The sequence below is a fragment of the Chionomys nivalis genome, chromosome 7, assembly GCF_950005125.1.
Source record: "Chionomys nivalis chromosome 7, mChiNiv1.1, whole genome shotgun sequence".
NCBI classification, from domain to species: Eukaryota; Metazoa; Chordata; class Mammalia; order Rodentia; family Cricetidae; genus Chionomys; species Chionomys nivalis.
In genome coordinates, this window is record NC_080092.1 from 33,992,378 (window position 1) to 34,136,556 (window position 144,179).

The 144,179-nt window shown below is 43.3% G+C and overlaps 3 protein-coding genes across 4 annotated transcripts in view; 2 read left to right on the top strand and 1 right to left on the bottom strand.

Annotated features, from left to right (window-relative positions):
• Positions 1-7,804: 7,804 nt before the first annotated feature.
• Positions 7,805-22,156, bottom strand: Ube2b (ubiquitin conjugating enzyme E2 B). Its single transcript, XM_057774122.1, has 7 exons — positions 22,053-22,156; positions 21,668-21,736; positions 19,352-19,432; positions 16,778-16,803; positions 13,253-13,342; positions 10,412-10,500; positions 7,805-9,064 (listed from the first exon to the last, which is right to left on the bottom strand). The coding sequence occupies exons 2-7, from the start codon at positions 21,709-21,711 to the stop codon at positions 8,936-8,938; spliced, it is 459 nt and encodes a 152-aa protein (XP_057630105.1). The 5' UTR covers positions 21,712-21,736; positions 22,053-22,156; the 3' UTR covers positions 7,805-8,935.
• Positions 22,157-25,738: 3,582 nt separating this feature from the next.
• Positions 25,739-114,237, top strand: Cdkl3 (cyclin dependent kinase like 3). 2 transcript variants are annotated; one of them, XM_057775216.1, is made up of 13 exons: positions 25,739-25,880; positions 26,368-26,547; positions 33,380-33,574; positions 41,176-41,354; positions 42,424-42,536; positions 45,366-45,505; positions 49,554-49,642; positions 50,620-50,779; positions 50,868-51,199; positions 53,143-53,236; positions 55,129-55,291; positions 56,325-56,422; positions 114,105-114,237. In XM_057775216.1, exons 2-13 carry the CDS (start codon positions 26,383-26,385, stop codon positions 114,168-114,170), a joined length of 1,794 nt encoding a protein of 597 aa, XP_057631199.1. In that variant the 5' UTR covers positions 25,739-25,880; positions 26,368-26,382; the 3' UTR covers positions 114,171-114,237. The 2 variants fall into 2 exon arrangements, 1 of the variants encoding a protein (XP_057631199.1); XR_009057413.1 differs by lacking the exons at positions 53,143-53,236; positions 114,105-114,237 and having other exon boundaries at positions 56,325-56,411.
• Positions 114,238-129,189: 14,952 nt separating this feature from the next.
• Positions 129,190-144,179, top strand: part of Ppp2ca (protein phosphatase 2 catalytic subunit alpha) — a 25,147-nt gene continuing 10,157 nt past the window's right edge. Inside the window, exons 1-2 of the mRNA XM_057774806.1 lie at positions 129,190-129,617; positions 143,006-143,215. Of these exons, the coding sequence (XP_057630789.1) occupies positions 129,516-129,617; positions 143,006-143,215 (312 nt within the window). The 5' untranslated portion in view covers positions 129,190-129,515. The remainder of the gene's footprint in view (positions 129,618-143,005; positions 143,216-144,179) is intronic.

Genomic DNA, 144,179 nt, shown 5'->3' on the forward strand with positions numbered 1-144,179 from the left:
ACTCATCAATGGCAGACCCATTATGGTCAGTAAGACAATGGGGTCTGCCTTGGCTTATCTACCGAGTACAGGAAATTGGACACCCAGACGCTGGGGCCAGTGGTGTCCAGTCCCAGAGCAGTGGGACAACATTCTTGTTGGTGGCTTGAGATGAAGGCCACATCTTTGTGTGGTTCCTGGCTCCAGACCAAGTGACCAGGATGGATCAGGAGTCAAGATCATTGATCTGAAACCTTGGACAAACTCCAGGCACGGGAGACCAGGGTGCCAGTCACAGAGGCCGGGGCAAGGTAGTAACTATCAGAGCTGAGCTGTGTGCTCACTGACTTAGCTTTGTCTCACCTCAAACTCAGCCTCACCTTCCATTCTAATCATTTGTCAGATCTGTGAGGCTTAAAAACAAGATGAAAAATTGTGATAATTCACTTTAAAATGCACTTTCTATAGAGTGTTGATTTTATTTTCTGTATTCAATCCCCAATACAACAGCTTTTCCACTGAATGAAGTTCGAGTTGTATGGTTTGTTCCCATGCCCTTCAGTATACTTCCTTACACGGAGGTAGCTGGACACCCAGAATCTTGGCAAGTGGAGCTGGTTGCAGGCATAAAGTTTTGGGATCAGCATAGCTCAGTTCTGTTGCCTTCTGTTCCTCCCTCCAACCTTCTCTGTTTTGCTTTTCTTTGTTTTTGGTGCTGATGACCATACCCAGAACCTCATATGCTAGGCAAGGGTTCCAACACTGAGCTAAGTCCCCAGGCCCCAGGTTAATGTTCTGATTGTAGTGAATGAGTTTTCTCCTTTTCCTCAGCTAAGCTGACTGCCTTTCTTCTCATCTTTTTACCACCCGTTGGCTGGCTCACCTATAAAATTAACCTGTATTTTATTCTTTATGTATTTCTTCCCAAAACCTTGAAGTGAGAATGTGTAAGATTGTGCAGCGCCTTCCTGGGAGAGGACTTTCCTGTGAGCTTGTATCCGGCTGGAAGAAATGAGCACTGACTACAGATGCAAGGTGCTCAGGTTGGTCGTTCTATACCCAGGAAATCGCTCTCTCCCAAATTCCTGAGAAGCCTATGGCGCAGTATAGGCTAGGGATGTAACTCAGTAGTGGAAGCCCTGGGTTTGAACCCTTACACCACATGAATCGGATATGGTGGTGCATCCCCGCAATCTCAGCACTAGTGAGCTTAACTCCTGTTCAGGCCATTCTCAGCTGATACTGAGTTCAAGGCTAGCCTGGGCTGCATGTGACCCTGACTTAAAAAAGAAAATCCACCTGCTGATATTAAAGGTAAGGAAGTAAGGATTCCCTCTGAGCTTTTCTAGGGTTGACGTGGACTGGCTCACCTATCTGGGCAGGGGCAGAAATAACTGCCTACTGGCGAATTCTTGGCAACATGTTGTAATATGTTGCCCTGTCTGAAGTTAGATTCCTGTGCTGCCCACCTGAGCTCTGAAGGATTTTCTGGGCACTGGTGATGGTGACAAGGTAAGTGAGCCTGCTGTCTGGGGGACAGGCCTGTGTGCTTTCATGATAGCCAGCAGCCGGGCAGTCTGTGCTTGTCAGTGACGGAAGGGGACCTGGGTACCCACATTGAGAACCAGCTGAAGAGAGTTAGAGTCACCATGCACTGCGTCACCTGAACAGACTCGGAGTCCTGCAGAACCACAGACTGGAAACTAATGATGAGTCTCCTGCTCCCTGTAGACTGGTGCTCCTTTGTCTCAGGTGAGCATGTGAGCCAGCCTGAGGATCTGTCAGACAGGGACGCCTCTAGAATCAACTCAGCAGTTCTTCTGCTTTCCCGACCTTCGTAGGCTAGGGCTTAGTCCTTCTCTGTGGCCTTCCAACCTCAGTTGCCTGGGGGGACGCCACCATTGTCACTGTTAGGGGTTTAAGACCCATCTTGGTCCTTCTCTGGTTTAAAATTGCTATTTTTCTTTTGAGACAGTGATTCTCTGTGTAGCCCTGGCTGGCCTGGAACTCATCGTGTAGACCAGGCTGGCCTCGAACTCACAGAGATCCACTTGCCTCTGCCTCCCGAATGCTGGGATTAAAGGCATGTGCCACCGCTGCCTGGCTTAATTTTTTTTTTTTTATGTGTATGGGTATTTTGTCTGCATGTATGTCTGTATACCACTTGCATGACTGGTGATCTTGGAGGTCAGAAGAGCGTGTTGGATCCCTGGATGCAATCTCCTGGAACTGGAGTTACAGACAGATGTGAGCCATCATGTGGGTGCTAGGAATTGAACCCAGGTCCTCTGGAAGAGCAGCCAGTTCTCTTAACCACTTAGTCAGCCCTACTTCCCTTTAGGGGCAATTAAGAGGTCATCCTTATGCTGTGTGGGGCTGGTGACATAACAGCTTTGCTGTTAAAACCGACATCAAAATGTGTTTCTCTTGGGCTGTATTCTCTCTTCACTCTGACCATTTTTGAGTCTTGCTATATGGCCTGGTACTCCACCTGCCTTAGCCTCCCATGGAGTAGGGAGACACATACGATTCCTAAAAGGTCCATTAGGTTCTCCACAGTGAGTGTGACCGCAGACACGTCCCATTGCCAGTGCCCTTGGTGGGGACATCTGCCAAATCGGACTCCCCTTATTGAAGGACTCTGTGAAATCATGTTTGCACATGCCTGGCATGTGTCACTGCTTCCGTCCAGTCCTGGGTTTCCATTGAGGACAAACTGGAACATGTTGGAACCAAAGCTTTTGACAAACTTGGGTTCACACTAAAGAAAAGCAAGTTTCCACAGGTGCCCTGCTCTCCCACCCCATCCCAGGGCTGCAAGAGAAAAAACCTTTCTCTGGAGAGACAGTAGCATGCATGTATGTGGCCTCAGGTACTTGAGAGCTGAGATGGACAAACGGTGGGTGGTACTGAGCAAGAGGCCAACAACCAAATACAAACCCTGGGAAGTGGCAGACCGTGTGGCTAAAGCTCTCTGGTGGCCACCTGCAGCCTCCAGCTCCTAACCTAGGCTTCTTGAGACCCGAAAACTCTAGGTCTGGGGTTTGAGCTCCTGGCCTGCAGTGTGCACTGCCTGAGACAGGAGGCCTGTCCCACACAGTGCTGCCAAACACCACATTCCCTTTCACTCTGGCTAGAGTTCTGGGCTGACCTGACTCTGTTCAACCACTGGTTTTCGGTATCTCAGGTGTTACGTTGGTGATTTGTGTTTCTCTCTCTTCTTTGTATTGATCTTTAGAATTTGTTAAATTTTGTTGTACTGAGTTAGAACCCCACTACATAGCCCAGGCTGGCTTGGGACTTGCTATGTAGACCAGGCTGGCCTCAGAGAGATGTCTGCCTCTGCCTTCTCCATGCTGGGATTACAGGTGGGTGTGCACCTTGGACCCCCAATGATCCTCTGCTGTCTTCTGTTTCCTGTCCAGGCCTGCGCTTGCAGAGGTTAGCTGCAAAGTAAGCGATCCTCACTGTCCTTTGGTATTGTGTGTTGCTGCTCTTATCACCAGATCCTTGATGCTCATTGTGGCTACTTCTCAAGCTGTTCCATGCTGAAGATCCAGTTTGCAAAAGAAATTATGTAGGGCTGGGAGTGAGTGCCAGCCTAAACTGTATGAAGCCCTGGGTCCATCCCCACCAATGCGTAAGCCAGGTGTGGTGGTGCACACCTATAATTCTAGCACTTAGGAGAGGAGGGCAAGAGGATCAGACATTTACGGTCATCCTTGACTATACACTAAGTTCAAGGCCAGTCTGCGCTATCTAAGACTGTCTCAAAAAGCAACAAAAATGGTGCCAGAAAGATGGCTCAGTGGTTAAGAGCCATCTTTCAGAGGTCCTGGATCAATTCCCAGTACTCACATGGTGTACTGTTAACTGTAACTCCAGTTCAAGGGGCTCTAATGATCCCTTCTTGACCTCTGCAGGTATCAGTTGCACAGGCATTACAAAAACATCTGTGCAGGCAAAATACCCATACATCATGCATCATGATGGCACCGGCTATTACTAGCACTTGGAAGTTTGAGGCAGGAGGATTCTAACTCTGAGGCTATCTTGGACTACATAGAGTTCTAGGTGTGCCTGGGCTGTAGAAGACTGTTCCTAGCATACACAACCCAATAAATGTGTGATAACAAAGCCAGGAGTGAGCATTTTGCCATCACCCCCCAAGCATCTGTGTTGGTCATGCTTGTGCCGCTGGCTTGCAGAGGACCCCAGGGAAGAGGCCTCTCTCTAAAGGAAGCCCTTCAGTTCTCATCTGCCTGACACATCTTTGTGTGCACACACGGGAACATTTCCAGGACAAGGCTGGACACAGCTCAGTAGGATGACAGCTTTTCTTTTTTTAGTTTTTTTGAGATAGGCTTTTTGTGTAGCTTTTACTGTCCTGGAACTTGCTCTGCAGACCAGACTGGCCTTGAGCTCAGAGATCTGCCTTGCTCTCTCTCCCAAATGACAGTGATGACAGATGCATGTAGCTGGAGCTGGTGACCTGTAGCTCCGTAGTCTCTGCCAGTGTGTAAGTTATCAGGTCAAGCAAACACATCTTTTTCTATGGAAAGGGAGAGTATCTCTCAGGCTTGGAATGAGGTGGTAGGTGAAGGGTTTCCCGTTCCTTGTTTTCTCTGAACTGTTACAAAACTTCCAATTATGTTTTCTAAAACTGACTTTATACGGACCAGCCAGAGCTCCAGGTCTCTTTATCTGACACTCTTTAGGAGTGCCACTGTGCCAGTTCAGCTGGTGGGCAGTGGTATTCTTGGCCAAAGACCTTGTTTGTAAAGGGGCAACTTTCTCCTCTGGGCTTCAGAAAGTCAGCAGGCGTGGGAGAGCCTTTGCTCCTCAGAGTTCCGCTGAAACAGCAATGTCTTCCTTCCGGCAGCTTTGAAGACACAGCGACGTCCTCCTCAGATGCTAAGGATGGTGACTAGTGAGCTCACAGACAGGCTCTGATCCACAGTTGAGGGATTCACTTCCATCTGAACCATGCGGCATAGTGTGTGTGGGTGGCTGGGGATCAAACCCAGATCCGTGTACTTGCTCCAGCAGATGCTCTACCACTGAGCCACACACCCAGCCCAGAGGTGTGGTGTTGTGACCATGTAAGTTCTTTCTCTAGTAAGCTCGGCTACCCGATCTCAGCAAGTCACCGTCTGGTAAGTGCCACGTAGCCAGAGCGTCAGCTATGTAATAATAAACGGCAGTTAAGTTCATCCAAGTCTGAACCTTCTGTATACCAGGGAGGGTGCCTGGAGTGAATGCTGAACTGTCCGTGGACTGTAGAGGACACAACTAAAATCAATTCCTTGGCTATCCTATGAGCAGAAGCAGCTTTAAAACCTCAAGGCTTTACTATTTTTCAGTTAATCTAACGATGTGAAGAACTTACTAAAAATGGCACTTGTCTTCACTGACCTCTTCTTCCCTCAAAGGGTAGAGGTGGAGAAAAGGCCAGTCTTTTCGGTCACATGACTTCTGGTATCTTTGCTTTGCCACGTGCTGACTGGGACAGAAAATTATCTCTACTGGGAGGTAGGAGCTCATTTTCTCCCTCACTGGATGGGAACTAAGCTTAACCCTGGCACAAGTTTCTCTCCTACAATTTTGCACAACTTGTACAGCTTCAACTACTCGATTTCCATTCACACATCTAACCCACGGACATATCCCATGGCTGGACACACTGTCTGCTCCCAAAATTAGGAAAACTGAAGCATTAAAGCATCCCAGGGCTAGGTAATAGAGTTCACGGACAGAATACTTGCCTAGCATGCCTGAGGCCATTTTGATTCCCAGTACCTCAAAATTTGAGTCCAAATGTTTCTTTCCAGAAACAGGGTCTCTGTGTAGCCCAGATAGCCTCAAACTCATGGTACTGATCCTGCCTCAGTCTCCCAAATACTGAGCTATATACCCGTGTTCTTTTAAATCTTTATGTGTGTATCTGTGTCCGTGAGTGGTGGTGCCCACAGGTCAGAGGCTTCAGGACCCCTCAAGTTACAGGTGAGTTACCTGGCATGGGTGCCAGGAACTGAACTCAAGTCCTCTTCAAGAGCAGTGTGTTCTCTAACACTGGGCCACCTCTCCAGCCTCCAGTGTGCCACTCATTTGTATAGTGCTCATCTGGCACTCAAGGACCCCGGTTCAAGCCTCGGTTCCCCTAGAACACAACACACTGAGTAGGTGGGTACTTCGTTTACTGAGCACCATCACTCTCAACTTTATCACTTCCCACCCATGCGTTTGCTTACATCAGTCCTCAGACCTTAAATTACACTGATTTTTTTGTTTGTGTGTGAGAGCACATGTACCAGGTTGTGGCTAGAGGTCAGAGGACAGTTTGTGGAAGTCAGTTCTCTTTCTGGGGTCCCTAAGATCTGACTCTGGCTTGGCATCAAGCACCTTCACCCCTGAGCAATCGCAGACAGCCACTGCAAGGTACTTATATGAATGGAACCATTTTGTTGTGAAGAGGCTAAGCTTGAGGAGCTCCAGACAAGGGGATTTCCTGGAGGGGTAAATAGTTCATTGAGAAATTGGTTCTTTATAAAGAGAGACCAGGTAAGTTTCTTTTTTTTTTGGTTTTTCGAGACAGGGTTTCTCTGTGGTTTTGGAGCCTGTCCTGGAACTAGCTCTTGTAGACCACAGGTAAGTTTCTCTAGCTAGACTTTTGACATGGGGTATGTGTATGAAGGTAGGAAATGACAAGGAAAACCTTTCCACTGCGAAGTCTCTGTGTAACTCTTTATCAAGTATTTCCCCACAAGTGAAATTCCCCTGGATTTTCCTTAATGGTTCCAGAGTCAAACTCCTCCAACAACAGCTCATTTTCAGCCGCTGACCTGAATGAGACACCTCATCTCTGTGTACTTAGGTCCCTGACCTGTAATGAAAGGGAAGTTCAGGAACAGTGCAGGGACTGTTCTCTGCCAGCCATTATTGGACATCCACACCACAAGTGCACCTAAACGCCTATGCAAATCTACACCAGTAGTAGTTCTAGCTCCTTGCTGTACAAACATATCTAGAGAGTAAAAACAAACATTTCTGTATGGTAAAGGCTTATCAGCCTGGCCATCGTGGCACACGCCTCTGATCCCAGCACTTAGGAGGTAGAGGCAGGCGGATCTCTGTGAGTCTGAGGCCAGCCTGGTTTCCAGAGAGAGTTTCAGGACAGGCTCCAAAGCCACACAGGCTCCTGGTCTTGAAAAACAAAACCAAACCAAAAAACCTACAGTGCTGACACAGTATCCAGGACAGTTTAGCTCAACAGGAGGATCCCTCACAGGTACTGCTTATTGACAGTCTGGGTCACTAAATGGCAGAATTACCACACATGGGGTGGGTCTCACTACGCAGCCCCGAGTGGCCTGGAATCACTACGTAGACCAGGCTCAAACCCATGATCCCTCCCGTCCTTCCCCCACCTCCTGAGTGTATGTGCCATTATGCTCTGCTTAATAGCTTGACATTCTTCTGTATTAATTTTAATCATGAGCTTTGGATCCTCCTGGAGCTGGAGTTACAGGCAGCTCGGAACTGTCTGAAGCGGGTGCAGGGAAATGAGCTCGGATTCTTGAGGAAACAGTACATGCTATTAACCACTGAACCATCAGCCCTGCGGAGGAGTAACTTCTAAAGGGAAGAACCAGTTCTTATCCATCCCCATTTTAAACTTTGCTTATGAGCAGAAGACTTGGTCATTCTGCAACCCAATTTTCCAACAGAGAGGTTACCAGAGCACATCTCTAGAAGGCTGGTATGGATGACAAGAAACTCAGGCTCACTGCAATAGCTGTTTCAACTACTAGAGAGACTACACAAGTGGTTCAACAGAATTTACTTGTATATTTTCCATTTTCTATACTATTTGAAGGCATAGGATAGCTTTGTATTAGCTTTCTACAATACTGTGTTTTAAATCTATCCAGTAAACTAAGATGCAGTACAACTTGTATACAACTGAGGAGGTGAGAAGCAACTCGGCAGGCCCTGGTGCTCAACAGTTCCAGAATAAACAGGTAGCGCGCAGCTGCATTAAAAGGTAGTTTGCAAATATTCAAGTTACACCAAGATTCTTTCCAAATCTCTGCCTTGCTCAAACCAAGGCAACCAGCCATTGTTAATAGTGCGGCCCGGCATTTGGTAAATGGATGGCTTTACTTTCTTCTTAATCAAAAGCCTGTGAAGGTGCTGCCACATTGCAGAGAACGTCAGCTCTGCTCATGGGCGAGTGCCAATTGTGAAGTCACAATAGGTACATTTTAACATGAGAAACGCACGTTAACAAGTGGCCCAAATACAGAGCTGGACAGAATCAGACCAGTAAGTCTATAATTAGTCAACTGAACTAACAGAAGTACATTCAAAATAAAGCCGGAGATCAGAATTGGTTTTAGAATCAAATTTGCAGACTTTCTTGATAAAATAGAAGTATGATCTTCTGCAGTTGGAAATGAAGCTCTCAACTGGCGGAGAGCTAGAGACTTCTCAGTCCCTCCTGCACAGATAAGGAAACAAGTGACAAAGTCTCTTGCACTGAAGTTATGTATTTTAACAGCTTTACATGTAATATTCATATATAAAAAACTTTAAGTGCTTTTCTCCAATTTAAAAATCTAAAGAATTCAAAAATAAGGCATTCAATATTTGAAAAAAGTACAGATTTACAAAATGTGTATATTCTGTCATGAAAACTCCACACCAACATTATACACTTGGAAAAAAATACAAACAGGATATATTACAAATTTATGCAGCAATAACTTAGTTCACACCATGCAATAAAAAGTACATTAATCAAGATACACAAGCTTTTGTAGGTTCTAAACTGAAGGACTTTTTCTTTTTTCTCTGCAGAATCCTTAAAACCCGTGGCACTTAAAACTGGCTAGCCTTTCTACTGGGAGGTAAATTATACACAACAACGATGAAAGATCAACAGACCAGGTGTCTATTATGAGTCATTCCAGCTTTGCTCAACAATGGCCGAAACTCTCTTCTCATACTCCCGCTTGTTTTCCTGATAAAGCTGTGCTGCTTGGCTATTCGCTGGACTGTTTGGATTCGGTTCATCCAACAGAGACTAGAAGAAAGAAGAGAATGCTTTTCAGTTATGTGTTACATTAATGGGGATCAGATGAGGACAAAAAATTATTCAAAACAGAATTATTTGGAAGTTCCTAAGCCATCTTTTAGGCCTCAAAGCCATGAGAAATGGCATGAAACAGTTTTCTGCTGCTCAAGAACATAAGCTTCCAAAACATCTCCCAGTGCCTTGAGACCTCCCATTTCAAGGAAATCAGCCAAGTACAATATTCATTAGCATATAAGAACTTCCTCACCAGGAAATAAACTACAACACCTGTAATACCTTAGTAACTGTTATTTTCATTATTTGTTTTTGGGTGGTGTTCAGGTCTCCAGCATACTAGGTGCTTTACTCCTATCCACACCCCCCCCCCAGGCCTAAACATTACTGTGGACACTCAGCAAAACTGTAGGCAAGCCTTGCTCCTTTGATAAATGAAACACACTTAGCAAGAAGGGAATAGAATAGTAAAGGTGACCACAGTGGGAAGGGAAGAGCAGAGAGTAATAAGCAACTTAAGGTAATGGTTGCTCTTCTATGTAGAATATACCTTTAAATATGTGGAACATGGAAACAGAAGTGGATTATGGTGGACGGCTGTGGAGGGAGGAGGATACAACATACAGGGATGGGACAGAAGGACAGAGGGTAAGCAGGACAGACAGGTAGTAGGGAAGTAGGTATGAACAAGGGTTAAGGAAACATTATAATGATGTTCTCTAGAGATGAGAACAGTAGAGGAAAAGGCTCAGGAAGATGGACATAAATCGAAAGATCTTTTGATCCCCTCAAATCAGCACAGGTACAACAGCCTCCCTAGACTCACTGGTCAACAGCTACTGTCCTTTTTACAAACAAACTTTCCTGGATGGGACAAAACAGGCCACAGTTTTTTGATTTGGCAGTTCCTAGAGGTTCCTATGGTTTTCTAAGCAATCATCTTTACTCTTCCTGCCCCAAGATACTATGTGGGCATGAGTAAGTCTGACCTGTGACAATGTGTAGCATGATTAAGAACAGGTTGTGACAAGGCACGGTGGCACAGAAGCCTGTACCTGCAGCACTCAGGAAGAGAAGCCGGAGGATCAGAGATTAAAAGTCATCCATGGGTCAGCCTAGGCAACAAGAGACACCACCACTGCCAGAGCAAACAAGCTGTGGATTAGACCTCATATGTCAACTAAGGAAAGTGCAGAACAGTCCAGGCCCTTGTCTGAGTGCTGCATTAGATCCTGGGCGCAGGGTGGTGGTTTGCTTCCTTGGTTGTTAGTCTGCTCTAAGTAACTGGTTGTGACCCACAGACTGTGGAGAGGTTGTGATGCTTCTGCAACACACACTTACCTGAATTGAAGTTAAGATGGAAGAGACATCGTATGTGGGACTCCACCGGTTCTGCAGAATATCTAAACATATGCTACCATCAGCATACACTGCAAAGACAACACTCAAGTTAGTTACCACTGACTCATCCTAGTTAAGAGAACTTGTCAGCAAACACAAAACCGGACCGAGTCACAAACTCTGAACATCAGGCAGTAACCAAAACTCTTCTGTCTTATAGGAAAATGTGTTCTGAAAAGTTGTTATTATCTGGCTCACTTCAGAAGGCCGAGGGAGAGACTTTCTCAAAGCACAATATACATTAATCACTTCATTTCAGGTCCAAGGCTGTAGCTCAGTGGTCAAGTGCCTGTTTCACAGATGCAGAGCCTGGGTTCACTAGCCAGCACCCACACAAAACTACCCCACCCTTCTTAAGTCTCAAACAGAGCTCTTTAAAAACCCCACTCCTGGAGAGTATTCTCAGAAGATTACCAAAAATACCTAAAAGATTTATTTGTAGGATGTTCACAATTACATTATCTATGAGAGAAAAACAGTAAATTCCCTTGTGGTACAAAAAAACGGTCTGGCTAAACAACAGCACACCTGCCTGGAGGTGGAACATTTTACAGTCATGGGACAAAGTCCTGGGTTAGGTTTCTGGCATCATCAGAATAGTAAATAATGACACACTCATGGAACATTACTAGTACAGTCATCATAAACGGCATCTATATTGTGTTTGTCATGAAAACAATGGGTTTTTGTTTATAGACAGGTTCTTACTAAGTAGGCCTGGTTGGCCTTGAACTCACAGAGATTGGCCTGTCTCTGCCTAAAGGAAAAAAAAACTTAAAAATTATATCCAGTAATACCATATTTTGGTCTTTAAAAAAGTATATAAGTACCTTCACTTTGAGTAAATGAAGTAACAATTATTTGTAAAATTATGTCAAATTATTAGCAGCTAAGACTGATAGCTGACCTTTACGCTTGCTTGTAATACACCTCATCCCCCAACCCCTGGTCACACACAAGTAGAAGGTGGCGGCGGCAGGAAGTTAACCAAAACTTTTAACCATCTGGGATATACATTCTACCCTCTTAGGCCAATGTTACAGATACTGCCAATGTACGGGATTTCATTCTTTTAGAAGAGTCTCATGTAGCCCAGGCCTGCTATGGAGCCTAGGAGAACAGTGAGCTGTTGATCCTCCTGCCTCTCTCTACCTCCCAAGTGTTGAGATTATAAGCATGTTCTACTACTCCTGGCAATATTGCCGAACTGAAATACCCCAGTAACCACAATATTCTCTATAGCAACAGGGTTAAGGAGTGTGAGTGTGTATGTGTTTGTGTGTGCGCACCTGCCTTTCCTCAGGGCTCCACCCTAGGGCTTCTCTTCTATCCCCATTATTCATCTCTGGGCAATCATATCTACTCTCCTGGTCTCACCTTGTTCTCTGTGTGCTCAGTATTACTAATGGTTAAAAGTAGAAGTCAGCCGCTTCTCATCAGCTCTACAGAAGCAAATGTCATGCTCAGAACAACATTTGATAATTTTAAAGTTTTGAACTAGTTTTGATTTTTTTAAGATGCCAAAAGAAAATCTGAATCCAAATGTCCATCAACTGATTAACAGGTAAACAGAATATATCTAAATAGTAAAATAGTAAAACATTATTCAAGCAACAGAGACAAACGACAGCTCAAAGGCTGGGGGTACAGTTGAAGCACAACAGACAAAAGGCTTATGTAGATGAAAAGTAAGTAAGGGCCATGTGTTAAGAATCCATTAACACAAAACATTCAGACTGTTATCTCATAAGAGAAAGGAAAATTGGTCATTTTGATGGTTTTACTGTGCCTGTGACTATACTAAAACTCCATTGAATTGTGTAATTAAAATGGACAAGTAGGCTGGGTGTGGTGGTGCACACCTTTAATACTAGCACTCTGAGTTCAAGACCAGCCTGATGAACAAAAAAAGTTCCAGGACAGCAGGGCTACACAGAGAAACCCTGTCTTGAAAAACCAAATAAATAAATAATAAATAAAAAGGGCAAATAGAATGGCAAACACTGTATGTATATCTGTCTGTCAACCCAGGACTGGAGATGTAGCTCAGTCTGTAGAGTGCTTGCCTACTGTGTAAACTGGAGTTTGATCCCTAGTACCACTTAAACTGGGTGTGTGGCATCTGTTTGTGAGCACTCAGACCTACAACCATGAGATCCTGAGTTCAAAGTCATTCTTGAATATATACATCAAAATGAAGGCCAGCGTGGCTATGAGATCCCATCATTTATCATTTTACTCATTTGAGTGCGCACACGCAGAAATGAGTGTTCATCAAGTAACGTGTGGAGGTCAGAAGACCTCTCTATCACGAGAGTCCTGGGGATTAAACTCAGGCTGGCAGACTTGATGGCAAGGTACCCTTACCCACTGAGACATTTTGAAGGCCCTAAAATCTGTATTTTTATTTTGGAAGACAGAGTCTCATTGAAGTCCTGGCTGACTGTGAAGTTGCTAAGTAGCTGAGGATGGCCTTGAACTCCTGATTGCCCACCCTCTGGCTTGAATGTGAAGTTTTCAGAAGCCAAATTTCAGGGGAAGTTTATGTTCTTTAAGCAAATAGATGTTTATTACTTTTAATTCAGATGTTATTAAAATTACTTTACCTCAGACATGGAACCTTATTAGGATTCTAGCAACAAAACTATGGCTAACACGGGCATGGAAGCAGTATCTGAAAACAGGTTCTAACTCTAAGAATAAGCCATACCCACGGGGAGGGACAAACCCTCCAGCACCCTTCTCCCATCACTGAAAAAAATCTAAGAAGCTGCTACTTACCATTTGGATGAAACATTTTGGATAAAAACCTAACGGTTGGTGGTTTATTTGGATATTCTTCAGAAAATTCTATTACTAGTTTAAAGGTACCTAGGTAGAAAACAAACCAAATTACAGTAAAGACAAATATTACTTTTAAATAAATCTTAATTCCATATCAGATTTTGCACAACCACACATTAGCTGGAGAACTCTTAGCATATAAAACATCTAACGTACTTCTGTGTTAGACTGTGGACAAGCGATGCTGGCAAGCACTTGGAGGACATGCATTTTCATGGGCTACTACAGAAGTGTGGAAGTGGTAATGGTCACATTTAGCTGACTAACTGATTGGGGGTGCATGATTTGTGTGTGCAGATGGGCATCGCACCAGGGTATGTGTGTGTGGAGGTCAGAGGCCAACTTTGTTCTGAAGTTAGTTCTTTCCTCCCACCTAAGTAGCCGAGGATGGCCTTGAACTCCTGACTGACCACCCTCTGGGAGTAAACTCAGGTTGTCAGTTTGTGGGGCCAACTCCTTTATCCTCTCTCTGAGCTATCTCACCAGTCCCGAATGTCTTATTTTTTGAAAGGCTACTGGGCCAACTACTAAAATTTTAAAAATTCACACTTAAGGAACTAGAAAGTTTACAGCTTTAAAGGAGGGTGCCAAAGGATTCTGACAGCTGATTACCAACTGCAAAGGACAGCTTAGGCCTGGCTGCTGACAGGAAAGGTACTTCTGTCTCCTTTTTTTGAGCATGCTAAAAACAAACTGGCTAGTTTACATCTTTACTCCTCATAGATTGGAACACAATCTCCATTTCGTTACTTTTTGTTTTGCGGTTGGCTGGAAATTTGGGTTAGAGACTAAAGATAGAAAGAAGTCAAATAAAGCTAAGCCTTATTTCTTATGTACACATATATTAATAGGGGTAACTGAGACAGTTAATAAAGCTAGCCTTAACTACTATGCTGAGGATCAAACCAAGGGCCTCATATATATCTCAAGCATATACTCTTCACTGACCTACACCTCCAGCCCTTACATATTTGAAGTTTACATTTTAATTTTTGCAATTTATAAAAACAGCTGGATCATATACAATTTCAAGCACAAGTATGGGATAGTTAATCTTAAATTTTTTGGTCTCAAGACCACTCATCAGTATTAATCCCACTATGGGCAAGGAGTGAATTCATGAAACTGAGGTGAACAGAACAGCATTCACTATGATAACTCACCATGGCAACAGATACAAGAACTCTAAGAGCCAGACAGTACCGAGTTGTAGAACAATTAGAAAACAATTTGGTTTAATTATTACCACTTTCTGATTTCTAATTTTTTTTTTTTTTTTTTTTGGATACAGGGTTTCTCTGTATAACAGTCCTGGAACTCAACCCTGGAGACCACTTTGGTCTCAAACTCAGAGACCCATCTGTCTCTGCTTCCTGAGCACTGGGATTGAAGACATGCATCACTACTGCCCAACTAAAATGTTGTTTTTAAAAGCAGCATTTAATTAAAATAGTAACTGTAAAAAACTCTGAGATGTAAACAACCGATCTTGTGTTTCTGCATAGACTGCCTCCAATAAGCCACTGGTGGTACCTACTGGAGCTTGTACTAGAAACTGTGATTTGACAGTTGGGGACATGGCTCAGTGACAGAACCCTTGTCTAGTGAGCAGATTCAAGCCTGGGTGGGTGGGGTGCATGGGAAATACTGTAACCCTGGCTACACAGACAGCTGAGACAAGAGGACTTCAAGTTCTAGGCCAGCCTGAACAATTCTGCAGTACCTTGTCTCAACACAGAATGGGGTTGGAACAATGTCAGCTCAGTGACGAGAGCTAGCCTGATACACCTGGAGGGTCATTCTTAAGCTATCAAAACAGTAACTCAGAAAATCCTACAATTCATCAAAAAGAATTGAGCCTTACAATTAACCTAAATATATTTACAGACATGTTAAATAACATACTTAAAAACATGCTAGCGATAGGTACATCATTATTTTTACAATTCTCTTTAAGACTTGGTTTAAAGAAGACAGCTGGGTTCTCTTATCTAAATACAATCTGTTGCAATCTATTTTTTTGATTGTAACATAGTACATAAGAAAATCTTGCCTCCTACAATATGTGATTTTTATAGCCCCTTTAGACTGGTTTGCTATTGCATAAGATATTTTTTAAAGGTTCGTTGCAATGAACCACCTACAATCTTATCAATAAACATTCTGTACTCAATTACACTAAACTCTGCTGTACTTTGGATAAAGTTTTGGTTTTGTCAATTTTTGACAATGCTAGAGACTAGACCCAAGACCCAAGGCCATGGCAGCCACACTCCACCACCCAGCTACTTCTCCAGGTCTGTCAGTCATCCTTTCAAGTAAGCATGTTCCACGAACACACCAGCAGCCCAAGCTGTGACTGACACAACTGCAGAAGTGGTTCTGTCATGTGCTGTCATCATGCACAACATCAAGGAGCAGACCGAGAGGTCACCAGCAACTCCCACTGTCACCAAGACATTTTACCATGCAAAGAACACAGCGACTGTTACGATAGTGTGGGTCAAGGTCTCAATTTGCTCTTAGATGCTCAATTATTTAGGTACAGATCTAGCTCAGACTGTTTCTATATCAGTAATGGAAAGGTCAACAATTAGTATTAAGATGGTCACAGAATCCTCCTGAAAGAGGACTCAGACACCAGGAAGGGTTTGTGGATTGAACGCAACTGAGACATCCTGAGATAGCTTAAAAACAAAAACAGAAACAGCTGCTACAGTCACTTGATACCTCCTTGGATTTCTTATCACTACCTAGAAATAAGTACAGCAGTATGGTACATATCTCTAACACATGCATACATGTTTAGTAAGAAAGAGGACAATCCCGGCACTTAGAAGGCAGAGGCAGGAGGATTTTCTCTGAGTCCCAGTCACCAGAAGGGGCTACAGTGAGATCCATCTCAAATATAGATCTAGATTATTTTACAGCACTTCTGTCTAAGACTTATGCCTAGATCGGTCCTATTGTTCTTCAACAGGCAATATTTCAAAGTCCAAGTACTTGTTTATTAGACTTTCAGGTTATCCCCAGACAAATAGTTCACAGCCATTATTCTTGTCAAATATGTTAATAAGATAAATTCTGAAGTCACTTTGATAATTACAGCAAAGCTGTTAATTTTTTAAGATCTACTATAATTAGAGAAAATCTGTAAGTACCTACTTAAAATCAATTTAATAAATGTAATTTGATTACAGATTGAACCATTCTCCCCCATATTCCTGGCTCCTGTTAGATATAACCAACTTGCAAAAGAGTGCAGAATGCTTTGGGTGTTACACGTGCAAAGTAGTGAAGCTTGAAGCTACTGGTAACTATGGATTTAGGAGTCGGGGAGAGCTTGGCAGTGGAGTGCTTGCTTAGAACACAAAAGGCTCCAAATAGGTGTGTTGGTATTCGAATCTCTGACTTAAAAGCACCCATTTAATATCATAAAGAAAATAATTAACAATTACTCACCATCTTCAAAGGGTGTCCCTTCTGGTCTGAAAACAAGAAGATTTCTGATTAAAAGACATTTTTTACTCTGCCTTTTCTGTCTTCAAGGAGGGGAAGAATAAACTGGGAAACTAGAAAAGGCTGCAGTCATCCTGCTACCCAGAGAGCTGTACACACACCTAGGCCAACGTACAGCCTCAGCTTTTTACTGACAAGAGAGAGCAGAAATAACTTTTAATGTTCAAGTTTCTTCTCCCCAAAGGATAATTTTACTCAACAAACTTGTCTATGATTTTGCTGCAAAATTGGGTCGTGGAGGCACATACCTTTAATCCCAGAAGAGAGGCAGGTCTCTGAGTTCGAGGCCAGCCTGGTCTACAGAATAAGTTCTGGGACAGCTAGGCTATTACACAGAGAAACCCTGTCTCGAAAAACCCCAAACCAAAACAACAGTATACAAGTGGGCATGATGCCATACACTTATAATCCCAGATCCTCAGGAGCCTGAAGCAGGAGGATGTCAAGTTTGAGGTCTGCCTGGCATACAAAGGGACAATTAGACCAGCCTGAGCAACCTGGTAATACCCTGTCTCAAACTAAAATTTAAAAAGGGATGGTGTAACACACAGAGAAAAAAATTGGGTATCATGGTCAGGTCAAGCAGGCCTAACCCTGAAGCAATGCCCCTGCCTCAGACTCCTAAGTGCTAGGATTTATAAGTATGAGCCAGTACACCTAACTATTTTGATTTCCTTGACATAAGGTCTTGTTATGGGCTCTTAATTTGTGAACCTTCTGACTGTCTTCCAAGGGGTATGATTACAGATGGCTGAACCCAGGGCTTTGAGAATGCTGGACAAGCACTCCACCAACTGAGCTACATTCCCAGTCTCCCATCACTAAGATGGCTCAGTGATTAAGAGTATTTGAAACTCTTACAGGAGTTTGGTTCCCAGCACCCATTCAGGCAGCTCATAACTAACTACAGCTTCAGGAGCTATGACTCCCTACCCCTGCCTGCCTGTCTTACATGGACACCTGCTCTCCTGTACCTGACATCCCCTTAAGATCCTAGTTTTTAATCACTTACCTGGATTGACTATAAAACCATACCACAGTCTGTTGTAGTGGCAAATTCCCATAATCCCATACATACCAACAGACACACATAATCAAAAAGGATATGCAGGGCTTGCAAGATGCTTCAGCAAGTAAAAGTGCTTGCTATGCTATTCCTTTTAATACTTTTTTTAAAAAAAATATTTATTTATTTATTTGTTATGTATACAATATTCTATCTGTGTGTATGTCTGCAGGCCAGAAGAGGGCACCAGACCTCATTACAGATGGTTGTGAGCCACCATGTGGTTGCCGGGAATTGAACTCAGGACCTTTGGAAGAGCAGGCAATGCTCTTAACCATTGAGCCATCTCTCCAGCCCTTGCTATGCTATTCTTAGAAGCCATGATGAAGGACCAGAAGTGACTTAATAGTTGCCATCTTACACCTTTATATTGAGTGCTGTGGGTTACAGGCACCTACACTCACTCACACAGTCATATACACAGTCACACGGTCTCTCTCACACACATACACATACAAAAATAATAATAAATAGGAATTTAAGGACGTATTAAGTATGGTGGCCCATGCACTGGGAAGGTTGAAGCAAGAGGATTCTAAGTTTGAGGACAATCTGGGAAAGTCATGTAGATCTTCTGCATTTTTGTTTAGCTTTTTGTGAGCTGGTTCCATTAGGCAGCCTGGACTTTAGTCTCCAAGTGCTGAATCAAAGGGCTGCATGTCAACCCTGTCAACAGTCCACCTCAAAATACCATTTTAAGGGTCTGAGTGTAGCTTGGTAATGGAGCATTTGTCTGCAAAGTGGAAAGTGGCCTAGTTCAATGCCACCATCACTCATGCTAACACATTCCTGCTCAGGACACAGATGATTTGTAGCTGAAACTCTTGTCACAGCAAAGGTCTCGGTATTTGATTCCAAGCATTTTTACACCTCCAACTACATGAGCACAAACACTGAATGAGATAATTTATTTCATCTCCTTCATCACTCCATTTAATTTAAAATATTTACTTATTTTTAGTGCTGGGGATCAAACCCAGGACTGTATACATGGTAGGCAAGCTTCACTTAAAGCCTTTGAACCCTAGTTTTTATCAGTTACCTGGAGTGGCTGTTAATCGGTATCAGTGTCCTACTCCCACAATCCCAGCTACTTGAGGGCCTAAAGCAAGAGGATCACTGGAGCCTAGTTCAAAATCACCCTGGGCAACATTTCAACACCCTGGCTCAAGTGAAAGAAAATCTCATAAAACTATAACAGCAAGAAGCAAAGCAATTTTATCTAACTGTCCCAGACTCAATAAAATGTTCAGGGGTTGGGTGTACAGCGTAGTGATGGAGCATTAGTAAGCAAGCACACGAGGCCCTGGGTCCAACCACAGCTTCTTAAAAGAAGTGATAATGCCCCCACCCAGGAGAATTTCTACTTCAACCTCTTTCCTTAGTGCTTATGTACTTACTTTTCTCAAGGAGGCCCCACACAGCTATCCTGGATAACTAGTTCAACTCACCCAAATATAACTGCATTCCACTGCATGATGTTGTTTTCAGATGGTGCACCACTGACCCCCACAGGCGGGTCCTCTTGCAATCTGGAAATCCAGAGTGGTCATTTTCAGAGTTGAACACAAAGGTCAGTGAGGTCAAATTCTACTGAACCTATTCTGAGAGACTGGCTAGAATGAACCTGTTATTGTTGGAGTGGGAATGAACCACAACTTAAATGAGTCAACCAGGTTAATAACACGCATTAATACTAAAGTGATCTCTAACTACAAAGGCCTAAGAGATCATTCCTCTTCACACAGCGAGATTTAAGATACGGGCTCTTGAAGAACTCATGTTTCCAGACTGCACTCTTAACCCAATGAGAGCTTACAATCTCAACAGTAAAAACTACTGCTAGAGAACCAGCAGCTTATGCCAGGCGGTGGTGGTACACACCTTTAAACCCAGCACTTGGGAGGTGGAGGCAGAGGCAGGTATTGGGCATCTTGTGAGTTGGAGGCCAGCTTGGTCTACAGAGTGAGTTCCAGGACAGCCAGGGCTACACTGACAAACCCTGTCTCGAAAAACAAAAACAACAAAACAGAGAACCTACACCTTTCCTACCATCCAAGGCTCACCAGTCCTAACCACAGACACTACACAACACAAAAACAGCAAATCTCTGTATACGCTAAATGACTAAAAACCACATTCAGTGTAACTAGAAAGCAAGTTTTACTTCACACCCGTGCTTCAGACACTGGCTTTCTAGAGAAGCCAGAAGCTCCAGCTAGCTTTTCCAGCAGCCTCTATTTTCAAGGCTGTTTGAAGGCAAAATCTACCTCCAAGACCAGGAGACTTCACCAGACGTCATCATCAAATTCTTTTAACCTGAAGATCCTTGGAAAACCACCAAAGGCAAGGTGTATTTAACTTAGAATCAAGTACAGGAATTGCAAAAATGGACAAGAGATAACAATGGATGTAACTGGGGGGTTTTATTTGCATCTCAGTCAGGGAGCTAATCAAACACAGTGACTTCAAGCCCTGGCTGACTTTTGCACCAAAAAAGGACATCTTTGCCGGTCAGATTAAAAACAAACAAAACGGGCATCCTTGTCCGTCAGATTAAAAACAAACAAAACCTCTCCATTAAGCACACACATTAAGCACTACACCATCTTCAGGAGGTAGGGCACCTGGCAACAAAAAGTGTATTGTTTGGTCAACCTCAAGCAGATTAGGCCGCTGACAGGAACTACTTACTGCTTGACTCCCCACTTTTAAGTGGCTAAAAGCAGCAGCGGATGAATTAAACGATGAAGTTGTCAAGGGCCCAAGACAATGGCTTCCAAACGCCTCACACGGGGCTCTATTATGGCGAAGTGAAGGTTACTTCCTGAGCGGCAAATCTAAGTTTTTATATTACAGATTTGTCTCAATCACGGCAGGTCTGACCAGAAAAGAAAACTTTAAAGAGTATCTTGACGTTGGACTTGGGGTACTGTTCTGCACTTGTACGTTTTTACGGAAAGAAACAACTGGAAGAGGAGGGAAGAGGTCATCTTCTTCCTCCAAGCCCTGTATTTCCTAACAAACCCCTATTTTCCAAAAGGAGGTCCAGGTGGAGTATCAGATGAGCTCCCGGCTGACGGGAGGCATTTCTCCAGGCTCGGGAGGCTATAGATAGGCCTTTATTCGGCAGCCAGATCTCAGTTCCAGAAGGTACTGGCAGCCACTGGAGTGGCCATCTCTCGGCCCAGGTTTCCCGAGCCAGTTCTCAAGGTCCTTCCAGGTGGGCGGGGGCAGAGTCGGGTTTCGGGGGATGGGCTAACCACCTCCGGCCCTCGCGCGGCAGACCCCACCCTCATCGCTGCAGAAAGGGAAGGGACGTGGGGCACGATTCACCCTAACCCCGCTCCAAACGGGAGTCCGCGGGGCGCTGGAACAAAGCTGGACTGGTCGGCCAGGCGAGGCCCGAGCCTCAGGCGGAGCTCACTCGCACCGGCTGGGGAGGGGACGCCGCAGGGTGCAGAGGCGAGCTCGGAGGCGTCGGCATCTGGCCTTGTTGGGCCTTGGGGACACCTAGGCCCAGCGATGGCCACCTTCCTACTTTTGGGGGAGGGGGAAGGTAGAAGGCAGTAGTACCGACCATCCTCACTCAAAGGGAGGCAGCAGGCGAGGGAGTGGGAACCGCCGGTAAGCCGAGGCTGCCGCGGATCCCGCAGGCCCACAGTCCGTCAGGGTCACTAGGGGGAAGATGTCCCGGATCCCCGCCCTGCAGTCCCGCGGGTTCAGGAAGGGGCCGTCATATTGAACTATAAGGCGAGGGCCCTTACCGCTTGAAATCCCGCATGAGCCTCCTACGGGCCGGGGTCGACATGCTCCGCAGCTGCCCCGCGGTCAGTCTGAAAGAAAAGAGTCCCGTTCGGCCCCCCCACCCCCCGGCGCAGCGGCCGAATCACTGTGGGTCGCCGCCGCCGCCGAGACTGCACAAACAACCCTGCAATGACGTCTCCCTCCGCCGCCTCCAGATCCCTCCGCCCTCCGCCAGTACCACCGCGGGAGAAGGGGGGAGGGGGCGGGGCGAGCGGGCGCGCGCGCGGCCGCGCCCCGCGCCAGGGTCCGTCTTCCGGGCTGATTTCCTGTGGGGAGCCGCGCCGAGCTCGTTCCCTGTTCACGCCGAGCGCGACGGGCCCGAGGCCGCCTGCGGCCGCACGATACCTTGCCTCTCTCCCCCCGTCGTTAGTTTCAGGTTCGGCCGGACGGGGAGAGACGGGCGCATCCGGAGCCTGAGATTTCAGGGAAAGGAGGTGGGGTGACGTCAGGTCACGTGACCGCTGGCGGCGTTGTCAACAATCCACCCCTGAGGGGGAGGGAGCGAAGTATCTAGAACCACGTGTCCCTGTGACGCCATTAAACAGGTCACGTGACGGCGTCGCCTGGCTCCTGATTTTAGGTCTAACGAGGCAGGTCGCTGAGTTTAAGAGCGAGCTTGACACCTCTAGTCGTATCTTGTTCTTTTGGTCCCAAGTACAGGAACTTTGCCGAAGGAGATGTTCTGGAAGGAGCCGCTTGCCTTCTAAGTCTTTTAACACGGAACAAAAAAATCTGAATTCTCTATTTCAAGTGACTTAGCAACTTTGGTACGTGGGGCAGGTGCTGAAACGGTCGCGTAGATTTGTAATAATCAGCTTTGAATGCTAAGGCCAGCGCAAATGAGATGGCTCTCAGGCTTTGGGACCAGTAACCTATTCCCAGTAGTGGGATTTTTATACGGAAATGAGCATGGACTAGATTGTCCAAGCCTTTAAAGACGGCACAGAGCTAAAGAAATTGGAATCTGAATTTGCCTGCGTTTGAGGCACAAATGTATTTTTCAAGAAATATGGAGGTGTGATTTTAGAGCATATCAATGGGCTGCTGGTTGTCAAAGAAACGTACAGAAGTGATTCAGATGGGGGGGAGAGATGGTGCAGACGTGAGTGGGAGGTATTTCTTGAGTCTGAGATAACTCATTACAGCTCATTACAGGCTTTGGATAATTGCAAGGAGGGTGCCAAGAGGATCGGAAGTGCCCCTTCGTGGGTGCTGATGCACAGCAGGCTCAGAAGCCTTGACCCTGTCCTCCTTTGCCGAGTCATGAAATACCTACCCTCAGCTTCCATCTCCAGTTGTGAGGATTTGTTAGGGGTACAGAACATTCTAGAAGACGCGGAATTCTTAGTTCTAACAGGAGGAAGGGAATGAAAATGCACTGCTCCGCTCCTGCCCGCCCATGTTTTCAGGAAACCAGGAAGGCTTTACGTTTCCCACTGCCCTTACCTCTCCTCTCTTCAAACTCTGAATTCTCTTGGTTTAAAGGAACCTTGAGAACCTGATGGCTTGGTGTACTCTGCTGATCCCACCATTCAGGTAGTGGAAAGGATCAGGAGTTGAAGGGTAAGCCTCAGTGACAGTGAAATGGCGGCCACCCTGGGCCGCCTGAGACAGTCTCATCCTCCTATCCCCTTTTACCCCCAGAAAAGTAACCTTGAGGTTTGCTAGGTAGGTCTAAGTCTCCCTAGCCGCTGCTCCACACTCGCAGAGTGACTCAGCTAAAAGTTAAATACTTCTTAACTTTTTTAAGTTTTTTTCTCCTTTTTGAGGTATATGATAGAACCACAGGGCCTTATATAGTCCTTTTTTTGTTTTTCAAGACATGGTTTCTCCGTGTAGCTTTGGAGCCTGTACTGGAACTCACTCTGTAAACCAGGCTGGCCTCGAACTCACAGACATCCACCTGCCTCTGCCTCCCGAGTGCTGGGATTAAAGGCCCTTTAACTTTTTATTGAGCAGGAGGTGACAGTGCACAGATGCAGCCTCAGCACTAAATAGGTGGGGACAGGAGGGCCGCAAATTCCACGCCACCTTGAGCTGCGTGGAGAGATACTGGCTCCTTAGGTTCCCTGGGCTGGCCTTCAACTCCCTCTGAGTAGCTGGCATAGGTAACAGGTGTTTTGCCTTTCCTTGTCTTTTTTTTTTTTTAATTTGCCATCCAGCCATACCATTCCTAATCTTCCTCATGGTTAAGAACCAAGGCAGATAAATATGTGGGATTATATGCAGTGAAATGCTAAAGAGATTATTTTTTTAAAAAAAAATCTCATTCTGTCGCTTATCTAGTAATTTAACTTAGAAATGGATGGGATAGTTTGATTTTTTTTTCCAAAATGAAATGTTTTGACAAATTCCATGTACTTCCTAAAGTATTAGCAGAATATTAACAAACCCCACACAATTTCTTGGTCAGGCTGCTTGCTGGAAACTTACAACTATGGTCTTAGACTTAGCTTTTGTTTTTAAAAACAGGGTATGTGTAGCCCAGGCTGGCCTGGAACTTGCTATGTAAACCGGGCTGTCCTCAGTCTCAATAGAGCTCTGCCTCTCCCCGGAGTACTGGGATTAGGATGGGTACCAGTGACTTGGCAGCTTTGTGAGTTAAGTGATGCCAGGAACTCAGTCTGGTTCATGCTTTGCTTTTGCAAATATTTAGTTCATAACCAATAGTAAATTAACATACAGCAGGTCTCGTAGTGTTGAAAGACTTAACTATGACATTTTGTTTGTTTGTTTTGTTTCAAGACAGGGTTTCTCTGTGCAACTGCCCTGGCTGTCCTGGAACTCGCTCTGCAGACCAGGCTGGCCTCGAACTCAGAGATCTGCCTCTGCCTCCCCATCCCTGAGCACTGGTGCTAAAGGCTTGTGCTACCACTGCCACATGGCTGACATTTTTATCTTGTGGGGTAGGACAGACCGATGAGGATGTCGATGATACAGACACATGGCAAACCCAAACCAGGTACCCATCCCTCCTCACTCTCAAGCTCCGAAATCCAGCCCTAACTGGATAGACAGGAGGAGATGCTCTAACCTGTTTTTAAGTAAGCAGACTAGTTTCTCTTTTTTACATACACTCCTCAGCACCCTTCCTGTGTACATTCACTTATTTTTGTGTGTAGGCCAGAGGACAAGTTGGAGGAGTTGGTTCTCTGTCCACCAGGCAGACCCAGGGGATTGCTCTCAAGTTGTCAGCTTCATAGCCTTTCTCCTGAGCTATCTCATTGAACTAGCTTTACTACTATTCCAGTTGAATCAGGATCTCTAGAGGTTATTAAATGTACATTCCGAAGTGTCCTTGTATATCACTCGTTTTGCATTTCACATGTAGTGAGAAAACTTTGTAAAGGACTGCGAGGGCCTTGAAGCACAGCACTCAAAGCAGACAGATGGACTCTTGGGAGTTCAAGGCCAGCCTGCACTACAGGTGAGTCCCAGGCCAGCCAGAGCTACAAAGGAGACCCTGCCTCAAAACAAATAAAAAAAGGAGTACCAGTAGTTGGAAAACACGAAGGAATATCGAGAGTCTTAAAGAATATTAGAAATAACGTTAGAAATAAGTTAGGGGTGCAGTGAATGCGGAGTTAGAAATAAGTCAGGGGTGTAATGAATGCTGAGTTTGTGACTTACCACTGGGCTATGCCCTCTACCTAAGAACCATCTTGTCCCTGCTTAAGGATCGATGTCGACTTTGAAGTCGGATTTAGGTGTATGGAATATTAATGTAGTACTGGCAAACTAGTCACAAAGGCTTCCTTGGGTCAGTTGTCTTTAATAATAATCAGCCTCTTAGGACGGGGCACAAGCAGGTGACCAGTCACCCTGGCGACAAAATGCTCTTTTCCCCTGGCAGAAAGAGCCCTCGAGGGCGTTCAATCTGCGACAAAAACCACCTTCCCCCATTCTGCAAGCACGCGGGGCCTGCTGCACCATCTAGCTTCCGCTTCGTGTCACTTTCCCTTCCGGGTCGGGACCCCAGCGATTTCCAGTCTTGCGTACTGCTGTTCGAACGCCGGCCCCGCCCCCACCCCGTTGCCAGGGCGTCGGGCCGCCCAGAGCCGGCAAAGTCGGCCTGGAGAGGAGGCGTGGTGTCCCGCGGCCGGCTGGGACTTCGCGGAGCCGGGCCTGCGGGACTACAGAATGGGCTGAGTCGGCGGCGGCTCTCAGGACGAGGTGGACAGACCGGCGGGAGGCGTGACCCGGGTTGTGGCTGTTTAGGCTGTGGGTTTCAGGAGAGGGCGGGCCGCGTGGGCAAATGCAGTACCGAGGTGGGGGTTCCCACGCTTGTGGACCGTAGCCGGTCACAAGAAACCCTCAGTGTTTGTTAGAGGGACTTTTTAATCTGCCTTCCTTCGTTGCTGTTTTTTGAAAAGGGAACTTGTTTTCTAAATCCCGTATTCTAAAATGATTCCTGAATTAAGCGCGAATCAGACCTCCCTTAGTCCCAAAATGCTAGATTAATGCAGGACACCCAAGTGTTGTGGTGAAAGTTGGAGCTTCTCCGCCAACCTAAGAGTTCCCACGAACAGGCTGTGCTGTAGCCAGCTCTCCTAGTTTTTGTTCTTATATTTGAAAGTAGGGGGTTATCGACTCTATACATTATCCAGCTTGAAAATTTAAAGTATGAACTTACAACATTTTCTTTATTTCTGTGGAGCAGAAGCCCGGCTTGAAAATGGAGATGTACGAAACTCTTGGAAAAGTGGGAGAGGGAAGTTATGGAACGGTCATGAAATGCAAACATAAGGATACTGGGCGGATAGTGGCCATTAAGATATTCTATGAGAAACCAGAGAAATCTGTCAACAAAATTGCAACGAGAGAAATAAAGTTTCTAAAGGTTTGTTTATTTTATCTTTTATTTTATATATATATCCCCCACTGGAATTCATCTTGCTATGAAGTCCAGACTGGCCTGGAACACTTTATTTTTTCCAGTGCTGAGATTTACAGGCTACGTTACAACACCGGGCTTCTTTTGCCTTGATTGTGTAAGTCAAGCGAGATTGTTGTAGAATGAAGATAAAATGTATGAAAGAACATTTCCATTAACAATAATACTGCATAGAGAAATTCTCATTACCTATAGTTTGTAATTTTTAGTGATAAAAGATCTGTGTTCTTGTGTATAGCAGAATTATGATAATATTGTGAAGCTGTTCAAAACTACTCAGTTATAATGCTTAAAGACGTCTGCTTTGTACAAAGGACTGTGGAAGAAGCTGAGACTAGAAAGAAGTAAAAATTTGTTCCTGAATGACTTATGACTAGACAGGAGGTGTACAAAAGATAATCCTAATAAGAGTGACTCCTGCTGAGCCAGAGAGATGGCTCTGTGGTTCAGAGCGCTTGCTGCCCTTGGAGAGGACTAGAGTCAGTCCCCGGGATCCACATCAGAAGGCTCACAACTGCCTGTACCTCCAGCTCCCGGGGGACACCTGCAGGCTTGTGTGAGGAACCACATAACCACACAGGTTTTTTGTTTTGTTTTGTGTTTTTTAATGGTTACTATTAAATTCCACAAACTTCTGTTTGGCTGGGAAGGGTTCTTGCAGAAAATATGCTGTGCTCTTGGCCTTGAAGGATGTGTAGCATTTGGGTGAAGTGGAGCTGCTACTGAGTTCTAGAACAATGTAAGCGGAGAAAGACAAGAACAAACAGAGCAAGAGTGGAAAGGAAAAGAACAAATACTTGTCTATGAGTATCTTGTATAGAATTAGAATTCTAATTAGTGCCATAAATTGGAAGTAGATTTTAAAGCGTTTTAGGCTAAGAAGTCAAAACTTGGTTTGGGCTTGATCTGGAGTAGCTCCATTGGTACAGTGCTGGCCAAGCATGTCCGAAGCCCTGGGTTTGATCCCCAGAACCACATAAAACTGAGTGTGTGCAATCCTCTGCTATATATTAAGTTCCAAGCCAGTTTGGGGTACATGACACCCTGACTCAAAGACACAAATCTGATTTTTTAGGAGATGGAAAATGAAGGTTTGAGTTAATTGTAAAGAATCCCTGTTAGGTAGTCAGATGGTGGTGGCGCACGCCTTTAATCCCAGCACTCGGGAGGCAGAGGCAGGCGGATCTCTGTGAGCTCGAGACCAACCTAGTCTACAAGAGCTAGTTCCAGGACAGGCTCCAAAGCTACAGAAAAGCCCTGTCTTTAAAAACTAAAAGAAAAAAATCCATTAGGTATTAATCTAGCAATACTCTGTAGAATGTATCAGAAGACTGAAATCTAAAGGGGTCTGATGGGAATTTAACTCAGAAATCCTGCTAATATCATGAGGCCTTTTTTAGACTCCAGCAGTGTAAATGGCATGCAGAAAGAAGTCGGAGATGTCCTTGAAGCTCAGAGAATGCTGCAGTTGATGTAAAGTGGAGGCGAATCTGAGAGCTAGTTCAGTTCTGGGACTGTTGACTTGGAGATGACAGGGATATTTAACTAAAGACTATTAGGCTTCTGCAAACAGCAAGTGTCAGGAGAGATGAGGGCACTGAGGAGGTGAAGAGTGTGAACATTCTTCGGGGACTGGGTCCAAAACTAAACGCTGAAACGGAAAGCAGGCCTCCAGGAAAGCAGGCCTCCAGGTGCAGGTGTTGTATCTCACTGTGCTTCCAGGGCTCTCACCTTGACAGTGGAGTCCAGATGTTTTACATGTGATGAAGAGTACAGCTGCTCTTGCCCATCTTTGTTGGTACAAAAGAAACGTTTTCTTTCTTTTTGGTTTTTCAAGACAGGGTTTCTCTGTGTAACAGCCTGGTTGTCCCGGACTAGCTCTTATAGACCAGGCTGGCTTCGAACTCACAGAGATCTGTCTGCCTCTGCCTCCTTAGTGCTAGGATTAAAGGCGTGTGTCACCAACGCCCAGCATTTTCTTTCTTTTTGTCTGTGTTAGATAATATAAATCTAAATAGAATTCCATGGTAGCACCTGTGGACAGTTGGAACTGCTATATTTCTAGACCGTATGAAGGAAAAGTAAAAGCTAGTAAAGACATTATGATTTATTTATTTATTTTTTTCTAAATGAAAGACACCAGTCCTTGCCTGATGAAATGAAACAGCACTGTCAGGCAGTTTGTGCTCCTTAAGTGAGAAATCAAATTAGGAAATAATGGCTTTGAACTTCTGAACCTTCTGCCTCCACCTCCATAGTGCTGACATTGCATACACCATGCCTGTTTTTTTTTAATTTTTAAATTACATTTTGCCATTTATTCTGGTGTGTGCATGATGCACATTGACAGTGCACATGTGGAGACCACAGGGTAACTTGCGGAAGTTGGAGGGCTCTCGGTTGTCAGGCTTGACAGCAAGTGCCTTTACCCTTTGAGCCATCTAGCCTCGCAGTTTCATGTGTTGTTAGGGATCACACTCAGGGCTTTGTGCACGCTAGACAGCACTCCACCAGCTGAGTGCTAGCTCCAGCCCTATTTAGTGATATTATAACACTAACTAGTAGTGACAAGAACATGGAGATGAGCTTGAAAACATATTTTGTTATAACCATAGGCAAATAACTTATTTGAGACAGGGTTTTATTATGTATTCTTGGGTAATTTGGAATTTGCTATGTAGGCCAGGCTGGCCTCAAACTCACTAATCTGCCTATCTCTGCCTACTGAATGCTGAGACTAAAGGTATGTGGGACCATGTCTGGTATATGCAAATTGTTTTAAGACACTTTGTTTCTTTTGTTGTTTCTTTTTTAAAACAGGGTCTGGCTATGTAGTCCAAGCTGCCCTGGAACTTCCTATGTAGAACAGACTAGCCTCTGATTGACCGAGAGAGAGAGATCTGCTTCTCTCTGCCTTATGAGTATTGGAATTAAAGGCCTGTGACACCATTAGCACTCTAAACTATTCTCACTGACTTTGTATGGGATGTGCCACCTGCTTTCCCTCTCTTCCTACCTTTCTTCCTTTAAAATATTTCTTTCTTTGGTTGGTTGGTTGGTTTTCAAGACAGGCTTTCTCTGTATAACAGCCCTGACTGTCCTGGAACTCGATGTGTAGATCAGGCTGACTTCAAACTCACAGAGATCCACCTGCCACTGCCTTCCAAGTGCTGGGATTAAAGGCGTGCGTCATCACCTCACCTGGCTGAAATATTTTTTAAACTTAGAAGAGTTTTATTTTATGTGTATAGGTCATTAGTCTGTATGTGTTTGTACCGTGTTGGTGAATTCCCACAGAGGCCAGAAGAGGGTGTCACAGCTCTGAGCATGAGGGTTCAGGGTCAGAGACTTATGGGCTGGAGAGTTGACTTGGCAGTTAAGAGTGCTTGTTGCTCTTCCAGAGGACCTAGGTTCGATTCCTGTAGCCCACAAGGTGGGATCTGATTTTCCTTTCTCACCTCCCTGGGCACCAGTTATGCATCTGATGTACAGACATAAATGTAAAATATATGTTTGTACATATATGTACATATATTTTACTATTTTATACACATAAAATTGTAAAAGAAATAAACCTAAAAGAACCAGAGTCCTCTGGAAGATGTGCCAGTTCTCTTAATCACTATTTTATCTCTCCAGGCCCCTTCTTTTTACACCAAATTTTATTGCATAGTCCAAACTAGCCCGGAACTCATTGTATAGCTCAGGCTGGCCTCAAATTCTTCCTCATTCTGCTTCAGCTTCTGTAGTCCTGGGATTACAGGCACGTGCCACTGCATGCCACTTTTCAATTTAGCATAATCTAATAAGAGAGCTCTTGCATTTGCTAATATTCTTAACCTAAAATGATTGCCCAAATAACTCAGTTTTAACTAAATTTTAATGGTAGAATCTGATTAAATTACTGACACAGCAGTTGGAATATCTGTGAAAGGTTGTCTAGTGATAGAGAAAAATATAATTAAATACACACAAAGAAAGAAGACCCCTACTGTTTCTGTTTGTTCCTTACTTCCTCCACTATTTTGCCTTTAAAATAAAGACTAAGGGCTGGAGAGATGGCTGGGCTGTTAAGAGCTTTTGTTCTTGCAGAGGACCTGGATTTGATTCCCATCACACACATGGTGGCTCACAACCATCTGTAACTTCATTTCCAGGGGTGAGCACCAGGCATGCACATGTGTACAGACATACATGCAGATCAGACAGCTATACTCATAAATAAGCCTATAGGAATATAAATTAGAGGTTGTACAGAAAGCCAGCAGTTTTCCCTAGGTGGGCCATTTGTGTGGTGTCTGAAAGCACTGACCCTCCGCTGTCCCTTCACTGCTGCCAGTGCCATTGCCGCGGCTGCACCACAGCATCTTACTAAACAGGGAAATGGAGAGCAAAAATAGGAAGGGAGCCAGGCGGTGGTGGCGCACTTTAATCCCAGCACTCGGGAGGCAGAGGCAGGTGGATCTCTGTGAGTTCAAGGCCAGCCTGGTCTATAAGAGCTAGTTCCAGGACAGGCTTCAAAGCTACAGAGAAACCCTGTCTTCAAAAAAAACCAAAAATTTAGGAAAGGAATCTGGAATTGTATTTTGGCAAAAATTTCTACCAGTCATATTTCAAGGATTTTAGTCTCTGCTAGTTGCAGGAAAGTAGAAAACTTGACGTTATACCACTAGAATAAAAGCATTTTCTTAAAATAATTATAGTTTGCGGGGATGGCTCAGTGCTTTGGAGCCCTCGCTGCTTTTCCAGAGGACCTAAGGTCAGCCCAGTAGCCATATGGTGGCTCACAACCATCCATATTGAGACCTGGTGCCCTCTTCTGGCCTGCAGGCAGACATATAGGCACAACACTGTATACATGATAAATGAATAAATTTTTAAAATAAATTATAGTTTACTAGTGAATCTAATAATGAAATATACTCATTTTTAATCCAAATTTATAAATATTTTTGTTAATTTAAAAAGTGGTTAAATATTTCAAAATTGATTATAGCAAGGACAATAGTTGAAAAAATAGAATAAGTTACTTAAATATTAAGGTTTATTTGTCTTCTACGCCACTACATGGCAATTATTTGAAAGCACTTATTTGATGTATGTGTTTGTTTGAAGTGCATGTGTACCTGAATGTCAGAGATCAGGTTGGGTGTCTGCCTCTTACCACATTCTACCTTATTTTTGGAAACAGAATCTGTCATTGGATTTGAAGCTATCAGTTGAGCTCGAAATGGCTGAGCAGTGAGCTTGCCCTCTATCCACCCACTTTACCTCACCCAGTGCTAGTTACAGGCGCCTGCTGCTATGTCTGGTTATCTGTGGTTGCTAGGGATTGAACTCAGGTACTTGTGTACACACCAAGCATTTTCCTACTAAGCCATCTTTCCGACTCCTTAAAATTATTTTTGACAATGGTTGTTAGGAGCACAAAAAAAAAAAGAATTTTTTGTTTTAAAAATTACTTATTTAATTTTTGTTTGCATGAAATGAAGATCTCTCTGTGTTTATTGCCCAGGCTGGCCTCAGATTTATCTTCCTGTCTCAGCCTCCTGAGTATCTGAGATAAAGGGTGTTTCATTTCTTAGTAGAATTGTAGAATAAAAAATGAATTAAAAAACCCAAATATTTGCATATTTATGCTATTTCCATGGTTATAAATTATTTCATATATTTGAAGATTTTTAAAACATTTTGATACTCTTTTGATTATCAAGTGAATTAAAAATGACCCTTAGAACTTATGGTTTAGTCTCTACAATTTAGAACCAAAATTAGAGAATACGTTATATAAATTTATAACATATGCTCAATGATGTTGAAATATACGTGTGGGCTGGAGAGATAGCTCAGTGGCTAAGAGCACTTGTTCTTGGAGAAGACCCAGGTTTGCTTCCTGGCACCCACATGGTGATTCACAACCATCCTTAACTCCAGTTCCAGGGGATCCAACATCACCCTCTTCTGACCTCTGGGTACCAGGAGTGCACATGATGCACATGTATGCGTATAGACCAGCACACATACATAAATTGTAAAAGTGTAAAAATCCATGCTCATCTGAAACATGAGGACCTTAGGGGCTAGGTACACTCAGCTCAGCATGTGAGAAGATCCCAAGTTCAGTTTCCAAAAAATAAAACACCTGCTGATAAATGTGGTGGTTTATGTCTTTAATCCCAGTACCCAGCACTCCAGAAGCTGAGACAGAAAGGTTGTGAGTTCTGGTCTAGCCTGGGATACATAGCAAGCCCTTGTCTCTAAAAATGAAAAGAAAGAATAACAACAACAAAATTAGCAAATATGAAACAAGGCCCATTTTATTTTATTTATTGATTTTTATTTGTTTTGTTTTGAGACCATCTCACTCTGTAGCTCTGCCTAGCCTGGAACTCCCTGTGTAAACTAGGCTAGCGTTGAACTCAGGGATTGGCCCGCCTCTGCCTTCCAAGTGCTGGATGAAGTCCTCTTAAATTTCATGTGTTAAGTACAAGCCAGATTAAAAGATAGGAAGACAGTTCTCGTTGTATTGTGGTACTTTAGTGCTAAATTGTTTTAATAAGCAATCTTGTCAACATGTCTCACCTTTCTCTAAGAGAGCTAGAAATCACTTACAGTAATTTTTACACATTAAGAATGTGCCAGATCACTTGAGATGTTCCTGTTAAAAGAAAAGAAGTTGAAACTGTTCCTGTTTTTTTTTCCCCAAAATTATATAGCTGTTTGAATGAATTACTGCTTGAAACAATTTTATTTTAAACTCTGTTTCTTTTGTTAATAGCAATTTCGGCATGAAAACCTGGTCAATCTGATTGAAGTTTTTAGACAAAAAAAGAAAATTCATTTGGTATTTGAATTTATTGACCACACAGTCTTAGATGAGTTGCAACATTACTGTCACGGACTAGAGAGTAAGCGACTGAGAAAGTACCTGTTCCAGATTCTTCGAGCGATTGAGTATCTTCACAATAATAATGTAAGTGCTTCAGAGGGAGCCCAGCTGGGACGGCTATGACTCACAAGTGCCATTTGAATAGTTCTATTTTTAATGGAGGTTGTTAAGATTTTTCTGTGTATAATACTAATAGACTTCCTGAAAATGAAAAGGGGATATTGCTTTTCAGCTTATTTGCAGAACCCAAAAGCATTTATTGAGTACTTAGTAATTGGAATGATAAGGTGGGCTGAGTCCGAGGTACTGTTAGTTTCTCATCGGTTGTGACAAAAACAACTGTGAGAATAACTTAAAGAGAGGACATACTGTTTTGCTTCATGATTCCAGAGGTTTCAGCCCATAATTCTCTTCAAGCATCATGCCTTCAGAAGCATGGGACAGTGTCCTTGTCTCGTAGTAGACAAGCAACAGAAAGGAAAGGGTCCCAGACAAGGTGTATTCCCTCAAGGACATGCCCTGGTGACCCATTTCTTGCTAGACACCCCCCTGAAGTTTCCCGAGCCTCCTCCACCAGCAGCAGTGGGGATATGCTCTTCAATGAAATGAGCCTTTTTGAAAGGGACACTTCACATCCAATCAATGGCAGATGCTAAAAGCAGTATCAGTGATTTGGTTTTAAGGACTCATAATTAAACTGAAGAATATCTCTGAGAAGATGCATCAAAATGTTGAAAGTCAGAGCTGTGCTTTCATGAAGATTCCTTTAAATGAAGGGAGGTTTGGGGCCAGGAGATGGATATTAGGTAAAGGAATGGTAAGTCAGTGGATCTGTGGAAGGCAGAGCAGGTGTCTATCACTCAACCTGTAAAAAAATATTGAGAAAAAAGCCCAGCTGAGTTTTAGTACTGACTTCAGTATTTAAGTAGTAATGTTGTTCATCAGGTTTTTGGAGACATGGCCTTTATGTAGTCCTTGCTGTCCTGAAACCTGCTGTGTAGACCAGGCTGGCCTTGAACTCACAGAGATCATCCTGTCTCTGTCTCCTGAAGGCCAGGATTAAAGGCAATGCTGCCAAAACCCAGCCTAGATTAGCAGTTTTGTGACACTTTATTTTTTTCAGATGGTTGACTTTCTGGAAAGTAGTCAGGAAATAGCAATACATTATATATTCAGAAAAAAGTAGTAAAATCCTCAAAAATATTTTGTTTTTGTCTTTTGAAACAAGGTTCTCAATGGGTAGCCCAGGCTAATGCCAAACTCAGTATGTATCCCAGGTTAGCCTCAAGATCTAGGTCTTTTGCCTTAGCCTTCAGAGTACTGAGATCATAGTGGGAGCCACCCACTAGTGCATCAGCAATCATTTTGTCTAGTTGATACTGGCACAGCTGTATACTCCAGGATTTCTCTGATGGCTTTTACTGCTTTGATTTGCTAATAATGCCACATATTTCATGACTTTGAAAACTATTGTGGGGCTGGAGAGATGGCTCACAGGTTAAGAGCACTGACTGCTCTTCCAGAGGTCCTGAGTTCAATTCCCAGCAACCACATGGTAGCCCACAACCATCAGTAATGAGATCTGGTGCCCTCTTCTGGCCTGAAGGCATACATGCAGGAAGAACCCTGTATATTAATTAATTAATTAATGAGTCTTTATTTAAAAAAGAAAACAACTATTGTGATAGCAATTGGAGTTGACGTGGTAATGTCCTTGCCAGCTAGATCCAAGATGAGGCAGTTGCGAGACCATCAGGTGTATATGGCGCTGGCATGTGGTGCAGACTCAGCAGGCCAAGGCGGGAGGGTCACTGCAAGTTCAGGCCAGCAGTGCTGCTTGATCAGACCCTGTCTCAAAAATGAAGCACACTAAACAATGTTTTCAACACAAGTTATCTCTGAAAACCTACATAATGTGTGGAACCAGAGCTGACAGTGCCATGGTTCCATATCCTGGAGATTTAACATTCTTTGTTCGATTCATTTGTTTTGAGACATGGTCTCTCACATAGTTCTGGCTGTTCTAGAACTCACGGTGCAGACCAGGCTGGCCTCAAACTCACAGAGAGATGCCTGCCTGCCTTTGCTTCCTGAGTGCTGGCACTGAAGGCCAGCACCACAACCTTTGTGGGGACAACCTTCTCAAGCTTCCCTTTATTGTCTGTAAAATAACATGACCTTACGTCACTGACTTTAAAATACCAAATAACCCACCAGGTGGTGGTGGCACATGCCTTTAATCCCAGCACTCAAGAGTCAGAAAGCAGGTGGATCTCTGAATTCAAGGCCAGCCTCGTCTACACTGAGAAACCTTGTCTTGAAAAACCAAAAAAGAAAAAAATAAAATGCCAAGTAGGGTGTAGATAGCATGTGCCCCCTCTCACACACACATCCTCCAGGCAAATTGAAAGTAGTGCATGGTGTCTGCAGGGAGTGTGAGCCAAAAAGTAGAAGTCTGAGGAAGAGGTAAAGTAAGTTGGATTGAAATGTAGCTAGGATTTGTTAGAGGAGAGAAGTGCACACAGGCTGCTGCTGTAAGATGGACGTCAACTTGAGCAGGGGACTTTGGAGAGTAGTGATAAATCAGGGAGGAGGAGATGTGATTGCAGAGTTGCTCTGGACAGGCTTTTTCCCAGAGCACGCACATACAAAACCAAATGTGTAAGCATTTTGGAGAAAAGCCACAAGGGACAGTGAAGAAGTCTCAGTAGGTAACAGCACTTGCTGCAAGGCTGACAACACGACCCCTGCTGGTCTCTCACACACTGGCACACATGCACCCTCCCACACAGCTCACTAAGAAAGGAGTGTCGTGGTGCTCTCCTTTAATCCCAGTGCTCCAGAGGCAGAGGCAGACAGACCGCAGCCTGGTCTATATAGTGAGTCTCAGGACAGCCAGTGCTTCAAAGTGAACCCGTCTCAGAAAAGAATGTCAAAATGAGACCCACTGTATTATATAAGTACTGTATGCTTACCAAAAAGGAATAAGTAAGTAACCTGATTTAAAGGTTGCTCACCAAGGACAGTGTTGGCTTCTTGGAAACATAGCTACTGAGTTACTGAGAGGTCTGTTTCCTGATTCTTTTCTTTTTTGCGTGCCCCTTAGTTTTTGTTGAAAACAGGATATTTAAAATAATGTGACAATTACAGAAATCAGAGTTTTCCATCCCTGTCTGGGCTTATCTTCCCTACACACACACACACACACACACACACACACACACACACACACACACCTACTAAGTAGGTGTAGCTGGTCTGGAACTCATGGTGATGATCAAGTGGCCTGTCACTTGCTGAGGTTCTCCTGCCTTTGTCCAAGCGCAGGCATGATGGGAAGGTGTGAGTCACAATACTCACTGGTTTTTTTTTTTTTTTTTTTGTTAATTTTCCTCTACTTTAAATAAGAATTATATTTATATCTTATGTATGAGTGTTCTGCATGTATGCCTGCAGGCCAGAAGAGGGCATTAGATCCTACTATATAGATGGTTGTGAGCCACCATGTAGCTGATGGGAATGAAACTGAGGACCTCTGGAAGAATAACCAGTGCTCTTAACCCCTGAGCCGTCTCTCCATGCCCTACTTTAAAGTTCTGAGTCTGCAATCTTTGTCATGTCTGCTCAGTTCAGTGGTCAGCTAGTGAGTGGACGGAGTTTTAAAGTGAACTCACTTCCTTTTCCTCAGTCCTAGTTTCTACCCTCAGCTCCAGGAAACTGGTAACTCTTATAGATAGGCTATATAGAGAGGCTCTTATATGGATAGGCAATATAGATTATAGATAGGCTCTTGCTGAAAATTTCTCATAAATGAACAGTCTTACACATGGTTTCCTTCACTTTAGTGTAAGAGTGCAGAGTCATCTGCACTGGGACATGTATTGGTACTTTGTTCTGTTTAGATGTTGAGTGCTTCTCTAGTATAGATACAGCATACACCAGCTGCTGGACTTTTAGCTTGTTTCTAGTTCAGGCCTTATGAATAATATTGCTGTCAACAGCTTTGTTTTATTTATTTTGGTGGTGGTAGTTTTAAATAAACTGCCACTGGGCAGTGGTGGCGCATGCCAACTCTTCAGCACTCAGGAGACAGAGGTAGGTGGATCTCTCTGAGTTCAAGATTAGCATGGTCTACAAAGCGAGTTCCAGAGAAACCCTGTCTCCAAAAACTAAAAAGAAAGGAAGAAGCCGGGTGGTGGTTGTGCATACCTTTAATCCCAACCCTCAGGAGGCAGAGGCAGGAGGATCTCTGTGAGTTTGAGGCCAGCTGGGTCTACAAGAGCTAGTTCCAGGACAGGCTCCAAAACCACAGAGAAACCCTGTCCTGGAAAAAAGAAAGAAAGAAGAGAGAGAGAGAGAGAGAGAGAGAGAGAGAGAGAGAGAGAGAGAGAGAGAGAGAAAGAAAAGAAAGAAAGAAAGAGAAAGAGAGAGAGAGAAAGCAAGAAAGAGCCAAACTGTTTTCCTAAGTGACAGTATCAACTTGGAGTCTTGTGAATGCTGAGCAGGGTCTGTACCCCTGAGGTACACTCCCAGCCCTGTGACTGTCACTTTTATTGTAGCTAGTGTAATAGTTATACCATGGCATTATTTTTGAGTTGGGTGAAGCATACTGTCTTTATTCACAAGTAACATGTTATTTACATAGAAAATTCCCACAGCAAAGAAGATCATTTCTAAATCATTTTTTTTCTTTTATTTTTTCTTTTTGTATTTTTGGTTTCTCAAACAGGGTTTCTCTGTGTAGCCCTGGCTGTCCTGGAACTCACTTTCCAGACCAGGCTGGCTTCAAACTCAGAGACCCTACTGCCTCTGCTTTCCAGGACCTGGGATTAAAGGTGTGCACCACCACCATCCAGATGCTTTTCTATACATTAGCAACAAATAATCAGAAATTAGACTTTTTAGGGTACAGTTAGGGTCTGGTAATGTAGATTAATTGGTAGAGTGCTTGCATGTGCTTGGTTTGATCCCCCCACACTACATAGAACTGAGCGTGGTGGCACACTCCTGAAATCCCAGCACTTGGGAGCTGGAGGCTAGAGAGTCAAAAACATGTGGGCGGAATACAGGAAACCCTGCCTGAAGTAAAATGAAATGCCATTTATAGCATCAAAATATCATATAACCTAATAAACCTTGACAAAAGATGTGTGAGATTAGGACGCTGAAAGGTAAACTTGTAGAGAAGTACTGACGCAGTCTGACCAGTAGAAAGACAGTTTTTAATGGACTGTGTGACAACGACAGGCCAGTGTCTAATGTCAGCTCAAGATAGACTAAAGACGCTAATGTGAGGCCTGAGGCTAAGGCTAAAAGAGAACAGTTGTATGACAGATGAGACCAAGCTAAAGAGCTTGAATGTACTCAAGGGGAAAATGTACAGCATGAGGAAACAGCTTTCAGAATGGGAGAAAATGGAAACCAATGAAGAACTCAGATAACTCAATAATAAGTAAATAGAATAACTAAAAATGAGCAAAGGAAAGAAGTAGGCCAGGCATATGTAGGCAGACAGGTATATGAAGAAGTACTCAAAATCTGTCATCATCAGAGAAATTTAAACGATGGAAGTCACTGCTCGAATGGTCATTGCAGAGGTGTCAATTAGAATGTGGAGAAAAGGAAACCCGTGCAGATGCCAGTGTAGTGTGAATTCCTTGGACACTACAGTGTCCTCAGTGTTTGAAGCAGGAACTTGTGGGTAACCACAGTCTCTCTTCTGGGTGTGTATGAAAAGGAAACATTAATTGGTCCAAGATATCTGCCTTTCCTTTCACTGTAGCACATTCACAGTAGGCAAGTGTGCCGTACATCTAAGTGTCCGGCTGTAGGTAATTGGGCGCAGAGAATGCAGTGCGGTACTGAGACTTGATGATAGGGCACAGTAACATCTGGGACAGTGTGGGTAAATTGAGGATATTATGTCACACGTAAAATCTTAAAAAGAAGGCTGAGAGAGATTCCTGTCAAAGCCTACCAAATTTCAGATAGGAGTACACAAGATTTTTTTTTACAACATGGTTGCTATAGTAAGTGACTATCATGTTATTGAAATTGCTAAGAATAGATTTGAAGGCCTTTTGTGCAAAAATTAGGTGAAAGGTTTGTCTAATTTAGTCACTCCTTGGCGGACTTTTTTGTTTTGTTTTGTTTTGTTTGAAACAGGGTATCTCTATTTAGTTTTGGCTGTCCTGGAACTCACTATGTAGACCAGGCTGACTCTAATTCACAGTGATCCTCCTGTCTTGAACTTCCAAGTGCCAGGATTAAAGGCATGTGCCACCATGCCTAACTTTTTTGGTATATTTTAATAAAGTATATGCAATTAATATATGTAATTTATGTCAGTTAAAATATTCTCTTCTGTAAAACATTATTAAAAAGAGAGGTGCTGAGACTGAAATAGTCAGTCGGTATTTGGAAAGAAACACACGAGTTTGTGGTCTCCAGATCCAAGTGATGGAAATGGTCCGCAGGGAGAGACAGAGCCTAGTGCAGTCGTGTGCCTGTGATCCCATGAGACCAGAGCGCAAAGTTATGCTTGCCTACATAGTGAGCTGAAGGATAGCCTGGGTTCCATGAGACCCTGTCTAAAAAACAAAAACAAAAACACAATAGGAAGCCAGAGGAGTGAGATGGAAGTAGGGAGAAAGGAGAGAGAGGAGCATGATATTGCGAATGGAAAGTGGGAGACAGTCCTACATTTAAGGGACAGAGAAAGAAAGTTCTAGGCAACAAAGAGACTTTTTGGTCCCAGGACTGCAGAGTAGAGGAGTGTTTGATAATAAACTCACACTAAGAAATGAGTAAGGTAAAGGATTGAGAGGGGTTCATCAGTGTGGCAATAGTGTCAATGACTTTGTCCAGAGCAGTCAAGTACAGTATGGTCAGCAGAGGACAGGGTAGTGCACAGTATTCTTCCGAGGACTGGCTGTGAAGACAGTGGGTACCAACTGGGTCAAAGCAAAGCTCAACTTTGTCTCACCAAGTCCCTTTCATTCTTAGAGTGGGATTTATGTAACAGACTTTCTTGGACTGTCAGCCTCCAAATCATGACACAGAGATGACTTATTAGTTATGAATATTCGGCCTTAGCTTAGGCTTGTTCCGCTAGCTATTGCAACTTAGTTTTATCTGCTTCTCTTCAGCTATGTTTTGCCTCAGGGCTTTTTTTATTCTGTATGTCCTACTTTTTCTGCTTTTCCATGGGAGTCTGGCTGGCAGCTGCCTGGCTGCCCCCAAGTGTCTCCCTTTCTCCCTTGTTCTCTCCTTTTCCCTCTAGAGCCTAGATTCCTCCTCCTACTTATTCTCTTTGCCCGATAGCCCTGCCTATCCCTTTACTGCCTAGCTATTGGCCATTTAACTTTTTAATTAGACCAGTCAGGGGCCTTGGGCAGGCACAGTAAAACAGCAGCACATCTTTACATAATTAAATCAGTGTAGTATAAACAAATGCAACACATCTTTACACAGTTAAAGTAATATTCCACAACATTTACCTTTTCTGTGTCTGTTTTGGCTTCATTTTGTTTGGAAATGATGGATGGAGAATATGTAACTTTTTTCCATGATTAGGAAATGTCTTCCCTATCTTAGCTGTGAGCTAGACTTGTCTTTGAAGAGTTTTGGATTCTATATAAAATGAAACCCCATTTTAATATATCAAATTTTCTGTTTGTTTTTAGATTATCCATCGAGATATAAAGCCTGAGAATATTTTAGTCTCCCAGTCAGGGATTACTAAGCTCTGTGATTTTGGGTTTGCAAGGACATTAGCAGCTCCTGGGGATGTCTACACAGATTATGTGGCCACTCGCTGGTACAGAGCTCCAGAACTGGTGTTAAAAGATACCTCTTACGGAAAGTACGTATACTTTGGGAATGCGCCTGGCTTCTCCCGGGTGTGTCATTTTCCCTCTGCTATTCATTCCCTGCCATCTGTGTCTGGCTTTGGTCAAGGAAGAGGGATACCTTTAAAGGCACCCAGAGGACGCTGTGGGCACCTGTGCTACTGGTGACTGCGTCTGTACTTACACTGGAAGGTTTAAATGGTGGCAGCTGCTGGAGGCCTGGGCACATGTTCTTGCACTGTTTTCAGGCTTGCGTTAGTCTGTGCCATACTTGTGGCAGTGTTTTCTCCTCTCTTGATGTTCTGCTTCTGTGTTCTGCAATGGTTAAAAAAATATATTTTTTATTTATGGGTGGGGCCCATAGTATGCATATGGGGGTTAGAGGACAACTTGCAGGACTTAGTTCTTTGCAGCTGTGTGGGATCCAGCTCAGGTTTTCAGACTCAGTGGCAGGTACCCTTGCCTGCTGAGCCCCTCCAAAGAGTCTTCAATCACTCACCATAATTCTGTGTTGGAACAGGATCTACCAAGTCTCCTCTTTGGAAAAAGTGACGCCTTCCTTATAAAGACTGAGAGTAATGCTTTTTAAAAACTGTGCTATTCTAGATGACTCGTATAGGAGCACAGTCCCTCAGTCAATATCCTACAGTGAAAAGTTGTTTGTAAATAATACCACTTAAACATTATCCCCCCCACTCCATCCCTTGGTTTTGAAACAGGGCCTCACTATGTAGCTTTGGATGGCCTTAAACTCAATATGTAGACCAAACTGGCCTCACAACCACAGATACCTGCCCATTTGTGCCTCCCCAGTGCTGGGATTAAAGACATACACCATCACTGTGCTTTCCCCCTTTGTGGGTTTATTAATCAGATGACACAATGGCATCTATTGGGACGTTTTCTTGCATGTGCACACTTTGGTTGTGTTCATCTGTCCTTAGTTTCTCTTTTCTTTCTCCACTTCTGGTGGCAAACATTCTTTCTTTTTAGCTTTGATCTGATATAAAACGTCTTTAGAGTAGTTGTTATACATATTTTTGCCTGACAAAGTAATTTACTCTGTGGTAAATTTTTTTCCAGACCAGTGGACATCTGGGCTTTGGGCTGTATGATCATTGAGATGGCCACTGGCAATCCCTACCTTCCTAGCAGTTCAGATTTGGATTTGCTCCACAAGATTGTTTTAAAAGTAGGTAGGTATTACTGAAATACTCCGCTACCTGTCTAAGTAACTGCTTCCAGATCAGCTATGCCTGATGCCCATATTTAGGGAATGAACACTAAGGAAGTGCCTTGTGAGACAGGTGATGGCAATTGGGTTTCCATGCTGATAAAGAAGGCAGAAAATTGTTTTGACAAATAATAACTTCTTTGCAAGAACTCAAAGGCACATGTTAATCGTTGCTGCTAAGAAAAGTATATGGTGTAGTATACTTTACCAAGTTAGCTCTCCAGCCCCGGTACTATATATTTTTTTAAAGTTGTGTTGTTCATCAGGCAGTGGTGGCACACGCCTTTAATCCCAGCACTTGGGAGAAAGAGGCAGGCAGATCTCTGTGAGTTTGAGGCCAGCCTGGTCTACAGAGAGAGTGTTAGGTCAGTTTCCAAAGCTACACAGAGAAACCCTGTCTCAAAAAACAAAGCAAAAAAAAAAAAAAAAAGTTGTTCTGTTCTAGAACTAAGAGATGTTGGCCTCTGCAAACATCTTCTCTTCTGGACAGGGACTTTAAATAGTAAAGTGTAGACGGACATTTCTGTCCCACCTGGTCCCACAGTCATTCAGTCCCAAAGAAACACACAGAGGCTTATATTAATTATAAACTATTTGGCTTATTGCTTAGACTTATTACTAACTACCTTTTACAACTTAAATTGACCTATATTTCTTATTTATATTTAGCCCTGTGACTTGGTGCCTTTTCTCAGTGCAGCATTCTCATCCTGCTTCCTCTGCATCTGGCTGCTGACTGCGTCTCTGCCTTTCCTCTTCCCAGAATTCTCTTAGTCTGCCACACCACCTATACTTCCTGCCTGGCTTTTGGGCAATCAGTGTTTTATTAAACCAGTACGAGTAACAAATCTTCACAGTGTACAAGAGCATTATCCCACAGCAGTAAAGTTTAGTCAGATGCTTTTTTAAAGTATTGTTGATAGAAAATCAATTATTTGCTAATAATCCTTTTAATAAGATCTATTTTGTTTTAATTGTGTGTGCATCTCTGTGTGGGTGTGTGGGTATGTGCATTTAAGTGCTGGTGCCCAGAGACCAGAGGTGCGTTGGATCCCCTGGAGTTGGAGTTATAGCAGTCAACTGTAAACCACCAGAGGTGGGTGCTGGGAACCAAATCTGGATCCTCTGGAAGAGCAGAGTGTCCTTAGCCTCTGATCCATCTCTCCAGTCCCTTTAAATCATCCTCTTTATCATCAAACCCACAGTAGAAACCATGTAGCTAAATAATGTGTTCAATGATATAATTGATGAAAAATAAAATTTAAAAGTATACTTGATAAGAGTTTAATTTTCTTACAGTCTGTTTTAACTACTGTCTTAGATGCTTTCCTGTTGCTCTGTAATATCTGATAAAGCAATTTAGGAGACATCTGTTCTATTTTGACTCAAAGCCCTGGGTTACAGTCCATCAAAGAGCAGAAGTCCCAACAGGAGCTTGAGGGTCTGATTACATCACACCCACAATCAGGAACATAGACTAACAAATGCTTTCAAGTTGCTTGACTCCCTTCCTCCATTTCTACAATCCTGGACCCATCCATAATAGGGGGTCAATTAATGTAATCAAGATATTTCCCCAGGACATCCCCAGAGGCTTCCTGGTAGTTGGCAGTTAACACTGATCACCATAACTACCTACACATTTGAAAGTTAGCTTTGCACACAGTATCTTAATCTGAAGGAGGAGCTTGAGGAGCCCCAAGTGTGCTGGAGAAACTCTTCATAAACACATCATTGCAGGATTCTGAGGAAGAAGGTACTGGGAACAGTCATCAAAACAGTAAAACCTGGATTAACATCGATTGAAGATGATTTAAGATTAATAAAAGACAGAGCCTTGAAGCATCCACTTTATGTGCCTTTTTAAAGTCCTGTTATGAGACTGTGTTAGAAGAGAGCTGTCGCCGGGTGGTGGTGGCGCACGCCTTTAATCCTAGCACTTGGGAGGCAGAGGCAGGCGGATCTCTGTGAGTTCGAGGCCAGCCTGGTCTACAAGAGCTAGTTCCAGGACAGGAACCAAAAGCTACGGAGAAACCCTGTCTCGAAAATCCAAGAAAAAGAAAAAAAAAAGAAAGAAGAGAGCTGTCTGCCTCTGCTTCCTGAGTGCTGGGATTAAAGATGTATGTTACCACCACCTGGCTTTATTGTTCTAGCTATTTTGAGTATGGTTTTGGTTCAAAAGCTGCTGAACATCTGACAGTTAAACCAGTAAGATACAAACAGAGAAGCATGTCAAGATGGGTGGTGGTGGCGCATGCCTTTAATCCCAGTATTTGGATGACAGAGGCAGGCAGATCTCTATGAGTTCGAGGCTAGTCTGGCTTACAGAGCAAGTTCCAGGAAAGCCAAGAACAGCTAAGGCTATAGAGAAACCCTGTCTCGAAAAAACAAAAAGAAATAAATAAAGAGAAACATGTTAAAGTGTAAAGAACTCTTGCTGGTAGTTATGTACTATGTCTTAGAGTTTGGTGTAAAAGAACCACACTGTTTTATGTGTTTTGCTGCCTCTCAACAGCTTCCTGGAGGAAACCTCAATTTTAAAAACTTACTATTTTTTTTTTATAGAGTTGGCAATTGAACCTAGGACTTCACACTTCTAGATAAGCACTCTACTGCAGAGCTATATCCCTAACCTAGAACCTCTGTTTTTATGACATGTTTAGATATTTTCTTTCATCTATAAAATAAAAACTGTGCTTTTCCTTTTCTCCCCATTTATAACTGAGAGCAGATCACGTGGGATTTCTACTGGGAGCAGTTTTGTGACTCAGACACTTGGTTCTCATTTCAGGCAACCTGACCCCGCACCTGCACAGTATCTTTTCCAAGAGTCCTATCTTTGCCGGGGTGGTTCTTCCTCAAGTTCAACACCCAAAAAATGCAAGAAAGAAATACCCAAAGCTCAACGGATTGCTGGCAGATATAGTTCATGTATGTTAAGACATTAAGAATGAATTAAGAATTTGCAGAAATTATAAGAACATGGAGTCTTTTCTTCTCTTTGGTGTTAGAAATAGAGCCCACAGCTGGGCAAGCATTTACCACTGAGCTGCATTCCCAGCAATAATACAGCTTTAAAGTGTTACTTGAGATTCCAGAAAGACTCCTAAAGTGATATTTATGTTACATATTACATAGAAATTAATAGAAAGAAATTAAAATTTAAGATACTGAGGGATAAATTGGGAACACTTGAAGGACTTTCCATGTTTCTCACCACCTTCGACATCTGGTCTACCAGGCTAGGGCTGTTCTTTGTCCTGTGCTGTCCTGTCTATGGAGGCATTTGTTGGCAGTTATATGAATGTTGCTGAGGGTGCACCAGTACCCAATTCACAAATTGGAGAAAACGAAAACATTTTAAGAGGGGTGTGTGTGTGTGTGTGTGTGTGTGTGTGTGGTATACATACTTGACAGTACGTAGTATGAGTGTGTATGCACATAGATTCATCTTGTATGCATGTATTTCTAGAAGCCAAAACTTGATATCAGGTGTCTTTCTTTAAAGTTCTCCATGCTTTGTGGTTGTTATCTAAACAGAATCTCTTTCTGGAGTATAGCTCAGTGACACAATACACAACTAACATTTACAGGGTCCTGAATTTAGTATCCAGCTGGGGGGGGGATAGAGGGAGGGAGACAGGAAGGAGAGAGGGAGATATCCCTTTCAGTGAACCTAGTATAGCTATAGTATAGTATAGTATAGTATAGTATAGTATAGTATAGTATAGTATAGCTGCTGACCAATGAGATTAATCCACATGTCTCCTCCTCACTGGTGCTGGGTTACAAGTCATGCAGCCATGGCATCTAAACTCAGGTCCTTAGGCTTACTGGCACTTTACCAAGTCAGCCGTATCCCTAACCCTTGTTTCTTATTTTAAGTTTAAATTGTATTTAAACTAAGTAGCATGTGAACACAGTACATAAGGTGGGTTTATTATGAATCTTCTTGTATTTCTCTAACCAGGTGGTTTCTTATACCAAGAAGAGTGAAGATGCTTATTTCTAGATGAGGGTTGTATGACTGTTGTTGTAGAAAATTAGTTTAAGATGTGTTACATTTGTTTATGCTGTGAAATATTTTTTAATGATGCAAAGATGTGTTGCATTCTTTTATGTTGCATTTGTTTGACTCTGGAAAGCTGTGTTACTTTGGCTGCCTCAAACACCTGATTGGTCTTAATAAAGAGATGAATGGCCAATAGCTAGGCAGGAGAGGGAGGATGGGTGGGACTAGTAGGCAGAGAGAAGAAGAAGAAGAAGGAGGAGGAGGAGGAGGAGGAGGAGGGGGGGGGAGGAGGAGGAGGGGGAGGAGGAGGAGGAGGAGGAGGAGGAGGAGGAGGAGGAGGAGGAGAAGAAGAAGAAGAAGAAGAAGAAGAAGAAGAAGAAGAAGAAGAAGAAGAAGAAGAAGAAGAAGAAGAAGAAGAAGAAGAAGAAAGAAGAAGAAGAAAGAAGAAGAAGAAAGGAGCAAGAAAAGGAGGAGAGGAGGATGCCAGGGTTCAGTCACACAGCCACACAACCAGCCACGGAGTAAGAAAGAAAGATATAGAATAAAGAAAGGTAAAAATACAAGGCCTAGAGACAGAATGTAGAAGAGAATTGGGATAATTTGAGTTAGAAAAGCTGGCTAGAAACAAGCCAAACTAAGGTCGGGCATTCATAAGTAAGAATAAGTCTGTCTATTTATTTGGGAGCTGGGTGGCAGGCCTCCAAAAAGTAAAAACAAAAGCAAAAGCTACCCCCCCCCAAAAAAAACAATTACAGACTGCAGTAAAGACCTTTTCTCTAACATACAGCTCTTTTTTATTTTTAGATTTATAGGTGTGACTGTTTTGCCTGTATGTATGCCTGTGTACCACGTGTGTGCCTGGTGTCCACATGGGCCAGAAGAGGGTGTTGGGTGTGATGGGCTTGGAGGGATTGGAGTTCCAGACAGTATCCATTTGCCTCTGCCTTCAGAGTGTTGCAATCAAAGACTGTACCATCACCACCTTGCCTGGCTCTTAATCCCTGAGCCGTCTCTCCAGCCCAATGTACAGTTCTTAAACATGATTTCTGGAACTTCAGAACAAGTATAATGAAGTATCTTCTAAAAAGAGGCTCTTGGTTCATGTGGTAGTTGTTTGTCTTATAGACATGGGGGGCTGAGTTCTGTCCCCCAGAACCTAGGTAAAAAGTTGGGGCAGTGGTGTACACCAGTGATCTCAGTATTGAGGAGGTGGAAAAAGGAGGATCCCGAGGCTTGTTGACTGAGTTGGCCAACTTCTGGTTCAGTGAGAAGCAATCTCAAAAAATTAAGGTGGAGAGTGATGGAGGAAAACACCTGACATCAACCTCTGGTCTTCACACATGAGTACATGACTGCACACATGAACACGTATACCACACAGACATACACTCAGTTTCAGTTGGTGAATTTCTGTGTGTACACTCTCCCGTCTCACCAGTACTTCTAGTGCTGTGTACACTGTTGTGTAGCAGAGCCATAGAATTGTTAGTTCATACTATACATTTTGAAGATAATAGAAGCACCTCTCTATAGTTTAACTCTGGTCCTTCCACCTTGACAAGGGCCAGCAAGATGGGTCAGGAAGTCAAAGGGCTTGTTGTGCAGGCCTGGTACCCAGAGTTCTTCCCAGGAAGCCACATAAAGGTGGAAGAGAAAGCCAAGTTCACGGTGTTGTTCTCTGACTTCCACACATGTGTTGTGGCATGCGTCCTCCACAAAATAAATGAAATTAAAGTTTTAGAAGATGTTAGGTGATTTAACATCTATGGGGCTTGGTCTCCTTGAGTGTACACAGGTAAGAGTCCTGTGATGTGAACTGTAGGGATGAGCTGGGAAGTAGGCAGCAGGCATTGGAAAGAGCAGGCACCTTTCATTCACATCCTGTCCTCACTGTTTGTTTGGTTTTTCGAGACAGGATTCCTCTGTGTAGCTTTGAAGCACATCCTGGAACTCACTCTGTAGACCAGGCTGGCCCCAAACTCACAGAAATCGGCCTGCCTCTGCCTCATTGTTTGAAAGAATGGTTCTCATCAACAGCCCAAGTCTTTAGTGACATGTGGATCATTGTGTGCAGCTCCCTTTTCACATCTTGTCCCATAAGTTGCCTTTGGGCTTTGGTCCTTTCTTCAGCTGAGGTTATTCCCAGGGCAGAGAAGAACAGTTCATTGACTTTTAAATTTTTTTTTTATTGTATGTTTGTTGGTGTTTGCCTGCCTGTATGTGTGCACGGTATCTGAAGAGGACAGAGAGGGAGTTGGAGCCTCTGGAACTGGAGGTATAGATGACTGTGAACTGCCATTTGAGTGCTGGGAATTGAAGCCAGCTCTTCTGAAAGAGCATCTAGTGCTCTTACTGCTGAGCTCTCCCCAGCCCCGGAAGAGAGTGGCTTTAATACTGGGAAGCAAGCAGCATTAGGAGTCAGCTGATACGATGGGCTAAAATCCCCAGTAGGCAAATCCCTGATCATACTTCTGGATCTGCACAGTATAAATTATTGCCCGTGAGCTTCTCCTTCATACAGGGCTGACAGAAGGAACTAAAGAAACTAAATTATTTCTGTTAACCTAATGCAACCTTATGATTTTATTACAATTTTTATGTAAGAGAAATGCTGGGGATTGAACCCAGAGCCTTGCGTGTGCTGAGCTAGGACACTACTAAACTGTACCCTGTATTCCTAATTTCTGCTAATTACAGCATGAGCAGGCTGATTTTATTTTGACTACAAACATGTAACTTTTAACCTGTAATAAAATTTTCACTAACTGGTGAGATGGTAGCTGGTAGAGACACAACAACATGAAAAGAGAGAGAGAGAAAAGAAAAAGAAATTTGCCTATTTTCAAACTCTGTCAGCTCTGGTTAATTACTTTGTCATGTGTCAAATCAACTTTTTATCCTGTTAAAGACTTAATTTTAGAGGCAGATCCCATACTTCATCTTTTATTAATCCTTTTTATTTTCTAGGCTTGTTTACAAATTGACCCTGCGGAGAGGATATCGTCTACTGATCTTTTGCGTCACGATTACTTTACTAGAGATGGATTTATTGAGAAGTAAGTATGTGTGGTCTTTCCTGCTAGACGGGGAATCGCTAGATAGGAAAATGCTACAGAACAAAAGTATTCAACATAACAGAATCCTAACAGAGTTACTGTGCCAGGCATTGATCAGGTGTATGGTAGTCTGGCGGGTGACATGGGTGAAGATTCACTGCAGTAACTGCAGCTAGCATCCATTGCAGGGTCACAAGGTTGTAGGCCGGGTACCAAGATCCCATTCTACAGAGTGCAGCCTCATCTCAGGACAGAGGTCATATTTAATATAAGAATTAAGGATTTATTTTATTTTGATTTATGTGTATGTGCACATGTGTGTGGGTACCTATAGAAGTTAGAAGAACAATAGACTTCTTGGAGGTGGAGTTACAGGCAGTTGCAAGCTAGTTAACATGAGTGCTGAGTAACAAATTCTGTGTAAGTCCAGAGATACAAACAGCTTCTGTATCAAAACTCAAGTGGACATTTTATTAAATTCACATCTCAAAGGGGATCTAATGTAAGTCTATTTTGTAAGGTTTTTTGTTTGTTAGCTTTTTGGGATAGGGTTTCTTTATGTAACCCTGGCTGTCCTGGAACTAGCTCTGTAGACCAGGTGGGCCTGGAACTCACAGAGATCCACCTGCTTGGTTGTCTTTGTTTTGTGTTTTGTTTTTGCTCTTTTGAGATAGGGTTTCTCTGTGTAACCCTAGCTGTCCTGGAACTCGTTTGGGTACCAGATTGGCCTTGAACTTGGATACTTGTCTTCCTAACACTCAGGAAGCTGAAGCAAGAGAATTTTATGCTTGACACCAGCTTGGGCTACACAGTGATAGCCTGTCACACACACACACACACACACACACAAAATCAAAATAGTGCCATCTCTTGGTATCAGTTATTTTTTTTAGCATTGTTTATGTTGATTGAATAGTTCTATTGAGATAAACCATATTAGTAAAACGACAGTTGGGAAATATTGCTTGATTCATCAGATTTATACCAGAGCTGAGAGCTAAATTATTACAAGAAGCAAAGGTTAATTCCTTCATAAAGCCAAGAGAGAATTTTAAAGAAAATGAACCTGTGAGAGATGAGTGGAAACCAGCTTTTACCAACACGCTGCTCTATGGAAACACATCACTCCATGGAAAGGTGAGCTGGCCTTGCTTTCTGTTTCCGCCTTTGTGGTTTGTCATAGTCGGGGCTCTCGTGACTTGGATTCTCAACACACCTATTTCAGGAAACGGACAAAGACAAAAGACCCAAGGAGATCAAAGTCAGAGTTCTTAAGGCCAAAGGAGGAGGAAAAGGCGATGTCCCAGACCTGAAAAAGATAGAGTGTGAAGGTGAACACCGCCAGCAGGGCACAGCCGATGACACGCATGCCTTGTCTCAGGATAGAAAGCCCGCCATTGCTGAAGTGCCAAACCCTGTCAATCCCAGCATGCACCCTGACGGTGTCAAAGAAGACCCACATCCTGGAGGTTGTATGATAATGCCACCCATCAACCTGACAAGCAGTAATTTGATGGCTGCAAATCTCAATGCAAACCTCTCCCACCCTAATTCACGGTGAGCTGGGGCAGAAGGGAGGCCTAAGTACAACATTTTTCTGTAGGATGGCATTTCAAAGGGTTACTTCAATAGTGTCAGTGTAGACTGAATTTGAAGATCTGTCAAAATGATAGTCATGTAGCCCGGCATTCACTGAGTAGATTTTGGAAATGCCACATGAAAAGTTTTCTTCTTTGTTATGTAGGTATTTAATTTCTTTTGAGACAAATTGCCACAGATCCCAGACTAGCCTAGAACTTGACTTTGTAACCCAAGCTGGCCCCCTACACGTGGTCGGCCAGCCTCAGCCTCCTCAGGGATTCGATTACAGATATGTACCACCACAGCCAACTTAGCTGTCTAATTGTTCACTGGTGTATTTGGGGATAGCTTTAAAATATTTATTTTATGTATGTCTTCCTGAGTATATTCATGTGTACCACATTTATTCAGTGTCTGTGCAGGCCACAGGACATCAGATCCCCTGGAGCTGGAGTTGTAGGTAGTTGTGAGCTAAACAGTGTGGATGCTGGGAACTGAACCCAGGTCCTCTTCATGGACAATACTGACTTTTAACTGCTAAACCAGGAATATGTTTTTTAATAATTTATTTTTTAACAGGCGTATGGTGTCACTGCATAACAGAGGAGGAGGCAGGAAACTGGTCACATGTAGGAATGACATACATGCAAACAAGGGAGAGAGATTTCAGGGCAGGCGCCAGGTTCCTTTCTGAAGACCCTCTTTTATGGAGTGTCCTTCAAGTGCAAGAATGTGTCCTAAGGAGGAAAATCATCCGTCTGTCTTGAGATTTAGTCATCTCCTTTCTGAGAGTCCTCACCACTTACAGGCTCCACCCCTCTCAATCCTACTCGCTGGGAATAAGCTTCCAGTCTGGACCATTGGAGGACAAACCGTAGTAACCACAGCACTCAGTACTGCAAAGTAAGATTTAGTTCTGCCTCACACAGAGTCTCTCAGTGGAAAAAGAATAGTCCAAAATTAGTTCTTCATAGCAAATAGCCTTTCAATATTAAGTATTTTGGTAGGAAAATGGTTTATTAGGTCAGTTTTAGATTTAACTTGTGTTGTAGGTTGAGAGACTGATGTTGTGTTTAATGTGGGAAGTGGTAATGAACAGTGCAGACATTAGACCTCTTTGCAAACCTACACTGTGAGGTGCAGTAACTCAGCTCGATTTTCACAGACTGATTTAGGCTGTAGGTTGTGAGGAAGAGGGCTTGTCTGTGTAGTCTAAAGGCACATCAGACCATTGGCTGCAATAATCCCAGGTGTTCTTGAGGTGACCCCGAGTAGCCGTGGTTTTAAGTCAGTCTCAGGCCATAATTGAGAACTTGAGAGGTTAAGTGATCCACGGTTAGAACAGATCCAAGGGAGCAGATGGCCACAAGAGGAACTTCATGACGTTTTCACCAGCAGTTAGCCATGCACTGCTTCTGTCCCTGCAGTTCTCAGAACTCAAGAACTGACCATTGCTTTATTTATTTATTTATTTATTTATTTAGTTAGTTAGTTAGTTAGTTAGTTAGTTAGTTAGTTAGTTTTTTGGTTTTTTGGTTTTTTGAGACAGGGTTTCTCTGTGGCTTTGGAGCCTGTCCTGGAACTAGCTCTGTAGACCAGGCTGGTCTCGAACTCACAGAGATCTGCCTTCCTCTACCTCCCTAGTGCTGGGATTAAAGGCGTGCGCCACCATCGCCCGGCTCTGACCATTGCTTTTGACACTCAGTGTTCTAACAGTGCCACTTGTGTTTTATAAGCCAGGCTCGGGTGATATTGTCCAGGCTATATACTGAAATTAACAGCGCTGAACCAGCCACTTGAGTGCCAGGGTTACAGGTGTTTGCAGCCAGGTCCACCTATTATAACTTACTTGTTCTTCAAACTAAAGCAAGGGCAATTCTTGGGGTTCTAATAACTTCTCCTTTATCTTTAATTGATAGGTTAACTGAAAGAGCAAAAAAGAGACGCAGTTCTTCACAAACCATTGGACAGACTTTGTCTAATAGCAGACAGGAGGACACAGGTCCCACGCAAGTAAGGCAAGATGCTAGTCATTAAAATATGGTCTCTTGAGGCTAGGGAGAGGTCTCAGTCAGTAAAGTGCTAGATGAACAAGCATGAGGATCAGAGTTTGGATCCACAGCACCCATGTGCCAAGCTGGGCACAGTGGTCCATGCCTGTAAGCCTAACACTGGGGAGTCAAAGAGGAAGATCCTTAGGGCTTTGCTGGCATTCCAGTCTAGCCAAATTGTGAGCTACAGGTATAATGAGAAACCGTCTTCAAAATAAGGTGGAGAGTTATCCAGAAAGACATGCATATATACCCTTACACACATGTGCACACATACGAACATGTACACACATACATGGAATGAATACATTAATAAAATATGACTTCTTTCAGCAATTTCTACCCTTTTCTCTTAAGTTCTCACATTAAAAATCTTCCTTCCTGCCTACCCTTTTTCTCTTTCTTCTTTTCCTGTGCTGGGACAAGTCTGAGGCTTTGCATGTGCTAAAGGAGTCCCCACAGAGAGTCGCTCCACCCACGCATGCTCCCCTCATGCTTCGTGATTGCGCTTTGTTTGGTTATCTTTTTTCTTTTTCTTTTTGGTTTTTCGAGGCAGGCTTTCTCTGTAGCTTTGGAGCCTGTCCTGGAACTAGCTCTGTAGACCAGGCTGGCCTCGAACTCACAGAGATCCGCCTGCCTCTGTCTCCCGAGTGCTGGAATTAAAGGCGTGCGCCACCACCGCCCAGCTTGGTTATCTTTTTAAAAATGTCTTTTAGATTTATCTATTTTATCTTGTATGTGAATTCTTGCTGGTGACTGTGGAGACCAGAAGAGAGCATTGGTTCCCCTGGATCTGGAGTTAGGCATGGCTGTGAGCCTGAGAACTGAACTCAGGTTCCCTGCAAGAGCAGTAACTGTTCCAAGCCATGGAACCACCTCCCCAGCCCCGTTCCTGTCTCTAGTTTGTGTACTAATGTGTTCCCTTGACCTTTACAAATCACAGGACTTGTGTTTTTCTCTTCCAAAAATACCTTTATGGATCAAAAACACTGCCAAATAGATGCAGTTTCCTTGCTCTAGAAATGCTAACCATGTCTTTCTTTTTTTTGCTCATCATTTCTTTACATGGTATAATCAGTTTATTACATTCGAGGCACAGCATTATTCATAATAATAGAAGATTGAAAACAGCCGGATGTGGTGGCACATGCCTTTAATCCCAGCACTCAGGAGGCAGTGGCAGGCCTAGTCTACAATTCAAGCTCCAGGACTGCCAGCACTACATAGTGAAACCCTGACTCAAAATAAAGGAAATATGGCGAACAACACAACCCTGTGTAAGAGCTGATAGTTTCTGAAGTACACTGGGGTGCATTTGCGTGATGTGTTGCTGCGTATTACATTGTGGAAAAGTGTTCACTGTTCTACAGAAGCTTTTTATTGCATTTATTTATTTTGGGAGACACGCCAGTTCCAGGACAGCCAAGGCTACATAAAGAAACCTTGTCTCGAAAAACAACAAACAAGAAAACAAACAAAAGATTGTGGTTGTCAAAATGAAGAATAGTAAGGACTCAAAGCCTTGCTTGGGAAACTTCCCTGGGAGTCTGGTCTGCTTGCATGTAGTGGTGCTCTGTTCTTTGACTTGTGTGTTTATTTTATTTTATTTTTTTTTTTTGAAACAGGGTCTCACTATTGTCTTAGGCTGGCCTTGAACTTGAGATTCTTCTGCCTGTCTCCCAAGTGCTAGAAATATAAGGCATGACTACCATATTTAGTTCTGTTCTACTTCTGAATCATTAGGATAATCTCCAGAACTGTTTTCCATCATTCAGATGGCAAGCGCGCCTAGGTTTGTGATTCTGTGGTTAGTTTCACATGGTTCCTTATGCTAACTGGTACTTGTTTGTCTAGAGCCAAGCAGAGAAAGGCATATTTAACGACCGAACAAGTCAGAGTGACCAAATGGCAAGTGGAAACAAAAGAAAGCTGAATTTTCCCAGATGCGACAGGAAAGAATTCCATTTCCCTGAACTGCCATTCACAATACAGGCGAAGGAAACGAAAGGAATGGAAGGTGGGTCCCTTGTGGTGCACAGCTCCCCAACACTGCAGATGACACAAGTCAGGGATGGGACTTTTGTGAGGGAACTTATGTGACATCTTTGTAGAAAGTAGTAAATTGCTTTGAAAAAGTAAATTCCATTGAGAAGATTTTTTTTTCTTGTAAAATTAAGGAAAGGGTTAGATGTTGGCTTTGTTTTGTTTTAGACAGGGTCTCACTATGTGTCTCTGCTGTCCTGGAACTCACTACGTAGACCAGGCTGGCCTCGAACTCACAGAGATCCCCCTGCCTCTGCCTCCCGAGTGCTGGAACTAAAGGGCCACTGCTGCCTGGCTTCATAGAGATATTTTTTAAAAAGGTAAAGACAGTTCCAAAGGGTAAATGTTTTATTAGCTTGCAGTTGAGACGCGGGGGCAGAATTTGAGAAAGGTGAGTTCGATGCAGTGTATAACCTGTGGTAAAGTACCTGCCCTGCTTGTTTGCCCAGAAGTGTTACAGATGTGTTGGGCACACTGGGATTTGGTAGATTTTATAAATTTCGAATTCATCATAACCTTAAAATTTAATTTTAGGGCTGGTGAGATGACTCAGCAGGTAAAAGGATTTGATACTAAGATTTGATGACCTGAGTTTGATCATGAGATTTACATTGTAGATGGAGTGGATTGGCCACACCCCAATAAAGAAATGAATAAACAAATAGAATGTAATAAAAATTAAACATATTTATCTTAAGAGTGAATGCATTGACATGAGCAAATGTTCTTTCCTTTCCTTGGAAGACAGAGACCTTGTAAATGTGACGCAGGGGCCAGGTGTAGAACATGTGCCATGTGAGGGCCACCTTTGTGAGATCATCAAATACAGCGAACCGTATTTACAGCGCAGTTACTCAGCTTCTTTGCAGCTAACTTCAGAAGGGGCTCGCTGGCTGTGAGGGCGCCTACCTGAGCTCCTTCAGAGGGCAGTTTCTAGGCAGGCCAGCAGGGCCAACAAATTATTCTTTTCCCTTTTTTCTTCTTTTTTCCCCCCTTTTTTGCAAAAGTTAAACAGGTGAAAGTGCTGAAGAGAGAGGCAAAGAAAACAGATTCACCTAAAATACCAACTTTACTCACTGTGGACCCAAATCAAGAACAACAAGAGGTAAACATTTTTTACTACTCATAGATGTTGTTCGGGGCTTGCATTTAGTCGTTGCTGGAAAGTTCTGTAAACATTAAAACCTTTATAATCCTTAAACTCTAGAAACAGGTTTGTTTTTATTTTATCATATATATATATATATATATATATATATATATATATATATATATATTACCTTTGCTTTTTTAGGCAGGGTCTCACTATGTACCTCTGACTGACTGGAACTCACTATGTAGATGTGATGATGTAGATGTCTCAAACTCACAGAGATCTGCCTGCCTCTGCCTGTTCTGGGATTAAAGGTTTATAACATTGTACCCAATTATTTATGTTCTAAATGTTAGTTTTTGAAGTAGTAAACACCAACTGTTGTTTGAACTTTTAATGGTTAGAATACACAGCATTCAGGACAAATAGTAGCTATGTTATATTCATCATCCAGCCTTGTTGAGGTGACCCATGCCATGGACAGGTTGTGACTGACTGCCCCGGCTGTGTTTGCCTTTGGCTTTTCCCCTTCTGTTTTCTTCTCGTTTACACTCTTTGTTCCCCAGATGTTGTCCTATTTCCACAAATATCTGCTTCAGCTCCAATTCCCATCCACCACAGCGATTCTTGGATTTTATTTGGAAATCTTTAGTTGTCAACATCCATTTGAATGCTTTCTCTTAGGTGAAGGAGCCTGAACTGACACTCACTGAGTCTCAGCAGGCGTGTGGCCTTGGATTCCTAGTGAGGTCATCGCTATGCATAGTTTATCAATTTTATTATCTCCATTACAAATGAAACTGACTACATTTTAATTCATGGTAAAGTTATTCCTGTTTTATTAAAGAAAATTGAGTAAATTAAAAACATGGAAGGCTGGGGAGGGACTGTGGCTCTTCTGGTAGTGCGGTGGCCTAGTGTTCACCAGGCCTTGCTCCACAGGAACCAGGTGTGTCAGCTATCTTCAGTGACTGGTAGTGCGGTGGCCTAGTGTTCACCAGGCCTTGCTCCACAGGAACCAGGTGTGTCAGCTATCTTCAGTGACTGGTAGTGCGGTGGCCTAGCGTTCACCAGGCCTTGCTCCACAGGAACCAGGTGTTGGCCATCTTCAGTGACTTGGAGGCTCTCCGGGGCTGTGAGCCTTTGTCTCAGAAAAACAAACGAATAAACCTTATAGGTGTATATATGTAAAGATTTTTCTGAAGCCCAGTAAGAAGGCATTTTAATTGTGACATTTAGCTTCATTTTGACAGTTCCAGGACTATTTATATATGTCACAATCTACTTTCAGAGCCAGCGCTGTTATTGAATAGGAAAACCATTAATGGCTGTCTTTCAGTTTATTATAAGTCACAAAATCCTTTAAGCTTGTGCATTTGAGGATGTACTCACGCCCGGGAAGCCTGCATAGCATACCATTTGCAGAAAGGTTGACTAATTGGGTGCATTGGGGCGCCTGGTTGAAGAGAGTTGTGATGTGCCACCAGTATTCATCCTGCTATTTCAGAGAGGCCCCAAAACCCAAACCACGTATACGTGCAGGGGAAAATGAATCAAACCAGCGCTCTCAGGTATTTACATGGTGTGGAATTCCTGAAAAGGCTGCCTTGAAAAGAGAGTCACCGAAACCAGTACACTTATTAGAAACACAGAGGAGCTGTCAGTGCTGCTCAGAGCTTCTCTGTTCACTGTCAGACATAGTGCAAGTGTGTAACTGAGACTGAGGTGACGCTAGTACGAACACAGTGAGTTGATGTCAGAGTTAAGAAAATTTCTGAGCTGCTGAGATGACCCAGTGAGTAAAGATGCTTGTGGCCAAGACTGAAGACCTGAGGTCCAGCCCCAGAACTGACATCACAGAAAAAGAACCAGGCCCCACAAGTCGGCCCCTGAACATCATGACACACATTTGTGTACACACAAAATAAATATATGTAAAATTTAAAAAATTCCTTAGCCATGCATGGTTTCACATACCTTTAATCCCAGTACTTGGGAGGCAAAGAACACTGGAGAGGCAGAGGCAGGTGGATCACTGTGTGTTCAAGGACAGCCTGGTCTACACATTGAGTTCCAGGCCAGCCAGAACTTCAGAGTGAGACCCTATCTTAAAATCTTTTCTTCTAAATTTTCAGTCTGTGGTTGTTCTTTTTTATATATAGTTGGAGAGAATATTGAAGCAGGGCGTAGGAGCTAGGAGTGCCACTGCTAGTGCTCATCCAGCATGGGCTTGGTCTACAGAACCCTAAAACAAACAGAAATCAGAAGACAGGGAATAGAAGCTTACATGTTCCGGTGTTGACCTTTCCATTGGCTTGCTTTCTAATTACTTCAACCAGATCCAAGTACTCTTTAGATGTGTATGAAACCCTTTCAGGAGGCTTAGCAGTACATTGGCATAATATAGGTGCACACTGAAGGGGCTCTGGCCAGAAAGAACCCTATGTGGCTATGAATGGGTAGCCTGAACAAGAGAGAAGAGCCCAGAGGGAGACCACTAGTAAGTGGTTCTGTTTGATGAGTGGATTTCTTTTTTTTTTTTTTTTTTTGGTTTTTTGAGACAGGGTTTCTCTGTGGCTTTGGAGCCTGTCCTGGAACTAGCTCTTGTAGACCAGGCTGGTCTCGAACTCACAGAGATTTACCTGCCTCTGCCTCCCAAGTGCTGGGATTAAAGGCGTGCGCCACCACCGCCCGGCTATGAGTGGATTTCTTTACCACCAGTCTCCCTGTGTCCTGTGTCCGTACGAAGCAACCTCTAGGGCAGAGTACAGGTATTTTATCTCAGTGACTCACACTTCCTGTTTGTTTTTAGAACACAAGATGCATCAGCTAAAAGGAGAGGAACCTGTTTGCTGCAGAATAGAAAATAGGGCAGATGAACATTCAGGGAGCCCCAGACTCGTGCGTGGTTAAAAACAACCCTTTTTTGTTAATTTACATGCACAGAAGTGCTGACTAGCAGTGAAACCTGGATAGCTGGGTGTAGTCTCCTATTTTTGCTTTTAAATTTATAATATTGTTCCTGTTTTGTTCATTTGAACATCAAGTTCACAAATGCCTGTTAATAGAACTACATCTCACATCAAGTCATGTGGTTTTATTTAATCATCTGTTATTTATGGCATATTGATTAATGCTTGTTCCTAAGTTTTGTTCAGAGCTTTATAAGTATAGAAGGGAAAGTTACTAAATATACAACACAGAGTCAAGTGTAAATGCATAACACAGAGAGTCCCAATGTGAAAATATAGAGTCCCAATGTAAATAAGTAAATAAAAGTCTGATGTAAATATATAGAGTTCCAATGTAAATATTTAATACATGGTTTCAATGTAAAAGTGCAATACAGAGTCCCAATATATACAGAGTCCCAATGTAAATATGTAATACATAGAATTCCAATGTAAATATGTAACACATAGAATTCTAATATAAATATGTAATATAGAGAATTTCAGTGTAAATGTATAAGACAGAGAGTCTCAATGTAAATATATAATACAGAGTCCCAATGTAAATATGTAATACAGAAGATCCCAGTATAACTATCCAATAATACAGAGAGTCCCAATGTAAATATTAAGAGTTTCAATGTAAATACATAATACAGAGAGTCCCAATGTAGATATATAATATAGAGTCCCAATGTAAATATATAACACAGAGAATACCCATGTAAATATAAAATAATACAGAGAGTCCCAGTGTAAATATGTAATAGAGTCCTAGTGTAAATGTGTAATACAGAGAGTCCCAGTGTAAATGTGTAATACAGAGAGTCCCAGTGTAAATATGTAATACATAGTCCCAGTGTAAATATGTAATACAGAGTCCCGGTGTAAATATGTAATACAGAGTCCCGGTGTAAATATGTAATACAGAGAGTCCTAGTGTAAATGTGTAATACAGAGAGTCCCAGTGTAAATATGTAATAGAGTCCTAGTGTAAATGTGTAATACAGAGAGTCCCAGTGTAAATGTGTAATACAGAAGATCCCAGTATAACTATCCAATAATACCGAGAGTCCCAATGTAAATATTAAGAGTTTCAATGTAGCCGGGCGGTGGTGGCGCACGCCTTTAATCCCAGCACTCGGGAGGCAGAGGCAGGCGGATCTCTGGGAGTTCGAGGCCAGCCTGGTCTACAAGAGCTAGTTCCAGGACAGGCACCAAAAGCTACGGAGAAACCCTGTCTCGAAAAACCAAAAAAAAAAAAAAAAAAAGAGTTTCAATGTAAATACATAATACAGAGAGTCCCAATGTAGATATATAATATAGAGTCCCAATGTAAATATATAACACAGAGAATACCCATGTAAATATAAAATAATACAGAGAGTCCCAGTGTAAATATGTAATAGAGTCCTAGTGTAAATGTGTAATACAGAGAGTCCCAGTGTAAATGTGTAATACAGAGAGTCCCAGTGTAAATATGTAATACATAGTCCCAGTGTAAATATGTAATACAGAGTCCCGGTGTAAATATGTAATACAGAGTCCCGGTGTAAATATGTAATACAGAGAGTCCTAGTGTAAATGTGTAATACAGAGAGTCCCAGTGTAAATATGTAATAGAGTCCTAGTGTAAATGTGTAATACAGAGAGTCCCAGTGTAAATATGTAATACAGAGTCCCAGTGTAAATGTGTAATACAGAGAGTCCCAGTGTAAATGTGTAATACAGAGTCCCAGTGTAAATATGTAATACAGAGTCCCAGTGTAAATGTGTAATACAGAGAGTCCCAGTGTAAATGTGTAATACAGAGTCCCAGTGTAAATGTGTAATACAGAGTCCCAGTGTAAATGTGTAATACAGAGAGTCCCAGTGTAAATATGTAATACAGAGTCCCAGTGTAAATATGTAATACAGAGTCCCAGTGTAAATGTGTAATACAGAGAGTCCCAGTGTAAATATGTAATACAGAGTCCCAGTGTAAATGTGTAATACAGAGAGTCCCAGTGTAAATGTGTAATACAGAGTCACAGTGTAAATGTGTAATACAGAGTCCCAGTGTAAATGTGTAATACAGAGTCCCAGTGTAAATGTGTAATACAGAGAGTCCCAGTGTAATACAGAGTCCCAGTGTAAATATGTAATACAGAGAGTCCCAGTGTAAATGTGTAATACAGAGAGTCCCATGTAAATATGTAACACAGAGTCCAGATATAAATATGTAATACAGAGAGAGGGTCCCAATTTCTAGTTGCCAGAGATTCCTAAGCAAGGAAGATAAGCATAAGCAGATGTTGGGTTCCACGATGGACATGCTGGCCAAACATTGAGTCGTGTCCCGTAGATTGATTGAAAGAATGGGACTTAAACAGAGCAGCTCTTACCACTCAGTAGATCACCTGTAGTGTAACATTAGTACAGCCATGGCTTTGACAGCAGATTTCTTATCCCTGATTCTTACTGGCTTGGTTTTTAATTTTAGGGTGGAGATGGCGATTGTGAGGGGAAGAATTTGAAGAGGAACAGATTTTTTTTTTCCCGATAGTGTTTTGTCTTTTAAGTAATCTTAAAAATACAAGCTTGACAACTCTTCCCTTTTTATTTTATACACAACAGAATGTAACATAGGTTGCTGTTAAGATAGCCATCCATCCCGTCTGCATCAGCATCATCTACATTTTTTTAGCAGAATTTTAACCATTTTTCTCTTCTAAAAACTGGTATTTTGATGCTGCAATCTGGAATTATAACATCACCTTCCCTCTGACTGCTCCTTCCTTGCCATGATTACTGAGTGGGTAGCACAGCATCACATGATGCGCCCTGCTCCCCTGCTCTCTGCCCATTGAGAGTCAGGCCTCCAAGCAGTTGTCTCCTGGAAAGCGCTGGCTTCTTCAAGTGAATGCTCGATGAACCTCCTGTCTGTTGTATTAGTAACTATCCATTACCATCGCATGACGAAAGATGTTCTGTTGGTCAGCAGTGAAGCGTTTATAATACTTATATAACATTTACAGTGATGTGATATTCCAGGGTTAAATTCCTGTAAATCAATCAATTGCGAGCATTCTCCCAGTTCCCTAGACTGATAGTGCCTTCCATTTAGCTGGGAGAATTTCCCTAAAGAAACTATGCACAACCTGGGAGAGGTTTACTTTCTCTGCTGTGCTGTTTTCTGTTGCTGAATAATACTGACTGGATGTTAACATAAAAAAAATAGAGATTATTTAGCTCGTGGTTCTGGAGGCTAGAAGTCCACTGCCACAGGCTGACTTCTTTGGGCATCTGAGAGGGCCTTGCTACAGTCAAGCATGGTGGAGGTCACCACGTAGAGAGGGAGAGCAAGCCACTAATACCTGGAGGTACCAGTTCATGTCCTCATCTATTCTGAGTTACCTCCTAACGGCCCCAGCTGCCTAAGGCCACTGACATCTTAGCTTGGGGTTAAGTTTATAGCACATTAACTCCTCATCCCCGCCCCCCACCCCTGCTCTTGGGAATGCTGAGAAATGAATTCAGGATGCACACATGAGAGGGCAGCTCTCTACCTTTGAGCTAGAATATGGACCTTTTGTTGTTTTGTTTTAAGACAGTTTCTTATTAAATACAGCCTAAACTGATCTAGTACTCTATATGTAGCCCAGGCTAGTCTCAGACTTGGAGCAATCCTCCTGCCTTCATCTCCTGAATGTAGTGTAGCCATGTTCCACACATGAACTTTTGAAGGGTATATTTAAACCAAAGTACTACCAAAATTCTACATTTTTTCACTCTGTAAAAATTATGAAATTGTCTTAGTTGGCATTTTACCAAGTGTCTAATCTAGTTTTCTAGTTATTAAATAAACATGAAAAGGAAAACACATTTTTTTGAGACACCGTTTCTCTGTGTAGATCTGACTGTCCTGGAACTCCCTCTGTAGACCAGGCTGCCTACCTGCCTCTGCTTTCTGAGTGCTGGGATTAAAGGCACATGCCACCACACCCAGCAAGAAAACACTATTTAGTATACTGCTGTGCTGTATTTTTAATTTATGTTTGTCTGTCTGTGTGTCTGTCTATCAGTCCATCTATCCATCCATCCATCTATCTATCTATCTATTTTGGTTTTTCAAGACGGGATTTCTGTGGTGTAGCCCTAGCTGGCCTTGAACTCTCTCTGTAGACCAGGCTGACCTCAAACTCACAGAGATCCACCTGCCTCTGCCTCTGCCTCTGCTTCCTGAGTGCTGGGATTAAAGGCTTGGCTTGCGCTACCACCTCCCAGCCAGGCAATTATTTCTATTGTATTATTTTTATTCCTCGAGAATTTCACACAGTGTGTTTTGATCATACTCACTCACTACTCATTTCCATAACTCCTCCCAGATCCACCCCACCTTCCTATCCCACTCCAAATTTCATGTCAAATATTTATTTTATTTTCAATAATCTATCAGGTTCAATTTGTGCTGCCTGTGTTCTCCTGGGTTATAGGGTAATCCACTGGAGAATGAACAACTCACCAGGGGCCACACCCTTAAAGAAAACTGACTCCTTTTCCCCCAGAAGCCTCCAGTTGTCCAAAGCTACACAGCTGGGGTAAGGACTTGGGGGCCCCCTTGTCCTCCATGCTAAAATGATTGGCTTGATCCTGTACAGACATCCATAGCTGCCCGAGTTCTTGAGAGCAGAGATTCTGACATGTCTAGGAGATACTGTTTCTCTCCAGTCCTTCCTGACCTCTGGCTCCTGCAATCTTTCTACCCCTTCTTTCATAATGTTCTCTGAGCCCTGCAAGAGGCTGGATGATACAGATGTCTCATTTGTGGCTGAACACTCCACTGATATGTATTCTCTGCTGTGGGTTTTGCATCAGCCTCCATCCACTGCACAAAGCAACTTCTCAGATGACTTCTGAGAGCCACACTAATCTATGGGTATAAAGGCATGAATTTAGAGGGCGGTTTGATACTGTGTCCATTTAGGAGAATAATAGTAGGGCCAACCTGGGGTCGATGAACTCCCCAGTTGTGGATTCCTAGCACATTTGCAGTAGCAGGTATACATTTCCTCCTTTGCAGGCCTTCTGTGCGATCAGAAGGCAGTTGCTGTTTATCCCCATAACATCCATGCTGCTGTTGCACTCACTGGCTTATCTTACCATGCCAGTCTTTCTTTATTGTAGTGCACTGGCTTCATACCTAGGTGAGACTGCTGATGACTTTTTCCCCCAGCAGCCTACATAACACTTTCTAGTTCTGTAGTAACTAGTCAGCTTGAAAGAAACTTCCTTGGAAAGTCCCAGCTTTAATTTTCCATGGCCTGGGACAAAAGTGTGTGATGTCTTTAGCAAATTAGGAGCTTATCATTAAGTTCTAGTGTGCAACCAAGAACAATGACAATAGCTTGTATGGTTTTGGAGTCTTAGAAAAGTTTTGATTCAGGGATAGGGATGTAGTGTAGTTGGGTGAGTACTTGCCTGGCATGTATGAAACGCTGGGTCCATGTGGCACACATGAGGCCCTATCTAAAAAACATACCTCTCACTCTGTAAAAGACTGGATGATATCTTAGTAATTAAGAGCATTTGCGGTTCTTGCAGAAAATCTGGGTTTGGTTCCTACCACCTACACAGAGATTTACAATTGCCTGTTCCAAATCTGACCCCTTCTTCTGGCCTGCATCAGTGCATAGACATAGGAATATACTATATCAGTGCATAAACACTGGAGCACACTGTATCAGTGCACAGAGGTAGGAATATATTATATCAGTGCATGTACATAGGAGCATGTTATATCAGTGTACAGACGTAGGAGCACACTATATCAGTGCACAGACGTAGGAATATATTATATCAGTGCATGGACATAGGAGCACACTATATCAGCGCACAGACGTAGGAGCACACTGCATCAGTGCGTGGACATAGGAGCACACTGCATCAGTGCATGGACATAGGAACACTCTACATCAGTGCACAGACAGAGGAGCACACTACATCAGTGTACCAACATAGAAATACACTGCATCGGTGCACAGATGTAGGAGCACACTACACCAGTGTATAGAAAAGCTGCCCAAATTGAGGACCACACTGTCTGAAGTGCAAATTAAAGGGCCCTAAATGGAAATTGGGCCATGTTACTAAAACAGTCAACAGAATTGTATAGGGAAATAATCAAGAAATCTTAGGTGACACAAGAACTGTGGTTTAAGATGATTAAAAACAAGAAAGCATTCTTTAAAACATTTAAAAATTTATTTTTAAAAACAGACTACACATAAAAACACAAACACACTAATGCACTGCCATGTAATTTCAAGAAAGCACTCTTTGTATTATCGGAAGGCAAAGCACAGAAAGAAAATATTCTCTGTCACCAGTCTGCTAACTCCCCAGCTCTCTTTGCAGAGGTGGGAAAGCTGATGACCTGACCATGGAGACGTCTACAGCACTTCTCTTCCAAAAAGGTCATTCTGAGGTCAGATAATCAGGCGTGTGCATCGTGACAGGTTACACGCAGGCCATGCTGACAAGAAAACTACTCAGCAAGCTCTTCAGACTTGCTTAGGCTCATTCAGGATGTTAGTTTTTAATTTTAGAATTGGTAAAAACAAGTTGTTACAGGTTAGTTTTCATTTCTTCTCCGGGTGTTGTTGTTGTCATTGTTTTTATTTTGTTTTGTTTTTGAGACAGACTCTCATGTATGCCTGTAGTTTAAAATTTTTATTTGGGAACATTTCAGGGGAAAGCTAGCATATCACTCTTCTTAAAAATGGGTTAGATTACTGAGCGGTGATGGTGGTGCACACTTTTAATCCCAGCACTCAGGAGGCAAGAGGCAGTGTGAGTTAGAGTTCAGCCTGGTCTACAGAGTGAATTCCAGGACAGCGAGGATACAGAGCAACCCTGTCTCAACAAACCAAAAAACAAAACAAAACAAAAAAAAATAAAAAACAAAAAAAAAAAGAAAAAAAGTCTTAGCTCACAAAAAGAACAAAAGAACAAATTTCTTCCTCTCTAGCCTAAGTGATCCCAAAACTGCGCATTCAGATTTTCAGTACTATGGAAACATGTAAGAGGAAGAAGGTCTCTGATCACGTTCCTCAATCCCTCAGAGATTTTCACATCTCAGTTGACATCAGCTCCTTTCTTTTTGTTGCTCAGGAGAAAAACTGTGAAGTAAATTTCTACTCCTCTCCTGCTTCCCGCCTCCATCCTTGAGGTCTGTTTCTGAAGTATTTCCAGGGTCTAATCACTTAGCTCCTGATAGTTTGTCATGCCGTCTCTTGCCCAGGCTTTGTAGAAAAACCCCAAGAGGTCTTCATGCTTTTATCCTTGTTCAACCTTCAGTTTCTTCCCAGCGCATGGCCAGGATGTTCCTAAAAACCCACGTCAAATGTGTTGCTTTGTCAGAACTTCCTTTCTTAGCGTAAACCTGCAGCATTTGAGGGCTCCCGGTCTCTTTGGACCGGACAAAGCTATGAAGATTGGTACCTAATGCATCAATGCTTTTTGCTCAAAATTCCCTAAATGAGGATATAATAAAAGGCAACCTTTGGGATTGGTTTCCTCAGCTGAATGATCCCTAATCTTGGGATATTTCAAGCCAAGCCCTACAACAACTTATATGCAGTTCAGACTGTGTTTACACTTGGGCAGCTCCTTTGGGTAATTTCTTTGTGGTTACTAAGTACTACATTGAAATGTGTTATTATCATGCTAAAAGTGTCTGATGCCCCATGAAAAGCAAGATTTATCATATAATCATTTTGCCATCAATAGCCTTGGATTATTGTCCAGTTTAGAAAACCATTTTCTTTCATCTTTCTATCTTCTCCAAAGAAACGATTTAGCAAGATCAGAATAGTCCTTGAAACTATACCTATACAATGCTGAAGATCCTCTCATTGAAAAATCCTGTTGAACCAATGCTTCATTTTTATTAAAAGCCATAAAAAGTATAATTTTCAGAGTCTAGATGATTATCAGAATGACTGAGTGAAAAGTGGTCAGCACCTTTGCCATTTCTTTAAATTTTATGTGTATAGGTGTTTGCCCAATGCCCACAAAGCTGCAGGAGGGCATCTGATCTAGAACTGGAGTTAAGGATGGTAATCAACCACCATGTAGGTGTTGTGAATTGAACCCTAGATCCTCAGGAAGAGTAGCCAGTGCTTTTAACTGCTGAGCCATCTCTCCAGCACTCTTTACCATTTCTTCACTGGGAATTGTGTGTGTGTGTTGTGTGTGTATTGTGTTGCCTCAGATTTCCCAGTTGGAAAAGGGGACAATAGTTTTTTTACACACATACACACATAATAATAAATAAACTAACATACAAAGAATAGATTTTTCCCTGGAAATATTATGCATTGGTTTTTATTTTAGTGTATGTGAGTGTTTTGCCTACATGTATGTATGTGCACCATGTGCTGGCCTCGTGCAGAAGCCAGAAAGGGCATCAGATCCCCTGGGGCCTGAGTTGCAGGCAGTTATGCGTTGACATGTGAGTGTTGAGAACTGAACCTGGGTCCATTGGAAGAGCAGCACTGAGCTTCATTTCTTGGAGCTGTTGTGAGGATTCCTGAGTGAAGGCTTGACAGACATAAGGCATAGTAGGCTTGCACCAATCAAAGTCAGTTATTCGCAGGGCCTGCAGGATTTCCTTCAAGATGGTGGAACTGTGTTTGGTCTTTATTTTATTTTGGTTCTGTTCTGATGTCTAAGTTATCAGTACATTTTACTATGGGGATAAATTCAGTCCAGAAGTGCCCTCTGCTCTGTTCCATTGGCTTTAGACATGAAGCTGGCACAAGTGATAACATATCTACTGTTTGCCCTGTGTATGTACAGTGTTTAGTTAAATATAAGAAGAAACACTGTTTTCAGAGAGGGAGTGTTTGTTTAGTTGATTGGTTAATTTTGTTTTCAGAGTCTTATTATGTAATCCAGGCTGACTTCAGACTCAATGTGTAGCTCAGGCTGGCCTCTAACTCACAATCCTCCTGTCTCACCTTCCCATGTGTTTGAGAGCACAGGTCTGAAAACAGACACTAAAAAGAAATCCCACACTAGCTCAGAATTGAGTATAATAAAGGGTTATTTGTTTAGGGCTAGACTCACAGATCACAGTCCTCTGCTCATACGGGGAATAGGAACAGAATCCAGCAGCCAGAAGAGGGAGGAATTGTGTGCTTTACATCAGCATTTATAGTACCAAGTGGGTGGGTAAGTTAAAGGCTACTGGCTGTAGGATTTCCTACAGCACCTCCCCTTTTTGTTTAAATAAGAGAGTTCTAAGCCTAATACAAAATTATATACAATAAGAACAAATATCAGATATAAAAATTAGAATTACAACTAGCATAAACAATAGCAAGTAAGAAACGTGGTAAATGTTTCAATAATTATCCTATCCTAAGGAGTCTAAGTCTTGTATTATAAATAACTTAGCCAGGTCATGAGAGGAAAGTAACTATGACTATCTAATCTTCAATCCCATTGAAGACCTGAGAAGGGAAATAATATTACTAGAGTAAGCAGGAAGTGCAGTCAAGCAACTTCTAAAATGTGCAATAATGGACAGAGACAACTGGCTACCTGGGCAATCACCCAAAGTCTCATTTGCAATGTTGGAGCAACCAACTTTGACTAAGGCCTAGAGTAACTGACAGACCATTTTCAGAGGCAGGAAATTTTTCAAAAGCATCTTACCCTGTCTTGGCAAGTTTGACATTCTTTTTTTATTGTATCCTCCTTGTCTTGTCTGGACATTGTACATTTTGTCAATGGTTGATGCATTGGCTAATAAAGAAACTGCTTTGGCCCATTTGATAAGCCAGCCTTTAGGTGGGTGGAGTAAACAGAACAGAATGCTGGGAGGAAGAGGAAGTGAGCTTAGACTCAATAGCTCTCCTCTCTAGGGCAGAAGTGATGAAGCTCCGACCCAGGATGGACGTAGGCTAAAATCTTCCCGGTAAGCGCACCTTGGGGTGCTACACACATTAATAGAAATGCGTAATCAAGATGTAAGCATTAGCCATTAAGAAGCTAAAGCTGCGGGGCGGTGGTGGCGCACGCCTTTAATCCCAGCACTTGGGAGGCAGAGGCAGGCGGATCTCTGTGAGTTCGAAACCAGCCTGGTCTACAAGAGCTAGCTCCAGGACAGGCTCCAAAACCACAGAGAACCCTGTCTCGAAAAACCAAAAAAAAAAAAAAAAAAAAAAAAAAAAGAAGCTAGAGCTAATGGGCCAGGCAGTGTTTAAAAGAATACTGTTTCCATGTTATTTTGGGCAAAGCTAGCCAGTGGCTGGGAGCTGGGTGGCAGGAACGTAGCCCCACAGCTCCCACTACATAAGACTAGGACTTCATATTAGAATATTAAACACTCTTCAAACAGCTGTGCAACAAATGAGGACAATGACTTCAAAATGTAAACAATGTATAAGTATCTTGATCAGAGGTAGAAATGTACATTGCAATATGATAAATATATCCTAAAATTGTATCAATATACAAAATGTCTTAAGCAGAGGTAGAAGCATGCATGCATACAATATGACAAAATAACTTTGCCTAGGTATGCAAATATTGTAGACAAAAATAGGAACATATTTAATGTAATTTAAGTTTATATCAATATACAAGAATCTATACCAATGTAAATTGCCTATAAATAATCGCTCACAAGTATTAACTCTGTTACTATTATTATTAGTGCAAGTTCACACTAATAATTTATCCCATCCAATTTCCCCCTTTTTCCCCAAAGAGATCCGTGAGCCTACATAATTTTCCCCCAACCTCCAACCCTATACCAATTATAATCAACCCCTAAATGATGTCCCTAACCCTGAGGACAAACTTTGTTGAGAGAAGGGAAGTCATCTAGAATTGCTTCCAGCTGACATGGGGCGATGTTTTTTCTATGAAATTCTATGAAAGTAAAATGATGGTTAAGTTTCAAGATTACTGTCTGGTATAATTGCAGACAATTTCTGAGTATTCAGTAGGGTTTTTCTGAGGTTCCTATTTGGAGTTCTGGCCAGAACATTGTAAAAAAGTGCACCATTTCAGCTAACCAAGTTGAAACCATCTTGAGCATCTGGTACCCAAAACAGGTCTTATAGTAGCACTATCAGCATCATGACATCATATCAATCAGGTGAAGTTGTTGTTGTGGGGCCCCATTTTCTTCCTGGAAACTTCAAAGATTACTGCAGGAAAATTCATTGTTCATTGTGGAAAACTTAAAACATTATTTATACAGACATGTATTTAATGAAAGGGACAATAGAGACAAAAATAGGTATGAAGAAAAGTAAAATTTTTTTCTAAATTCTTTCTTCTTTTTATCCCATACCAGCTGGCTCCTGACATGAGAGAGAAATTCTGAATTTTTCTTTTAACAACATGCTTGGATTTAGAGAAGGACAGAGCCATTGTCCAACTCCAAAGCCAGCTTTGATTTTTAAGTGAATCATGACTATTATTCTAGTTTAAGTTTAGGTATTCTTTTTTTAGATATTTATTTATTATGTATACATCAGACCTCTTTACAGATGGTTGTGAGCCACCATGTGGTTGCTGGGAATTGAACTCAGGACCTTTGGAAGAGCAGGCAATGCTCTTAACCACTAAGCCATCTCTCCAACCCCAAGTTTAGATATTCTTACCCTCAGATGACCTATCCTCATAAGTCATAATTCTCTTTGCTTGGTGATCCTATCTGGATAATTATCTTTTCCTCTTTAGGCATCTAGATGTCCAAGGTCTCTTGACTTTTTAAAAAAAAAAAAAAAAAGATTTATTTATTATGTATACAACATTCTGCCTCCATGTATGCCTACACACCAGAAGAGGGCGCCAGATTTCATTACAGATTGTTGTGAGCCACCATGTGGTTGCTGGGAATTGAACTCAGGACCTCTGGAAGAACAGCTAGTGCTCTTTACCACTAAGCCATCTCTCCGGCCTCAATATCTTGACTTTTTGAAGATGAGTATTTTCCTGCAAAGACAAGAACAGAACCCTGCCCCAGTTCTTATTAGGCTTCCTTACCATCTGTGTGGTTGTCACCTCTGTGGATGAGCTGTCATTTCTCTTTCTCAAGAGATTTCTCTTTTTCAAACCAAATCTTTATTAATTTTAATGGTATCCATAACTTTTCTCCTGTTGAAACAAGAGCAAAATCCCTTCCCTAACGTAGCACATCTCCTGGCTTCTATTGTGAGGTCAATATATCCTTGAAATACACCAGCTGATTTAATTTGGAAGACTTTGCTATTATCCAGTGTCTCTCTGCTGCTGCTGTTTCTTTCTCATTGGCATTAAGAAAATTCAAGGTTAATAAAGCATTACGTAATCTATTTTGGGGGGTATTTTCCATCCCTTTGTTTAACACATCCTTTATATTTCAATTTGATTTTTCTATAACTGCCTGACTTGTAGGATTGTTTGGTATACCTGTAATATGCTTTATATTTTAATAAACAAAAACTGTTTCATTTTCTTAGAGACATATACTGTACCATTATCTGCCTTTATTTGTTCAGGTATACTCATGATGGCCAGAACTTCTAATAAATGCGTGATTACTGAATCAGCCTTTTCTGAGCTCAAAACAGTTGCCCATTGAAACCCGAATAAGTGTCAATGGTGTGGTGTACATACTTTAATTTTCCAAGATCTGCAAAGTGGAGCACATCCATCTGTCAGATTTAATTCCTTTGAGTACCCTTTGGGTTAGTTCCTGTAGGTAGTGGTGTTTGGTTATAGAAAGAGCAAGTAGGACATCTCTTTATAATCTGCTTAGCTTGTTGCCATGTAATAGAAAACTCTTTCTTTAATCCTTTTCTATTGACATGTTTTTAATGAAATTCTGAGGTGTACAACACGCTTCCAATCAGTAATTCATCAATTTCTACATTACCTTGTACTAGAGGACCTGGCAGACCTGTATGGGATCAGATGTGTGTTATGTATATGGGACAAAGCCTATTGCTGATTATATCTTGAACCTGTATGAATAATGAAGTTAATTCTGTGTCATCTAGTATAAATTCAGCAGTTTCAATATGCAAAGCAACTCTTTCTGCATATTGTGAATCAGTAACTATATTAAGAGGTTCTTTAAAATCCCTTAGTACCATGAGAATAGAATATAATTTTGCCTTTTGGACAGAATTATAGGGGCTTTGTTCCACCTTACTTAAATCTTCTGATTTGTAACCTGCCTTTCCTGTTTTATTTCCATCAGTATAGAACGTTCAGGCTTCAGTTATTGGTGTGTCCTATACAATGTGGGGAAGGGTCCAAGTAGTTCTCTTTATAAGGTTAATTCTATCACTTTTGGGATAAATGCTATTAATCTCTCCTAAAAAAATAGCACAAGTTCTTTTCCAAGGGTCATTATCTTCCCATAATTTTTTTAATTTTATCAGTAGTAAAAGGCGCTATAATCTCTGCTGGGTCTTTACCTGCCAGTTGATGAAGTCTCAATTTTCCTTTTATAATTAATTCAGAGACTTTTTCCATATAAGTTTTTAATTTTTTACTTGGTTTATGTGGTAAAAAGATCTATTCCAAGATAATAACTTCCCTTTTTATTAAAATTCCTGTATGGGAGATGCTGGAAGGCAATATGACTAGAATGCAGTTAGGATTTGGATTCACCCTATCCACATGTGCCTCATGTAATTTTTCTTCAATGACAATCAGTTCCTTTTCTGCTTCAGCTGTTAATTCTCTGGGACTATTTAAGTCTTTGTCGCCATCTAAGATTTTGTTTAAATGAACTATTAGATCAGGTATTATCCCAACAGCTGGTTGTGGACTGGAAATGTCTCCTAACAATCTTTGAAATTCATTAAGGGTCCACAATTGGTCTCTCCTAATTTGTGCCTTTTGTGTTCTAATTTTCTGTAAACCTATTTTATAACCAAGGTAGTTGACAGAATCTCCTCTCTGTATTTTTTAAGAAGTAATTTGTAATCCCCATTTTGATAAAACTTTCTTTACTTTTTCAAACATTCTTTCTAAAGTTTCTATGTTTGAATCAGCTAGTAAAATGTCATCCATGTAATGGTAAATTATAGATTTAGGAATTTTTTATGAATTATTTCCAATGGCTGAATTACAAAGTATTGGCATAGGCTAGGGCTATTGAACATTCCCTGTGGAAGGATAGTCCACTAGTATCTCCTAGTAGGCTGAGAATTATTTTAAGTAGGCACTGTGGAGGCAAATTTTTCTCTCTCTTTTTCTTGTAAAGATATAGTGAAGAAACAATCTTTTAGATCAATAACTGTAAGAGGCCATCTGTTTGGTAGTAGAGAAGGCAGAGGAATTCCAGATTGTAGAGGACCCATAGGTTGAATTGCAGCTCTTAGATCTACAACCATTCTCTGTTTACCAGTTTTCTTTTTAACAACAAATACAGGAGAATTCCAAGGGCTTGTTGATTCTTCAATATAGTGAACATCTAGTTGCTCCTGTACCAGCTGTTCAAAAGCCTGCAGTTTGTCTTCTGTTAAAGGCCACTGTTTAACCCATATTGGTTTCTCAGTTAACCATTTTAAAGGTAGGGCCGTTGGTACCTCTAAAGGTTTGCTAGTTGCTTTGTTTTCTTGTATAGCCTGAATGGCCTGTGACCTTTGTGTATAGTATCTTATAATATCTTTTCCAGAAATTTGAGTTTCTGGGACTGTAAGAATGTTAATCTGGGTATTCCATTGCTGCAGCAGGTCATGACCCCATAAATTCAATGTTAGCCACATACAGCTTCAGCCTTCCTCTCTGTCCTTCTGGCCCTATTCATTCAACCCATCTCGTGCTTTTGACATAGGGTCCCAATTTCTAGGAATTGAGCATCTGCCTCTTGAAGAGGCCAGTCTGGATGCCAAGATTCTGGAGTAGTGATACTCATGTCTGTACCTATATCTATCAAACCCACAATTACAATGCCATTTATATGCACTCTTAGCTTTGGTTTTTGATCATTTATAGAAGTCTTCCAGAATATAGATCTCCTGTTTCCTGTTAGAATTTTTTATTCATTCTCCATGTTTATCCCATCATCCAGAACAGTATAGTTTTTTATAGAAGGCTCTGGATTTTTTAATTTTCCTGGTGAGACATGTCTTCCACAGTGACTGGAGTGACTGGACCACTTTTGACTTGGGGGCCTGTGAGAGGCCCCCCAGGGAGTTTCCTGATGGTATCAGGTTGCCTTGTTTGTCTTTTGTTGATCTGCATTCATTGGTCCAATGTCACCTTTGCCACACCTTCTACATAATCCAGGAGGTTGATACTTTTTATTTTTGCCATTCTCAGAGGAGACATTATTTATAGGAATTCCTTGTCTGCAATCCCTTCTCATATGTCCACAAATGAAACATTTGGCATTTTGATGTCTCCTCATACCTTTGGAAATCGCTTCTCCTACCCAAGATTCAGTATTATAGTGAAATGTCTCAAAGTTAATTCTATGCAGGATCCATTCACCCATTTGTGCTGATATAACCTTTAAAAGCCCAAGTATCTTTTTGCATTCTAAGTTGGCATTTTCAAAAGCCAGAGATTCAATAAGTACTCATCTAGCATCTGGGTCTGTTACTCCTATTTGTGCAGCCTTAGTTAATCTTTGTAAAAAGTCACTAAACAGTTCTCTCCGCCCCGTTTAACCATGGTATATGATTCAATTCATTTTCCCAATTCTTGAATCCTGTCCCAAGCATTTAAGACTGCTTTGTGGCATAGGAACATTTGTTCATCGTAAAGAACTTGAGCATGTGGGTCAGCATAAGTACCCTCACCAAGAATTTGATCTTGTGAAGTCTCAATTCCTTTTGCTTTTCCCTGTTGTTCTAAAATTTTTGCATCTTCTCTAAAATAACATCTTCACAGCAATTGGGGCGTATCATCCAGGACTGCTGAAACTAACTGAAGCCAGTCGTGTGGGGTGGCCTTAATGCTTGAAGCCCATGACTTTACCATTTCCCTAACAAATGAGGAATGCAAGCCATAAGTTACTACTGCTTGCTTAATTTCTTTTAGGTCATTCATTCCTATAGATATCTATTTACCTTCTTTGGATCCTTTTGTACATTTAGAACTTGGTACTTTGTCAAAGTAAATTACAGGGTAGGAAGCTAAAACCCTGGGTAAGTCATCTCTGACAGGGTCTAGTAATGTTAAATCCTGTCCTTGTACCTTCTTTTCCTGCTCATCAGTCCAATAATTTCCTCAATCGTTTCAAACCTTTTTACTACTGTCTTTTGTAAAGTCTGAATCTCCTGGCCTGTATATATTTCTAGTGATTTCATTGAGGTATCTAGCCTCTGGTCCTCATTCTGCTCATATGATTCCAAGGTCTGAAGTTTTTCCTTTAAAGATAACATCTCATCCTTGGACGTTATTTTGGATAGTGTGCAGATTGCCTTCCTGGAGAGATAGTCTATCTGCTAACCTATCCTAACTTTTTAACAGATTTTGATTGTCAAATTCAACAGTATGAATTCTTTCAGATAATTTCTCAGTACCTTTTGAGATGGATTGAATTTTGTCTGTCAAATTAATGTTATCCTTTTCAATATTATTAATTTTCAGGTAACTTTTGATTTTTATGATATTAATCCTGTCAGCTATCTGTTCATCATTAGTCTGTAAAGACTGTATCATTTCTAAAAGTACCTCATTTTTGGCTCTGTTATCAAACCATTTTCGTAAGGATATAATATGAAGAAAAAATTGAGTCCAAATATCCAATAAATGGATGTATCACAATAACCATATAAGCCTTGCAGAATACAATCAATAGTATCAGCAAAAAAGTTACCAAAATTTTCTATGTAATGTGTCTGTCATTATATAACTTTCAAATTTATTGATTTATTAATTAATAAAATACCTGTGTTATGAGGTCTGTTAAATTGTTTTAGGTTGCAGAGTTGTGACCAGCAGCACAACCAGTGGCACTATGAACATTTCTGTGCGTCTTTGGTTTTCTGCCTTGGTACTGGTTAAATACTGACAAATATGCTTTGCTTGACAAATTAAAAGTAATTAAATCAACTCTGTACACAGAGCAAGGAGCGCAGAACTCAGGATCAGGGAGCACAAACCAGAAGCTGTGCAAGTTTCCACATGGCAGGAAACACAGCAGTGTGGGGGAGGAATGTGCCCAAGCTTGGGAAATTTCCAAGTTGTTGGATGCACTTAGCTCTGCTGTGGTGGGGTTTTACAAAAAACTCCTTAGTAGGTGAAAGCAAGCTAAGTAGGCGGGGGTGGGAAACCTGGGCTCTGGACCGTTTGGGCCATTTAGACTGGTCTACTAAGTAGGTGTGGAATTCATATCCACATGGGGCGCCAGGTGAAGACGGACGCTAAGAAGAAATCCCGCACTAGCTCAGAATTGAGTATAATAAAGGCTTATTTAAAGCCAGGTGGTGGTGGCGCACGCCTTTAATCCCAGCACTTGGAAGGCAGAGGCAGGCGGATCTCTTGTGAGTTCGAGACCAGCCTGGTCTACAAGAGCTAGTTCCAGGACAGGCTCCAAAACCACAGAGAAACCCTGTCTCGAAAAACCAAAAAAAAAAAAAAAAAAAAAAAGTTAAAGGCTTATTTATTTAGGGATAGACTCACAGATTACAGTCCTCTGCACGAACAGGGAACAGGAACTGAATCCAGCAGCTGGAAGAGAGGGAACACACGCTTTATATCAGCATTTATATGATAAAAGGCCATGCCCAAGCGGGCAGGTAACTTAAAGGTTACTGGCTGAAGAATTTCTTACAGCGCAGGTCTGAGCTACTCTACCCATATGAATTTAGAATTTTATTTTATTTTATTTATTTTTTTAAAAGATTTATTTATTATGTATACAACATTCTGCCTCAATGTATGCCCGCACGCCAGAGGAGGGCGCCAGACCTCAGTACAGATGGTTGTGAGCCACCATGTGGTTGCTGGGAATTGAACTCAGGACCTCTGGAAGAGTAGCCAGTGCTCTTAACCTCTGAGCCATCTCTCCAGCCCATGAATTTAGAATTTTAAAAGATGAGGCTGGAAAGACGACTCAGAGTTTAAGAGAACTGGTTAAATTCCCAGAACCCATATGGTGGCTCACAACCACCTGTAATTCCAGTTTCAGGGAAATCTAACAGCCTCTCCTATTCTCTGCCAGCACCAGGCATGCAAGTGGTGCACAGGTCAAACACCCGTATGCATAAATAATAACAATCCTAAAGATTAATTTGAAAGTCTCCTACTGTTCTTGGAAAGAAAGTCAGTGTGAAGAGACAGTGGCTCTTCAGTGTTGTGCCTCCTCTCACAGGGAAGATGTTAGTGCTGTAGTTATTTTCCATTAAGACCACAGATCGTAGTTTTTCTTTTTTTGAATTTGCATTGTTTTGTTTTGTTTTTTTCCTTCAGAAGTTTTGTCCATTCATGGAGTTCATTGCTGTTCCTTGTTTGCTTGTTTTACAGGGTCTCACCCTGGCTGTCCTGAACCTCACAGAATCCACCTGCCTGTGCCTCCAGAGCACTGGGATTAAAGGTGTGCACCACCGCCCTGCTCATGGAGTTCTTAAGGTGGAACAGGGCTATGGTTAATGAGTTACCACTTAATTTAGGCATCTCCAGGCCTTACAGAGTTTGAAGCTTTTAAAGGAGAGTTCTTTTTTGAAGAGAATTTCACATTTAAAAATTCTGTGCTGCTTCTGTGGCCCTGGAAGACATGTGGGCAGGCATGGGTCACGTGGTCTCTCAGCAGGTAGGGCTCTGCTGACAGGATTGCTGCCACTTGAGTCTCTGACCACCAGCTCATTCCTGCCAGCATGCTGTCTCAGCGCAGCAGAATCCATAACTGTATGCTTGGATTTGAAATCTGTGGGGCAGGCATTCATAGGATGAAGGCAGAAGTCCTGGCTACAGTCCTTTGCCCAGAGTTGTCACAGGCAGAAAGGGTGATAAATGATGCCACACAACACAAAAGTGTTGCTGTGTGGTACCCACTTCCTTTTAAAAAGAAACAGAGGCTGTGGTGGAGAGGTCAGGGCATGCCCTGCTGCACTAACCCTTACAGAATGAGATTTGGCTGCTGAATGAGTGGGTCTGACTCCTGTTTCACCCGGCATGAAACCCCACTTTGGCTGTGCTCCAGTTACCTCATAAATCATTCAGTCAGTGGCTTTCTTCATGACTTTCCCTCTGACTTTTGTGTCATGTTTGACACGTGAATCACCCTCCCTCTCTGGAACCATTCTCTTCTCTTTTGTCACACGTCATCATCTTCTCCTCACCACCTAATGCTTTTCTGCTAATTTTATCTTCCCACCTGTTTCCCTGCTGGCATTTTCTGGAGTACAGGTTTTTGTTCTTCCCATTTCCTGAGAGCTTAGCTCGGTTGCCACGTCTCAGGTTCCCAGAGCAGCACTTTGTGTTCTCACGCTGACTGTGAAGCCCTGTCTGTTTGCTAGCGTGTCCACTTCTTCATCTTGAGGTCCCCACAGATGTACAGTTCTAAACAGGACTGGTCTATCCATACGCCATGTTTTCCTTCTAGCTTTTCTTGTTTGGAACTGATGTGGATTTCTTGAGTGTGAAGGGACCTGTCTCCTCTTGAGCAGCCTAACCCAGGGAACATGGATGCTGGATAGTCACCAGTCACCAAAGCTGCCCCCGCCCCTGGCTTCTGCTTTTCTTTATTATGTTTTTGTCTTATGCCTGAGAGTAATAAGGAATCATGAACAGAAAGTGAGTAGAGGCAATTACTAAGGCAAATGAGAATGACTCCTGAGAATGGATGGGGACGGGATCCAACAAGGTACTGCTACGGACCTGCCTAGTGCTTTCCTGTTGTGTGGTAGGAATTGGGTGGAGACCTAGGTGATCTTTTCTGAGATTGGTTATTTTTGGTTGGTCATTTGTATCATGGGCTGCACCTCTGAGGAGTCTATACACCCTATGCATGCTTGGTTTAACCAGAGAGATGATCGTGTATTGCTTGTCCAGTCAGGGGAATGGTTGTAAATGGTGACCATTTTTTTGTTTCCAGGCTGCTTGACAAGCCCTGCCCCTTCCCTTCCCATGGGAGCTGACTCCTGTTCAGTCCCAGGGCTCTCCCTAGCCTGGAACTTGGCATTAGCTTCAGCTTTATACTTTTCAGTCTGTGTGTCTATCCAGGAGCTGTACAGGCAGTAGGCCTGCTTAGTTTGTTCTTGCTGTCACATTCTGACTCTCCTAAATGATGAAGTTTTCCGCATTTCCACAAAAGAGATAAATAGTCTCTTTCCTCTAGATTTTCACTTTATAAAATTTTTAACTGATTTACAACCTGTCTTGTTATACGAGTTGCATCTTAATTTATGTCTGTCCTCAACCAAACCAGCCTTCAATTGCCTACTTTAAAACCTATCCATGTGAGATAAGCACCTACATTATTCTGCTTAGTTTTTGTATTAGAGACCTCTAGAGAATCGGAACAAATAGAATAACAGGAGTAACAGAATATGAGTGTAAGAGGAGGGCTATTAGATTGACTTGTATCATCAGAGACTGACCAGTTGCACAATGGTCATCTGTACACTAGAAGCCAGGGAAAACTGGTGGCTCTCAGTCTAGGAAGCTGGAAGCCTCAGCACACAAGACAGGATGTAGCCCTAGTCTGAGACCAGATGCCTGAGAGTCCCTGAGGAGCCACTGGTACAGATCTGTTCTTAGAGACTGAAGAATCTGATGTCCATGGGAGACAGTAATGTCAAAAACAACATCCTTTCATAAGGATTGAACATGCCATTGCCAGCTCCCCGCTTCTGCCTCGTGTTTGCTTGCCTGCCTATTAGAGATCCCCCATGTTCATTCATTGTCAGACTTCTCATGTCACCAACCTGCACACCAATCCTCTCTAGAAAGAACTTCACTCCACCCCAGCTCTGCTTTCCCAGTCTTCTAGATGTCACTCTATCAAGTCATATTGACAACCATATTAGCCATCAACATTTCCCGACGAGCTAGGTGGTGGTGGCACACGCCTTTAATCCCAGCACTCGGGAGGCAGAGGCAGGTGAATCCCTGTGAGTTTGAGGCCAACCTGGTCTACAGAGAGAGTTCCAGGACAGACTCCAAAGCTACAGCAAAACCCTGTCTCGAAAAAGCTAAAAAAAAAAAAAAAAAAAAATCCCAAAGAAAGGCAAAGGTTAAGTTGGGTCTAAAATACCTTCCTGTGTCCAGCTAAGTGACTAACTCCTCAGCAACTGTTAACTTGAACAGAAAACAGATACAGCCTCACCGCCCTTAGGTCTGACTGCCTCATTTATGACTTCTGAACATGTATTCTCCAACTACACAGTCTGTGGGACTTGAGTATGTGCCCTACAGTCCCCTGCATGTGTCTATGTATGTCTCTGATGTGATGGTAAGCCAATGGAGGGTAGGATCAGATACAAAGCCTCCACAGTTCGCAATGTAGTCAATTCAGCTTAGTATGGTTAAAAAGATAATGAACTGGGAAGTGGTGGCACATACCTTTAATCCCAGCACTCAGGAGACAGAGGCTGGTAAGTCTCTGAGTTTCAACGTCAGCCTGGTCTACAAAGCAAGTTCCATAATAGCTTAGAAAAAAAAGCCTACTTTCCTCAGTATTTGCCCTGTATTTTTTTAAAAATGTTTCTCTTTTTCTCTCTCTAGTTTTTTTTTTTTTTTGAGACAGGATTCTTAGCCCTGGCTATCTTGGAACTCACTCTGTAGACCAGGCTGGACTCAAATTTACAGATCTGCCTGCCTCTGCCTTCTGAGTGCTGGAATTAACGGTGTGTGCATCACTACCCGGCTGTTTTCTCTATTTTTGTGTTCTAGTATTTCATGAATTGGGCAGTAGGTATCTATTAATACCTTGCATTTTATATTCATACCTTATCTAGTTGCAAAATTTTTTCTCATCTATCTATCATTGTGTGTGTGTGTCTGCATGTGCACACATGTATGTCCCAGTATGTATGTGGAGATCAGAAGAAAACTTGTAGGAGTCCATTCTCTCCTCTCACCACGTGGCTCCCAGGAATCAGACTCAGGTTGTCAGATTGGCAGCAAGTACCTTTATCTGCTGAGACATCTCACCAGCCCTAGATAATTTTTTTTATTTACTGACATATTGAATTAATTTATGCCACTATTTTGTGTGATCCATCCATTTTCTATATCTTTTTTTTTTGTAATTTTATCCTTTCTTTGGGATTTTTTTTTTTTTTTTAGCTTTTTCGAGACAGGGTTTTGCTGTAGCTTTGGAGTCTGTCCTGGAACTCTCTCTGTAGACCAGGTTGGCCTCAAACTCACAGGGATTCACCTGCCTCTGCCTCCCGAGTGCTGGGATTAAAGGCGTGCACCACCACCGCCTAGCTCTTCAGGAAATGTTGATGGCTAATATGGTTGTCAGTATGACTTGATAGAGTGACATCTAGAAGACTGGGAAAGCCAGAGTTAGGTGGCTGAGGGTTTTCCAGGAATAAGCACAACTATATTAGTTGTTATATGAAATGGAACAAATACTCCAAGTAAATACTAGGATAGTACATTATCAGGGTAGATAAAAAACTATCCACCCCCTGCTCCTTCTGAAAAACGCTTTGCATAAGAGACACTGAATTGTCGAAAATAAAAAAATGGAGAAATCTAGTGTCCAGCATAAGCCAAAGAAAACTGACAGTAGATCTTAAGGCAAGAATGAGGGAACACAAGGGATATTTTGTCACCACGATAAAGGCATCTGCCAAAAGTTCATGTTCACTGGATAGCATGGCTTCAGAACACAGAATGCAGAAATAGAACTGGAAGGAGACAACAGACCTGTCTGCAGTGATAAAAGTCAACACACTTCTCCCAGTAACTTATAAGACAAGCACACATGAATCAGCAATGACATGCAAGGCAGAACTAGCAGCTGATGAGCGAGCCCCTATCGACACAGCAGAGCACTGCATACAGGATCAGAACAGCATGTGGCCAGTTCATCAAAACTGAAGTCTCAAAACATCCAAATGTGTTATCTGGCCGCACTAGGATTAAGATAGAAATTAATAACTATAAAAAGTGGTTTAACCAGTGCACTTAAAAAATAACCCACATGGTCCTGAAGGGATGGCTCAGCTGTTAAAGGCTAGGCTTACAACCAAAAATATGAGTTCGCTTCCCAGCACCCACAGCTGTCCCTCCAGGTACCAGTAAAGTTAAAAAAAAAAAAAAAAAACCCACATGTTCAAAGAGTAGAACTTAGGAAGTGCTTGCAACACAGCCAATGGATATGGGATGAAGAGATGTACTTGGGATTTCCTGGAACATTTGCCTGCCACACACAAGCTTTCCTGGTGGCAGCCTCCCAGGATGCTTTTCAAAGGCATCTCTGTGAGTTAGTTTCGTCTCATCAGGCCCTACCTAGTGGGAATCCATACCCACCCACCTCCTGCACAATAGTTGAAGACCAAGCCTTTAACACATAGTCCTTTGGGGGTGCTTACTGAATCCAAGGCTGTAACAGGAGGAGGGGGCTGCTTGTCATGCCAACCTCCCAGCTAGCTTACACCCAAAATAATCACACAGAAACTGTATTCATTAAAACACTGCTTGGCCATTAGCTCTAACTTCTTATTGGCTAATTCTTACATCTTAATTTAACCCATTTCTATTTATATGTGTATCGCCATGTGACTGTGGCTTACTGGCAAGATTCTAACCAGTGTCCGTCTCAGGAAGGAAATCCATGGCATTTGACACTCTGCCCTTCTTCCCAGCATTCCGTTCTGTCTCCTCGACCTACCTAAGTTCTGTCCTATCAACTAGGCCAAGGCAGTTTCTTTATTCATTACCCAATGAAAGTACCACACAAACAGAAGGAACTCCTACACCACAAGGCAACCAACCAGGGACCTAAGTTTGTACCTCAAGAAGCCAGTCAAAAACAGTAAACTCTAAAAGAAACTTAACAAGAAAACATGATAAATATATTCCTAAATTAAGAAAACACATATTTTCCTGAGAACACTAAGGAACTTTGTTTCGACCACAAGGGAGCGACTGTGTGACACTTAGTCTTGCTTGGTAACAAACTGACCTGAGGAGTATCTGACATGAGTATCTCAGGCACTGGGTGGAGAGTCAGCCTGAGGCCTGCCTCAGGGCAGAGGTTAGCCTTCTGGTCACAGATGGATTCTACTTAGAAGCAGCTGCTGAACCACAGTGGTGACCCAAAGAAAACCTGGGTGTTTGCTGAGGTGAAGTATGCATAGAAGCTTGAAAGAGCTTCCACTTTTCTTTCTCTCACAAAGCCCAACATATTTTGCAGTGTGTTGCCTCTGCCTGACAGCCCAGATCCTTTCCCAGTTTTTGTTACAGGTATTTCCCCTGGCAGCTCTCCCGAATTCCTAATTCTTTCTTTTGATCTATTCCTCAGACTATTTGGGCCAACACAGTGGTGCCAAGACACAAATGTTAGTTAAGCTACGTTCTGAGACTGACTGTCATACCTCTGTTAGGCAGCAAGGACATCATTTTGATGGTCACATGAACCATAAATAGATCCTGGCACAAACTGGAGCTCAACAACTGTTTCATAGTGGATCGCCTGAAGGGTGTTCTGTTAGAGAGATTCTCTGTCTGTGTGATGAGGAAGGCCTGCAAAAGACAGGAGAGGGAGAATGCTACAGGGACGGCGTTGACTGCTCACTGTGTTGTGTTGACCCTGACATAGGGGCAGAAACCGAAAGCTCTTCTGAAGATTTGTGTGGGCACATTGCATGAAGGGGCTCACAGAAGCTAGAATCAGGCATCAGACTCCCTAGATCTGGAGTTACAGGTGGTTTTGAGCTATCCAATATGGGTGCTAGGAACTGAACTCAGGTCCCCTGCAAAGAGCAGAAAGTGTCCTTAAAAGTGCTGAGGTGGCTTCCAGCCCCAGACTTAGTCCTTACAGAGCTGAGGCTGGATGTCAGCCCCAGCGGCCTCGGGGTCTGATGAAATCTCACCAGAAGAACAGACTCAACTGTGCAGTAGGGGACGTGTGATTGTTACAGTTGCAGGACTTGAGGACTCTGAAAGCCCAGCATGTCAGAGGAGGGAAAGCCCAGACGTCAGAAACACAGAATGGTAAGCTAAGAATGGTAGCTCACGTCTTTAATCCCAGCACTCGGAGAGGCAGAGGCAGGTGGATCTCAGAGAGTTCGAGGTTGGCTTGGTCTACAAAGCAAGTTCCAGGACAACCAGTGCTATTACACAGAGAAACCCTGTCCCAACCTTATCACCAAATAAATAAATAAATAAATAAATAAATAAATAAATAAATAAATAAATAAATGGAAGAGAAACAGAATGGAAACATCTGGGTGGATGCGCATAAGGATGCTGGTGCCAGTTCCTGTGGGCTGGCAGAGGTGGCAGTTTTCTTTGTAAGAACTAGTTCTTCCACCTTGCTGGGTGCTGCAGATTCGCTTCAGTTGCTGCCCTGACTTCATCTGCTGTGTCAGTGGCTTCATCCTGGGCCAGATGGGGAAGGAAACAACCAAAGAATCGAGAGAGGTAGCGTGCGTGCGGCGGGAGCCACAGGAGAAAGAACTCTTGGAATTAGTTTTTTAGGGTCTTTCATTAGAGACTGTACCCCTAGATAAAGACAATTCATTGATTTTGAGACATTTTCTCAGGACATGGGTTATAAGCCACTGAAGTGGCTCTAAGAAGCTTGGAAAAAGATCTCAGCACTCAGGGGGATGGAAAGGCCTGAGTTGCATTTATAAATGGCAGATAAAGGCATAAAGAGTAGACATGCTGGAATAAATGCTCTGGCTAAAGCATGCCAAACAGAACTGTGTTCCACATGAGGCTACAGAAGCCAGAATCCTCTCACCACGGCCATTAAGGAAGCAACGGCACCGAGCCACAAGCAACCGAGCAACGGCATAAGCCTTGTATGCTGAAAACCATAGCAACAAACGCTGATGCTTTCCCAGAGAAGACCAGCCAAGTCCTACGTATCAGCCTTCTCTGTCCTGGGAGAACTTGAATTTCGTACTCATAGAAACCATATAGATCCTGTGTGTAGCTGTGTCTTTATTGCATGTGGATTCTTGCCTGGATATGGAACACAGCACCCAGCCTCTTCCCGGTGAAGGAGGTAGGGAGTGCTCTTGGTCATGTGTTCACTGGTACAGTCACATAGAGTCCCATGCTAAGGCATCCAGCCTTGTGGAATGCTGGACCAGTCTTTATACATCAGAGGAAATACATGAAAAGAACGGGCTATTCTGTGGGCTGTGTGTTAAGTCAGAGACCTTTTAGAGTGCTAGAGTCTGGAACTCTAGACATGGGACCAAAAGTAGTTCCACTCCTCATTTCTCCCAACATAGGCGTTCACACCCCATTTAGAGGGCTTTGTGCTCCCATTCCTGTAATCTTGGCCTTTGGAGACTTGGAATTACTTATCTCCAAAAAACCATGCTCCTGTCAGGTTAGCAAGAGTCCCATTTAAAGTTACAACTGCCAACGCATTCCTTGTGTCAGGGGACTAGCAGACAGGAAGAAAGTCACCATTCTGGTAGAACAAGAGCACGTTGCTGTAGTCCGCAGGATGAGGCAGGACTACTGTGACATGAAGAAGACAGAAAGGTGTATGTGCTGAACCCAGTAGCCACGCCAGTGCCTCTTGCTATTACCCCACCCCTCCGTTAGCCTCCAAGTGGGAAGACAGACTTGCCAAGAGGGTCAGGTACCTAGAAATGGAGGTTTCCACATTGTCACATTTTCCTTGAGAGCTGCTAAGGACACAGCTGAGTTAGAGCGTTCACCTCCTGGCCTGAGATCAGATGTCACTTTCCTGAGTTCCCCTCAGGAAGAAAGGGTAATAGGAACTACGGAAATGCCCCTCTCCAAATTTGGGAGTAGATGTATTTTGGTGGATATTTGGAGGCCTCTAAAATGTGCCTCTTAGATTCTGGCAGAGAACATAGCTGCCTGATGACTCAGGTGCTACACTCTGTAGTTCATCTCTACGCTTTCACCGAGGCCACACTGCCTGTGTTCATCTCTGCCTGGCTTCCCCGGGAGGAGAAGGTTGTCTTCCTTTGGATGGATGCCTGTTGGTGTCCTCCACTCAGCCTTCCTTCCTTCCTTTCTTGAGGGTCGGATCTGTGTTGCAGCCATACCCTTTCAGCTGCCCCTGGCCCCTTTCTCATTGTCTTACTGTAGCTCCTTTGACAAATGTCTTATATGTCAAGTCCTCTTCTTGCCATATGGCATTTTGTGCGCTCAAGCTGACAAACTCTGCCGAGGATGGAATTTACAAAATCGAATCAAAGACTATGCTTGTCTTGTATGCACAAGACTCTGGGCTGATATCCCCGAACACCCCACAAACCAAATGAAGCTTGTTAGAGCTAAAGATGCAGTAGCTTAATACAAAAGAAGAATGTATTTCCTAAAGACTGGTAGAAAGCAGCCAAATTAAGTGATAAAAATTGAAATTAAACAAAATGGAATAACAATACTGGGGGGAGTGAAGTTAGGACAATATTTAGGTAACATGCTCTTGTATTGCAGAAAAATGAGAAAGGGCACAAAAAAATAATGGCTGGACTGTTTCCAAATGTGAGGAAAACTAACTCCTCATATCTGGAGAGACTGAAATTGCTAAGAATTAGAGTATTAAAATGAGCACAAACCACAAGTCACTCATCTGTGACCACGTCAGTCTGAATGTGCCAGATCTCAGAAGCTGAGCAGCGTCGGCCCTCGGAGATATTTGGACGGATGAAGGGGATATCCTGCCATGCCACAGGAGGCATGCGGTGAACACCATGGCTGACCAGGAGGTCTGCTGCATGAAGGGAAACCAGGCCGGACTGTTTACTGTGGCATCTGAGGAAGGGACAGGAGAGATGGGGGTGAGATGTTTTAGGATGGCAGTTTGTTTTTGTTTTAAGACAGGGTCTTGCTATTGCTGTTCTGGCTTGATACTTAATACACAGCCCAGGTTGGCCTTGGACTCATCCTCCTTGTGCTAGCTTCCTGAGTGGTGCTGGGAATAGAGATGTGTGCAATCATGTTGGCTAGAACTGGCTGTTTTGGTCACTTTGGTAGATTTGGGTTGAAGGGGCTCTTGCATTGTCCCCTGACTGGTGCTGGTGTGGTGAGAGTGGTAGAAGATGCTCTGATGTATGAGCCTGGAGAAGAGGTGTCTGTGGGTCAGCTGCGGATGGGTCGTTGGCCTGCAAATGGCAGCTTCAAGTGACACGTATACTGTTTCTAGGACTTGCCTCTTGCAGGGGCAAGAGTCAGGCAACAGTCCCTTGAGGATAAGAAAGACTCCATCATGTCAAAACATCAAAAAATACAGAAAATAGAAAGATAAGAGTCTGTTGAGAGGGCTATGGGGAACGTTTAAAGTAGTGGAAAGCAGCTTAGAAAATGGGAACACATATCTGAAAATCATGTACCTGGTAAGAGACTGGTGTGTGATTACTGTATTAGTTGGATATTCTATTGTTGTCCTGTGTCATGGATATTCTGCAACTTTTGATCTGCAGATCTGGCCCCTTTGTTTGCTCCAGGAGATCACAGATGGGGTGGATGATGGGATAGCACTGGATCTCAGTCTGGATGGTTGCTGGATTGGTCAGATCGTTAGCACTCTCTCTCATTCTCAACACCAGGGTGAACTCTCCAGTACTGCTCATCAGGTAAAGACGTGTGCTACGCAAGCCTGGTGACCTGAGTGTGATCCCCAGAGGATGAGAATCAACTCTGCAATTGTCTTCTGATCCCCAAATGCATACTGTGGTCATGCACCATCCTTCCACATCATAATGTGTGTTCACACACACGGTATGATAATAATAGCATTTTAAGGCATTTACTGATTCATGATACAACATGGAATAACCTCAAAAAAAAAAAAAAAAGAAGTGAAAGAGAGCCAGGTTTCGTGGTGCACACCTTTAATCCCATCACTCAGGAGGCCGAAGCAGGTGGGTCTCTGAACGGGACCAAATTGGTCTACATAGTGAGTCCCAAGGCTTGCAAGGCTACATAGTGAGACCTTGTCTCAGAAAACCAAAAAAGAAAAAAAGAAAGAAAGAAAGAAAGAGAAAGAAAAGAAAGAAAAAAAAGAAAAGAAAGAAAAAACTACAGGAGCCACTTACTATTACAACTCTGTTCATGTGAAGTGTCCAGTTTAGGGAAATGTACCAGGGCAGAATATAGGTTAGCAGTTGTTTTGGGCTCAATATAAATGTGGTGTGTGTGGGAACTGATGTTCCAACCACGTAAATAGTTACCGTAGGCGGAGGCTGCTCGTTTATTTCCTGGCCTCCCAGACCCAAAATAATCATACAGAAACTGTATTAATTAAAACACTGCTCAGGCCAGGTGGTGGTGGCGCACACCTTTAATCCCAGCACTCGGGAGGCAGAAGCAGGCGGATCTCTGGGAGTTCGAGGCCAGCCTTGTCTACAAGAGCTAGTTCTGGGATGGGCACCAAAGCTACAGAGAAACCCTGTCTCGAAAAACCAAAAAAAAAAAAAAAAAAAACCAAACCAAAACAAAAAAACACTGCTCAGCCTACTAGCTTAGGCTTCTTATTAATTAACCCTTACATCTTAAATTAACCTGTTTCTATTATTTTATATTTTACCATGAGGCTTGTGGTGTACTGGCAAGGCTCTGGCATGTCTGTCTCCTTTGGAAGCTACATGACATCTCCCTGACTCTGCCTTCTTTTCTCCTTTGCTTGGAATTACTGCCTTGCTCTATTTTGTCCTGCTGTGGGCCCAAAGCAGCTTCTTTATTAACCAATGGTAATAAAACATATTCATAGCATACAGAGGGGAATCCCACATCAAGTTACAATAGATACAAATGGTTCAGGAAGGAAAAGAGTATGATCAAAATAGTATGTAAAAATTTAAAATATATAAATGGTTCAAATACTCCAGTTACAAAACCATAAATTGTCCAGCTGAAAAAGAGTACTGTTCACCAGTAGTTATGAGAAAGATGCTTCAGTGTGAAGATGCATCATAGAAGGAGAAGGAAGGGGACAGCGTGCTAACAGTAATCGTGAGAGAACTGGTGTTTACCTGACAGAGTCAAGTCTTGAAATGCAGGGATAGAGATCTGCAGTGATAAACGGTCCATTCTTAAAATGCAACTATTTCAGATGCGTATGTACTGCATAAGAGAGCCTTAGGATACACAAAGCAGCTGATGAAGACAAGCTCATAAACAGATGTGTCAGTCCCTTGTCGTGTTTCCACGACTAAACCCATGGCCTCACATATGCTGGAGAAGTACTCTGCCAAGCAGTGACAACCCAGGCCCTCTTTTTTTTTCTTTTTTTTTTTTTAACCTTTTATTTTGAAACAGAATCTCATTAAGTGCTAAGACTGTCCTTGAACTCACGCCTAGACAGGCTTGTGCTCCTGTCTCAGCCTCTCAGGTAGCTAGGATTACAGCTACATCTTCAGCACTCTTGCAAATAAGTGACAAAAGAAGTAGTAGGAAAGTCAGTGGGGACACAGTGATCTGAATAAACTAGCCAGCTTAAGTAGCAGATGCTTCTAGGATGCTACACTCAAGACAGCTGAAATACACATTTAAATATTGCTTTTATATGCACTTTGTCTGCGTACGTGTATGCTTGCACGTGAGTGCCCAAGTAGCTGGAAGAGGGCATCAGATCCCTTGGAACTGGAGTTAGAGGTGCTTGTGAGTCACCGAATGTGTGTGAACAGAATCCCAGTCTTCTGCAAGAATGGCCAGTGTTCTTAACCACTGAGCCATCTCTCCAGCCCCAAGAAATACACGTTTAAAAGTGTGAATCTAACCCTTACTACATGGACCATTGTGCTGGCTAGTTTATACCAACTTGATACCAGCTAGAGTCGTTTTGAAAGAGGGAACCTCAATTAAGAAATGCCCCCACTTGATTGGCCTGTGGACAAGCCTATGGGACATTTACTTGATTGATGATTAATGTGGTAGGGCCAAGCTCACTGTGCATGAGGAAATCTCTGGGCTGGTGGTCCTGGATGCTATAGGAAGGCAAGCTGAGCAAGCCAGGAAGAACCAGCCAGTAAGCAGCACCCCTCCATGACCTCTGCATCAGCTCCTGCCTCCAGGTTCCTGCCCTGACTTCCCTCTGTAATGGACTATTGCCTGGAAGTGTAAACAAAGTAAACCCTTTCTTCCTCAAATTGCCTTTGGCCATGGTGTCCATGACAGCATCAGAAACCCTTAACCGAGACAACCATATGCGGAAACATAACAAATCTCAAGACATTTGTGAGGACTGCTGTCGTTGACAACTGCTTTTAAAGGAATTAACTAAATAAAGTGGAAGAGAGAAGGCCAGCCAGATGGCTCAGCAGGTGAAGGCCCTTGTGGCCATCCTGACAATCTAAGTTCAATCCCTGGGACCCACATGGTGGGTTATCCTCAGAACACATCTGAGCACATAACCACACATACAAAATAATAAATGTCATTTAAAAAAAAAAACTGGGGGAGGCAGAAATATGGTTCACTGTTTAAGAGCACTGGCTGCTCTTCTAGAGGATCCAGGCTGGATTCCCAACTCCCATACAGCAGTTCACAACCCTCTGTAAGTCCAGTTCCGGAGATCAACACCCTTTTCTAAATTCTGTTAGCCTAAGGCACATGTGGGGCACAGACATACATGCAAGCAACGCATCCATACACATAAAAATAAAAATTCTAAAAGAAGAAAAAGAAAAGGTGAGAGAAAAGAAAAAAGAGAGAGAAGAGAAGTATGTGGAGTGAGTGAATGTAGCTGCAGACTCCACAGACAAGAAGACTTGAAGGTGACCAGACATCCACGTGATGCAGACACACTGCAGGCAAAATGCTGTGCACAAAGCATGGTGTTAAAACATAAAGGTGTCTAATAAACTTTGTGCCAATAAAGTTGACCCCAAATGGGAACAAATTCCTTGAAGAAACAACACTGGCAGAAGACTCAGACAATCCAAGGAACTTTGTCTGCTGTAAATGTTGTAAGGAGCTTTCTGTCAGGCCAGCAAGCTGGAGCTGTGAGCAAAGACACCTGCTACTGAGCCAGTTGGCCTCAGAAACCATGTGGTGGAAGGACAGAGCTGACTTCTGCAGTCGTCCTCTGATCTCCACACACACACACTAACCGACTAAAAATAAATGCCTTAAACACATTTCTTAGAGCCAGGCAGTGGTAGCACACACCTTTAATCCCAGCACTTGAGAGGCAGAGTGAATTCAAGGCCAGCCTGATCTACAGTTCCAGGACAGCCAAGACTGTTACACAGAGAAATACTCCAAAAAAAAAAAATATATATATATATATATTGTTTCTTAGGCCAGGCATGGTGGTACACACACTTCACCTGATCACTCGGAAGGTAGAGGCAAGTAAATCTCTATGATTTTGAAGCCAACTTGGTCTATATAGTGAGTTCTAGGCCAGCCAGAGATACATAGAGACCCTCCCCTCCCCACAAAGTTTCTAGATATGATTCCTAAATCTTTTTAAATGCTTTTTCGTGCTTTTTATAAATGTATGCATGTGAACCCCCATGAGGGCATCTACATCTACGTGACAAGAGGTCCTGAGTCAGTGTCTTCTTGTATAGCACTCTAGCTAACTTCACAGCAAGGCCATGCTGATTTACCAGGGCCAACTGGGTAATGGTTGTGTGTTGCTATTCACACATATTCACTCTTTCATCCAAAAATGATTGTATATGCCTGCTTTCCGTCGCGTAATTGGCAGAAATGCTTCTGGAGGAAGAAACACACCTGTCCCAGCAGGCTGAGATTTGGCCAGTGGTTTGCTTGGCCACTGGTAGGTGGACAGATGTGACAAGCACCTCATCTCAGCAGCAGTTGTGAAGGCCACTGTGCCTTTGCCAACTCCTTGGTCTTGATCCTTTGATGGTAGAACCTGAGAACAGAGAGTCCCAGGCAGAGGCTGCTCCTTCAGCTTGGGTCCTGAACAAGGAAACCATAGGGTGGAAAGCCGTAGCTGCCCTCAGCCCAGAGAAGAACCACAGCAAATTCCTGGCTGACATGTGAGAAAACAAAAGAATCTCGTCTTGAGTTACTGCAACCTGAGGCGTATATGTGTCCACAACACAAAGTAGTCAAATTGTTGTTGAAATTTATTTGAGACAAGGTCTCATTGTATAGCCCAAGCTGGCCTGGAGCTTTTGATCCTCCTGCCTCAGCCTCCTGAATGCTACAATATAGGTATGTGCTACCACACTCAGTTGCAAAGTTCAGCTGATCCTGAAAATATTCCTTTGGCTTGGGAGTATTTCTCAGTGGTAGCATGCTTGCCTAGCATGTGGGAGTCCCTAGGTTCAGGTCCAGTACTAAATAATGTGTCCTTTTCTTAAAAAAAAAAATTACTAGACAAAAATCACTAGGTGGCAAGAACCTTTAATCCCAGCATTCAGGAGGCAGAAGCAGGCAGATCACTGTGAGTTCGTGTCCAACCTGGCCTACATAGTGAGTTCCAAGACAGCCAGGGCTGTTACATGGAGAAACCCTGTCTGTCTCTGATGGAGGGGGGTCATTTGATAAAGTGAAAGCCTTTCTTTTTTGTTTAAACAGAAAAAGGGGAAATGATGGAGGGAGGGTCATTTGTCTGTGTGTTGCTTTCATTGGTTAATAAAGAAACTTCCTTGGCTTTTGATAGGACATCAGCTTAGATAGGCGGAGTAGACAGAACAGATTGCTGGGAGGAAGAAGACAGTGAGACAGATGCTAAAGCTCTCCTCTCCAAGATGGACGCAGGTTAAGATCCTTCCCGGTAAGACACCACCTTGTGGTGCTACATAGATTATTAGAAATGGGTTAATCTAGATGTGAGAATTAGCCAATAATAGGCTAGAACTAATGGGCCAGGCAGTGTTTAAAAGAACACAGTTTCCATGTAATTATTTCGGGTAAAGCTAGCCAGGTGGCAGGCCCGCCGCTCCTACTACTACATGTCTCTGAGGGCCTGGAGAGGAGAGTCGGCTCGGCGAGTCAGAGCATGCGCTTCTCCTATAGAGGGCAAGGCTGTTTTCTCGCATTCATACCAGGCTAGCCCTGTTCTGACCTCCATGGGCACTTACATGTGCTGTACACACACAGGAACATAATCAAAAGGAAAACTCTTTTAAGAATAATTATCTGAAAATTTTGTGTAACTTTGGTTTTATCTCTTATTTCCATGATTAAAGACCCATTGATGAAGTGGCGTTCTCTTAGAGCTCACTCCCTTTCCCTCCTCCCTCCTGTCTCTCCATTCTTTCTTCCCCATCCCTTTGTCTCTCCTTCCCTCTCCCCATCATCTTCCCTCTCATTTCTGCTTTTATCTCCTCCTTCCTCATCTCCTTCCCTCCCTCCCTCCCTCTCTCCCTCCCTCCCTTTTTTCTTTAATTCCTTCTACTTTTTTTTCTTAAAGAATTTTTGTTTTCAGTGTATGAGTATTTTGCCTGCACACATGTGTGTATACCACATGCATACCTGGTGCCTATGGAAGCCAAAAGAGGGCATCAGGTCCCCTGGGACTGAAGTTACCTATGATTGTGAGCTGTCATGTCAGTGCTGGGTACTGAAGCTGGGTCCTCTGGAAGAGCAGACAGTGCTCTTGACTGTCTCTCCAACCCTTTATAAGCTGTTTTGAAGGTTAAGCACCTCTGTACCAGAAAGATTTATTTTCTGGACCGTGAAGCATCTGCTTCTTTTTCATTTTTTTCTTTTGGTTTTTAAACAAATACATAGGGACATCTTAACTACCCCTAAAACTTTTCTAAAGCTTGTGCTAATACCACATAAGCTTGTAGAATGCAGCAGTGTTCTGTAATACTTGGACGTCCGTAGCCACACTGCTCACACAGCTCTGCTGATGGGTTGGAGCATCCAGGGACTGTGAATTATGTCGAGTAGAGAAGAGAACAGAAACTAATGTGGTCATGTGAGTCGGCTGATTGGAGAGGACGTGCCTGGATGTGTCTTCTGTCAGTCGATGTTGTCTTCTGGTTTCCATGGGCACCAGGTACACCTGTGGGACACATACATACATGCAAGTAAAACACCCACACAGATGAAAATAAAGAAAAATTAATAGCATGTGATTATTCAAAATATACCAGACAGTGGGTAGTGCATGCCTTTAATTACAGCACTCAGGAGGCAGAGGCAGGCGGGTCTTTGTGAGTTCCAGGCCAACCTGGTCTACAAAGTGAATTCTAGGACAGCCATGGCTGTTACACAGAGAAACCCTGTCTTGAAAAACCAAATCAAAACAAAAATTATTCACAATGTTCTCTCACTATTTTATAAAAGTCTGTAGGATTTAAGTGATATTTCCTTTCTATTTATTGGTAATTGATTTACTGGTTGGTGCTAAAACCTGAAACTTGAGTCTGAAGCCAGCCTGGTCTATAGTTTCAGGGCTGTGCAGAGAAACCCTGTCTCAAAAACAAAACAAACAGGCAAACACCAGAATCTTTTAATTTGTGAATTTTCTAACTTTTCTTTATCACATTTTGAGTAGCGATGATCTCTACTGTGTGTCTGTTTTCTACACGTCAGTGTCTGCCGTACTTTATTATTTTCTCTACACTGTTTTAATTCTTTCTCTCTTCCTCTCCCTCTTCTCTCTTGTCCTGCTTTTATAGCCTAGGCCAACCTTTAATTGGGTGTGTAACCCAGGTTGGCCTTCAACTGGAGTGCTAAGTGCTGAAATCAAAGGTCCACACCAGCGCACCGGCTGATTCTGCAGATTCTAGCACAGCTCATTGAATAACAGCTGCTGCTCGTTTATGTTCATCAAAAACATGGCGATACCACGAATTTGCCTCTAGGGCCATCTCCAGCTCCGTCAGAAGAGGTCTAATATGTGTTATTTTCATTGTTACTCAGTGAAAATAGTTTCCATTTTCCACCACAGTGACCTCTTGGAAAAGAAAAAGAGAAAAAGACCAATCTTTTTTCATGTATTACACTTTAATGTGTGTGTGTGTGTGTTATGTGTGAGGAAATTAGATGCAGCATTTTATCTTATTTTGTGTGTGCACATGTGTGTGTTGTGGGCATGCCCATGTCACAACATTCATTTGGAAGTCAGAGGACAACTTGCAGGAGACAGTTCCCTCTGTCCACTATATGGGTCCAGGGGATTAAACTCAGGTCATCAGGCTTGGCAGCGCCTTTACCCACTGCACTGTTTATCTGGCCCAAAAGAGACTAAGATAAGTGAGTTTGGAAAAGAAAATTTTGCCAATGTACTATAAGGCTAAAAACAAAAAGAATAGTGTGTCACTATTGCCCTCTAGTTGGTAAATTTGTTTCACACCAGTATGTGTTAGTAATTCTGAAATTACTAATATATTACAGTGCATGCAACATATTACTGTAATTGCATGTATATTCTAGGTAAGGGTTGGGCAAATATATTGTGGAATAAAGGCATGCTTTTATTAGGTGTAGTGGAAATGTTTTATGCCAGAAAGAATGAGTAACTAAATAAATTATGCAGGCATATCAAAAGGACACAGAAACCAACCAGAAGGAGCGTCTAACAGCCAATTATGGGGTACTAAAGCAGTTATAGTGACAAAACTAGAGTAGATTGGCTCCCACATAACAGGGAGCATCTGATTCCATACACGAAATGGGTGATTTGTACTAAGAGAGTATTCAAAGGCATCTGTAACTCCATCAAAGTGAGCGAGCCTAGAATAAGGTGAACCAGGGGCTAGAGAGATGCCCACTGGCTAAGAACACTCCCTTCCTGCAGAGGATCTGACTGTACCTGTGACCCCCCTCTTCAGGTGCCCGAGGGCACTATCATGATGTGAGCGCAGCAGACACACATGTAAATAAAAATAAAACATGCTATTACATTGAACAGTCTGCAGCAAGGAGAACATTATAGCATCATTTCACTGGTGTTCCTGCCAAAGAAGTAAGTGATTCAACTCTAAATATGAGAAAGTGTTAGGTGAAGACATTGTAATGATGATGGCTTGTAACACTCTAAGGAGCAAGGCCACAAATAGTAAGGAAAGACCAAAGAATGATCCAGAATGTAGGGGTATAGCTCAGTGGAATGCTTGCCTGGAATGGATGAGGCCTTGGTGGTTTGGATACCTAACACGCCGTAAACCCGGGGTATACACCATAATCTGAGCCTTCAGGAGGTGGAGGCAGGATGATTAAAAGTTTAAGGTCATCTTTGGCCTTTTCCAGGCCAGCCTGGGCTTCAGAAGAACCTATCCCAAGAGAGGGAGGGAGGGAAAGAGGGAAAGGAAAGGCACATTTATATTAGTCACTGCAGAAAAAAGTATTTAATTCAATATCTATTCCTGATTAAAAGGAAAAACACTTAAATAAAAATGGAAGGAAGCCTCATGAGTCTGAAAAAGGGATCTACACTAAAACCCACTGAGATACCATACATACACAAGGGATCAGCAAGAAGACAAGGGTTCTCTGAGCAACCTCTCTCCTCCTTCAACAGGAACTCAATGTCAAAAAGGAGTCAGCCTATCACAGGGCATGTTAATAAACCCAGCAGTTTGCATGGGGGAACTTGACTACTTTAAAACTCACACAGTGCAGCCAAGGACTGAGATCTGCCAGCACATCGTAAAAACCAGAGTAGAAGAACTTGTTTAACTAGACCAAAGACAGTTGTGAGGCTGTAATTAAGACATTGCTGAAGTGATGAAAGGGTGGACAATGAGCCAGCGTAGCTGATGAAGAGCCTGGAAACAGGCCCGTTCATGCTCAGAAGCTCAGCCATTGATAAACCTGGTCACCAGGGAGAAGACACGCCCTTAAAAGTGGGACTGGACAGTGGGAAAAGGACAGAGGAATTGGGCTCTTTCCTCATTACAAACACCAAATATGTATTAAAAATTGTGAGTGGAGAAACTTGAAAACTTTAAAATGAAAATCTAGACCACCTAGACCTGTGTGTGTGTGTGTGTGTGTGTGTGTGTGTGTGTAGATCAGAGGGAGACCCTTCAAGAGTCGCCTTCCATAATGGGTTCCAGGTCAAACTCAAGCAGACAATCAGGCTTGCTTAGGAAGTGCCTTTAACTGGCCTTAAAATATATTTAATACTTTGGGGTAGATACATACTTCCTAAAAGAGAAGAAAAAAAGAGAGGGGAAAAATGATGGACAAATTGAACTGTTAAAACTTATGGTTATCACTTCTGCATTGCTGGTGGGAATGCAAGCTGGTACAGCCCCTTTGGATGTCAGTGTGGCAATTTCTCAGAAAATTAGGAAACAACCTTCCTCAAGACCCAGTAATACCACTTTTCGGTATATATCCAAAGGATGCTCAATTGTGCCACAAGGACATGTGCTCAACTATGTTCATAGCAGCTTTGTTTGTCATAGCCAGAACCTGGAAACAACCTAAATGCCCCTCGACCGAAGAATGGATAAGGAAAATGTGGTACATTTACATAATGGAGTACTACACAGCAGAAAAAAATAACAACAGCTTAAATTTTGCAGGAAAATGGATGGAGCTAAAAAACACTACTTTGAGTGAGGTAACCCAGACACAGAAAGACAATTATCACATGTACTCACTCATAGGTGGTTTTAAAACATAAAGCAAAGAAAACCAGCCTACAAACCACAATCCCAGAGAACCTAGACAACAATGAGGACCCTAAGAGAGACTTACATAGATCTAATGTACATGGGAAGTAGAAAAAGACAAGATCTCCTGAGTAAATTGGGAGCATGGGGATCTTGGGGGAAGATTGAAGGAGGAAGGGGAGAGGCAAGGAGGGGAGCAGAGAAAAATGTAGAGCTCAATAAAAAATCAATAAAAAACAAACAAAAAAGAAAACAAACCCCATAACTCTATATGGAGTTTCTTCATTGCCCATCATCCTCTTTTGAAGCAACTTGGTGCTGTCAGGAGTAAACATGTCTAACTGTCATGTAAAGCCTTAGGTTATTAAACATGTTAAATGCCATATTCTGTAGGTCCTTGAAGTATTTGAAGACCATATACCTATCTAAATATATCTGTTTTGCTTTGAAAATATACCTAATATGACTATAAGTTTAAAAAAATTGTGATTATCTGCCACCAGTGGTGGCACACACCTTTAGTCCCAGGACTCAGGAGGCAGAGGCAGGCAGATTCTGTAACTTTGAAGCCAGTCTGGTCTACAAAACAAGTACTAGGACAACTAGGGCTCCACAGAGAAACCCTGCCTCAAAAAAGAAAAATCAGCGAGACCGGTTTTGTCCCATGCTTTTTCAGTCCCCGGCCAGCTGGCCTTGGTGAGTTCCCGATAGATCATCCCCATTGCCTCAGTGTGTGGGTGCACCCCTCACCGTCCTGAGTTCCTTGCTCGTGCTCACTCTCCTTCTGCTCCTCCTTTGGATCGTGAGACTTCAGTCCAGTGCTCCAATGTTGGTCTCTGTCTCTGTCTTCTTTCATCGCCTGATGAAGGTTAATATTCAGGGGGATGCTGAAAAAGCATGGGACAAAACCGGTCTCGCTGAACATAATGGACAATGAGGACTACTGAGAACTGAAGAACAATGGCAATGGGTTCTTGATCCTATTGCATGTAATGGCTTTGTGGGAGCCCAGGTAGTTTGGATGCTCACCTTAATAGACCTGGATGGAGGTGGGTGGTCCTTGGACCTCCCACAGGGCAGAGAAACCTGCTTACTCTTTGGGCTGAGGAGGAAGGAAGACTTGATTGGGGGAGGGGGAGGGGATGGGAGGTGGTGGCGGGGAAGAGGCAGAAATCTTTAATAATTAAATTAATTAATTAATAAAAATCAGAAAGAAAGAAAAAAAAAAAGAAAAATCAATCAAACAAACAAACAAAAAAAACCCAAAGCAAAACCAAAACAAACAGAAAAACTTTATGGTTATATATGGGCCCAATGTTAGAAGCACCGGTTGCTCTTGCAGAGAGGCCTCGGTACCCAAATGGTAGCTCACAGCTGTCTGTAACTCCAGTCCCAGAGGATCCCTCATCCACTCCCGGCCTCTGCAGATAAATGGTGCAGACAAAACATGTCTACAATTTTAAAAAATCTCCAAAAACTCTTTAAAGTATATGGTTATTCTTCATTGCAGAACAATAAAGAGAATGGAAAAATCACTGCTCGAAACTTAGAGTTAATACATTTATCTCTAGCATATAGTAAATACCTAAAATTTCTTTACCAACACAGCAGAAAAGGAGAGCAGATAAGCTGGGCAGGGTGGCCATCACAGTGTTCAGTGGAAAAGCTGGCAGATCTCCAAGTTCCAGACCAAGTTTGGTCAAGAGCTACACAGGAGACCCTTTCTTTCAAAAACAAAAACCAAAGATGAGTGGCTAAGAACAAGAAAAGACTATTAGAAAGCAGAAAGGTAGAAAGGAAAATTGTAGCTTCCACTTTTCATGCTCACCCATTTGGCAGGACTAATCTTTGGCACCCCATGTCGGTGAGGATGGCACAGAGCAGCTGGAAGCGGGGTGCTGCTGGTGGGCGTGGAATGTGGGCCCGCCTCTCTGGAACACAGCCTGGCATTCTCTGCCGAAGTCTGTACCTTACGGAAAAGCCTTGCACATGGGCTCAGATGAGTATGATGATGTTCCCAGCTGTGTTTATTACAGCAACATCTGTAAATATTGCAGCAGCTTATCAACAAATGTATTAATGAATGGTCATTTCCCACAGTGAAATGAACTGCAATTACAGCCGTTCACATGCATAAAGCTTAGTTTTTTATAAAAATGTAGTTATGAGAAGGGAGAGCTGTGTGAAAGTTGAGGGTAGTGGAGTATCTCATCAAAAATGTATTTTACTTGCAAAGAAATGGGCTTGTATAAGTCAGTGTAAAATATTAAAAATAATCTAGAGGATCCAGGCAGTGGTGGTACACATCTTTAATCCTAGCACTGAGGAGGCAGAGGCAGGCGGATCTCTGAGTTTGAGGCCAGCCTGATCTACAGAGCAAGTTCTATGACATCCAGGGCTACACAGAGAAACCCTATTGGAAAAAAAAATCTAGTGCACTAGAGAGATGACTCAGTGGGTAACACCTGTTTCTCAAAACCCTCTTCTGACCTCCGATGGTACCAGGCACACACACATGTTATACGGACAGATGCAAGCAAAACACTCATATACAAGAAAATTTTAAAATATACTCTGGGGCAGCAGCACGGTGTTTGCCACCAACCCTGACAACCTTCATTCAATCACTGAAGCCCATATGGGAGGAAAGAACTGATTCTAAGTTGTCCTCTGACCTTCATATGTGTCCTTTGCCAAGTGCATGTGTGCATACACACAATAAACAAAATGCAATAAAGGTTTTTAAATTAAAAATAAAGCAACAACAAAAGCAAGTCATATTACGATATCATGTGTCTAAGTCAAACGCATTTTAACTAAATTTTTGAACCAGGGTCTCACTGTGAAACCGTGACTGGCTGGAACTTGGGTAGCATCACTGTGTTTGGATCTAAGATTACATATATATTGTTTGGCATATTTGTCATTTTGTGTGTGTGTATCGTGCATCTGTGTATGTGTGTTAGATGCTCAAATTAGACAGAAGAGGGCATTAGATCCCCTGGAACTGGTGTTATGGGTGGTTGTGAGCCACCCAATGTTGGATCTGGGAACTGAAACCAGGTCCTCTGTGAGAAGAGCTGGTGTTTTTAAACACCAAGCTGTGTATAGCATTTTGGTGTTTTTGTTTTGAGACAGGGTTTCTCTGTGTAGCCCTGCCTGTTGTGGAACTCTCTCTGTAGACCAGGTTGGCATTTTAATAATGGTATAACGTGGGACATTTTCAACTCCTTTGTGTGTGTGGGGGGGGGATATGACAGAATTCTTTGTATCCAGTTTTAATTTTTGCATCCAATCCTCCAAGATTTTAAAAACTTTTTACTATGAGTAAATCTCACATGCTGAAAAAAATAGAATCTCATAGTGATCCATTCCATGTACTTACTGTAAACCTTTTAAAAAAATGTTTTACATACTTCTATTCGCTATATGTAATAATGGATTTCACTATGAAATTCTCATACATGTCCATAATACAGTTCCATCATATTCTCCCCATTACCCATGTTTGATAACTGTCTTCGTCTTCCTACCTGACCCTGCTTCTATTTCCGTGTCTGTGTATGCCTGTGTGGTCTGGTGAACTCTGTTCAGGTTCTTCGTAGGAACATGTGCACCTTACTAGTGGACACACCACTGAAGAAAATGTTTCTTTGGCATATAATATCCTCGGGAAGCCGGGCGGTGGTGGCGCACGCCTTTAATCCCAGCACTCGGGAGGCAGAGGCAGGCGGATCTCTGTGAGTTCGAGACCAGCCTGGTCTACAAGAGCTAGTTCCAGGACAGGCTCCAAAACCACAGAGAAACCCTGTCTCGAAAAACCAAAAAAAAAAAAATATCCTCGGGAAGCAGAACTGGTAGGCCCTGTGAACCCTCCCCCACCCATGGCAGGGTGCTGACAGGGCCAACTCTGCAGCTCTTAGGCAGGCGGTCACAGCTTCTGTGGGTTGAGAGTGTCACAGTCACAGCAGGCCTAGAGACCAGCATGTCCTGTCCCGTTTCCTAACGTTTTTCCCACCCCTCCTGCCACCATGCCTCCTCAGCTTTGGGAGGGGTTCTACCCATGTCCCATTTTTATGTATTCTCCATGCTTTTAACCAGTTTTGAGCCTCTGCAGACTCCGCTGCTGCAGGGGAAGGAAAGAAGCTTCTCTGACTAAAGGTGACAAGAGCATTATCCTGTGGGCAGGAAATGGTTATTTAGAAGGCATATCATGCCCACCGAAAAAGCCAACTATAGCCCCTTCCCCATAGGGCCTAAGATGTCCCCAGTCAGAGGATTTTGACTGGACTTCCAACTCCAGGCATGAATGACTCCTGCGGAGGGGTCTCCAGCCCATCAGAAAGCCCTTGGCTACCCTATAACAGGCTTGCCACTATTGCTCTGAGTAACGTCACCCCGCCTGGTGCTTAGTGACTTTACACAGGGTCCACAGCTGACTGAGACTGTTGACGACAGGTCTCCCTAGCCATGTGTGTCACACCTTCCAGCACTATGAGCCAGCAAGGAGGAAGCTTCCAGCACATTTAAATCGAATTTCTCTTAAGTTCTGTGACCAAAGCATGTGGCATCATCAGTGGTAAAGTCTAGTTCTGGTCAGTCAACAGCTGTAGCAAATTTTTGTATTGTTTTGGGGAATCTTAGGGGCTCTCCTGACCAATAACTCATCAGGAGGTAGCCCACCCACCCCTTCGCCGTGTAGCATTAACAATCTTCAACATATGGTCAGTTTTTGTCCCCTTTATTCTCTCAGGCATTTCCTTCTCTCTTGCATTATTTTGAGGTACATCCTAGGTATTGTGTAGTTCTTCCCTAAATATTTTTAAATGTATCTGTAAAAGTTAAGTGTGTCTTTAAAAATTTGTAATCGCTTTTCACAGCTACAAGTCATTTTAAACCATCAAAATTCTAGTCAACCTTCAAGCTTCCAAGTTTCTCATGTGTCATGTTTTGCATTCTGTTGGAATCGAGTGGCATTTAATTTTTTAAATTGGTAAGGGGCTATCCCTTGAAGGCACCGAGTGAGGTTCTGTTGTCCATAGTTGGTGCTGAAGATGTCACTGTAGGCACAGAGGAGCTTGTTCAGCCCATGGGGTAGGTTGTGATTCTAGACTTTACATGACTTGTGGGAACCAACAGTCATTTCCGCAGGTGCCTGGTTTGTATAGTTCTGATGTAATGCGTATCAGATACTGTGGTTTGTTTTTCCTTCTTTGGTCTTATAAAAATGCCCTTTAATGTCTTTTGTTGTTGTTGTTGTTGTTGTTGTTTTTCGAGACAGGGTTTCTCTGTAGCTTTGGTGCCTGTCCTGGAACTAGCTCTTGTAGACCAGGCTGGCCTTGAACTCCCAGAGATCCACCTGCCTCTGCCTCCCGAGTGCTGGGATTAAAGGCGTGCACCACCACCGCCCGGCTTCCTTTAATGTCTTTCTTGTTCCCATCTCATTAAATGTCTGTAGTTTCTTATTTATTGTATCAAGTAATACAAATGATATTTGTTTACTAATAATTCATGCTAAACAAATACTGATTTGCATGGCCTTACCATCCTTGTTCTTCCATGAAACTAAGAAGGGTATGGGTTGAGAGGGAAGCCTGAAGTGCTGAGCAAACGAGATAAGGCACTGAAAGTGAATCGTGGCCTGCGCGTCCTGCACAAAGCAGAACAGGCAGCCTCGTCACTCAGCCCTTTAGATTTGGTACTAACTGTAAGGAGACTTCCCCGTTTACTCATCAGGGACTGTTCAGGCTCTCCCCTACCGTCTGGGCTGTTGCAGTGGGTCATCCTCTGCCAGGTCCCTGATGCAGTCTTGCTGATTTGATCCCACTGTAAGCCCTGTGATGCTTTGTGGCAGTTGGATTTTCCACCCTCTTGTTTGAGAAGAACAGAAACGAACAGAACAGGAGGGGACCAAGGCCATTGCAGGTGCAGCTAGAAGCAGCATCCACAGCAATGCTGTACTATTCACAAAGGCTCACCCCTTCAAAGCACCAAGATCAGGGACCTAAAGGCCCAGCTCAACTCTTAGTCACGTGCTGTTCCTTCCGTATTCCATCGCAGAGTATAATAAAATTAAAACAGTCTAAAAAAACAAAATACACTGTTTGAGGCTGTAGATGTGGCTCAGTTGGTAGAATACTTGACTAACATGCAGGAGAAACCCTGGGATTGACTTGCAGCACCCCAATTGGTTACAGTGTCATACACCTGTAATCCTGGTCCCGGAGAATCAAGGTCACCCTTAGGTACTCAGTTCTAAGCCAGACTGGGCTACCTAAGAGAAAGTGGGGGGAGGGAGGAGGAGAGAAGAGGAGAGAATGAAAGAGGAAGGAAAGGAGGAAGAAGGGAGGGAAGGAGAGAGGGAAGAAAGGAAAGCTGCCTGTTGCTTGATACTGTGGTTAGAACGTGAGATGTAGTGGGACCCCTCATGGAGTCTGGCTTTCTGAGAATGACCTGTCCTTACTGTTTGACTTCCATGTTTTAGAAACATACTGCTTTCAGAAACAGAACAGGCCATGATTGGCTAAAGCTTCCTCTCCTGTAGTTCCTGGCAGAGCTAGAAATCTGGAGACAAGAGTGAAGCAACCAGGCAGACCCTGCTGCCAGGTCACAGTGGCCCACCAGCCAGGCATGGAGGCAGCAGCAGGAAGAGAGTCGGCAGCTGTGCCCAGCAGGCAAGCCACTTCTCTGCCAGCCCGGCGAAGTCACTTCATGAGAAGTCACTTTGATGACATGCACTCAGTTCACAGGGTCAAAATATGCTGCCCAAGTGCATGGCTTCCTCTTGTGGTAGACGTTGTGGGTGTCATCTTCTGGTATTTGGGTAAGGCGGAGCTTGAACAGTCTTGCTTGCTTTCTTGATGACAGTGAGCAGCCAGCAGTGACGAGGTGTCATTTAGTGTAAGGTGCATGACTCCTGCAGCAGGTAGGATTAATGGCGTGCTGTAGCCAAAGCCCAAGGTAGCACCCTTTGCCTCATAACTCTGAGTGTCTGTAGACAGGCTATGGGGGTGTGAGGTGCAGCACAGCCTTGCAGATGACACTACCTGGTCTCAATGTCATGTGTACACCAACAAAACAACGTCACAGCCGTATCATCAGGCAAGAGAGACTGGTAGTGATTTCAGCCCTCTGCTGTGCTGTAACTCCAACACTCTGTATTTCTTATAGTGAACACTTTGGGAATGGGAAAGACATAGTTGATGGGCTCCTTTGAACCTGATGTCATTTTTCCCTTGACAGCCCACGAAGCTTCTCACTGGTCAACTATAATTTACTGGTTTTATTCTTGGGGAATAAACTCTGCCCAGCAGGAGGAGAATCAGTCCCTTTTTGGAATTTAACTCTAGCTAAGATTGTGTCATAAAGAGAATTTCAGGACAACTAAGTGTCACAGAGATGACAGCGAGCCACTGCTTCATTCAGCCCGAGTTGCTGGTGTCTGTCTGTTAATTAGGTTTTCCACAATTAAGGATCAAAGTTTCCTCAACTCTTATTCTTGGAGCATGTTGTAAAGTTGTGTGTAGGTGGAGTTTTTCTTCAGGACTCCTTGTCAGCTCTGTCCCACCAGCCACTCCCAAATAACCGCATGGAGACTTTATTAATTATGAAAGTTCGACCAATAGCTTAGACTTGTTTTTAGCTAGCTCTTACAATTTAAACTAAGCCATGTCTGTTAATCTATGTGCTGCCCCATGGCCCGTTTACCTCATCTATGTACTTCTATGCTGCTGCTTCTGGGTCTGGCTGGCGACTCCTGGGATGCCACCTTTCTTCTTCCCAGCGTCCTCCTAGTCTGGCTCTCCTGCCCAGTCTCTTCCTGCCCAGGTACAGGCTAGTCAGTTCTTTATCAGCCAATGAGAGTGGTACATATTTACAGTGTGCAAAGACTGTTCCACAGCAGTTGTGTCTGTGACTAATTATAGCACAGGAGGAAGCACACTGAGAATAGTCAGGAGAGCAGTGAGGTTCTGGGGGCTCCATGGTGGAGTCCTCTGAGCTGAAGTTTGAGCAGCAGATGGATTAACACAGGTAATGAGTCACTGTAGGTTGGATGTTCATGTGTGGGACTGTCGGGCTAAGCATGTTCTTGCCTGATCCGACTGAACCCTCCTGGCAACCCAATGAGATGTGTGCTATCGTTTATCATTCTCCCAGGTTAGAGCTGGAGAAATTGTTGTCAAATTAAGTGGTTTTTCTCAGAGGCACACAGTTGGTGAATGACACAGGCAGGTTCAAGCCAGTCTGACCAGAAGGGTAGCTTTTAATACTGGGCTATCCTGTTCTTTGTTCTAGGAGTAAATTCAGTGGTTCACTTCCGTGGGAAAACATGGCTCTGTTGTGAAAGCTTTGCTTGTCAGGGGGATAGAGTATGCGGTGGGCAGAGAGCGGTGGGCAGAGAGCGGTGGGCAGAGAGCGGTGGGCTCTTCTCTAAGTCAGGGTGAATCATGGAACTTTGGCTGCCGTGCTGAGGAAGTGAAGGAATTGTAGAAGGCAAATGGGTACTTTAGATACCTATTAATGAAGCGACAGGACCAGCTATGTGCTTTGGGTGGGAAGGGCGGGACAGGAGCCATGAAACCCAGCAGCTGCTCTACTCTACAACTTTAGAACTAGAATTTGGACAGATGTGACCCATTCCTGCAATCCCAGCACTCAGGAGGAGTTTCATGAGTTCAAGGCCAGTCTGAGTTACATCCTGAGTTCCAGAGAAGCCTGGATTACAGCGAGACCCTGTCTCAAAATGAACAGAATCAAATGGGAGTTTGTTTTAGAGAAATTTTTGCACATGGATCTTCAGGAATTTTGTGAACAGACCTGTTTATGTGGTATTCTTTAGGGCCTACCCACCAATCCTTCTAAAGAATATGGATAACATACACACATGCATCATTTAAACCAAAACCCTTTATTGCCTGACTCTCTTTCTTCTATGCCCTTTGAATGGCACTGTGTTATTACATGCCAAATAAGTGTGTGTTCCTAGTTCCAAGGAGACAGAAACCAGCAAAACTGGACTCTGCCAAGCTCTCACAGACTGCTGCTTCTTGCCTGTGTTCTGGATGCACTTGTGCCTCCCTCGCCCTTTGTACTGCCTCACATTCCTGAGCCGTATGTGTCACTAATGTGTGTCACCGTGGCATAGTCACAAAGGGATTGCTCATGAAGAGACAGATTCTCTAATATTTTTGTGGTGAGTGTGTCCCCATGACTTCCCACCCCAAGTGTAGACTGTAACACACATTGGACTTCTTGAAATCTCATAGCCCACCCTGGGGTCCTAGCAACAGATCTGACAATGCCCTTCATTGAAATAAGTGCCCAGGGGTTTGTGGCACAGTTGTCTCAAAGTGCGAAACTAGAACATTTGTGAGTTTTAGATTGGAGATGATCAACCTGAAAAGTCTATACAAAGTTTTCAGGTTTTGAAAACCTCTGAAATCTTAAGTAGTCAGGCTTCATCCATATGGGATGGATGGGGGCCATCTGACTGCACTCTACAGCTCTCCCTTCGCCGGCGTTTCAGTTGCTGCCTCAGATTAAGACAGCTGGGTGTTATGGAGCTGCTAACTTAAGTACAGCAGCAATCAGATTGAAATTGTATATTTTATCTTTTTTTTTTTTTTGAGATAGGATTTCTGTATGTATCCTTGGCTGTCCTGGAACTCATTGTGTAGACCATGCTGGCCTCGAACTCAGAGATCCACCTGCCTCTGCCTCCCAAGGACTGAGATTAAAGGTGTATGTCCCACTGTCTGGCAAAATTTTTCTTTTAGAGATAGATATTAAATATCAAGTGAGATTTCAATGCATGGGATTTACTTCAGAATAGCCCAGGGTGAGCGTCATAGAGAATGCAGGAAAGTAATAATGGCTTTGAGTTGATGATTATGGAGGCAGATTATGGGGTCTTGCCTGGGGAAGTGAAGTCATCATACTGTTCACTCTGTTACATACATTAGTGAGTGATTATGACCTTTAGAGATGTTTGAAATTATACATGTCGCATTTGTTTAATTATATATAGATACATATTATGAATGTTTGAAAATATACATAATTTTTCAGTGATCACTCTGTAGGTAGAGGGCAGGGTTAGTTGTGTCTGGATCTCACAGCAGTACCGTGAGAAAAAGAACTACTGGTGATTATTTCCAGTAACACTTCATCTTCATGTATGCATTCTCTTCACCCATCAGCCATCCAGTCAAGTCTGGACCAACCTAAGCCAACTGAGTGGTGTCTAGCTATGTGTGCCTTTGTCTGCACCTTCTGTCTGTGTTCTTGGAGCTCTTTCACATCGGGTTTCTCTCGTTCTTTACACAGCTTCTTCCTAACCAGCCACTCATCCTTGACCCTGACTGAATATTATAGTATCTTCAAGAGTATAAAATGATATATTAAGGATAAGATAAGACATCAAGAATATAAGCTAATATTCTCAAAATGGTGATTATTTGGTGCTAGGTTCGGTGTCCAGAATGCCTGAGTTCATATCGACACTGACAGCATCCTCTCTGAAACTAGAGGATCACAGCATGATTTTTTTCTTCCTGCAAAATAGAAATAATCTAAAGACAGCATTTTAGAGTTTCTATTTCTGTGAAAAACACCACGACCAAAGGCAAATTGGGGAAAGGGGTTTATTTCATCCTACAGCTTGTAGTCCATCATCCAGGGAAGTCAGGGCAGAAACTCGAGGCAGGAACATGGGAGCAGGAACTGATGCAGAAGCCATGGAAGAGCTGCTTACCGGATTACTTTTTTGGTTTTTCGAGACAGGGTTTCTCTGTAGCTTTGGTGCCCGTCCCGGAACTAGCTCTTGTAGACCAGGCTGGCCTCGAACTCACAGAGATCTGCCTGCCTCTGCCTCCCGAGTGCTGGGATTAAAGGCGTGCGCCACCACCGCCCGGCTTTTTTTTGGTTTTTCAAGACAGGGTTTCTCTGTGGTTTTGGAGCCTGTCCTGGAACTAGCTCTTGTAGACCAGGCTGGCCTCGAACTCACAGAGATCTGCCTGCCTCTGCCTCCCGAGTGCTGGGATTAAAGGCATGCGCCACCACCGCCGGGCCGGATTACTCTTTATGCTTTGCTTGGCCTGCCTTCTTACACCCCAGGACCACCAGCCCAGGAGTGGCATCACCCACAATGTGCTGGGCCCTCCCACATTAATTCCTATTAAGAAATGCAGCACAGGCCAATCTGGTATGGGCATTTTCTCAATTGAGATTCCCTCTTCCCAAATGACTCCAGTTTTTGTCAAGTTGACATAAAACTAGCTAACATAGATAGGCATGGGGGCAAACACCTGGAGAGGTAGAGGCAGGAGGATTAGAGGTTCAAGGCTGCATAGTAAGTTTGAGGCTAGACTGGGCTACACACAAAAAAAAAATGTTAAAAAGCCAAAGAGGGGTGGGATAATCTAGTCTTGGGTGGAAGAAAAAGGAGAGGGAGGTGATCCAGCTATTCCAACAATTCTAAGTCCACTTTTATCATAAAGTTATAGACAATACTATAGCTAACGTCATAGCATTTTCTTAAATATGATCCAGAGTCCTTAAGTGTACAGGGACTTTACCTGAGGTCATGCCAGGTCTCCTCCACAGTACATTACCACAGCCAACCTCAGCCTTATCTTTGTAGAGGCTCTGGGGAATCAGGTGATTGGTTGGTTACTAGAGTGGCAAATTTTGAGAACTATGATCTCTAGCTTGGCCTTCCAAATAGCATTTTGGGGAGTAACTTGTCTTTCAAGCAAGCTGTTGAGACAACCAAATGAGTCACCGTGGGGAGTGGGTGATACTGTCAGCCCTCCTGCTTCCAGCCTGCAGCTGAGCTATGCTGGTGCTAAGGAAGTAGAGGAGGAAGCAGAGCTGACTCATCAAGGCCTCAGAAGTCCGGTATGTGGACCTAGGAGTCGATGGCTGTTGCCAAGACAACAGCACAAAACTTTCTCACCCCAGGGTTTGACCCAAGGGGAGGGGGCCTGCTGGTGCTGGGTGGACACTCATCTGTGCCCTCTGAAACTGACAGAACTGGATGTCAGGTGTCCTCTCTGGTCTTCAGTTCTCCAGCACGCTGCATTAGAGACTCTGAGACTTCTTGGTGTGAGTGCAAGTGTCCCTGTCGTCTAGAAGGAGGCATTGATCCCCTGGAGCTGGACTTATAGGTTGTTGCAATGTGCCCAGTGTGGGTGCTAGGAACCAAACTCAGATCCTCTACCAGGAAAGGACAAAGCTATGCTGCAGCCATCCCCTAAGGAAGGATAAATCACACTTGTAATACTAGCACTGGGTATGCTGAGAATGAGGACCCTGAATTCTGGGCCAGCCTGTGCTACAAGAGTAAAATCTTATCTCAAAAAGTCAAAATAAATCAATAAAAATATAAAATAAGCAATAGCTGCTTTCTTTATGTCTATATATTTCTTCTCCACATACAGTTATTTTTTTGTTGTTTTGTTTTGTTTTGGGTTTTTTTTGGATTTTTGAGACAGGGTTTCTCCGTAGCTTTTGGTTCCTGTCCTGGAACTAGCTCTTGTAGACCAGGCTGGCCTCGAACTCCCAGAGATCTGCCTGCCTCTGCCTCCCGAGTGCGGGATTAAAGGCATGCGCCACCACCACCCAGCTCACATACAGTCATTTTTAAGAGGGCTTACATGTGTCTGTACAGTCACTAAGAGCTTCTGCTGGATCTCAATCCTGGCCAGTTTTAAAAGTTCACCAAATGGCTATAGCCAAGCCTATTCTTTGATATCCTTAGGTGGAAACCACCCTTATTTATTTCTATCAAAAGACTTTTACCAAGGGGCAAATATGGATGGCTGGGGCCAGGTCTCCACACTATGGCAAAAGCTACTGTTGTTTCCTGTGTCCACACAAAGGAGTGCAACAGTGGTAAGGGGAGCAGGTATCTACATCAAGATAGCATGAGGCAGTACTGTTCCTAAGCCCTTTGTTTCAGTCCAGGGGATCTAGAGCAAGGGGCTAATAAGGAGAAGCCTTCACCTGCAGCCTCTGGAGTATAGACCCTGCCTCAGCCAAATGGAAGGAGAGAGCAAACTCCTGGAAGCTGTCCTTTGACCTCCACATGCTTTGTCTGCATGCCCGCATGTGTGAACACACACACAAGCATGCGCACACACAATCATACAACATACATGCTCACACATGCACACGCTCACACATGCACATGCACACATGATAATAATGGTAAGTTAGAAAAATGTAACTAAAATAAGAAAGATTTCGTGTGAGTCTGTTATGGGTCACTCAGATGACTGCTTCTGGCAGCATTGGTTTGGGAAGAGGAGCTGTAGGCACTGGGGTACCCATGACTAGGGAAACAGAGATGACAGATGTCTTGGGTGTATACTACAGAATGCTGTTCAGCAGTTGGTCTGATATATGAAATGTATAGGTAGAAACATGGGCAGGCCTAGAAAATATCACTGATGAGTGAAAAGAAAGGAAGACAGAATGAAAATACATGCAAACCATAGCACACACCTCACATGAACACATATAAGCCAGGAAGCATCAAGTGGATTAGAATGTTTGCTTGAAAGAGAAGATCAGAGAGAGGAATGTGTTGTAGGAGCTGCTGGCAGCATTCCTTCCCAGCTCCTGGCCGCCTGGCTAGCTTATGCCCCGAAATAACAACACACAAACTGTATTCTTTTAAACACTGTCTGGCCCATTATATCTAGCCTCTTCTTGGCTAATTCTCACGTAATAATTTAGCCCATTTCTAATAATCTGTGTAGCACCCCAAGGTGCACTTACCGGGAAGATTCTAGCCTACGTCCATCCTGGGTCGGAGCTTCATCGCGTCTGCCCCAGAGAGGAGAGCTATCGAGTCTGAGCTCACTTCCTCTTCCTCCCAGCATTCTGTTCTGTTTACTCCACCCACCTATGTTCTAACCTATGAGGGCCAAGCAGTTTCTTTATTTTTTAAACAATGACCTTCCTCCTTCAGGAATGGGACAAATAAATGTGAGCATGCTTATGTACACAGATGCATGCATATGCACATACTACTACTTAATACTTAAACACATGCATGCATACATACACAGGTACATGCATATGCACATACTACTACATACATACACAGATTCATGCATACATACATACTAATGTATGCACACATACATACATACTAATACTCGAAAGAAGAGAGGAGCCTTGCATGGACTGATTAGGGTAGAATGTGCTATGTACTGGTAAAATGTGATGATGGTCTCTATCTGAGGTTTAATGAGTTAGAAAAACATTAAAATCCTAAAGAAAATAAAAATTAAGTATCCAGACCATGCCATTTGAGGCTTTCCTTACACAGATGTTTATCCCCATCTTTATTGACTTTATCAGTATCATCACTGTATTTTGATAATCTTATTGAAAGAAATTTGTTGTTTGTTTGTTTTTTGAGATAGAATTTCTTTCTATAATCCGGGCTGTCCTGGAACTTGCTCTGTATGTAGATCAGGCTAGTCTCGAACTCACAGAGATCTGCTTACCTCTGCCTCTGGAGTGCTGGGATTAAAAGTGTGTGCCACCTTAAAAGTGTCTGCAGACTTCTTTGAGAAGACTTTAGATGTGGCTTCTGTGGGAGTGTTTTGGTACCCACCTGCCCTTGTCAGGTGTGGAAGTCTAATGCTACTCAGTTTTATAAAGTGCTTAGGAATTGGGTTGCGGAGATGGCTCAGTGGTTAAGAGCATGTACTGTTCTTTCAGAGAACTGGGCAGTTCACAACAGTCTATAATTCCAGCTTCAGGGGATCTGAAACCTTTGTCTGGACTCTGAGGGATTTACATTCACCCATTCACATAATTAAAAACATATTTTAAGGCATGGAAATGTATTTATTTTTAAATTAAATAATTTATTTATGGGTATGGGTATTTTGTCTGCATGTCTGTGCACCACATGCATGCCTGGTTCCTGCAGAGGTCAGAAGATGGATCCCCTAGGACTAGGACTGATATTACAGAAAGTTGTGAGCTGCCACGTGGTGCTGGAAATCTGACCTAGCTTCTCCAGCAAAGCAGCCAGTTCTCTTAACCATTAAGCCACCTCTCAGCCCCCAGGAAATTACTTTATATATTAGCTCCCTGACATCCAGAGTGGAATGTAAGTATTTACTCTTGTATTTATCCCAAATACCAAAGCTATGCTAACAAATAATGAAGACTGAAAATTTTAATAAGGAAAAGGAAAGAAAAGCCTCAGTTATGTTTGGCTTGGTTTCCTAGAAATTCTATGTCCATATTTTGTGTCTAGCTAAGCCTGGTGGCAGAGGGGTCAGGTCGGGGCAGGGTCCCTGTATGTTAGGACACGTTGTCTCAACTTCTGAGACAGTGCTATAGCATTCTAGATCAATACAGCGATAACAAGTGAGAGACCTATAAGCTAAAAGTGCATGCTATTTAAAAACAATGTTTGAGGGCTGGGAGATGACTCAGAGGCTATGGCTCTTGTTGCTCTTGTATAGGACCTGGGTTCAGTTCTCAGTACCCACACTGAGTGGCTTACAACCCCCTGTAACTTTAGTTCTCAAGAATGCGATGGTCTCTTCTGGATTCCGGGCACTTACACTCATGCACAAGCACACACACGTAATTTTTTTTTAAATTTTTTTTATTTTCGAGACAGGGTTTCTCCGTAGCTTTTGGTTCCTGTCCTGGAACTAGCTCTTGTAGACCAGGCTGGCCTCGAACTCCCAGAGATCTGCCTGCCTCTGCCTCCCGAGTGCTGGGATTAAAGGCATGCGCCACCACCGCCCGGCTACACACATGTAATTTAAAACAATGTTTAAGCTTCAAGTTTTATGGTTAACTAGTGGGTCTACCTTCATGCACAAAAGACTTAATATGCTCCACAGTAACTTGTGTTCAATGGTTGCCCAGTGTCAGGAGGACGCATGCCTCAAACGGCTGCAGTCCATCAGGTGCCTGCCGTGCTGTCGTGGCTAACATGAAGTGGGGAATACCCTTGTTCCTACAGGAGATGTGGACACGGTACCGAGTTTCAGCTCAGCCAGCCGCTCAGTCATCAAGTGCAGTGTGTACAGCTGTGGGGTGTGCCTGACTTTCTCTTCTCTCCTCCACCAGGGTTCCTCCGTTTACAACATCTTTCCTGGCTGGTACAAGAAAGGCAACCTCCACTGGCCATCCTGACCTCCCACTCGGTCATCTCCCATGCTCTGCTGGGGTCTTTCCTACTCTAAAGGTAGAGTCTGACCCATCCCACCTAAGAGGGCTCAGGACTTTTACCCACTAGAGCACAGCAAGATTGACACTAAGCTCTGAGATGTGGTCATAAAGAACGATACAGCCTCTGGCTTGTTGACTGGAATGCTTTGATCCGCATAAAACATAATCAAACACAAAGTCCGAGTCTCTCGAATCCACCCTGCTGCCAGCAAACCAGCAAACCAGCAAACTGAGCCATAGAGAGCATGCGTGTCAGGGCTCCCGCTGCAGTCCTATGTAGGGGTCATCTGACCTTCAGGTATTGCTAGATCTCAGATGTGACATCATTGCAGACACTGACCCTTCCCAGAGGAGTCCCCAAATAAGCATGGGACATAGAGAGGCCATCTCCACAGTGCCACCTTTGAATTCCTGCAGGTTGGCTCCAGTGTGTCCGATAAACTGGTGGTTGTTTTCTACCGCTAGACTAGAGTAGTCTGTCAAATAGCCATAGCAATTAAAAGACCTGTTGTCTTCAATCCTCCCAGAAAGTGGACAGTAAGAAAGAGCAACTAGCCAGGCCTGGTGGCCCCTACCTGTGATCCCAGGACTCAGGAGACTGAGGCAAGAAGTTTATTCATGAATTGGAGGCCAACTTGGGTTGCAGAGTAAGACAGCTTCAAAAAGGAAAAACAAACAAACAAAAGACAAATAAGTAAAGGCAAGGGTGGAGGATGTTGTTACAAATAAAATTTTTAAAAAATTATAAACTAAAACTATGAACAAAGACTAGAAATCTGCTCTCTGCTTGGCCTTGGTGATGAGCCACATCAACAAATAATGCAAGTGGTAGTCTTATGTTTTTACATTTATTTATAGTTAGTCAGTGTTGGGATGTGGAAGTCAGAGGTCTCTCCTTCCATTGTGTGAGTTCCTGGGCTTGGCAACAAGTGTCCAAAAACTAAGTCACTTTGTAGGCCTATTTCTTATTTTAATTTTATATATATTTGTTTGAGACAAGATCTCAAGTAGCCCAGTCTGGTCTGGGACTTGTTGTGTATAACAGAGGAAGGCCTTGAACTCCTAATCCTCCTGCCTCCACCTCCAAAGTGCTGCAGTTATAGGCAATACAACTCCAGCTGCTCAAGTGACATTGCTTTGCTCTGAGTCAGACCACACTATTGCAGGAAGTCAGTGAAGAACAAGGAGCACCAAGGCAGTTTAACCTCTGACCCAAGATGACACTAATCATCATTGTTTCAACCTCTATACAGTAATTGTTGAAAAAAGTCTGTTTTCCTACAGGTACATATAAAGTATAAAAAGATGAAAAGGACTCTAATTTGCTTTAAAATGGATATGTGGGGGGCGTGGTTGGGTATAGATGGAATGAGATTGACCAATGTTGATAATTGCTGAAACCAGACATAGCTAATAGAGCCGATCTCATTGCCATCTGTCCTTCTGAACACACTTGAAGCTTCAAATAAGAGGAATGTTAACAAGAGAGAGTGACAGGACCAGTCCTTGCTGCCCGGTTCTTCCAGACCTGGGTTTGTGCTAACTGGTGCCAGGCTTAGAGATTTGAACATGTCTTTTTTTCTGGAAGCTTGAGTCTTCTGGAGATCCCTACCCAAGTGTGGTGGGTTTCTCACACAGAAGCAGACTAGGAGAACACTCCTAAATTAGCATTTTTTTTTTGTGACTACAAATCCCCTGAGGAAAGAACTGTCTTCTTTGACAGTGCATTTTGAGTGCTAGGGACACAGGAACCATCAGCAAATTCTTGCATTTGACTAAGAAATCCAAACCGAGCATGGTGGCTCATGGTGCCTGTAAATCCCAGGACTGGGGTGGTCGAGGCAGGAGGATTAGGAATTGGAGGTTAGCCTTGACTACAGGAGACACTTTCAAGAGGGATGGAGGGGAACTGTCAGTTCAGGGTTGATCCCCCAGTTTACTTTGATGTATTTCAGTCTTGAAATACATCTGTCAGCAGAAAGATAGACAAATGGGCTGCATGTTGCTATGCAGAAGACACGCTTTGGAAGATTCTCTTTTTGCTTGTGAATCCTCTCTCCCCTAAAGAAAGCTATTAACTCATGCTGCAGCCTGCTGCTCTTGCTTGGTTTTGGCTATGTCACCGAGCCCAAAATAGAAAGTTCTTTTACTGCAGAGCAAAGCAGGAGGTTTAAATTTATCAATTCAAGAACAAAGGGTAAGCCGGGCGGTGGTGGCGCACACCTTTAATCCCAGCACTCGGGAGGCAGAGGCAGGCGGATCTCTGTGACTCTGTGAGTTCGAGGCCAGCGTGGTCTACAAGATCTAGTTCCAGGACAGGCTCCAAAGCTACAGAGAAACCCTGTCTTGAAAAACCAAAAAAAAAAAAAAAAAAAAAAAAAAAAAAAGAACAAAGGGTAGCATTATGCTGGCTTTTCTAGGATAGCGAGTAGGGAGAGAGAAAGCCTGTTTCATCAGGAGTGATCGGACACTGGCAGGGGCTGGGACCAGGAGACAATCTTCCACTGTGGAAAGCTGGGCACATCTCCCACCCTGGCTCCCTCACAGCCTCTTCCCAACAGTGTCACTTCTTTCCGTACACAGGAAAGCAGCTGAGCCATTGGGAAATGTGCTCCAGAAATCACTGACGTTATCAGACTGGGGACAATTCTCAGAATCAAAAACCTGTTCTCAGCTTCAAGAGGAATCAGTACCTGGCCACAGAGCCAGGAAGGGTCACCTTTTGTCTGTGAAATGGTCAAAATGGCTTAACTGATTCTGTCATTAGGAAGAGTGTGGGAAGGTGCACATTGTATTACTAAGGGAGGAGCAAACTGTGCTGTCCGTCTAGAGAGTGGCCTGACAACAACATGGCTCTCAGATCAGAGAAGCATGAATACCAGAGAGTGAATATCCAAAGGGTCTCGGGTCTCTGGCTGGTGCGAGTGCAGGAGCTGTTGATGACATCACAGAAGTTCTGTGTGGAAGAGCAAAGCCTTGGAGATGGTGTTGGTCATCCATGGGAGAGAGAGGGAATGAGGGACCATGGTACATTTATGGTTTGGATGTATCCATCAGTGTGAGTGCAGTGATGTGGTTAGACGTTAGTCAGTTAATATTAAACACAGAAAAAGTCCTAAACAATTGCATGCAACCAGTACCCTATTTGTAAAGCTAAACACATTTTTTTTAAAAAAAGTACTCTTTAGGAATATATATAGAAACAATGAAACAATATGAAAAGAAAAGCAAGGGAATGAACAAATATCAAGATGGTGCCCTTGGAGGGGGAGGAGAGGGAGATAACAGGCTGTGGTTAGATATTGATTACTGATTACATTATTAAAATAATGTATTAACTATACAATAAGATTGGACCATCCACTTTCCAACTATGAGACTGAGTCATGATCCAGGGATTATGGTGCGATTCTGCATCCCTAATGTTAGCAAAGCAGCAGTTGAGTAGAGATGCACCACTCCTAAGCATCTGTCCTGAGATAAAGCCAGAGAAACAAACTTATGAGCGAGGACATTTACCACAGCACTGCATACAGACACGAAAATAGGAGGCATTTTAAGGACCAAGATAATGCACTATGAATTGTGTGAATGAATATCAACGTGTTAGAAACCCAGGCAGTAGCTGAATATATGATTGTCACATAGTACCTAAGCACATGAGGCAGTACTCATTATCCATTAAATGAATAAAACGGCCACAAAATATGAACTCAGCTTTCACTTTCCTCTGAGTATATGGGCACATGCAAGCACACACACAAGCCGGAGAGGTAGGCACGTGGCATATACCTGTCATCCCAGCATTTGAGAGGCTGAGATGGGACAATTAAAAGTTTGAGACCAGCCTGATCTATATATAGAGAGAGACATCACCTTAAAAGAAAAAAAACAAACAAAAAAACCCAGAAAGACAGGCACAACTGTTTATGTATGTGTGTGGTATGAATTGTGTGATGTGTATGTGTATGTTTTTTTTCTGAGACTCCATCTCAAAATAATGTTAATAACAGCTTAATAATTAGCCTGCCAACCACAGGCTAAGACCTTCACATGGGCATTTTTTGTGTGTTTTGAGACAGGGCTTCTCTGTAGCTTTGGAGCAGTCCTGGAACTCGCTCTACATAGCTGGCCTTAAACTCACAGAGATCCGCCTGCCTCTGCCTCCTGAGTGTTGGGATTAATGGTGTGCACCACTATGTCCCAGCTATATGGGTCTTTCTAAAATTTTTATTTTTTATTACATGTGTTTCTTTGTGTGGATATATGCAGGTGGCCTCAGTGTACAGATCTCTAAGAAATGGACTTATAGGCAATTGTGAGCCCTCTGATATGGCTGCTGGAAATCAAACTGGGGTTTTCTGAAAAAGTAGTACATGCTTTTAACCACCTCTCTGAAATAGGCTGTTTGTTTGTTTGGGACTAGGTCTCACTATGTAACTTTGGCTGTCTTGGGACTTACTATGTAGACAAGCTGGCCTCGATCAACTATGTAGACAAGCTGGCCTTTATCAGATCTACTTTCCTCTGGCTCCCGAGAATTGGGATTAAAGGTGTACACCACCACACCCACTCAGGTCATTTATTTAAAGAGTAAACTAACCCTGTAAGAATGGTGCTGCGGAGGAAGTGCTGAAGTTTGGGGTTAAATAACCCATAGAACACAGAGATCAGTTTTTAAAAGTGCCTTAAACATGGCTTCCAGGGGCTGTTCAAAGTGTGGGTCTCCTAGGAGTCCGTGTCCCAGACTCAGAGATGGCTATAGAAGAAAGTGCAGTCTCTGTGAGAACAGAGCTGAGAACTGAGCAGCCTTATGGGGAACCTAAAGCCCACACAGAAATCCTAGGGGTATCTGAGCCAGAGTACACACAAGGTAGCTAACCAGCAAAGATGGAGAACAGACATGAGGGGCCGGGGCCCCCATGCCTCCGAGGGGTTCTTATGAGCCCTTGATGAAAGGAAAACTCATTAATTAGAGGGCTAAGATGCTTTATTCATGGTTTGACCAACCTTGACTCCCAGAGTCTTCAGTAGAGAGGAGGGGGGTGGTGCAGCCATGAGACAGAGCCAAGGGCATAGCTGCAGTCTTTTCTCATCTCTCATGCTTTAAATATAAGCTCTGATGTGATCAAAGCACCAGAGATAAAATGCCTTTCTCAGACTAAGCAGACAGGATCTGGTGTCCAGTTTGGACAAGATAGTGGAAAACAGACTCAAGGGGGAAAAAAAATCTCTTGGCCTCAGCACTTGTACACAGGGGTTGAAGAATTTGACACCTTAATATTGTAAACAAATGTAGACATGGTTTCCTGTGTTCTCTCCAGGCACTGAGAATAGACTAGATATGCTTTTAAGAAGGAATAATTTCTAACAGTTCTTTTCTTCTCAGCTAAAGAATCCCGGGTTTGCCGGGCGGTGGTGGCGCACGCCTTTAATCCCAGCACTTGGGAGGCAGAGGCAGGCGGATCTCTGTGAGTTCGAGACCAGCCTGGTCTACGGAGCTAGTTCCAGGACAGGCTCCAAAACCACAGAGAAACCCTGTCTCGAAAAACCAAAAAAAAAAAAAAAAGAATCCCGGGTTTTCCTTCAAGATGGCGCTCAAGCCTCAGCTTCTGCAGAAAGACTTTCCCAATGTCACCAAGCAATGTCCTCTCTCTTGGGTGCATGATTAATAAATGATCTGTTTACCTATTGGACTGCCTGCCTCCCTGCGGGAACCTGAGCTCAGTGTACTGTGTCATAGTTACATGTCTTAGCACCGGGATACAATACCTGATAGGGAGGAGCAGTTCATCTGGGCTCATGGTTTCAGAAGTTGCATCTCTTGTAATGGAGATGGCATGTGGCTGGGCAGGCACAGCTGGAACCAGGATCTGAGCTGTTGCTGCATAAGGCCTGCCCCTTGTGAGCTATATTAGCCTGGCCCACCATATAAGGGTCCTAAAGTCTCCCTGAATAATACCTAGAGCTAGGGAACAAACACTGCGATTGACCAGGCATGGTGGTGCGTGCTTATAATCCAAGCACTTTGGAAAACAACAACAACAACAAATTTTAAGAGCCTGTAGGACACATCTCAGACTTAAATGATAACGTTCTGTCATGGCCCCACAAAGGGTTATGGCCATCTCTTAATGCAAAGTGCTTTTAGTTCAACCTGAATATTCCACATAGTATAACAACTCACCCACCACTGTTCAGAAATTCAAAGTTTCTTCTGGGACTCAAGGCAATCTCTCACCTGTGAGACATCGTGGAACACAAAAGTAAGTACTCCCAACACACAGTGGCACAGAGCGGGAAGAGCAGGAATGCAGCAGCATGCTGTAGCAAATCAAGACCCAAAGTGAGCAGGAGAACAAGGCCTGCTGCTTCATGGCCATGTAGTGGCATCACATGAGCTCCTGAGGCTGGATTGTCACTGCCCCAGTGACACTAACTGGGGACCAAGTGTTCAAATCCATGAGCCTATGGGGGACATTTCTCATTTAGGCCACCCCAGTGGTGAGCTGGGAAGCAGAGAAGGTTGGAAGAAGAATCTGGGTTAGCATCTTCAAAGGCCTGTTTCTAGAAAGCTACTTCTACCAGTGGGACCCACCTCTTAAAGGTTCCACCACCTGCCAAAACAACAGCCCAACCAGAAAAGAAGTACTTAAAACAAGAGCCTGTGAGGGGCATTTTGAATTCAAGCCATGACAGGCTATGAATTATGACTTTGAATTTTCCTCCCTTTCCCTCTATCTTCCTGTCACCTTTTACTCATTGTATCCCTACGCCTATCATGATGACACACACCTGCAGTCCCAGAATTCAGGAGGCTGACAGAATCACAAGTTTTGAGTCTAACCTAGGCTACAGAGCAAGTCTGAGGCTACTCTGGGCAATATAGTCAGGCATTGCCTCGGAATGATTTAGGCCGATTATTGGAACTGAGAGCTATAAAAGTTTTGGAATCTTAGTCTTCTAGAATCTCTGGAGCTAGGAACCAAATCCCTTTTTGGAAAGCAGGTACTTGAGAGAATCATAATTGTAAAGGATAAGGTCCTTTTTACAGAAAGAAAGAAAGAAAGAAAGAAAGAAAGAAAGAAAGAAAGAAAGAAAGAAAGAAAGAAAAGTAGATGAAAAAGAAAATGCCAGCTTGTAGAACACTATAAGCAGACTAACCCAGAAATGTGTATCTAAAACTGGGGAATGTGAGTCACACATGCTGGTTGAGTCAGTGATAGTAGCCAAGTTGTAGCATTGTATTATAACACTGCAAGATGCCGGTGCTGGGCAACGGTAATCTCTCCAGATTATATTTACAGCTGTATATAAATCTAAAATTTCTCAGGCTGGAGAGATAACTCAGCAGTTAAGAGCACTGGCGGCTCTTCCAGAGGACCCTGGTCCAGTTCCCAAACATACATAGCAGCTCACAACTGTCAGTAACTCCAGTTCCAAGGGATCTGACACCCTCACACAGACATACATGCAGGCAAAACACCAATGAACATAAATAAATCATTAAAATTTATCAATAGCTGGGTGGCGGTACTGCATGCCTTTAATCCCAGCACTCAGGAGGCAGACGCAGGTGGATCTCTGTGAGTTCGAGCCTGGTCTAAAAGAGCTAGTTCAAGGATAGGCTCCAAAACTACAGAGAAACCATATCTCAAAACATGAAAAAAATTTTTTTTTCTTTTTTGTCTTTCAAGACAGGGTTTCTCTGTGGTTTTGGAGCCTGTCCTGGAACTAGCTCTTGTAGACCAGACTGGTCTCGAACTTACCGAGATCCGCCTGCCTCTGCCTCCCAAGTGCTGGGATTAAAGGTGTGCGCCACCACCGCCTGGCTCAAAAAAAATTAATAAAAAATGTCTATTAAACAACAACAAGCCAGGCGGTGGTGGGGCACTCCTTTAATCCCAGCACTTGGGAGGCAGGGGCAGGTGGATCTCTGTGAGTGAGTTCAAGGTCAACCTGGTATACAGAGCTTGTTTCAGGACATCCAGGGATACACAGAAACCCTGTCTCAAACAAACAACAAAATTCTCAGTCCTTAATTCATGGATAAATGTAGAGATACTGTTTGTTTGAGACAGGGTTTCTCTGTGTAGCCCTTGCTGTCCTGGAACTAGCTCTGTAAACCAGGCTAACCTCAAACTCACAGAGATTCACCTGCCTCTGCTTCCCAAATGCTGGGATTAAAAGTGTGCGACACCACCACCCTAGAGGACTGAGAATTTAAATGTATACAGTCTCCACATTGTTTGACAGAGAAACTGGCTTGAAAGCATGAGAGTGAAGTTAGTCAGATTGATGGGAGCAGACGGGAGATGATCCCAACTATCTTTTCCCTATAGAAGAGCTGGCTCTCCAGAGGGAGTGCTGTCTGTGACACGTTGTTTTGGTGTAGGAGGTCCTTATGTCTATGTGTTGCTTTTATTGGTTGATGAAGAAAGAACTGACTTGGCCTATAGCCTGGGAGAAGCCATGGAGCCATGGGAGATAGAAGCTAGGAACATTACCCAGTAAGCCACTGCCAAATGGCAATACACAGATTAATAGAAATGGGTTAAATTAATATGTAAGAGTTAGCCAATAAGAAACTAAAGCTAATGGGCCAAGCAGTGATTTAATTAATACAGTATCTGTGTGGTTATTTTGGGGCTGAGCAGCCAGGAATGAAACTAGCAACTTCTTCCAACATTGTTTTTTGTTATTTGTTGGTGGGTTTTTTGTTGTTTTTAGTTTTTTGTTTTGTTTTTTGTTTTTCCAAGACAGGGTTTCTCTGTGTAGCTTTGGTGCCTGTCTTGGAACTAGCTCTTGTAGACCAGGCTGGCCTCAAACTCAGTTGTTTACTTGTTTAAAGGCAAGACAGATAAATACTTCAGAGTAACTTCCCTATCCTGGGAAACAGCAGTATCAAGCAAAGACAATTCATTTTATTTTATTTTGTTTTTGACAATTCATTTTAAAAGTTAACTAATCTTTCTCTTCTCATTCCTTCCCAGGCTGCTGGTATTCAGGGATGGTGTCATTTGCAAGCAAGGTGACTTAGAAGTTTTAGCTCAGAGATGAGCAGCAGTGATTAACAAATGCTGGCTCTGTGTTAGACATGGTGGTGCACGTGATTAATTCTAGCATTTGGGAGGCAGAAGCAGGTGGGTCTCTGAGTTTGAGGACAGTTTTGTTTACAGAACAAGTTCCAGGGAGGCCAGGACTACACAGAGAAACCAAGCTTCACAAAAACAAATAAACAGGCTGGGTGGTGGAGGCCTGTTACCACAGTACTTGGGAGGCAGGCAGATCTCAGTGAGTTCAAGGTCAGCCTGGTCTACAGTGTGAGTTCCAGAACAGCCAGAACTGTTAAACACAGAGAAACCCTGTCTCAAAAAACAAACAAGCAAAAACTAAACAAAAACAGAAAACAAATGCTGTCTCTTCTTGGTGTTAGTGATTGACAGAGACGCATAATCTTTTGTCTGTTCCCTCCAAAGATAAGGCAAGTGATCAGCATGTTTCCTCTGAGAAGTGACCTTCAGCTTGGAGACACTAAGTCACTCATCACTTTCTTCTGCATTCATTATCTGTTCCTTCTTTTGTTTGGGGACTCAACTCCATTGTCATCCCCCAGAATCAGAATTTAGCAGTGAACACAGAAGGCTAGGGAGGTGACTCAATGGGCACTTGGCACCACAGGAATTCCCACAGTGGAACGAGAGAACCAACTCCTGCAAGTGGCCCTCTCACTCACACACAATTTAAATTTTAAAAATAAATACATAGTAATAAAAGCAATAAAACCATCTTGTTTGCTGGTTCCTCTGTGACCTTAGAGAGCAAATATTCCCAAGAAGAGAGACAGGAAAGCTCTGTGGACCTATGAATCATAGAGCATTTGCCTGGCATGGGAGAGGCACTGGGTTTGATGTCCAGCGCTACAGAAGGGAAGAAAAAAGCAAGAGGGGGAGTGGAGGGGAGGAAAGAAATGAGGAGAAAAGAAAACAAAAAAGATGAGGAAGAGAGACCTAAAGTCATCAGAGAGTTTCATCCAGACACAAGGGAGCATCCTAAAGCAAAGGCTAAGTGTAGGAATGCATGGGAAAGAACAGCTTGGGCTCAGGGGCAGAGGGGAGGGACAATAAGAAGCCCAAGATGTGAGCACAGAGCCTGCGAGAGGAAAGGCAGGAGAAAAGACAAGTTGGGAATCCTCTCTCTCTCTGGTTTTTCAAGACAGTGTTTTTCTGTGTAGCCCTGGCTGTCCTGAAACTTGCATTTTAGACTAGGCTGTCCTCAAACTCATATAGATCTGCCTGCCTCTGGCTCCTGAGTGCTGGGACTAAAGGCATACGCCACCACTGTGGGCAACAAGTTGGAATCTTGGGATGCCTGGTGAGGAGGCAAATGAGAAGGCCACAACAGATCTGGTTTTCCTTCCCATAAAGAAGGGGTACATGCCGGGCGGTGGTGGCGCATGCCTTTAATGCCAGCACTCGGGAGGCAGAGGCAGGCGGATCTCTGGGAGTTCAAGGCCAGCCTGGTCTACAAGAGCTAGTTCTGGGACGGGCACCAAAGCTACAGAGAAACCCTGTCTCGAAAAACCAAAAAAAAAAAAAAAAAAAAAAAAAGAAGAGGGTCAGGTGCAGTGGAATCGTTAGCTGGCCTCCTGGCTATGAGGTTTTATTTCTTCCCCTGCATTTTACTTTTCGTCTGTTATATGTGCACATGCTTAGCACACATAAGCTCAGAGGACAACCTTCAGGAAGTCAGTGCTCTCCTTTCACCCTGTGGTTCCCAGGATCAAGGTCAGGTCTTCAGACTGGTGGCAAGTGCCTTAGCCACTGAGCCATCTCTTGGGCCCCTAGCTGTGAGTTCTTCCAACCTATGACTCTCCGAGGATATGCTCTGTCTACTCGGATGTCCTGGATGTTTTCTTTTCATGGTCACAGAGGTAATATGTACTTATTACAGAAGAATCAAGTAAGCACAGGCTTAAAAAAAAAAAAAAGAAAATCCCACTCACTACTACCACCCCCTGTGTAGTTTGCTGAAGTTTCTCAAAAGCATGTATTTGTAAAAGACGCTTCATGAAGCTGTGTCATACAAATGACTGTTGTTTCTATTTGCTTGCTTAGAGTCAGGTTCTCACTGTGCAGCCCAGGTTGGCCTCAAGCACACAATCCCACTGCCTCGGCCTCCTTCGTGCTTTGTGTCCAGGTGTGCCCCACCACACCCAGATAAACCTACTGGTTTACAAGGTACTTTTACACTGTAACAGTCAGCTGTGTCAACAGACATACGACAGTACCCCTGGGAACTGCAGGGCTGGGGCAGTGTTTGTGAGGCTTGTCCTGCTTTCTGCATGGTGAACTTTGCCTTTCTTTCTCCGTGCTATTTCCCACTGTAACTGAGAACTGCCTGGACGTCATGGGCATCAGGCAGGGATGTGATCCTGTCTTTAGTCAAGTGACAGGAGTTGGGAGGAAGGTCATTAGTGTATCTGTGACAAAGTTCCTGGCCACCAAACTTTGACCACATCTGTAAAACTCCGTCTAGGTGAAATGGCATCTTTTTTTTCTGAAGACTACAAAAAGGAAGAGATAGACATCACCGGTTGCCTTGGGTGTGTGGGATACAGAAAGCTGGTGGGTAGGCAGGTCCAGTCGGCCAGAGCATCGTAGGCCTTCTTCCCTGAGCAGGCCAGGAAGATGGCTGGGGCTCCTGCGGCACCGGAGACGTAGGTGCTAAGAGCATGATCTCCTTTTTAGGTCAGGTGCTCTTTTTAGATGTACAATTTGGAGCTAAGAGGAACATGAGCCTGACAAAATATTAATTCTTGGATTTATTTCTAAGTAACTGTCTCTATCCAGCAGGTCTGATGACGAGGGAAGGGAGGGGGTGCTCTTTTGTTCTATTCCTACCTTCTTGCGTGAATATCCTCTCCCATCTCCACTTGCTGCTATGATTTGATTATATGTGGTGTTTTTTATATACCTAAGGGACTCTAATGGGCAATGGGCATATTTAAAATTGGACCTATAATAAAAATGACATAAAACATTATTGGCTATGCATTCCGTGCTGCTCAGTGCTATGCCTTTATAATCTCATTTAATGACACTGGTTGTGGAGGCAGAGGCAGGCAGAGCTCTGTGAGTTCGAGGCCATCCTGGTCTACACAGTAAGATCCTGTTGAAAGCAAACAAGAAAAAGAGAAATGACTGAAGGAAGGGAGGGAGGAAAGGGAGAGGGAGGGTCTGCAAAACAGGGATTTGAACCCAGTCCCATTGACCCTAGAGCTGTTCCTTACATGCCTCTGCTTTCTGTGTCAGACGTGTTAAGTCGGGGAAGGACCACCAACAAAATAAACTTTAGTTGGAGAGAATGCTGGCGAAGTACATCTCATTCCTTCTCCATGTTTAATGTCAGCTTAATATCTTCACTAAGAGTGCCTATTATAAAACTATTTGCTCAAGGTTATCCGCCTCCTGCCCCGCCCCCATCGTCAGATGATTGTTATTTATAGCTGTGTTTAAACATCCTGGGCAACACAGAGTCACTGCACACTGGATTCATCATCTAAGCCATGATTCTCAAAGATTAATGATTTGTATTTGTTTTGTCCAGAAGGTAAAAGGATAATTCTTTTTCCTTTTAAATTATCTTTTGGCTTTAAGACAGGGTCTAACGCTGCAATCCCACTTGCCTTGGACTCATTGTGTAACCCAGGCAAGGTCCTTGAGATGGAGGAAATCCTCCTGCCTCATCCTCCTTAGTGCCGATATTACAGGCATGCGATATCACTCCCAACTGTTTAAAAATTCATCAGTTCTCATATTGAGTCATTTGGGTCACATTAGTTGAGACCAGATTAATCAAATCTAACTTTCAGACCCTTTGATTACTTTGAGGCTCTACAGAGTACGAAAGCATTCTTGGTTTCTGCTGAGAGAATGGCAGCCTGGTTAGCATAGTTCTGTATTGTTTATGATCTGGTCTACCTTATCCCACTGCCTGAATGCTAATGAGAGCTTCCTAGAAGTCATTCCTCAAAAAGTTAAGTCACAGCATCTAATTATTTGGCTGGCAAGATGTTCTAAGTACATGTAATTATATCTTCCCTCCAGTTTGTGAGGGTGGTGAGCCAAGTAACCTGCATCAAGAGAAAATAAACATATTAATGCTACTAGCAAGGAGTGCCTAGCTAGAACCCTCATTATAGAACCTTAGCATATATAGTGGGCGTTTAGTACATCTCAGTCTGCCAAACTAACATCATCACGGTCTTTGCAGGTGAAAAACCTGTAGGATAAGGGATGCATGCTGGTCCTCTTGTGTATATCAGGAGCTGTATGAATCTGGCTAAGACCTTGTCAGTATGACGTTCTCAAGCCTGACCACTGACCTTGGAGAAATCCCTTCCATTTCCATTTTGTGTGTCCCTGCTTGCTTCCTACTTTTTGAGACAGGACCAGCTCTCACCTGGGTCCAAGACGATGGCAAAGAATAAGAGAAGGCAGCACGGTTACCGTGGCTTTCTAACCACAGGCACTGGACAGTCATCCCTCTATTATAGCACAGTCTTAACTTTTAGACTTCTGTCTGTAATTTGGAGTTGTTCACTGCAAACCAGAGTCAGAATTAAGCTGGCATGACCTTTCCCCACCCTGGAAGAACAAGTGTGTAAGAAGGCTTCTAGAAGAGTAGATCTCAGGTACTCTCTTCGGGCACACTAGAGGGAGGTACCCAGGGAAAGCAGAATTGGTTAAGCCAGTCCTCCTGGCCAAGCAGGTTGTCCTTGATACAGGAGGATTTTCAGCCCTGCCATTTGTGGTTGGGGCCACTGAGGCCCTCTCTTAGCTCATAGGTCAGGGGGATGCCCTAGGAGCTGCGTCTTGCCCGGCATGTGTCAGGCTTGACTGCTCCCCACAATAGAGCTTAGAAGATCAACCCTTGCCTTGCCCTCATGGTTAACCATCCTTTGGCTTCTATACCTCTCAAACTCTGGGGAGAGCAATGTATAACTTCAGTCCATTCCATCCATTTCCTGCGGTATTGTTGGGAAAATTCAAGCTCAATTAGGGCAGCAGCCGCCCTTGTTTGTCCACATGACCCCTCTGTCCTCTAGGCATGGGATCTGGTAAATAGTTGGCGCTCTGTGGAGCCAAGTATCCTTGTAAATGCAGGGACAGTGCAATGTGAAAAAGTTTCGAAAACCCCAAAGAGATTCAATAACCAGGTCAAGGCCGAGTATCAGCTTCCTTTACTATAGCTGCTTTTACTGGCGCCAGAAGACAGCCAGGACCGATATGTTCACGTTATACCTGCTTGTCCTCTAGAAAGGAGGCCAGGATCATTTCCAGTGGGCACAGGACTTGAAGAAAAGTGCACACCGGAGCTGTGGAAGGCCACAGGAGAGGAAGCTAGCTAGGCTCGGGACAAGGCCAGGATCGAAGGCCTGACCTCGGGCCCGCCATCGCGCCGTGACAGGTGTCTGCTGGGGGTGTCAGGTGAGCGAGTGACACACCCCAAGCAGGTACACCTTCCTCCGCCTACGAATGACCTAATTACAGCAGCCTGCAACGCCCGGAAGTGGGGGAAGGTCACTCCAGGCAGTCTGCCTCTAGGAGCTAGTTCTTGTCCTCAAAGACGTCGGACTCCCGTGCGGTTCCCAGAGCTTCTGGCGTACGCGCCTTAAGGTTGTGACTGTTGTTTCAGTGATCAGGCTGCCAGGTCCAAGACCGTATCTGAGAGGTGTTACCCGACGGCCTTCCCCCAAGACCAGGGCACAGACACAGCCCTCGCCTTCCCCGGACTGCTCATGCGCCGAGTCCGCGCAGGCGTCTTTCGGAGCCTGAGGCTCCCGGATTAACCGGGTTCGCCGCTTCGAGCACTGCGCTTGCTCCAACCCCGTTCTTCCCCCTCCCCCCGCCGCCCTCCCCGCGAGGACCACGCCCCGAAATCGAAGGCATTTCCTCCGGCATCCAGCTCCGCTGCGCCTGCGCCGGGCCCCACGGTACGCCGCTTTGGGTCCGGGCCCCGCTCCGACGCCCTCCCCGCGGCCCCCGACGCCGGCGTGACGTCACCACGCCGGGCGGCCGCCATTACAGAAAGCCTGGTCCCGAGCTAGGGCGAGCGGAGGAGGAGGCACCGCGGCCGGCGGCCGAGTACTGCGGAGCGAAGCCAGCGGTCCGACGCCAGCGCCTAGCAGCCGCCAGGGGCCGCAGGAAGCACCCCGGGGAACGGCGGCGGCGTGTGCGTGTGGCCCGGGTGCGGGCGCGGCGCGGGAGCAGCGCGGAGAGGCAGCCGGTTCGGGCGGGCGTCATCATGGATGAGAAGTTGTTCACCAAGGAGCTGGACCAGTGGATCGAGCAGCTGAACGAGTGCAAGCAGCTCTCCGAGTCCCAGGTCAAGAGCCTCTGCGAGAAGGTGAGCGGGGGTAGGCCCCAGTGCGGCTCCTCAGGAGGCCGCGGGGACGGTGCAACATGGCGGCACGGAGGCCAGGCCCCCCGAACCTCGCACACCGGCTCCCGGCGCTGCCCGCGGGGACCCGCGAGCGACCCGGCGCCCCCCGCCTCCCGCGCGCTGATTGGATGGCGCCGCCGCCGCGGCCTAAGATGGCGGCGCGCGCCGGGCTCCGGGCTTCCGAGCCTCCCGGCCCTGCCCGACGCCGTAGAACAAGGCGGCCGGGACCCTGCGTGGTCCGGCCAGGGACTGGCTCTGCTTTGGGCCTGGGAGCGGGACCTGGAGCTGCTGCGAGGTGGAGAAGAGGCATTGCGCTTGCAGCCGGGCTTGCTTTGCTTCTTGGAGCTGGCGATGCCCACTGGGTCCCCTACAGGCGGGCTCTGAGGCCAGTCCGTGCCCAGCGCCTGTGTGGAAAGGTCATCGCGTTCGGGTCGGCTTCCTCTGAGCCTTGTTTAAAGTGTGCGTTTAACGATTCCCAAACAAAAATAAAAGCCGCTAGCCCAATTTCTACGAAGGTCATAGTGGTAGTTACAAGGGAGGAGTATAAAGTTTTCATAGTTGGAAGAAATGGAGGATTTGGTGAGTCATACTATACGGAGAGCTTCGGGATTGGAAATCCAGTGGCATTTTAATTTATGATGTATATGCTGACTCAAATGGTAGTGTGAGATCCTCTGTTTAACGTACTTGGCATGGTGCCATTTATGTTTAGCATGAGCAACACGGACTGGAAGAGAATCAAATGTTGTGTCCTCTCTTGGTTGAAAGTTTCTTTCTTGTGTTTTGTGGCTACAAGTAGTGGTAGTGATCCCCGAGTTGACCTCCTGTGTTTCAGGCAGGGTGCTGAGTCGACACAGCCAAGTGGTGACTACGCTTTGTATCTAAGGTTAGCTCGTTCCATTGGTTTTTTTCCCCCAAGAGTTGGGAGAGCAGGCTGCTAAGCTTTCGGTCGTGTGGTATTTTTCAAGTTTTATTAATGCAGTTTTCTAGTATAAAATGTTCATCTCCACTCTGTTTTGTGTTCGCTTTTCACGGTTACTTTAACATTTAATTTTAGTGCAAAATTAAGGACTATGTTAGTAATTTGTGTTAGGAAGAATTTTTGGAGCACTGTATGCTCACTCCTTTGTGGTTTGATGTAAAAAGGAGGTTTTTGCGTTTGATGAATATTTTCTGACGACACAGTTTTTCAGAAACTGCTGAGAATAATTGGGACTTAAGACAGACGTGGGTTTATTTACCTCAGCTCTGTACAAAAAAACGCTTCCTTCCCTCCCAGGTAACCCTGGCTGCCCTTGTACTGGTTATGTAGCTTTGAACGTGTGGCAGTCCTTGTGTCTCAGCTTCCCAAGTGCTGGGATTGGTTACATGTGTATGCTACACCAATCCAATATTTTGAGTTTTGTTTCTCTCAAATCAAACGAGGTGGTATTTTTAAGGTTTAGAAAATAAATTTTGACTCACCAAGGCCAGCTGGCCGGGGACTGAAAAAGCATGGGACAAAACCGGTCTCGCTGAACATAATGGACAATGAGGACTACTGAGAACTGAAGAACAATGGCAATGGGTTCTTGATCCTATTGCACGTAATGGCTTTGTGGGAGCCCAGGTAGTTTGGATGCTCACCTTAATAGACCTGGATGGAGGTGGGTGGTCCTTGGACCTCCCACAGGGCAGAGAAACCTGCTTGCTCTTTGAGCTGAGGAGGAAGACTTGATTGGGGGAGGGGGAGGGAATGGGAGGTGGTGGCGGGGAAGAGGCAGAAATCTTTAATAATTAAATAAATTAATAAAAAAAAGAATCACCTTAAAAAATAAAAAAAAAGAAAATAAATTTTGTTTGTTTTTCGAGACAGGGTTTATTTGTGTACCCTTTAGCTGTCCTGGAACTCTAGATCAGGCTGGTCTTGAACACACAGAGATCCACCTGCCTCTGCCGCCGCCCCCCCCCCCCCCCCGTGCTGATTTTTAATGCGGCACCACCACGTCCGGGCTAGAAATAAACCTTTTAAAATTTACTTGTTGTACTCAAACAAAACAAACAGCCGGACGGTGGTGGCACACGCCTTTAATCCCAGCACGCAAAGGCAGGCGGATCTCTGGGAGTTCGAGGCCAGCCTGGTCTACAAGAGCTAGTTCCGGGACAGGCACCAAAGCTACAGAGAAACCCTGTCTCAAAAAACAAACAAACAAATCTAATATATTGCCAGGTCCTGGTTTCTGGTTGCTGACTCTGAACATTTTGAGTTAGCTAAATGGCAGTCATTTGTATAGAAAGAGAAAGACCACTCAGGCTGGAACACCACTACTTTTTGTTTCCCAACTAAATGGTTGTAACTGGTTTTCATAAGTCCAGTTACTATAAAATAGTTAAAACATGTTCTGAGGTCACTTCTAATCTGATGGGATTGTGTCCTAAACTAGCACTTGTGTTTCTGAGTCTCCAAGATTGCGTGCTATTATGAAGAGAATCGGAAGACAATGAGGAATAAATTATACATATCCTCAAGAAACTTTAATTTAGTTGGAAAGACTATGATGATAATATCAACTTGACAGTGGATCTCAACCTTAATGCTACAACCCTTAAATGGAATTGTTCCTCATGTGTGACCCCCAACCATAAAATCATTTTTGTTGCTACTTCATAATTGTAATTTTGCTAGTTATGAATCGTATTGTAAATGTCAGCTATGCAGGACCCCTGTAAAAGGATCATCAGCTCACAGGTAGAGAACTGCTGCTCTGGAGTCTGGGGAATTGTCTAGATCAGGTTGGCCTATGAACATGGTTTAGGAGACCTTCATTATGTTAGATGAGAAGACACACCGACTGTAGGTGGCACCGTTCCCAGGTTGGGGGAGGGGAGGGGTCCTGAATTGTATAAGCATAGAGGAAGCTCCGTATGGGAGAGGTCTCCAGTGATCTAGGTTTGACCCCTTAGGACCTACATGGTAAAACACCTTACTCTTCTGACCTGTACAAACAAATAAATGTAATATTAAAAGTGTGAGGATGTATTCATTGCTCCCTTTCTTTTTATGTGATGTGAGTACCTCCCCTCAAGCTCCTGCTACTGTGACATCCCTGCTGTGATGGACTGGAACTGAACCAAAATAACCTGTTTTCAAGCCAGGCATGGTGGTGTGTCCCTTTAATCCCAGCACTCAGGAGGATCCCTGGTCTACAGAGTGAGTTCAAGGACAGCAAGAGCTACACAGAGAAACCCTGTCTCAGGAAGGAAAAACAAAACTTTCTCCCCAAAGTTGTGAATCTCGGGGTGTCTTTATAGCAGCAACAAGAAACTAAAGGAAGTATGGACTGAGTGGGTTTGCTTTGGAGAGCCTGTTAGAGATAGTAGGTAGAGAGGTGGGGTGGGTGAGGGCTGCAGCTTAACGGATCCAGTATGTTTTTCACATCTGTGAACCTCAGATGTAGGCTAGCTGGCTTAGATTTTTTTCTCAATATGTGCAGATTTTAGGGTTTTAATGTATGTGTGTGGAGGTGCCCATGGAGGCCAGAGAGGTGTTGGATCCCTGGAGTCTGGTTATTTGATCCACTGGACTTTTGGGTGCTGGGAACCCAGCTTCAGTCCCCTACAAGAGCAGCATGGACTCTTAACTCTTAACCATTGAGCTCTCTCAGTCGTCTAAAGTTTTAATTTTAGAGCCATATAAAAATAATTCTTGCCAGGTAGTGGTAGCTGCGTGCCTTTAATCCCAGCACTCAGGAGCAGAGGCAAGCCTCCTCTACAGAGCCAGTTCCAGGACAGCTAGGGCTACACAAAGAAACTCTGTCTCAAAACACCTAAAATTAATGATAATAATAATAATACTTGAGCTAAGTGGTGGTGAAACGTGCTTTTTAAATCCCAGCACTCAGGAGGCAGAAGCAAGTTGGTCTCTTTACCTTTGAGGCCATCTTGGCCTACAGAGCTAGCTCCAAGAAAGCCAATGACTACACAGAGAAACCCTGTTTTGACAAACCAACAACAACAAAAAAAACTTGATTGGTGGTGCATGCCTTTAATCCCAGCACTGGGGAAGCAGAGGCCAGCCGGAATTACAGAGTGGAACCTTATCTCCAAAAAGGTGGGGGTGGAGGGGTTAAAATGAAAATGATAGTTCTTGAACCTATTTCAAAGTTTCGTTGAAGCCGGGTGGTGGTGTTGCACGCCTTTAATCCCAGCACTCGGGAGGCAGAGGCAGGCGGATCTCTGGGAGTTCGAGGCCACCCTGGTCTACAAGAACTAGTTCCCAGACAGGCACCAAAGCTACAGAGAAACCCTGTCTTGAAAAACCAAAAAAAAAAAGTTTTCTTGAAATAGATACTTTTGATGAATGTTGTTGCCTAACTTGCTTGATTTGGATTGTATTTTAACTTTTGTAATGATGTAAATCTCCTAAACAATACTAAGATGTTTTAGACGGGGAGATGTATGTCTTGGTATACCTTGTACAAGTCCTAGTAAAACAGAACAGGTAATGTTTTATTGCCAATTCTATCTCTAGGTGAAAACTACATTTGCTTTTGTTGTGTTTGCCTTCTAAATATTACTTGTTCATTTATTTTGTTTCATTTGCAAGACAACTGTTCCTGTGCCTAGACCAACCTCAGACTCAACATCTTCTCGCTTCAGTCTCCCAAATGTTAGGATTGCAGATATATAGTGTAGATACATGTGCCACCATATCCAGCTTTAACAGAAAATTTGAAAATAAGCTACATTTTCTGTCAGTTTAGTCATGCTTGTTAAAGAACTACATCCATCAAAAACAGCTATTGATGATCTCATAAGAAGGAGTGATAGCCTCAAAGTCCTTCCCCCTTTCGTGAAAATAAAGCTAAACCCCAGTGGTCACTCCAATTAACCAGTTTGAGAACTCTCTTTTGTTACCTTGTCACAATAGCAGTGTTGCTTCAAAGCAGAAAGGATCCAGATGTGTATCATAACAGTGGGGAGCATGATTGTTATGTTGCTGACTCATTAAAAAGAAAGATGGACTTCACGGTCCTACCCAAGCTAAGCATACTGTGTGTTCAAGTATATATATGTACCTTGCTGTTTGAAGGAGTTTGGTGTTTGGGGTGAGCATATGCAGTTTCATTTTAGGCACAGTTCCATCAACAGATTAAAAAAAGTAAATACTGGGGCTGGAGAGATGGCTCAGAGCTTAAGAGCATTGCCTGCTCTTCCAAAGGTCCTGAGTTCAATTCCCAGCAACCACATGGTGGCTCACAACCATCTGGAATGGGGTCTGGTGCCCTCTTCTGGCCTGCAGGCATACATGCAGACAGACTATTGTATACATAATAAATAAATAAATATTTTTAAAAAAGTAAATACTATCTACTTGATGTGTGTGGTCATGCATTCCTGTAATTCTAGCACTCTGAAAGCTGATGCAGGAGGATGGCCAAGAGCCAGAGGCAGGTAGGCTTAGGTGAGTTTGAGGATGACCTAGACTACATAGTGAGCTCTAGGTCAGCCAGGACTGTACAGTTAGGCCCTGCCTCAAAAATGAATAAGCCCAGCACTTGGGAAGCAGGCAAGCGGATCTCTGAGTTTGAGGCTAGCCAGAGCTATATTAGAAAGATTCTGTCCCGAATAATAAGTAAATAAAGTATCAGTTTGCTTTTGGACTAACTACAATAAAAATGACCTTTTATTATTATATGACTCAAGCAGTGTCTTGGGGTTGGATGCCAGTTTTGGCTTTGTGCTTTCAAGACTTCCAAGTAAAGAATTGATGTTTTTAGTTTCTTCCCCCAAAGGAGTTTTTTTTTTAAACATTTTTTTTTATTTATTTATTATGTATACAATATTCTGTCTGTGTGTATGCCTACATGCCAGTGGAGGGGTTCAGACCCCGTTACAGATGGTTGTGAGCCACCATGTGGTTGCTGGGAATTGAACTCAGAACCTTTGGAAGAGCAGGCAATGCTCTTAACCTCTGAGCCATCTCTCCAGCACCCCAAAGGAGTTTTTGACCTAGGCATGCGGTTGTCCATTTCTTTGCAAGTATTATAGATGTAATAGTCTTATGGTGTCATTTAGTTTAACATTTGCTGCACAGGTGTGGAAAAGGGAAACTGCTTCTTACTAATTTATTTGCTAAGCAGAACTTTTTTAACCTATATTACCGTTTTTTTCTTTAAGATTTATGTGTATCAGTGCTTTGCCTGTTTATATGTATGTGCACCATGTGTGTGCCTGGTGCTCTTGGAGGTCCGAATTATGGGTAGTTGTAAGCCATCAAGTGGGTTCTGGGAATGAAACCAGGTCCTTTGCAAGAGCAGCAGGTGTCCTAAACTGCTGAGCCATCTCCCCGGTCCCCCAAGATTAAATTCCTAGATGAAGTACTATATTTCTAGGTTTAAGGCTGTTTGGCTGTCTCCATAGCAGTAGTTAAACTATTAAGAAGGAACAGGTGGGAGAGGCGTGTTGGAATATTTTTTCTTTCACTTTGGTGTGGTCTCTGTTGTTGTAGGTAGAAAGCGGAGGCTCTATGTGGAAGGTTGAGAGGCTGGTGAGGGTAGCTGGGGTAGGTTGTCTGGGTTGCAACTTCTAATTCCAGGATTCCTATCTTGCTTCCAAACCCTTGTTGAGGTGTTAATAATGAAGGTGCATGTAAATTGGGCCATCCTGAATTGTGGACTCAGTGATTCCATAAATTGAAGGCATTGTGTTCTTTCTGCTGCAAAGCTCCATTCCTCCAATAGTGTTGTCCCACCTCTCTTCGAAACAGTAATTCTCCCATTTGCATGTGGCTAACTTCATTTGTCCCTCCGATAAGATTGGTAAGATGAAAACAATGGGTCATTATTTTGTCAAGTAGTATAAATCTCTCGAGGAGAGACTAAGTTGTAAAATGTTCTATAAAGGTAGATGGCCTCTGTTGCAGTTGGCACTCAGAACGCTGTTCTTTTCATCTTCAAAGCCTCAGCACACCTGTGCGCGTTTGTTCCATGTGCTCCCAGCACAGGGTGGGTGGTATTGCAACTTGGGTTAACTGAATGAGAAGGTGTAGTTATACTCACATGCTGATTCCTCAGTCCTCCCTGTCCTCTGCCAAAGGCCCAGATTCTGTGTTCAAATACCACGTATTATCAACAGTGATGGGCCCTGGAAACCAGGCCTGGTAGTGCAGAGGTTGAGGCAGGAGGATTTTATGCTCAAAAACAACCACTTAGTTTTGAGACCCTGTCTGAAAGTAAATGAAGAAAAGCTTGAAATGTAGCTGAGCCACACAGCATCTGTCTGGCAAGCTCAAAGCCCAGCCACAGAAAGAGGCTTTTATTCCCACCCTGCAGGAATAACTGGGACAGATTCTTTTCGTTGTAACCAGTATTTTCCCTTTTTCATTGTAAGTCAAGTTTGTCATAGTTAACTGAAGTATCCTTTTTTAGTGTGGAAAAAATAAACACTGAATTACTGAATTTTGAGTTGTCTTTTTTTTTTTTCTTGGATTTTCGAGACAGGGTTTCTCCATAGCTTTTGGGTTTTTTTTTTATTTATTTATTATGTGTACAGCATTCTGCTTCCCACACACCAGAAGAGGGCGCCAGATCTCATTACAGATGGTTGTGAGCCATCATGTGGTTGCTGGGAATTGAACTCAGGACCTCTGGAAGAGCAGTCAGTGCTCTTAACCTCCGAGCCATCTCTCCAGCCCTCTCTGTAGCTTTTGGTTCCTGTCCTGGAACTAGCTCTTGTAGACCAGGCTGGCCTCAAACTCACAGAGGTCCGCCTGCCTCTGCCTCCCGGGTGCTGGGATTAAAGGTGTGCGCCACCACTGCCCGGCTTTGAGTTGTCTTCTAAGGGCGCTACAGGGACCAGCACTTTGCTCCTACTGTGGCTATTTCCATTTCTTTTCTTTAAAAATTAAAAAAATCATCTTTGGAAAAGCCTTCTCATTCCTGAGCTATATATGAGCTGACCTGGCTTTAGGAGAGGGGAATATTTTATTGGTGGTGTATTGTTTTAAATAGCTTTCTTTCGGGCTGGAGAGATGGCTCAGTGGTTAAGAGCACTGTCTGCTCTTCCAGAGGTCCTGAGTTCAATTCCCAGCAACCACATGGTGGCTCACAGCCATCTATAATGAGACCTGGCGGGCACACATGGAAGGAATGCTGTACACATAATAAATAAATATTTAAAAAAAATAGCTTTCTTCATAGGAGTAGGGTTGGCTTAAGAGGGAGAACTCTCTAATTGCCAGTTTGAGGGTGAGAGGTGACTGTTGAACATTCTGGGATTAGCTGCATTTTTTCACAGTACAGTGGCTTTACCTATTTATAAATTGGGGTTGCATATTGAGTGGATGAACACAGCAGAGGGCATGTTTCTGAGTCTTCTTTATTTGTGACTGTATGACCAGCTAGTTGCTTGCTCCTCCATTCTCTCTCCCTCCTGCTTCAGTCTTCTTAAGTGTAGATAATATTTCTGAGTACATATTTTTGTTTTCAGGTTACTGTTTATCTCACAGATGATAATTCTTGTATTGCGGCTGAGCAAAAGGCTGCAAACTTTGGTTGTAGACTGCTCATTCGTTTATCTGGGTAAGGGCAAGTGTGGAGTTGAGTTCCCAACGACTGCACACTTGGCTGTGTCGTTGATAGGCTTGTGCTTCTGCCTTGCATTCTGTTGACCAGTCCTTATTAGGCCTTCACTGCTCAACTTTGTCTTGATAGCATATCTCTGCACAGATTTAGTTTGATTTTTTTTTTTTCTTCTCTAATAGCAGAGTTTTAGCTGGGCAGTGGTGGTGCATGCCTTCGAGTCCAGCCTGGTCTACAGAACAAGTTCCAGGACAACTAAATCTACACAGAGAAACCCTGCCTTGAAAAACAAAAGAAAGCCAACACTAACTTCTTTAAATAAGATGGTTGATGGTTAGTGTCTCCTTCCAGAGACTACTCAGGGCAGAATTTGTGAAATACGGGATTGTTTCTGTAGTAAAACATCATTATCATCCAGTTGGCTGCATCGCATTTCCTTCATTAAAGACCTTAAGATTCTACTTTTGCTGGACAGTGGTGGCACACACCTTTAATCCCAGCACTTGGTAGGCAGAAGCAGGTGGATCTTTATATGAGTTTGAGGCCAGCCTATAGAGTGAGTTCCAGGACAGCCAGGAATACACCAAGATCCCCTGTCTCAAAAAAAAAAAAAAGATTCTACTCTTGACCTATTACAGGAATTGCTTGGAGTACTTTCTTGTTTAATTTTTTTTATTTATTGTATGGGGGCATTAGAAGGTGGTCTTACTGTATGGTCCAGCCTGTCCTAGAATTCAAGATCTTGCTGCTTATGCCTCCTGAATGCTAGATTTACAGGCATATTTCCCCCACATCCTCCCAAGAGTATATTATTGTTTTGGAGGAAAACACTATAAACATGCACCTTTAAGAAAACAGTTCTAGGAGCTGAAGAGATGATATGATGGCTCAGTGGTTAAGACCATTGGCTGCTCTTCCAGAGGACCCTGGTTCAATTCCCAGCATCCACATGGCAGCTCACAGCTGTCTGTACTTCAGTTCTTGGGGCGCTGGCACCCTCACACGGGTGCATGATGGTAAAACATAAAATGCACATTAATTTTTTTTTTAAAGAAATCTTAAAAACCTTTTTCTAAAAAGTGCCTCTGATTCTAACATAGTAAGCTAAGGGCTCAGGATCTCTAAGTTAGAGGCCCTCCCCAGCTACATGATATATAAATACTTAGTCTCAAGAAAAGGAGCAGAGGCCAAGACCTAGGCCAACCTAGGCCATAAAATGAAGTCAAGACCTGCATGCAGTGTTAGGGAAGCCCAGTGTCAAAAGTCAAGTGGTGGCGCTGTAGATGAGTGGCAGAAACCTTGGCTAAGAAGGAAAGAGGCTTCTACTTTCATCATGATTTATATTAAATAGAACAAAATAAGCAGTAGATGACTGAGCCAGTTTTCGAAACAAGGAGTTTGTTTTGTTTTGGCACCCATGAAGTATCATGATTATTGTTGTGTGATTCAGTGGTTGTTTTTTGTTTGTTTCTGAGATATGTGTTTGTTTTTGTCTCGTTTTGTTTTTGAAACGGGGTTACTCTGTATAGTCAGTCCTGGCTATCCTGGAGCTCAGATCCACCTGCGTCTTCCTGCTAGGATTAAAGGCCTGCGCCATCAGCCTGGTTTGAGACCATCTTAGTATGTTGTCTAGGACTTGAACTTTCTGGAACAGTGTCACGAATTTAAATAAACCAGTAGCCAAGGACGACCTTTTAACTCCCCATCCTCCTGCCTCTACTTCCGAAATGCCAGGCATTTGCAGCCACTTACAGCTTTTTTTTTTTTTTTTTTTTTTTTAATGGTGGGAAAAACAATGTTTAAACAGCCAGCTGAGCTCCACCTGGGCATCATCGCATGATCAGGAGGCAACCGAACCTAACCTTCCCCGTGTGGGGTTTTGCCTCCTTGGGGTCTTTTGGGTTTGGTGCTTATTTGTACTCATCTCCAGTGAGTACAAGTATGTTGTCTGTCTTCTGGTGTTTTTGGTTGATTCTCTGCTTAAAAGGAGTTTGGTGATTGTCTACTGGACAAGCCTGCTTCTATGGGGGCCTTCTGAGGGTGTTTGACAACCTGTAAAACTGGCTTCTAGGACTGCTGGAAGTGAGGGGAAGGTGAATGACAGACATGGTCATGGACATCTCAGCACTGCCTTTTTGGTTTCAAAGCCATGGATTTGACTTTAGAGATGGCAAGAATTACTAATGTGATTTCTGTGTCATTTTGATGAGTAGCTTGATACATAAGTGCATAAAAGGATTTTGACATGGTTGGGGTCTTATGCTTCTAAGTCAGTGGTTCGCAGCCTATGAGTTGAAATTCCTTTGTGGGGGAGGGTCTCATATCAGATATCCTGCATATCAAATACTTACATTGTAATTGATAACAGTAGCAAAATTATAGTTATAAAGTAGCAATGAAATGATTTTATGGTTGGGGGGTCATAACATGAAGAATTGTGTTAGAGAGTTATAGCATTAGTAGTTGAGAACCCCTGTTCTACTAAAGTCTTTAACTTAAATGGATGGGTGGCTTTTTCTACAGTGTAAGTTAACTAGAAATGACAATACTATGTACCGCTAAGGAAGTGATGAGTAAATAATTGAGACCTTTCTTCCTTCCTAACTTCTTTCCTTTTGTGTGTGGTTTTTTGAGACAGGGTTTCTGTGTTAACAGCTCTGGCTGTCACAGAACTTGCTTTGTAGACCCTTGATCCCAAATTTACAAAGACCCAGCTGCCACCGCCACTGCCCAACTGGAATTTTCTTATTGTCTTCCTTGAACAATTCTGCCATGAATGAGTTACAAAACCTAGTTCACATGATCCTGCTTTCATTTCATCTTACTTGATATGTTGGTTGGAATGGCCCATATTTAAACATGGTGACACATGCCTCTAATCTAATCCCAGCACTCAGGAGGTAGAGACAGGTGGATCTCTGTGGGTTCCAGGACAGCCAAGGCTATAGGGTGAAACCCTGTCTGGGGACGGGTAGGGTGGAGAAGAAAGTAGAGTCTGTAGGTCTCTTACATCAGGCTAGGGATGAAATTGTGAGATGCCCGAGTCCAAACATACTGAGTGTTGGTAGTGTGCTAATGACCCCCCAAAGATTGCATTCTTCCCAGAATTTCCACATTGTTTAGATTGCATTTTAGCTTTCACATTTCCTGATCATAAGATCTTGTTTAATAGAAGAGCCCCATTTCTTCTTTAAACTGAAAATATTCTTCTAAACTTGGTGAGTGTCTGGAAATAGGCTCCCCCAAGCCTTTGGAGAATAGAAAATAGTGATTCTTGAACATGGTTGGTTGTACTTGGGACAGCATTGGTAGGTGTGGGAAGGAAAGTAAATGTTACTGATTTGGATTCTATTTTCCAAAGATTGCAACCAAATTTGGGGGAAGAAAGAAGAGATCCATGTTTCAAATGTGTAGCCATAAATTGTGGTAATGTTGGTTGTCACCACTTGGTTCATTAGCAACATTGTTCTCTTTGTGTGTTGGGGGAGGATTCTTTTGAGAGAGGATAGACACTTGTAATTGTCCAGACTGACATTGAACTAGTGGCAAGCCTCCTGCCTTGGCCCTGAATACTGGGATTGCTGGGTAGCAAAATTTCGGTATGGGCATTTGATCATTTGTCTTAATTTAAAGTGGTCTCCCTTTCCTGGTGATACTTGGGATAGTCTACTTTGTTCATTTAGTGTTTTCTTTTCCCCCTTGCTTGCTTACAGCCTTTCTCTTCTCCTTTGCCATGGAAATGACCTATTTCGTGCACCAATGTCCAGTGACTAGCACAAGGCAGAGTCATTAAGATGGTTTAGCAGATAATTGTCTTCCCCGGTATACATTTTTAGCATATGTGGTTGTCTGGCTGAATGATGGCTTCTAAAAGCAGCCTAAAAAGCATGTATGCTATATTGAGTATTCTAACTGTAAAACAAGAACTTTATTGTTATAAAAAATAGAATGAAATGAGAAAAATTCAAATGTCTTAAACTCCAAAAAAAAAGTCAGGACCAAGAAATCTCAACCTGAGGAGACAACATTAAGTGCTCGTTTTTCTTCTTCCAAATTTACGTATTTGCCTGCATGTATGTCTGTACCACTTCCGTACAGGGCCCTCAGAGGCCAGAAGAGGTTTGGATTACCTGGAACTGGAGTTACAAATAGGTACAAGCTTCTATGTGGGTGCCGGGAATTGAACTTGAATCCTCTGAAAGAGCAGCCAGTGCTCTTAACTGCTGAGTCATCTCTCCAGCCCACCTTCTGGTCGTTTTCATCTTGTGTGGGTGCTACTGTCTTCATTCTCTAATGAGATGGAAATTTGATAGCCTTTACAAACTGAGAGTGATGATTGAATATCAACTTGGTACATATTCTCTAAATATCTCCCACAAGGTAGCCAAAGGAAAAACTAACCATATCTTGTCCTATAAATATAGCCAATGGGATAGTAAGGTGACTTAAGTCTTTTGCCAGTAAACCTGAGGACATTGATTTAATCACTAGGACACACATGGGTGAAATGAGAACTTGCACATAAAATAGATTTGGGGGTGAGAGGTCAAGACAGGGCTTCTCTATATAACAATCTTTGCTGGCCTACTGAGTGCTGGGATTTAAGGTGTGCACCTCTACCAACCGGTACAAAAAATGCAAATTTTAAAATTAAAAATTTTAATGTCTATCTTGGGTTGCAATCGCCTGTGGTTTCATATTTGCCAGGTTCGCCCTTTACATTAATATAAACAAAGCATCTTCTGTGATGCCATTTAATGCTGAATGTATTGCTTTACTTTTTCTTTGTAGGCTAAAGAAATCCTGACAAAGGAATCCAACGTGCAAGAGGTTCGATGTCCGGTCACTGTGTGTGGAGATGTACATGGGCAATTTCATGACCTTATGGAACTCTTTAGAATTGGTGGTAAATCACCAGATACAAATTACTTGTTTATGGGAGATTATGTGGACAGAGGATATTACTCAGTTGAAACAGTTACACTGCTTGTAGCTCTTAAGGTAATTTTACTTTTTCTGTTTGGGCCTTTTGAACTGGGTGAAAGCCCTCTGGAATGTTCTTTTCCTACCATGATTTGTTCTCTTCATCTGAATGTTAAATTTTAGAACAAACTTCCATGCCTAATTAGGAATGCAAAGAATGTGAGTGTCAAACTTAATCATCATCCTGTCTGCATTAGGAACCAGAACATGGTTCAGAACACTGTGCCATGGGATACCTTGGGGTCTTTTGTTTGTTTTTAGACAGAATCTCACTACATATCTCTAACTGTCATGGAACTCACTATGTAGACCAGGCTGGCCTCAAACCCAAAGAGTTCGTAGCCTGCCCAGTCTCCAAGTGCTGTGACTGGCAAACTAATCAAGTACAAGTTTTAGTTTGGTACATTGACAATGGAAATAAAAAGACTGCATTAAGTATTCAGAGAGTTTGAACATCTATGTTGGGTTATTTACATCATTTGACAGTCCTGTGAAAATCTGATGAAGGAGGAATTGAGAGAAAAAGATCAGATTTATTAAGTGAAGATTTTTTTGTCTTTAATATTAGAAAAGAGATTTGATCTTAGTGTACAAGACTGAGCAAATACCTAAACAATAGTTTATTCCCTTGTAGTAATAACAATTAAACATGCGAAATGAAGGCAGTAGTGTCAGCTATGGTGAGGCTCAGGTAAACCCTTAAGAGTTGAGGCTAGCCTGGTTTGTATAATAAGACCTTTTCTTGGGACTGGAGAGATGGCTCAGAGGTTAAGAGCATTGCCTGCTCTTCCAAAGGTCCTGAGCTCAATTCCCAGCAACCACATGGTGGCTCACAACCATTTGTAATGGGGTCTGGTGCCCTCTTCTGGCCTGCAGACATACACACAGAATATTGTATACATAATAAATAAATATGAAAATTAAAAAAAAATAAGACCTTTTCTTTTAAAAAAAAAGAAATAAATAATAATAATAATTAAAA

What these genes read in the sequence shown, in the direction of transcription:
- Ube2b (XM_057774122.1), bottom strand. Translation starts at nt 21,711, where the DNA reads ATGTCGACCCCGGCCCGTAGGAGGCTCATGCGGGATTTCAAGCG. An exon ending in TGGAATGCAGTTATATTTGG is followed by an intron (nt 16,804 to 19,351) that starts GTGAGTTGAACT and finishes TCTTGTTTTCAG; the next exon opens with ACCAGAAGGGACACCCTTTG. An exon ending in AGGGACACCCTTTGAAGATG is followed by an intron (nt 13,343 to 16,777) that starts GTGAGTAATTGT and finishes TTTTCTACCTAG; the next exon opens with GTACCTTTAAACTAGTAATA.
- Cdkl3 (XM_057775216.1), top strand. Translation starts at nt 26,383, where the DNA reads ATGGAGATGTACGAAACTCTTGGAAAAGTGGGAGAGGGAAGTTATGGA. An exon ending in AGTATCTTCACAATAATAAT is followed by an intron (nt 33,575 to 41,175) that starts GTAAGTGCTTCA and finishes GTTTGTTTTTAG; the next exon opens with ATTATCCATCGAGATATAAA. An exon ending in AGAGATGGATTTATTGAGAA is followed by an intron (nt 49,643 to 50,619) that starts GTAAGTATGTGT and finishes TTGATTCATCAG; the next exon opens with ATTTATACCAGAGCTGAGAG.